The following is a 124,013-nucleotide window of genomic DNA, read 5'->3' as shown; positions in this document are numbered from 1 at the left end:
ACTAATTTTATAAAATTCTTTTGCTATGTACTTGGATTATGTTAAAACCCAAATTATGTTTGAAGATTTTAGACAAAAAAAAAGGTGGCAGTTGTTATAACTAATGTTAGTTTATGTTAATTAGTTTTATTTTCATTATCTTACATGTGCATTATTCATAAATTAGGTTATAATTGTATGATCAAATGAAAATATTTGAGTATATTTTACAATAATAATAATAATAAGTTAAATTTACAGGTAATTTTTAGCCTTGAGGATAATGAGATGATTGCTTACATTTTTTCGTTATGTTTTACGTTATTTATCTATTATTTATAGTCAAAAGCTATTAAATTTTATTCTGGTATATTTAATATTTAAGGTCATGGTAATAATTATTTCAAATGGTCCTTGTTAAAGAATTCTAGATAAGAGAAAATGAGCATGTTAATTTTTTTTAATGACAATTTCTGTTTTTAATTTTTATAACTGTTCAATTGTCTTTTTAAAAGGTGCGGTCAAATCTTCAATTTGTTGTTTTGCTTTGCTCCTCGGTTATTGTCTTTGTCTTGTTGCTTGGGATTTTGATTTACAACTGTTGTATGTATTTTATTTACGTTGTATGTTTGTTGCTGTTCAGTTTTCTTTGCCTATAGTGTTGTTGTTTCCTATTGTTTTCTTTAACTTCATGTCCTAGTGTTATTATTTTGGTTTATAAATATTATAAACTTTAGGCCTTGTATGTTCTTTCTCTTCTTTGATTTTGAAAGATTGTGTCTTATTTGATTGTGTTCCTAGTCATTCTCTTAAATCTTTGTGAACATTGTCATGGACTATAGTGGCCATCTCTTGTGAACTTTGCACTTATTTGATTCAACTGGAACTTGTTTCGACCTAATACTTCATTTTTTCTTTTATTGTTTCTATCAAAGTTCTTTGATTCAGATTTTCTTATTAGGATGTAATTGACTCTTTTTATGGCGCACTTCATTGTTTTTGTACATCATTGCTTAATTATGATCCTACACATCCTTTCGAATCCTTGCGAACCTAATCTGTGATGTTACTCTTCTCTTCCTAAGTTTTGTATCATTTTGGGTAAAACCCGAGTTTGTTTCAATGTCACGTGCAATTTCTAGATATAGCAAGCGATACACTAGTTCTTTAGGACACAGCTTATGCTGAAGTTCAGAAAATTGTAATTCTAAAGCTTGACATAAGACTGGTTGCTACCATGGACACAGACAACAGAACCAAGGAGATTACGAAGTAAGATTGAATTTTGAGGAGATTGATGATCGAAGGCTTTGTATATCTGAGTTGTCTAGGGAATGGGAGTCAGTGAATGTCAACTGCATCATTTTAACACACCTATGTTATAACTTTTGCACCTGATTATACTTCTTTCTCATGCTTGGGAAAAGGCAAAAACCATGTAACATTTTTTATACTGTATCAATTTTCGAGGGCGAAAATTTTTCCGAGGGGGGTAGAATGTAATATCCCAAGGTTTTGTTTTGAAACATTTTAGATTTACCCTTATCAAAATACCTATTCTACCCTCATTCCTTTTATCAAACCATAACCCTAATCTCAAAATAAAACTCACCCTCCCTCCTACACACATACACACACAATTCAGAGAAAGAGGGAGAATGAGCGGAAGCACAGAAAAGAGAAAGGGGAGAGTGAGGGAACGGAGAAGAGAAAAGAGGAAGGGGAGACTGTCCACTGTCACTGCCATCGCCTTGGAGCACGCCGGCGTCGCGCCTCACCGCCGTGGAGCCGTTGTCCCACGCGTCGCCGCCGGCGCTGACGAAGAGGGGAGAAAGTGAGACGTTGAGGCAGAGAGCTGCTGCTGCGGGAAACGCGATGGAGGAGAGGACGCCGCCAGCTCTTTCACGCCTGGTTGCTGCCTAGCACGCCGTCGGAGACCGCTGTTCCCTCACCACTGTTGCATCGCCGTTGATGAAGCTGTTGCCACCGCCGTGAGCCGCGAACAGAGGAGGGAGAAGGAGGCAAGTTCGTGAGGGAGAAGAAGCAGCGCTGCCACCTTGCTGCCATACCTCCTTGCTGCCGTCGAGCTGTCCGCTGCCAGTGTTGCCGTTCTGGTTTGCTCTTTTCCCTTGAATCCGTTTCACTTCCATACCCTGCCATTCTGATTTTATTGAACCTCTGCTTTACCTTGGATTTTCCAGCACTATTTCTTGTTGTCTTCCATTCAATTTGAATCCAATATTTTCTCTGGGTGCTATGATTATTGACGTTGCAATAAGAAATGGATGCTGCTATTGTTGCAGTCGCAACTTTCCGCTGCCCGGTCCAAATCCTGTGACTTTTCATTTCCTTCTACATCAGTCCTCCTCACCCGTTAATTTCGCACTTCGAGTTTGGTCTCTTCGGTCCCTTAGGACCACGTTGTGAGTAGACTTTACATTTATAATTGTTTGATTGTGTATCTATAATTATTTTGACATATATCTATTATGATCTCTGAATTATACTCACTATATTTGCCTTGAACGATTTTAAATTGGTTAGAATAATTGATTTATTAAAATTAAATAATTCATTTTTATGAAGGTTATACTTTCGGAACTATACATGAGACCATATATATATTTTTTTGATGAAGTTTTGCATTATTTTAAATTGTTTGATCTTACTTGAATATCTGTTTTTGAGACTATATATATTTTTGATGAAGTTTTGCTTTATTCTAAAATATTTGATTTTACTTGAATACTGTTTTTGAAGCATCGAAGTATTTGTTGGTATTCACTTGGTTTAAGGATTGTGAAATATGTTTGAAATGTCTTATAATTGAAAAAGTATGATTGAAAAAGATTCTGATGAGAAAGTATAACATGATTTGATTTGATTCGATACCTTATATATTTGAAAGATCAAAGATTTGTTGTATTTGAAATTATATGTTTTGAATTGGTTTGGGAGGCTCGTATTAGAAAACCGTAGTTAACGGCGGTTATGACGTTAACTTAGATGCATCTAACTCAGACTCCAGCTAGCAGGGGTGTTGCTAGCCTAACGTGTAGGCCACACGTTAGATCTGTTATTCCGTACGGACACACTAAAGGAAAGGGCTACCCATAGAGGTGGAGCCGCCCAAGTGTGGACTTTTGATTTGATTTCTGTATGAGAACTCCCTTATTGATTCACTTATTATTATTATTATTATCAACTACTGTTTTCTAATTAAAATTACTTTGATAATAATGTTTATATGGTCTTATGTGGATTATAGATGTATTGTCTAGTCACTGAGTTGCAAAACTCATCCCTTTTTCTAAAAATATTTTAGGAACAAATGCTTGACTATGTGAGACATCCTAATCAAGAGTCACGATCTGCAATGAGTATCTATTTTTGTCAAATTTCTAGATGTATATGCTTCATATGTCACAGGCAGGATCCAACCATTCTTAATTATTTTAATTTTTTTTTTTGTTAAATATATATAACTATTTATTTTAGAACTTGTAAAATATTTGTAATTTTCTTATTCAACTTATATTTGAGTTTGTTAGGCATGCTAGGGGGTTATTTTCCTAAGCGCCAGTTATGGCTCATTTTGGGTCGTGACAAGATGCATCTAGGTTAACGTCATAACCGCCGTTAACTACGATTTTCTAATACGAGGCTCCCAAACCAATTCAAAACATATAATTTCACATACAACAAATCTTTGATCTTTCAAATATATAAGGTATCGAATAAAATCAAATCAGATAATACTTTCTCATCCAAATCATATTCAATCCTATTTCTCAATCTTAAAGCATTTCAAACATATTTCATAATTCCAAAATAAGTGAGTACCAACAAAATTTCAATGCTTCAAAAATACATATTCGAGTAGAATCAAATGCTTTAAAATAATATAAAACTTCTTCAAACATACATATAGTCTCATAAAAATATATAGTCTCATGTGCATATTAGAATGAGCTTAACAATGATAAATATTTAGTTCTAATAACTCAATTAGTAAAACCAATTTAAAATCCTTTGATAATAATCATTGTAAGTATAACTAAATTCAAAGCACCGTATATAAAAAAACATTTATAGACGTAAAGCCAAACAATTATAAATGTAAAGCCTACTCACAACTTGGTCCCAAGGGACCGAAGAAACTGAAACCGGAGTGCCAAATTAAAAGGGTGAAGATGGTTGGAATAGAATGGAACAAAAGAGCACAGAATTTGGACCGGGGCAGCGGCAGCCCCGACAAGCAGGCAGAACAGCAAACCGAGACGTAACGGAGCGGAAGCAGCAAACTAGTGGCACACAGCAACAACGGCTAAAGGCAGAGCAACGACAGCATCATCAATGGCAGTGGTAAAACAGTGGCAGAAACAAAACAGTATAAACAACCACTAACCAGGCTAGAATGGTGGTAAAACATAACTGACAAAGGTGCGAAGCGATTCCTGTGGCATTTTCAAAAGGGCAAGGACAGTGGCGGAAGACTCCAGTGAAGGAAGAATATAGGACATTGCTGGAGCAAGCTGGCAGAGGCTTCAGCGGTGGTTTTTCTGGCGACAACAACGCCATGCAGCTCGACGGCAGCCTCCTTCCACAATAACAGCAGCGGCGGTGGCAACACCCACCACCAACACCCCCTTGCCAGCAACAAGCTCCATCCCGTTTTCCTTCCCCTTTCTCGAAGTCTTTCTCTTTGGGCTCCTCGGCAGCAGCGACAACTTGGTGGCAGCAAAGGCAACACCTCCTCCCTCTTCTTCGTCGTGGTCTCCTTCTCTGTCTTAAGCAGTCGCTCTCTTTCTCTCGCACGTGCATCACTCTCCTTTCTCGCGCCTCTCTGTGAGTTCCATTTGCGACTGCGACGGCAGACCTCCCTCTGCCGATGCTGTCTTCCTCTCTCCTCCTCTTCTCTCCTCTGATCCCCTCATTCTCCTTTCTCTCTTTTGATCTCTGTGTGCGTGGGTGTTTGTAGGAGAGTGAGGGTGGGTTTAATTTGGGGATTAGGGTTAGGGTTTGGTAAAAAGAATAAGGGTATTATAGGGATTTTACATTCTACCCTCCTTACAAAAATTTTCGCCCTCGAAAATTGGTATAATCTACAAGACTTTACATGGTTTTAGCACTTTACCAAACATGAGAAAGAGTGTATAACGAAGTGCAAAAGTTACAAGATAGGTTTCTGTTAAGAGGATGCGGTTGACATTCACCGACCCTCGTTCTCTTGACAACTCAGATTTACATAGCACTCTCCACTTCGTTCGTCAATCTCCTCAAAATACAATCTTACTTCATAATGTCCTTGGTTTTGTAGTATATATCCATGGAAGCAACCAGTCCTAAGTCATGTTTTAGAATTACAACTTTCCGAACTTCAGGTTCGATAAGCTATGTCCTAATGAACTAACGTATTGTTTGCTATCTGAGAATCGCACGTGACACCAAAACAAGCACAAGTTTACTCAAAAGGATTCAAAGCTTAGGAAGAGAAGAACAAATATCACAGATGAGGTTCACAAGAATTCAGTCCACAATCCACAAATTCAAATACAGTTCTATAAAAGGAATAAGATAATAATTCACGGCAAAAACATATCGAATCTTCTAGATAATGGATGAAATCTTGAAATCGAAAACCATAGAAAACAACATGAAAATGAAGAAGATTAAAGCAAATATTCACAAAAGTGAGAAAGATTAGAACTAGCTACAAGGCAGGAATCGCGAACTGGAACTGAAACTGAAACCTGCAAAAACACGTTTGAGAAAATCTACTAAAGGATAAGTCAAAATTGGGTAAAAAAAGGACAAGAGTAGTAAGAAGTGGCAGATGACAGATGATCACAGTAATCAGAAGACAACAATGACATAGAGGACAAAGAGGATATTCCTATAGGCCTTTGATAGTGCCACAATTTGTACAAATAGGCGCGCTTCTATTTATACAACTGTGATCCTACCATAGGACACTTGCTCCATATTACACAGATTAAACCTAAACTCTGATACCACTTTGTCATAGCCCAAAACGAGCCATGATCGGCGCTCAGGAAAATAATCCCTAGCAAGCCTAACCGACTCAAAGATAAATTCAATAAGGAAATTACAAATATTTTAAAATAACTTTACAGTTTTTAAAATGAATAATTACATATTTTTAACAAACGGTAAAATAAATAAATATGAATGGATCCTGCCTGTGACATATGGAGCATATACATCTAGGACTCGACAAAAATAGATACTCATTGCAGATCGTGACTCTTGATTAGAAAGTCTCACATAGTCAAGTATTTGTTCCTGAAAAATATTTTTGGAAAAAGGGGTGAGTTTTGCAACTGAGTAACTAGACAATACATCTATAATTCACATGAGACCATATAAACATTATTATCAAAGTAATTTAAATTAGAAAATAGCAGTTGATAATAATAAGTGAATCAATAAGGGAGTTCTCATACAGAAATCAAATCAAAAGTCCACACTTGGGCGGCTCCACCTCTAAGGTTAGCCCTTTCCTCTAGTGTGTCTGTACGGAATAACAGATCCAACGTGTGGCCTACACGTTAGGCTAGCAACGCCCCTGCTAGCTGAGGTCTGAGCCAGATGCATCTAGGTTAACATCATAACCGCCGTTAACTACGGTTTTCTAATACAAGCCTCCCAAACCAATTCAAAACATATAATTTCACATACAACAAATCTTTGATCTTTCAAATATATAAAGTATCGAATAAAATCAAATCAGATAATACTTTCTCATCCAAATCGTATTCAATCCTATTTCTCAATCTTAAAGCATTTCAAATATATTTCATAATTCCAAAATAAGTGAGTACCAACAAAATTTCAATGCTTCAAAAATACATATTCGAGTAGAATCAAATGCTTTAAAATAATATAAAACTTCTTCAAACATACATATAGTCTCATAAAAATATATAGTCTGATGTGCATATTAGAATGAGCTTAACAATGATAAATATTTAGTTCTAATAACTCAATTAGTAAAACCAATTTAAAATCCTTTTATAATAATCTTTGTAAGTATAACTAAATTCAAAGCACCGCATATAAAAAAATATTTATAAACGTAAAGCCAAACAATTATAAATGTAAAGTCTACTCACAACTTGGTCCCAAGGGACCGAAAAAACTGAAACTGGAGTGCCAAATTAAAAGGGTGAAGATGGTTGGAATAGAATGGAACAAAAGAGCACAGAATTTGGACCGGGGCAGCGGTAGCTCTGACAAGCAGGCAGAACAGCAAACTGAGAAGTAACAGAGCGGAAGCAGCAAACTAGTGGCACACAGCAACAACGGCCAAAGGCAGAACAACGACAGCATCATCAATGGCAGTGGTAAAACAGTGGCAAAAACAAAACAGTATAAACAACCACTAACCAGGCTAGAACGGCGGAACAGAATTGACAAAGGTGCGAAGCGATTCCTGCGGCATTTTCAAAAGGGCAAGGACAGTGGCGGAAGACTCCAGTGAAGGAAGAATAGAGGACATTGCTGGAGCAAGCTGGCAGAGGCTCTAGCGGTGGTTTTTCTGGCGACAACAATGCCACACAGCTCGACGGCAGCCTCCTTCCACAATAACAGCAGCAGCGGTGGCAACACCCACCACTAGGAGTGGAAATAGGCCAGGCCAGGCCAGGCTTTGCTCTTAACAGGCCTGGCCTGTCATACAGTTGATTGGCCTGAGCCTGGCCTGCAGCCTGTTATAGGCTCTTTATAAAGTACTAGGCCTGACCTGTTATTTAGCCTGGCCTGGCCTGAAGCCTGTTAAAAGGCCTGATAATTTTTTTTTACAAAAATAAAAATATTATTTAAAAAAAATATTTTTTAATAAAAATAGTTATATGTAATATGTCATATATTTAATATTTATAAAAAATTTTAAACTTTTAACATATTTAAAATATATAAAAATATTTATAATAAAATATAATAAATTTAAAATATCTCATAATTTTATTAATAATAAATAATTATTTATATAATATATATTGAATTATATTTTAACAGGTCCAGGCAGGCCTGACAGGCCTATAAGACTAATTAGTGAGCCTGGGCCTGGCCTATTAATATATTAAGGCTTTTAAAAGAACCTGGGTCTGTACCTATTTTATAACAGGTCAGGCCAAACACAGGCCAGGCTGCAGGCCCCTGGCAGGCCGCAGGCCCCTGGCAGGTCGCCTGGCCTTTTTCCACCCCTACCCACCACCAACACCCCCTTGCCGGCGACAAGCTCCGTCGCGTTTTCCTTCCTCTTTCTCGAAGTCTTTCTCTTTGGGTTCCTCGGCAGCAGCGACAACTTGGTGGCAGCAAAGGCAGCACCTCCTCCCTCTTCTTCGTCGTGGTCTCCTTCTCTGTCTTAAGCAGTCGCTCTCTTTCTCTCGCACGTGCATCACTCTCCTTCCTCGCGCCTCTCTGTGAGTTCCGTTTGCAACGGCGACGGCAGACCTCCCTCTGCCGACGCTGTCTTCCTCTCTCCTCCTCTTCTCTCCTCTCCTCTGATCCCCTCATTCTCCTTTCTCTCTTTTGATCTCTGTGTGCGTGGGTGTTTGTAGGAGAGCGAAGGTGGGTTTAATTTGAGGATTAGGGTTAGGGTTTGGTAAAAAGAATAAGGATATTATAGGGATTTTACATAAAAGTTGTGTAAGAAAGCAAGAAAACTTCGTATAAAAAGTGTCTTCATCGATGCCATTAGAAGCCAAGAAAATATCGGTTAGTTAATTAGACAGTTGGCAGCGAGTTACTTAGAAGTCAGTAATCATCAGTAGTAGGAAATCTGTTATGAAGTAAGTAGCATGTATATAACCACCCTCCATTTCAGTAATGAATTAGAAAATCATACTCACTTCTCATGATTCACCTTCTCTAATCTAAGTAACTAGTGCACTAACAATGTAAATGAGAAGTAGCGATAGCAGAATCAATAAGTTCAACTATGAATGTTGAGCTATCAGAATTCAGAAGCATAACTAATATATACAAATGGATTGCTCATGCTTTTACAATAAAAGACATATTACAAGATGTGTATTAAGAAGTCAAAAGTGACATAAAGAACAACTAATACTAGCCCCAAACATATATAAACCCTTCATTTTCTGTGTTTGTGCCAGAGATTTACATTTCTTTCTGGGTTCACATGGCTGTTGGATAGATGCAATGAGGTCTCTCAAAAGCTTCAAATCTAGGGAACCATTTAGCTGATGAGATCTAAGCTTGGCAATGATAGGCAACCACGAGCATCTTAGTCCTCTTGTTCATATAGAAGGTGAAGAATGTGAGGTCATGTCCATGTTCAGTTCAAGAGTTGCTTTTCTTTTCCTTGTTTTCAATTTTGATTTGTTGAAATGTTGAATGTCTTGCTTGCACACCCAACATGCTCCAGATCTCCGTACACGGATATTATCATAATGATTACTGGGAAATAGCAATTGGAAGCGATTGTATTGGCATAACAGCTTACGAAAATAGTAGCTGTTCACGCACACAATGCACAAATTATTATCTAACTATAGCGCGCGTTAAATAATTCTTTACCGTTGCAGATCACCCAAGGCTGTACGTCATCATTTACCGAAGGATTTTCAATTAGGAAAGAGAGTGCAAGTGCAATTGTTTCAGTGCAAAACCTTAAATGTACAAGGAATATCGCAGAAAATGGGAACTTTCACGCCATCTAAAATGGGAAGCTTTAGCTTGCACATATTTGAGAAAGCTAAACCTCTTATATCCAAATCTGTCCACTTCATGTAACGTAAAACGATGCCATGAGTTGCTTCAAATTCCTACATAGAATATTTATTCATTATGGATTCTTATCTTAATTCTATACATCATAGTATCATACAATTGTAAAAAAATGGCACATATCTTGTTTTGTGTAAGGACACGATCAACATCTTCATAAGACCACAATCTACTACGCTTGCTCAAATCATTGGGAGATTCTTGCTTTACAATATGTTTGCCCATATCTTCAAGAAGGTCATGCATCCTGAGTATATCGCCACACTCATCGTCATTTGTTCTAGTGAGCAAAGATTTATCTATTAAAGTAGCAATGCCAATTTCAGCATGATAACCACACCTGTTTAATATATTTGACACATTCTCTAAATATTCTCATTTGAAAAAGCAAGCAATATCTAAAAAATATATTCTTTTCCAAATGATCTAAACCATCATAACTTATTTTTAATGTATTAAAAATTTTGTTATGTGGACAGCTCTTTATTTTTGCAATAGCACGGCGCCAAACATGAATGGTTCGACCACAAAGGTGAGAACCCAATACTACAAGTGCCAATGGAAGACCATCACAACACTTAACCACTTCTTTGGACAAATCCATATACCCTTCTTCAGGTTTTGGCCCTTTAAAAGCATTCAAATAAAAGAGTTCAAGTGCTTCATTTTGCTCCAACCCTTCAACCTTACAAATTCTATTCACGGCTCCATGCACTTCTAGTACATGTGTATCTCTGTGATTATTATTCTGCTTCCAGGACCAAACCAGTCTTGTTCACCAGCCAAATTTTCCAATTGGCCTTCATCGTCTACATCATCGAGAACTAGAAGGACTTTCTTACGGCATAAAGAGTCACAAATAATCCCTTTTCCCTCAAACTCGTCATTGAAAGTACCTGAATTTATGTTCATGCTAGCAATGTAAATAAAATACCTACAACTTAATTGGCCCTAGAATCACTCACTCATATAAAAGACACTATCATGTTTTCATCTCTCAAACTCACTAACACTCATAAAACAAAGGAGAGAATTTCAAAACATACTCATTTTATTATGGAACACACAAAATACATAAGGCATATGAGCCTTTATATAGGCAAAGTTTTATACTTAAAGTTCAGGATTCTACTAGTTTCTTAATACACATACTTATCCAACTTTGCTTCTTACTTTGACTATTCAAATAAGTAACTTCTTGTAATTTCTAGCACATCTTGAAAATTCTTTATTAAGCTTAGTCATCAATCTTGAAGCTTCCAATGCACTTCATGATTCTTCTAGTATGGAGGTGATGAGTGCAACTTCCATTCAATTCCAATTCAATTTGATTTTGAACTTCTTCAATGTTCTAGTATATTGTAGTTGTGCTATTCTTTTGAATGTTCTTCAAAACTCTTCAAGCTTCCAACATCTTCTAGTAAATAGATGATTATTGTTTTCAACTCAAACTTTTCTTCTTCAATTCTTTAACCATGTTTTATGAAGATTCTAGTCCATGCAAGTTGATTTAAAATTTTAATCAACATTGCTTCCCTTAAATCAAACTTGCAGAATTAAGCATCTTCTTCAATTTGTAAAATAACTCGATCTTCAATGGCTTTGTAAATATATCAGCAACTTGTTCTTCAGTTGGACAATACTCGATCACTGGTTTTTGTTTGTATCCTTTTGCAACTAATCTTGCTTTGAAACGATCAACTTCGCCATTGGGTTTGTACTTAGTCTTGTAAACCCACTTTACTCCAATCGGCTTCTTATCTGCTGGTAAATCTGTCAGCTCCCATGTGTCATTCTTCTCAATGTCATGAATCTCCTCATCCATTGCTTTCTTCCAATTGTTGTCTTTAGAGGCTTCTTCAAAGTTCAATGGCTCACAATCTGAAAATAGAGCAAAATTTATGATTTCTTCATCGGACGGGTCGTTGTCATTGCCAACTTCATAATCTGCTAATCTAGCAGGTAGTCTCCGTTCTCTTTGCGATCTTCTAGATGATTCTGGTTGTTCAATTGTGTCAATTTGTCTTTCTTCTACTTCGTCACATGTATTTGGAATTATAGTCAGCTGCTTTTCTGTCTTTGTGTTCCAGTTCCACATGTCTTTCTCGTCGAACGTCACGTCTCTGCTGATGATCACTTTCTTTGATTCTGGATTATACAGCTTGTATGCTTTTGAGTCTGTGCTATAGCCAATAAATATACACTTCTCGCCTTTGTCATCTAACTTCTTCCTTAATTGATCTGGTACATGGGCATAAGCGATACACCCAAAGACTCTGAAATGATGAATGGAAGGCCGCTTTCCACTCCAAGATTCCTCTAGAGTTTTATCATGAACACTTTTTGTTGGACACCTGTTTAAAATATGAACTGCTGTTGCAACTGCTTCTGCCCAAAATTCTTTAGGCATTTGTTTTGACTTGAGCATGCATTTGACCATATCCATGATGGTTCTGTTCTTTCTTTCAGCAACTCCATTTTGTTAAGGAGTGTATCTAATTGTTAGTTGGTGTTGAATTCCGTGTTGCTTAAAGTAATCTGAACATGCAAGATATTCTGTTTCTCTGTCTGTTCTGAGAATTTTGATTTTACAGCCACTTTGTTTTTTGACAAATGCCTTGAATGTCTTAAAGACATCACATGCTTCTGATTTTTGCCTCAGAAAGTATACCCATGTATATCTACTAAAATCATCAATAAAAGTGATAAAGTACCTACTACCACCGTTACTTGGAACTTCTACAGAACAGAGATCTGAATGCACAATTTCAAGTAATCTTCTAACTCTCCAAGACTTTTCTGTAGGGAATGGATCTCTGTGCTTCTTTCCCAGTTGACAAATCTCACAAACACAATTGGGAATATGAATCCGTAGTAGACCAGAAACAAGTCATTTTCTTGACAGGTAGTTTAGGCCAGAAAAATAAAAGTGCCCAAACCGCATATGCCACAACCAGTTATCATCAAGTATCACAGAACTCATGCAAGAGGGATTAACATGTTGAATTTTTAATGGAAACATTCTGTTTGAAGTCATCTTTGCTTTATCTATGAATCTTCCGTTGTTGTCAAACACAGTGCAATATCCATGATAAGTTATCATCTTATATCCCTTCTCAGATAATTGCCTCATCTATTCTTAATATATAAAAGTAGGTACATAGATTTACTCACATTGCTTCTAAGTTATTTCTTTTCTTCTACTAACGCCATGTCAGCACTAACGCTTATTTGGCAAAATTTTAGAATTTACCACTCAAATCTTGCCAAATCAACTTTTATTTTCACATAAAAAAAACATAAAAAACAACTAAAAAACACAATAAAAACCAACAAATTAATTTTTTCCAAATCAATCCTTATTTCTAAAACAACAAAAACACAAATTAACATTTACCCCAACAAAAAGCTCTCAAAACCAAAGAGCTTATTACCTTTCTCAAACCCTCACCCTCTTAGCACCTCTCCGTAGCAAGATCCTATTTCCTCCATCCTCTTCCGGTCCCATCCTATTTTCTCCATCCTCTTCCGGTCCCATGAGCCATTGTTTTTTCCTCAAAATAAATTGTACATCGCCATGTCCATCTCCGGCGGAGCCGCATTGCATAAATTGTAGAAACCAAGGCAAACTCCATTCCTCCTCTTGCGGTTTCTCTGCTAGAGCTCGATTTCGGGTCTCAGACCAACGTCACCTTTCGGCGCCGCCAACATAGGAAATTTGTCTCAGGTATCTTCGTAAAGATTTTCAACTTTGTCGTTTACTCTTCCCATTGTTCAATTTTATTTGTTGTAAATAATAACATTTTAATTGTGAACTCATTGCAAGTAGCACAAGTTTATGTATTCCTCTTTTGTAAACAGTTCTCCAGAGCTCAATTCTGGGTCTCAGACCAACGTCACAATTTGGCGCCACCAACGTAGGAAATTTGTCTCATGTATCTTCCTAAAGATTTTCAACTTTGCCGTTTACTCTTCTCATTGTTCAATATCATTTTCAATAGCCCTATTTATTTGTTATAAATAATAACATTTTAATTGTGAACTCATTGCAAGTAGCACAAGTTTATGTATTCCTTTTTTGTAAACGGTTCTGTGCAACACTCACAACCAAAATTAATGTGCATTTAAAATTATTGCTCCCTATATATTATCGATTGCAATATTTCATCATCAAATTATAAATTGTTATTGTACATGTGGAGTACTTCTTCCACAATTTACATTTACGTGTTCCTCTTTTTCAAATTGTTATTCCACATGTGTAGTATTCCTTCCACAATTTACTTAGAATGGATTATCATTCTTTGACCATGTCTTATTCTCTTTGTTGTAGAAGGATTTGCAGTGGTAATGACAGACCGGAAGAGTTAATACCCAAAATTGCTAGATGAAAATCAACCAATCACTATTTAGTAAAATGTTTTAAAAAAATTAAAACAAAAAAATCTTATCTATTATTATTCAATTGAAACATCAAGTACTAATTAAATGCAATAAACATACATTAAAAGTGTCATAATAATTATAAAAAAATTCAAATTCTACAACTTATACATATTAAGACTCTTATTACTCTTCATTTCTTAATCTCTTATACTAATTATAAAAAATTCCTTAAATCTAAAACATTTTTATATGTTTTTCATTCTCATTCATTTATTTTTTTTTCATTATTTACAAACAAAAAAACCGCAAGAAAAGACAAAGTGTAGCCATTAATGCAAATCGAAAAATGAAAAAAAAAAAAAGAAAATGCAGTTTTGTATAACTCTAATATAAATAACCTATGTCTTTTTTAAAAATAAATAAATTCAAAATCTATTTATAATATGTTCTCTAAAATATTTTTAATATCACATTTATTAAAATATACTATATAGTATAAATAATCTACCTCTCCGCGCATTGCGCGGGTCTCACTCTAGTACTCAGTAAATTGTAATCAAGTTAAGGAGCATAGAAAACATCAGAAATATAACTCAGAGAACCATCCTTCAATCTAATTGGTATGTGCCCTTTTCCTTCAATAGGGATCTTCGTACTATTACCAAACTTCAATAATAGTTTAACTGAATCATCTAGAGAAGAAAATAACTCCTTTCTACCAGACATATGATTACTGCAAGCATTATCCAAGTACCATATATTTTCATCTTCAGCACATGAATTACTTGTAAAAAATAAAGTTTGAGTACTTGGATTATCATCAATATTTTGATGCTGATTTTTTGCAACGTGTGCTTGATTGTTATTCACCATTTTGAATCTGCAATCTGCTGCTTTGTGTCCATACTTTCCACAATAAAAGCAGTTGAAATTAGTTCTTTCTTGATAAAAATTTCCTCGACCTCTTCCTCGGTTGACAGGCCTAAAATTCGTTCCACCTCTTCCTTGATTAGGTGGTGTAAAGTTATTGTAACTTCTTTGGTTGTAATTGCCACAGCCTCTACCTCTGAAACTTCCTCTGCCTCTACTTTGAAAATTAAAACCATGACCTCGTCCTACTTGTGTATGACTTGATTCTGCAACATTGTTTAAATTCACTCGACTTTTTAGGGCTTCCTCAGATGATTTTTTTGACTTCTCCAATATTCTGCTGATGTGGCTTTCTATGATTCCTTGCAACTCTGTAATCTTCATGGTGTCCATATCGTGGGACTCTAGTATCGTAGTCACCACATGGTCATACTTCATCGGCATGGTGCGAAGAATTTTCTCTACCACTTTGCTATCGGGCATATCTTCTCCATAAACTCTCATCTTATTGACAAGGTCTGTAACACGAGTAAAATATTGCTCAACAGTTTCTGAGCTAAACATCTCATACCTTTCATATTCTCTTCTCAAAGACTGTAGCTTTGCTTTCTGAGCTTTATCTACGCCTTTATATGACAGTTTCAATGTGTTCCATGCTTCTTTTGCACTTTTGGCATTTGTTAGTTTGCCAAACACCGTATAATCTACTCCTTGATGAATTTGAGATAGCGCCAATTGATCTCTCCTCTGTTGGGCAGCATCTGCTCCTTCTTGCAAACCTGGTTCAATGAAATTCCACAGGTTCTGGGCCTTCAAATGGGTAGACATCAAAGTCTCCCAATAACTATAATCAAGTTTTTCATCTAACTTGGGACCGGACCACACAATATTGAAAGTGTTTGCCATACCGACTCTATGAATAAATAACTATGTGAGAACTCTCTCACACCTCACAAACTCTCAAACAACAGGCGCTGGATTAACCAGATACCAAATGTAAATAAAATACCCACAACTTAATTGGCCCTATAATCACTCACTCATATAAAAGACACTATCATGTTTTCATCTCTCAAACTCACTAACACTCATAAAACAAAGGAGAGAATTTCAAAACATACTCATTTTATTATGGAACACAGAAAAAATACATAAGACATATGTGCCTTTATATAGGCAAAGTTTTATACTTAAAGTTCATGATTCTACTAGTTTCTTAATACACATACTTATCCAACTTTGCTTCTTACTTTGACTATTCAAATAAGTAACTTCTTGTAATTTCTAGCACATCTTGAAAATTCTTTATTAAGCTTAGTCATCAATCTTGAAGCTTCCAATGCACTTCATGATTCTTCTAGTATGGAGGTGATGAGTGCAACTTCCATTCAATTCCAATTCAATTTGATTTTGAACTTCTTCAATGTTCTAGTATATTGTAGTTGTGCTATTCTTTTGAATGTTCTTCAAAACTCTTCAAGCTTCCAACATCTTCTAGTAAATAGATGATTATTGTTTTCAACTCAAACTTTTTTTCTTCAATTCTTTAACCATGTTTCATGAAGATTCTAGTCCATGCAAGTTGATTTAAAATTTTAATCAACATTGCTTCCCTTAAATCAAACTTGCATAATTAAGCATCTTCTTCAATTTGTAAAATAACTCGATCTTCAATGGCTTTGTAAATATATCAGCAACTTGTTCTTCAGTTGGACAATACTCGATCACTGGTTTTTGTTTGTATCCTTTTGCAACTAATCTTGCTTTGAAACGATCAACTTCGCCATTGGGTTTGTACTTAGTCTTGTAAACCCACTTTACTCCAATCGGCTTCTTATCTGCTGGTAAATCTGTCAGCTCCCATGTGTCATTCTTCTCAATGTCATGAATCTCCTCATCCATTGCTTTCTTCCAATTGTTGTCTTTAGAGGCTTCTTCAAAGTTCAATGGCTCACAATCTGAAAATAGAGCAAAATTTATGATTTCTTCATCGGACGGATCGTTGTCATTGCCAACTTCATAATCTGCTAATCTAGCAGGTAGTCTCCGTTCTCTTTGCGATCTTCTAGATGATTCTGGTTGTTCAATTGTGTCAATTTGTCTTTCTTCTACTTCGTCACATGTATTTGGAATTATAGTCAGCTGCTTTTCTGTCTTTGTGTTCCAGTTCCACATGTCTTTCTCGTCGAACGTCACGTCTCTGCTGATGATCACTTTCTTTGATTCTGGATTATACAGCTTGTATGCTTTTGAGTCTGTGCTATAGCCAATAAATATACACTTATCGCCTTTGTCATCTAACTTCTTCCTTAATTGATCTGGTACATGGGCATAAGCGATACACCTAAAGACTCTGAAATGATGAATGGAAGGCCGCTTTCGACTCCAAGATTCCTCTAGAGTTTTATCATGAACACTTTTTGTTCGACACCTGTTTAAAATATGAACTGCTGTTGCAACTGCTTTTGCCCAAAATTCTTTAGGCATTTGTTTTGACTTGAGCATGCATCTGACCATATCCATGATGGTTCTGTTCTTTCTTTCAGCAACTCCATTTTGTTAAGGAGTGTATCTAATTGTTAGTTGGTGTTGAATTCCGTGTTGCTTAAAGTAATCTGAACATGCAAGATATTCTGTTCCTCTGTCTGTTCTGAGAATTTTGATTTTACAGCCACTTTGTTTTTCGACAAACGCCTTGAATGTCTTAAAGACATCACATGCTTCTAATTTTTGCTTCAGAAAGTATACCCATGTATATCTACTAAAATCATCAATAAAAGTGATAAAGTACCTACTACCACCGTTACTTGGAACTTCTACAGAACAGAGATCTGAATGCACAATTTCAAATAATCTTCTAACTCTCCAAGACTTTCCTGTAGGGAATGGATCTCTGTGCTTCTTTTCCAGTTGACAAATCTCACAAACACAATTGGGAATATGAATCCGTGGTAGACCAGAAACAAGTCATTTTCTTGACAGGTAGTTTAGGCCAGAAAAATAAAAGTGCCCAAACCGCATATGCCACAACCAGTTATCATCAAGTATCACAGAACTCATGCAAGAGGGATTAACATGTTGAATTTTTAATGGAAACATTCTGTTTGAAGTCATCTTTGCTTTATCTATGAATCTTCCGTTGTTGTCAAACACAGTGCAATATCCATGATAAGTTATCATCTTATATCCCTTCTCAGATAATTGCCTCATCTATTCTTAATATATAAAAGTAGGTACATAGATTTACTCACATTGCTTCTAAGTTATTTCTTTTCTTCTACTAATGCCATGTCAGCACTAACGCTTATTTGGAAAAATTTTAGAATTTACCACTCAAATCTTGCCAAATCAACTTTTATTTTCACATAAAAAAAAACATAAAAAACAACTAAAAAACACAATAAAAACCAACAAATTATTTTTTTCCAAATCAATCCTTATTTCTAAAACAACAAAAACACAAATTAACATTTACCCTAACAAAAAGCTCTCAAAACCAAAGAGCTTATTACCTTTCTCAAACACTCACCCTCTTAGCACCTCTCCGTAGCAAGATCCTATTTCCTCCATCCTCTTCCGGTCCCATCCTATTTTCTCCATCCTCTTCCGGTCCCATGAGCCATTGTTTTTTCCTCAAAATAAATTGTACATCGCCATGTCCATCTCCGGCGGAGCCGCATTGCATAAATTGTAGAAACCAGGGCAAACTCCATTCCTCCTCTTGCGGTTTCCCTGCTAGAGCTTGATTTCGGGTCTCAGACCAACGTCACCTTTCGGCGCCGCCAACATAGGAAATTTGTCTCAGGTATCTTCGTAAAGATTTTCAACTTTGTCGTTTACTCTTCTCATTGTTCAATATCATCTTCAATAGCCCTATTTATTTGTTGTAAATAATAACATTTTAATTGTGAACTCATTGCAAGTAGCACAAGTTTATGTATTCCTCTTTTGTAAACAGTTCTCCAGAGCTCAATTCTAGGTCTCAGACCAACGTCACAATTTGGCGCCACCAACGTAGGAAATTTGTCTCATGTATCTTCCTAAAGATTTTCAACTTTGCCGTTTACTCTTCTCATTGTTCAATATCATTTTCAATAGCCCTATTTATTTGTTATAAATAATAACATTTTAATTGTGAACTCATTGCAAGTAGCACAAGTTTATGTATTCCTTTTTTGTAAACGGTTCTGTGCAACACTCACAACCAAAATTAATGTGCATTTAAAATTATTGCTCCCTATATATTATCGATTGCAATATTTCATCATCAAATTATAAATTATTATTTTACATGTGGAGTACTTCTTCCACAATTTACATTTACGTGTTCCTCTTTTTCAAATTGTTATTCCACATGTGTAGTATTCCTTCCACAATTTACTTAGAATGGATTATCATTCTTTGACCATGTCTTATTCTCTTTGTTGTAGAAGGATTTGCAGTGGTAATGACAGACCGGAAGAGTTAATACCCAAAATTGCTAGATGAAAATCAACCAATCACTATTTAGTAAAATGTTTTAAAAAAATTAAAACAAAAAAAAATCTTATCTATTATTATCCAATTGAAACATCAAGTACTAATTAAATGCAATAAACATACATTAAAAGTGTCATAATAATTATAAAAAATTCAAATTCTACAACTAATACATATTAAGACTCTTATTACTCTTCATTTCTTAATCTCTTATACTAATTATAAAAAATTCCTTAAATCTAAAACATTTTTATATGTTTTTCATTCTCGTTCATTTATTTTTTTTCATTATTTACAAACAAAAAAACCGCAAGAAAAGACAAAGTGTAGCCATTAATGCAAATCGAAAAATGAAAAAAAAAAAAAGAAAATGCAGTTTTGTATAACTCTAATATAAATAACCTATGTCTTTTTTAAAAATAAATAAATTCAAAATCTATTTATAATATGTTCTCTAAAATATTTTTAATATCACATTTATTAAAATATACTATATAGTATAAATAATCTACCTCTCCGCGCATTGCGCGGGTCTCACTCTAGTACTCAGTAAATTGTAATCAAGTTAAGGAGCATAGAAAACATCAGAAATATAACTCAGAGAACCATCCTTCAATCTAATTGGTATGTACCCTTTTCCTTCAATAGGGATCTTCGTTCTATTACCAGACTTCAATAATAGTTTAACTGAATCATCTAGAGAAGAAAATAACTCCTTTCTACCAGACATATGATTACGGCAAGCATTATCCAAGTACCATATATTTTCATCTTCAGCACATGAATTACTTGTAAAAAATAAAGTTTGAGTACTCGGATTATCATCAATATTTTGATGCTGATTTTCTGCAACGTGTGCTTGATTGTTATTCACCATTTTGAATCTGCAATCTGCTGCTTTGTGTCCATACTTTCCACAATAAAAGCAGTTGAAATTGGTTCTTTCTTGATAAAAATTTCCTCGACCTCTTCCTCGGTTGACAGGCCTAAAATTCGTTCCACCTCTTCCTTGATTAGGTGGTGTAAAGTTATTGTAACTTCTTTGGTTGTAATTGCCACAGCCTCTACCTCTGAAACTTCCTCTGCCTCTACTTTGAAAATTAAAACCATGACCTCGTCCTACTTGTGTATGACTTGATTCTGCAACATTGTTTAAATTCACTCGACTTTTCAGGGCTTCCTCAGTTGATTTTTCTGACTTCTCCAATATTCTGCTGATGTGGCTTTCTATGATTCCTTGCAACTCTGCAATCTTCATGGTGTCCATATCGTGGGACTCTAGTATCGTAGTCACCACATGGTCATACTTCATCGGCATGGTGCGAAGAATTTTCTCCACCACTTTGCTATCGGGCATATCTTCTCCATAAACTCTCATCTTATTGACAAGGTCTGTAACACGAGTAAAATATTGCTCAACAGTTTCTGAGCTAGACATCTCATACCTTTCATATTCTCTTCTCAAAGACTGTAGCTTTGCTTTCTGAGCTTTATCTACGCCTTTATATGACAGTTTCGATATGTTCCATGCTTCTTTTGCACTTTTGGCATTTGTTATTTTGCCAAACACCGTATAATCTACTCCTTGATGAATTTGAGATAGCGCCAATTGATCTCTCCTCTGTTGGGCAGCATCTGCTCCTTCTTGCAAACCTGGTTCAATGAAATTCCACAGGTTCTGGGCCTTCAAATGGGTAGACATCAAAGTCTCCCAATAACTATAATCAAGTTTTTCATCTAACTTGGTACCGGACCACACAATATTGAAAGTGTTTGCCATACCGACTATATGAATAAACAACTATGTGAGAACTCTTTCACACCTCACAAACTCTCAAACAACAGGCGCTGGATTAACCAGATACCAAATGTAAATAAAATACCTACAACTTAATTGGCCCTATAATCACTCACTCATATAAAAGACACTATCATGTTTTCATCTCTCAAACTCACTAACACTCATAAAACAAAGGAGAGAATTTCAAAACATACTCATTTTATTATGGAACACACAAAATACATAAGGCATATGTGCCTTTATATAGGCAAAGTTTTATACTTAAAGTTCATGATTCTACTAGTTTCTTAATACACATACTTATCCAACTTTGCTTCTTACTTTGACTATTCAAATAAGTAACTTCTTGTAATTTCTAGCACATCTTGAAAATTCTTTATTAAGCTTAGTCATCAATCTTGAAGCTTCCAATGCACTTCATGATTCTTCTAGTATGGAGGTGATGAGTGCAACTTCCATTCAATTCCAATTCAATTTGATTTTGAACTTCTTCAATGTTCTAGTATATTGTAGTTGTGCTATTCTTTTGAATGTTCTTCAAAACTCTTCAAGCTTCCAACATCTTCTAGTAAATAGATGATTATTGTTTTCAACTCAAACTTTTCTTCTTCAATTCTTTAACCATGTTTCATGAAGATTTTAGTCCATGCAAGTTGATTTAAAATTTTAATCAACAAGCAAGAAGTTGCTTCTGTATTTGAACAATACCTCTTTTTCTCACGTGTCTCTCTTACATTGACAAGAAAACAACTAGCTTTAAATTCACTTTGAATGCTTTCATAGACTCTTCTAGCAATAGTTGTCTTACCTATGCCACCCATTCCACATATGCCAATGAAACGAACATCATCCACCCCAATACCGATGTGTCTTACAACTTCTTCCAACCTTGAATCAATCCCTACCAGATTCTCCATTGAAGATGGTAATTTCATAATCAATCTTTCATGTATATGTTGAGTAATGCTTTCCACGAGTATGGCCTCGTTCCTATACAAGAAAGCAATTTCTGTGTAAAGTTTGGCAATAAATAGAACCAAAATAAAGTAACAATAACCTTAAGAAATTCCATTAGAACTTAGAAGGGGAATACAAAATCCTAAGGAGGATAATGTAAGTGTTCCAAAATTTCTATTCTTTGTCTTTCTGAATTTTTTTTGTATTTTCTAATGCACATTTATTTAACTATCTATCTATTCAATTTATAATACACAAATTTGATACCAAAGTTGTGGAAAGTTAAATTCTTGAATCTTGATAACTAATGTGATCTCCAAATTTGCCATAATGTTAATATCAAGTTATTAAACTATTCAAATATTCTTTCCAGCCCAATCTCATTCTTCCACGTCACAATTACATTACATAGCCTCATAGATGTAAGCGGGTAACATCACACCTTAAATGTAAATGAATTCGTTACGTGATTGGTTAATGATTAATTGTAAGCTACAGAAGTTGATTATAACTTCTTAAGTTGATAAAAGTATAAAACAAGCTACTGCTTTAATTTGAATATGACTGTATGTGTAATGTTTGAGATTTCAATAAATAATATTGTTTACATCTGAAAGTTATTTTACTGAAAAGTGAGAACTGATCCAAATTATAAAACAAACACACCCCATAAGATTTAGATTTTGCTCGCGCCATAGAACAAAAAGGACATTCGATATTTATATTTATGGCACATAAATTAGGACAGCAAAATAAATGAGTTTAATGGTGAGTTAGCTTACTCGAATCGTTCAGAGTCGCAATTAGAATAACTGACAACTTGTGTTAAGGCATTTCTCCATCTTCTAACCCTGTCACTTTCTTGTCCAAATCTGAGTTCATGTTTCTTGAAAGCATCTTCAAAGGCTCCAATTTGATGCCTGACGTTGCAAGGCTTGACATGATAGAACACTGCCACAATCTGTAGCCCCAGGTTGTTGCTGCACTCAACTAAATATTATGCTCAGTAAAATACTCTCATTGTTTTGTTGCTTTTATTTTTTTGTAATTTTGAATGACTTTATAAGCCTAATGAAATTTGCATAAAAATTATAGTAAAGGAAGTTTACAGAGAAAGTGGCTTCATCATTGCTAGGATCAAAACTCGCTAGTCATATGCAACCAGAAATTATAGAAACCTATATCTGTATCAAACAATACCATATATAATTATACATGTCTTGAAGCAAATTATGGATGGCAAACATATTATTCTCATCTATTGTTATCAATGGTCTTTCCATCAATACAACCTTCAAAATAATAACCCTGGTTTTTTTAATGAATTTGTTACATAGTGTCTTCTTTTTCTTTTAAAACAACAAGCAATATCTAAAAAGACATTCTTTTCCATGAAATCTAAACTGTCATGACTTATTCTCTTCAACATTATTGGGCCATGAATGCTCTTTACTATTTCAATACGATGTCAATACTTGAAGTGCCAATGGAAGACCACCAATATATTTGACCACTTCTATGGATAAACTCAAATACCCTTGGACGGGTTTTTATTGTTTCAAAGCTTTTAAACAAAAGAGATCAAATTTAAAACCAATAAAGTCATTAAGTAATCGACCACTTAGTTTTTGTTTTCTTGAATGTTTCTTCTTTATTAAGTAATCGACCACTTACTCTGATGCATAGGTAGGAGGAACCAGGGAATGATGCACAAATTCTGTAACTATACTAGTAAGGAAGTAAATTGATATACTTGTGACATATTTTTCAGGAATTAGACTAATGTGAGATATTTTTCAGGGGACTAAATTGATATACTTGTAAGGAAGTAAAGAAGGTACAAAATATAGAGTGGTCATCTCCATCAGTAGGGTCAACAACTTCCAAAGTTTGTGACGTATAAGAGAATTGGAAAGCCTACGAAGCCAAATCCTTGCCCATGCTACCAATGTACACTATGGTGCAAGACCTGACCTAAGAATTGGGCAATTTGCTATTATTTTGTAAAATATAACACTAATTACCTTTATAAATATATCACTAACCTCAAGTGAAGGGCATTTTATTTTAAACTATAGCCTAGAGACACCAAAAGGGAATGGAATTGCCCTCTTTTCTTTTTCTATACTTTTTTTTCTGTGTTTTTTATTTTCTTTTATTTTTTCTTTTTTGAAGGATTACTATTGCAACTGAAGGGGTCAAATGTGGGAATTCTTGTTTCTGGACCCAAAGAAATGAGGCAGAAGGTAGAAGCTGTTTGCTCATCTAATTTGGTTGAAAATCTGAATTTTGAGTCCTTTAGCTTTAACGGGTGATTTTACTTGTATTGTTAAAAGATGTAAGATGCTTAACTATTAGCAAGAGTTGATCTTAGCTGCTTATTTTGAGTTAGAATTTTTGTTATTTTTTGATAGTGTAAATTGGTTATGTAACAAGTTAGACCCTAGTCCCTAGCTACCACCAATAACAGTGCTTGCTTCTAAATACTTGTAGTCTCTTGCTTCTAAAAAAATAAAATCTGTCATGAGGAACACACACACAAAATAAATAAAAAGGTTTTTAGTTCCATATCTTTTTCTAGAACATTAACATACAAACAGTTTAATATTTTATAAATTCAAATCGTTTCATGCATGGTTACATCAAACTCAAATTTATATAACACAATGCAGATTGACAACAACTGAAGTTGTGCATTGCTAAGGCTTCCACAGCTTTTAAGAACTGATGTTTCATGTTTCCAGACCCGGAAAAATGAGATCACTTTAGTTCTTGGCCAAAATCAAATTTGTATACTCCAGCTTCTTCAAAAACTAATCAAAATTGGAAAAAAAATGTGAAAATGTTATTAGCTTTCAAAATTGATTCTTCTCAAAAAATTAAATAGTGCTCTTGGGAAATGGCCATACCTTTCTTCCCTGCCAAAGTTGTTCAGTTCACTCACATTATCTTCAAATTTGTTTGTCTCACATATATCCATTATCTCAATGCTTTTGTTCAAGTCAAACAGACTTTGTCTTTCATTCTTTTGCCTTTCAATCTCACTTTTGTTCAAATCTTCAATATCCTCAATGCATGTCCAGCCAGTGCTCAATACTTTGGCATGATAACAAGGAAGATATTCGAACTCTTCAGAATCAAATTCCCCATACTCAACCTCCGGCCGAAGCAATAGTTTAAACCCCATATCTCGGTGAAATTCTCCCCTGAAGTAATCATTGGTCAAGCAGAGAATGTAAAGGTGATAACCATCACACATTCTATATGTTCTCCAAGGAATGATGCACCTATTACCATTGCTAACAGACAAATTCAACTTCACTGATTTATCAAATCCCCAAAACTTTGTATAAAACAGGAAACATACTGCAATACCCTTTAAATTTTTATTCAGACGGCAATCACTTGGATATGGGACTACTGCTTGTGCTGCATCATTACCATTCAGAGAATAATTGACAAACAAAGATGGAATTTTGGCACTTGGGATCAGCATTTCCAAGACCACACCTTGATTTTCTTGATCCTGGCTACTAGAAGATTTAAAGGCAGTGCAAATGGTTGACAAAACATTGGATTCAAGTATGTTCAGTGATCTACACCCATATGCTTCTAATTCTCTAATACTAGATGGAAGTTTTGGAAGAAACTGAAGACAACCACATCTATTTAGCTTAAGGGACCTAAGCTTGGAAAGTTCATGAATGCTTATTGGGATATTAGCAAACCAGTGACCACTTAGATCCAAATGCATCAATGATGGGAAGTAGCAAAATAGATCATGAGAGAAAGATATTTCACTCTGGTAACATCCACTCAAATTTAGATTACTCAACAAAGGGAGGCTTGAAATTGAAGATGGTAATCCATGAAGGTTAAAACAAGAGCCAAGATCCAAGTTCTTGAGGGACTTTAACCTATGAATGGTATCAGGAACAGAATCAAGTTTTCCACAACCCTTTATGTTCAAATCTTCAAGGCCAACTAAATTTCCAAGTGATGAGGGTAACTTTCCTATAGGAGTTCCGCTTAGAGAAAGCTTTGACAATTTTCTCATGCATTCTCCAAACTCCGGGGGATTTTCGAAACTCTCACAATGCTCAATGATTAGCTCCTTCAAGGAACTCATCTCCAATTTACCTGGAAGAGTTTTAAGCATTTCACAGTAGCTTAGATTTAAGTGAACAAGGTTCTTGTGGTGTACGAGGGATATGTGAACCTCAGTTAGGCTATCACAACCTTGGAGATCAAATGTTTCAAGAATGGGAACCCCAGAAATATCAGGTGTCTGCTTTAGGTTCCGGGAGCTACTCAAATCCAGGTACTTCAGCTTTTCGAAAAACTGATTAAAAAGAAAGAAAACACACAAATTTCAACATATAATAGTCTTTCATAAGTCAATATGGTAAAATCAAATTTAAAAGATCTGTTGATGAAATGATCTAACCTTTTTGCCATGCCAAACTTGTTCAAGGTTGCTACGTTGCATTTTGATTTCAACAGCTTGATATTGTTGATTTAACAAGGGGAGAGTTTCCAAAGGACAAAAATCCCAATGCAGAACTCTTACTGAACTAGGGAAGTGGTTGAGGCCAAGGGGAAGTTCCATGTATGGTAAACTGAGATATCTTAACTGTGTTGTCTTTGAGAAGGCTTCAATGCTCCATTGTGCTGAGAATGGCTTACTCCGAAACCAATAAAATTTATCATGTCCAAAGCTTAGAACCATACTTTGAATTGCTTCTGTTCCCTGAACAAAATAAACATGACAGAGAATAAATTTTACAATCAACTGAGATACCTATAATGTGACCTTAAGAAATAGAAGGAAACTTGGACATTGATAAAACTTGAGGAAAATAGGAAATAAAACAAATAAATGTTTATTTTCATATCAGATCAATCAGTTGTAAAGGAAGTTTCACCTACCAGATCATTTGTCAACACTTGATGAATGTCATCTTTAGACCACAGCCTGCTACGCTTGCCTGGGTTACATGGAGATTCTTTATACACAATATGCCTCCCCATTTCTTGAAGCAAATCATGCATTTCTAACTTATTATTCTGATCTAAAGTTACCAAAGCTTTATCAATCAATGTAACAATTCCGCTTCCAATATCACTTCCAACTCCAACGCAAAAATCACACATTCTTAATATATGTATTGCCTCATCTTTTTCCATTCCTTTGAAGAAACAAGCAATATCAAGAAAAATATTCTTCTCGGTTGGCATCAAATGATTGTAGCTTATTTTCAATGCATTGAGAACTTCAAAATGTGGAAAATTCATTATTTCTCTAATGGTACTATGCCAAAACTCAGCATTTCTTCTATACAGATAGGAACCTAAAACCTCAACTGCCAAAGGAAGACCCTTAGTATATTTCACAACTTCTTTACCCAGAGAAGAATATCCTTCTTTAGGTTCAAGTTGTTTAAAGGCTTTCAAACAAAACAGATTATAAGCTTCTTCTTGATCTAACCCTTTAACTTCATAAGTTCCATGGACTCCATGTATATCTAGCAAGTGCATATCTCTGGCTGTGATTATTATTCTACTTCCCGGTCCAAACCAATCTTGATTCTCTGCTAAATTCTCTAATTGCTTTAGCTCACTTACATCATCAAGAACAAGAAGAACTTTCTTATTGCACAAAGCACTTTTTATCATTGATTTTCCATCTTCTATGTCATGAAAATAGCTATTTATGTTTAGACATGCAAGAAGGTCTCTTTGCAACTGAACAAAACCATTTTTTGCAGACAACTCTCTAACATTTCGCATGAAGCAACAAACTTTGAATTCACCTCGGATGGCTTCGTATACTGCTCTCGCTATAGTTGTCTTTCCTATGCCACCCATTCCCCATATCCCTAAAAAGCGAACATCATTCAACCCAATACCTATGAGATTAATCACTTCCTCCAACCTTGAAGCAATCCCAACACGATTCTTAGTGCAAGATGGCAATTTCGGAATTAGCTTTCTATGTATGTGTTCAGAAATGCTTTCCACAAATCTTGCCTCAAGTCTAGAAAGATCATAAAGTGAAGAAAAGTCATACATCTTGCTTGTCACTCAAGAAACACTAGCAAAATAGTGTAACCGGTGTTTTAGTTTCCAAAATTAAGCAAAGATATAATTTTCTAACAAAAATACGTAGTATAAATATTATAACTTGATGAAGAATCATTCCGAAAATAGAAATAGCACTTCAGCAATTAGATGGTTATCATTTACACCAAAACCCTTAATTACCATAGTGTGCATTCAGATTAACATAGTAGAAAATAAATGAAGAATTACTTACTGATGTTTGGAATCCCAACCAGAATAACTAGCAATTTGTGCGAAAGCATCTCTCCACCTTCTAACCCTCTCACTGCCTTCACCAAATCTGTGTTCATGTTTTCTGAAAGCTTCATCAAAGGTTCCTTTTTGGTGTCGCACATCAGAGGGCTCAACACCATAGAAGACAGGCACAATCTGTAGCCCCAGGTTGTGTTTGCACTCAACAATCTTTTGAAGCTCATCCAAGCACCAAGCAGAGGAAGCATAGTTTGGCGAGAGAACAACGACCGCGAACATGGACTCTTGAATTGCTCTGAGAAGTTCAAGAGAGATAACTTGACCTCTCTCAAGGTCTTTGTCATCCCTGAAAGTTGTGATTCCCTTCCTTTCAAGCGAGGCACATAAATGATCAGTGAAGCCTGTGCGAGTGTCTTCACCCCGGAAACTCAAGAACACGTGATAGGTCCATGATCTTGGTGAAGGAGGAGTGGAGAAAGAAGAGGCTTCAGCAGCTAAAGATGCCATTGCCATGTATATGGGAAAGTGTAATAACAGATTGTGTTTTGTGGTGTGTATATTTTTTTTAGCAGTGTTGTGTTTAGTAAATATTGTTAACATAGATTAAATAGCAAATAAATATCATGGTTTAGTGCGTGTGAATAGAGAGGAAAGTGAGCAGAAGCTGCTTGGGTAGCTTCCATCACAGGATAGGAGAAAGCCAGGAAGGAGTGCAAACCATTTTCTTTAAAGATATGGCCTACACACTACAGGGAAAAGAGAGGGTGCAGAATAGCTGAATGAACGTTTACTTTGGTAATTTGTGTGGAAATTAAAATAAAGGTGAATCGTTAATAAATAATTAAAAAGGTGAATTGGGTTGTTGCATCTAGATAAGACCATATTGGTCTCCCATTTGCTATGTCTTCTTTTAACTATAACGGAATAACTCATAACAAGAATCTTCCTCATATGTATCCAGAAACTCTAAATTATAATAATATATTTTATCATAATGGATAACATTTTATATCAAGAATTTCATCATTCGCATTAATTTTTACTTTTATTTGTTAGTGTATTTAATATTTCAAAAAAAAATATCAAGAAAAATGCTTTGCTCTGTTGGCATTAAATAGTCATAACTTATTTCAATGCCTTGAAAATTTTGATATGCAGAACACTTTTTTATTTCATTAATAGTACCATGCTAGAAATCTTCATTTCTTCCACATAAGTCAGAACCCAAACCAATCCTTCTTAGCATTCCAACACAGTTCTCTGTGCATGATGGTAACTTTGGAATCAACTTTTTATGTATGTGTTCAGCAATGCTTTCCAGGAGTTTTGCTTCATGGCTGCAAAGGAATTAAGAAGAGAAGTCATAGTTACAGTCTAGTTACTAATCTTGATTGCATTATATACAGAGATCTGAGACTCTGACATATAATATGCAAGTAAACTAAGTATGATTTTTAATCCCTAGATAATGATTCATAGTTTATACGACCTCCTCATTTTGTATTTATATTATAACTTTGAATTGAAAAAAAAAAAAAAACTTATTAGATTTATAGACACTGTTTTATCAAATTTGATCAGAGATCTGTTCTTTTTTATAAAATAAAATATGTAATAAAAATACTAAGTTCTCCTACAGTTACATAATTAGCATCTAAGCCATGTCATTCTCTACCAATATATAATTTTGCACTATTTGATTCGTGCTTAAAGGTAGGTCAATGTCACATATAAAAGAGACAAGAAGTTGCAGCTGTTTGCTCATCTAATTTGACTAAATCTACATTTTGAGTTCTTTTAGATTTTGACTGGCGATATTACTTGTATTGTTAGAAGATGTAAAATTTTTTGCTATTAGCAGGAATTGATCTTAGCTAGTTTATTGTGAGGTAGAAATTTTGTTACTTTTAACAGTGTAAATTGTCTATATAACAAAAGTTAGACCCTAGTTCCGATCTACCACCAATGACAATGCTTTCTAGCTAGTCTTCTTTGTTTCTTACAACATAAAATCAGTTATAAGGAACAAAACTAAAAGAGATAAAAAGGTTTAGTTCCAAACCTTTTTCTAGAATGTTAACATACAAACAAGTTAATTTATTATTTTATAAATCCAAATTGTCTCATACATGATACATGGTTACATCAAACTAAAATTAAGACCACACGAGATGCATATTGACATGGGCTAAATTTGTGCATTGCTAAGGTTTTCACAACCTTTAAGAACTGACATTTCAAGATTCCAGACGCAAAAAATGAGATCACTTTAGGTTCATGAGGGAACTCTTATTGTTGTACTTTCAAGATTTATTCTTCTAACAAAAACTAATCAACACTGTAAAAAATGTGAAAATGTTATTAGCTTTCAAGATTTATTCTTCTAACAAAATTAAATTTAGCTTTTGGAAAACGGCCATACCTTTCTTCACCACCAAAGTTGATCACTTCATCAATCACATCATCTTCAAAAATATTTGTCTCACATAAATCCATTATCTCAGCTCTTTTGTTCATGTCAAACACTTAACTATCAAAGTCCTTACACCAGATTATAAATTGTCTTCAGCACTAGAGTTAATTATCTGCATTAATCCTTCATAAAACTTCATCAAACATATTTTAAATTTATATATCATTTTCCTGAACATGTCACGAGATTTTTTTTTTATAAAAGAAGTTACAGCAGTGGAGGAGAAATACAATGATTCCTCCAATGCCATGAAACTTTATAGAGCATTAATTACATTTATTAGCTTGAAGCAACAAAATTTCCTAATATCCATGCCTTTTCAATCTATGTATCTTACCTTCAGAAAAATATGTTGTTCAAATCTATACTTTGAGATACCTATCCGAGTTTGCAATTTACCAGTAACTTAATATTGAAGTGTGCAGCATGGTACATTCAATCTATGATTACGACATCAACATTAACATATCTTTTAGTAATTTCACAAAATGGAAATTTTATTTTTTTATCCTTCATACTATGATTATAAAAGGGAAAAAATCTTACACCAATATTAAGATCACAATTCATTTTCATCAACAAGATTAGAAGTTTTCAAATTAAAGGAGGATACAAAATCAAAACTAGAAAGGTTCCTACACTGCAAATCCTTTGATACAATTCAAGATGAACTTGGTTGAAAAATGGAAGATATAAAGGTATTTAGGCACAGAGGTGTTTGTCACGACCCAATCTGACCGTGACTGGCGCTTAGGAAAATCTTCCCAAGCAAGCCTCAGAAATCGATATTGCAGGAAACAGAACAAATAGAATTTCCAATTATACAAAAAAAAACAACACATTCTCAACCTCATATTTAAAATATACTCAGCATATTTATATAAAATTCGACTTAAATATTTACAGCAAAGCATAGTCTATTAGCTTCATCTATTAGAATATTTACAAGCAACATACTCAAGTCACTAAAGTAGAACCCTGCCTGTGTCACATGGAGCAGTTTAACAAGTTTAAAGAGCTTTAAAGCTATTTACACAAAACACTAAGCCCTTAAACAATAAAGGGCTCACCAACGCAAACAAAACTAGAGCGGAACTGATGAAGTTGGATTAGGATCAATGCCCATATCTGAAAAAAATGAAAGAATAACAGAGTGAGTTTTGCAACTCAGTGAGTAAGCAGAGCATCTATAGCCCCACAAGAGACAGTTGTATAATTAGTAAGCTCTTAATTACAATAATTCTACTTTAATAATAGAGACAAAATCATACTCAAACACAATGATAATTAATTATAAATATCAAGCATTCAAACTTCTTTATTTATAACAATATACGCGGAAGGTTATCTAATCCAGAAAAATCAAAATAACAGACAGAAATCACACTTAGGTTGTTTTCCTTCGTGTGAGTTCTGAAACAGACATGTTCCACTAATTTTGTGGACATGAAACAGACAGGAACCATTTCATTCCATATGGTCCTGAAAAATGCAATTATATAATTGACAAGGTGCACCAAGTCTAGCGCTTACTGCCGCTAGCTACAGTTTCTGTCATAGAACCTTCTAAAATATTTTGACATACAAATTATGATCAAGCTAAAGGTTGTCAACAAATCAATAAATATATCATCAATTCAATAGTAATAATTCATGTAATAACTTATTCAAATTCAATACTAAATTTACTTTCAAAGTGTATATGCAAGATAATATTTACATTATAGTTTAATTTCTCAAATAACCACTTCATTCATTTTAACGTAAAATATCAAGTCTCAAGTGGGATTCTCTTTGTAAAATATTTAACATAACCATCATATTAACAAATAAGTTAGTAAATAATTAAATAATAAATTATAAAAATTGTCTTCAATAGTTATAAAGATGATGCAAATGCTAAAATTTAACTATAGATACAAAGTTTACTCACAGACTAAAATCCAAGAGAGGAATTTCTACTCCACAGGTTCCAACAAGCAAGGAGAGCGATTCCTTTAGTATCTAATACCACAAACATAACAATAATAACTCTAATAAGTTAATCTTAACATCAATTGATATAATAGAACCTATATACCAAATAATCCCAAATTTTATCTTACCCTAACCCTAAATTTTCGGATTTATTAATGCCCATAATTATAAACATAACAAAAATTAAAGATATAGGCAATTATCAAGCTAAAAAATAACCTTAATGGCTTAATAATTAGTAATACTTGAATTAAAGGTTATTTCTCCCTTCTTCAAGCTTAGGCTGCTTCAATGGAGTTTTGGAATAATACCAACAAAAGAGAACACACTTGATAGGGTGTAATAGAGTTGGAGTAGAAGAAGAGTAGTTAAATTAATTGAAATACAGGTGTATGAAATTATTGTTGAAGAAGTGATTTAGTGATATGAAGGAGGAAGGAATTATTGGTAAAGTGACATGAGAGAGGGACGAAGCATTGGCGGTGAAGATTCTGAATTCTGAAGTGATGCCACAAAAATACGTGTGTGTATTGCTTTCATGTGTGTCGTTGGAGAAAAAGGGAAAGAGTGAAAAGTGATGGGCTTGGCCCACCTTTTTTTTTTTTTTGTAGGCCCTACAGTGTTGCTTTTGTCCAATGTGTATTCTTTTCTTTGAAAGCTGGACCTTTTTTAGAAAGAAAAGATGTCTGCAAATTGAAAACATGCAGTTGTTTAAGAAAGGAATCAGCATATTAAAGGCTTATCAAGTAAGAACTTTCAAAGTTCTAATCAGGTACATCAAAGACATAGCCCGCAGAACCCGACAGCATATAGGTAATTCTTTATCAATAATCGCAGATCGAAACAACTGCAAACATAAAAGAATGGCAACTAAACATTGGTACTCACCATGGGCTGCAGATTTTCTCCTTCACTCTCGAATGAATCTGAATCTGTCACGTCATGCTTGCCAAGTCTCACTCATTGCTGCAGCAACATAAAATTCAAAACATTGTCAATCTCAAGCCATATACCTAAAAACCCTCCAACCCAATAAAAAAGTCGCTATAACCTCATTGTAACAATTACACATGAAACCAAGATTAAATTTGTTCTCAAGATATTCAAAGAGAAAAGAAAAGAAAAAAGTAGAAAAGCCATCACATCACAGACTCAAATACAACCTCCAAATGCTCAATTCATATTCCTCCCCAACCTATCCCTCTTTTTTCTCATATCCGCAACTTGAAAAAGAATTAAAACTAAAATACAAACTTCAAATAAACTCAAGATTTACATTTCTTTCTGGGTTTAAATGGCAGTTGAATGGATGCAGTGAGCTGTGTCAAAAGCTTCAAATATGAGGAGCCTTTTAGCTGAAGAGATCTAAGCTTGGCAATCATGCTCTTCCTCTTCTTCATACATTGGAGGGTCAACCACAAGCATCTTATTCCTAGAAGATGAAGGATGTGAAATGATGTCCATGTTCAGTTCAAGAGTTGCTTTTCTTTTCCCTGTTTGGGATTTTCTTTTCTTGAATTCTTGAATGTCTTGCTTAGTCACCCAACGTGCTCCAGATCTCTTTGCTCGGGTGTTACAATAACCACTGGGAGGAAATTGCAGTTGGAAGCGATTGTCTTGGCATAACAGGTTACTAAAACTGTAACCATTCAGGCAGAGAATGAGCAAAGTCTTATAATATGATGACATTGACACCTTCAATAATCTCGTGTTGATAAATTCTTTACCGTTGCAGATCACCGATGGCTGTTCTTTAGAGTATTTGTCACCATATAATAGGAAACAGAGAGCAAGCGCGACAGTTTCAGTTGAAGGGGAATTATGCGGGAATGAGAGTGATAATCCGTTATCTTCTTCCTGATCCTCAAACCATGCTGGCATTTCCACCCCATTGAACAACATTTGAAAGAGGTCTTCACGATCTTGGCTAGCTGATTCTGCAAAGACACAACACGCTTTTGATATGACATCATGAATATTTGATGCATCTAGTGAATCACAACCCCGTGCCTGTAATTCTCGTAGACTTGATGGAAGCTCTGGTAAAACCTCCAATTGTATGCAATCAGATAGATTCAGACGTGTAAGTCTGGGAAGTTGATGGATAGTTATTGGAACTCTTAAATACCTGCTCATAGATAAATTCAAATCCGTCAACGAGGCTAAGTGGGCAATATCATAGGAAAGGTTCGACTCTTCTCTAGATGAGCTGTCAGAATCATCATAATCAGCTCTGACTGTGAGGGACTCTAACCCATCAGTGTTCTGTGGAAGACAACTAAGCTCGACGGAACTACTTAATACCAAGCTTTTTAGGCCAACGAAACATCCAAGTGATAAGAGAAGACCAGTAATCTTGCCGCACCAAGTTAAGTACAACTCAGACACGCCAGCCAAATTTCCAAGCGTTGGGGGTAGCTCTTCTATACCTGTACCTTTCAGATCAAGAATCGATAACTGTTTCATGCATTCCCCAAATTCTGGCAGTCTTCTCAAACTACTGCACCAGCTTAGATATAGTTTCTCGAGTGAACTCATCTCCAATTTATCTCCAAGTGTTTTAAGACTCCTACATCCACTTAAATTCAATTCAACAAGCCTCTTGTGGTGTGCGAGAGACGGGTGAATATAATTTAGGGCCGTACATTCCTTAAGATCAAGTTCTTTAAGATTGGGAGCCCCAGAAAGTTCTGGCAGTCTTCTCAAACTACTGCACCCACATAGATATAGTTTCTCGAGTGAACTCATCTCCAATTTATCTCCAAGTGTTTCAAGTCTATTACATCTGCTTAAATCCAATTCAACAAGCCTCTTGTGGTGTGCAAGAGACGGGTGAATATAATCCAGCTCCTCGCATCCCGAAAGATTAAGTGTTTTAAGATTGGGAGCCCCAGAAAGATCTGGCATTTGCTTCAGCTGCTTGCACCATGACAGATCCAAGTGCTCTAACTTTTCTAGAACCTGAAAAAAACATTAAAAAAAAATTATCACATGGTTAACATTTATGCTGGAAACGTTTATGTAATAAAATTTGATAGAACTGTTGATGAAAAGATCTACCTTCTTTCCATCCCATAACTCTACAATTTGGCTTTCAGACAGATTAATTTCAACAAGCTCATAGCGTTGATGATCTGTAAGGGGCAGAGTTTTCAGTGGACAATCTCTCCAGCGAAATACCTTTAATGTACAAGGAATATCGCAGAGAATGGGAGCTTTCACGCCATCTAAAATGAGAAGTTTTAACTGGCACATTTTTGAGAAAGATAAATCTCTCTGATTCACTTCATTCTCGCTATACTCCTTATGTAGAACGATGCCATGAGTTGCTTTAGTTTTCTGCCAATACACGTAAATAAATAAATAAACAATTAAAAAAAACCAATGAAAAAATTATACTGATTGAGATAACCACAAAAACAAAAAATGGTTTTCAGTTACCTAGATATATATCAAAGACATTGTCAAATCCTTATTTAAATTCTATGCATCCTATAGTTGAGAAAAAACGACACTTACCTTATTTTGAGTAAGTACAAATTCAACATCCTCCAAACACCACAATCTGCTACGGTTACAAGCATCATTCGGAGATTCCTGAATTACAATTTGTTTGCCCATTTCTTCAAGCAGATCATGCATCCCCAGAAGAGTACTCTCCAGGAATGTCTCCGGCTCTAATGTGACCAGTGATCTATTAATCAAAATATCAATACCGATTTCAGCATCATGACCACATCTTTTTAATTTCTCTGTTACATAATCTTTCGGCCATCCTTTAAAGAAACAAGCAATATCTAAAAAAATATCCTTTTCCATAGAATCTAAACCATCATAACTTATTTTCAATACATTAATAATTTCAGAATGTGAAGACTTCTTTATTCTTTGAATAGCACTATACCAAACCGCAATAGGTCTACCATTAAGATAGGAACCCAATCTTTAAGTGCCAATGGGAGACCACCGCTGTATTTGACCACTTCTTTGGACAAATCCAAAAATTCTTCTGAAGGTTTTGGCAGATTAAAAGCTTCTAAAGAAAAGAGGTTAAGGGCTTCACTTTCTACTAACCCTTCAACGTTATAAGTTTCATGCAACTTATTTTTCCTTAGAAGATGAAAATCTCTAGTTGTGATTATTATTCTGCTTCCAGGACCCAACCAATCTTTTTCCCCAGCCAAATCTTCTAATTGTTTTTCATGATTTACATCATCAAGAACAAGAAGTACCTTTTTGAGACGTAAAGAGTTTTGAATTATTGTCCTCCCATCATACTTGTTATGAACAGAATTTGAACTTATTTTCATTTGATCGAGAAGTTACTTTTGTATGTGAGTAATATCTTTTTTCCCGCAGTGTTCCCTTACGTCCGCAAGAAAGCAAGTAACTTCAAATCTGCTTCGAATGATTTCAAAGACAGCTCTAGCAATAGTGGTCTTACCCATGCCGCCCATTCCCCATATGCCTATAAAGCGAACATCATTCAATTCAAGGCCTATGAGAGTAATCACTTGTTCCACTCTTGAATTAATCCCCACAAGATTCTTCATTGAAGATGGCAACTTAGGAATCAATTTTTCAAATATATGCTGAGCAATATTTTCCACAAGTACTGCTTCGTCCCTGTTTAGGGGAAGAGAATTTCTTTGTAAGTCTAGCAATACATAAGAAAAATAAAGCAACAACTTTTATAATAAAAAAGAAATTTTGTAATAAGATAAAGGAAGACATTACAAAACAAAACAACTGAAGTTTACAAAAACGATTTTCTTTTACAAAATTTATTTGCAATAAGCTATATGTATTTTCCAGGTAATTTATTCATTTGATATAGTTTTTATAAAATTTATTTTAATTTGATACCTGATTCATTGAATTATTGTTAGTTAGGTGGCATACTAACAAACCATATTATACGAAAGTATTTCTGGTCATATAAATCATCATACCTGTTTATGCCTATTAAGAAACAAAAAAAAAGGATAATGCAATATATATTTTTGAGAAATACTCCAAATTAGTTATCAAAATTTTTTTAGTCAGGTATTTTAGATTTTAAAAAATTTTAATTACTAAATTAGTCTAAATTTTTATTTCGATAGACAAATCAATTCTATTATTTTTTTTTTTTGTATGGAAGAACTCATCTTAGAATTTTAATTTTTTTTTGGAATCATTATGTTTATTATTAAATAACGATATGCATTGATTTGTCTAATTTTTTGCAAAATTTTAAGACGAAGATTAATATGTCTAATAAAATATAAAATCAGAGACTGATTTAATGGTTAAAATTTATTGAGAATTAAATTTTTATGACTAAATTTTTTTTAGGACTAATTTGGGTTATTATGCTGTATTTTTAGTATTCATTATCAATTTATCTATCTATTCTTAATATATAAAAGTAGATATATAAACATGCACCACATTACTTTTGAGACATTTCTTTTCTCCTACTAACACCATATCAGCAATATTGCTTACTTGGCACAATTTTAGAATCAACCACTCAATTCTTGCCAAATCAACTATTATTTCTAAATTAGCCAAAAAAATAAAATATACAAATAAAAAACTAAAAAATAGAATCCAATAAATTTGTAACCTACAAATACATTGAATTCATATTCCTATATTTATTATATCTTTACCGTTATAAACAATACAATAAATTTATAACCGCAGCAATTAATTTATTAATTTTTATAAATAACTCACCAAAGTTAATAAACATCCATATTACAAATGTCATAATAATATTATTAATCATAATAAATTTTACGTTATAAGTATTTAAATTTCATACCATTTAAACTACATATATAAGTCTCTTATCAATATTCCTTCACATAACATCAAATTTAGCACAAAAAAATTATTTTCAAACTGCACATCTCAAACTTACTCAATAGAGCATCATTTTTTCAAAGCAGAACGATTAGAAATTGAATAACTATCCAAGATCTAATGGTCATGCAATGAGAATCTGATGATCAGGTATGACAAAAAAAAATCACAACATGCATCATATATTCATACTTACTCAAATACCATATACATAATGATAACATAAATTGAATATTGGAATAGGAAAAGATCTTTACAATTTTAGCAACTATAAATGAAATTGATAATAAATTAAGATGGAACTATATTAAATGTAAAAAAAGAAAGCATATAAAAAAAAAAGAAACAACTACATTTGTGGCATATGTAATCAAAGTATCAAACACCACAATATCCAACAATAAGGTAACTCTATATACTTTTCATAATCTCATCTATCAAATTATTAGTTGCTAACTCAATACTTATTTTAGATTTAGAATTCAATGAAAGGTTTCAGATCAAAGTGTTACAACAACTTTTGTACTAATTGATGGCGACGCAAAAAACTTACTGGGCACAACTGCTTCAAATCTAATGACATTTCAGAAAAATAATGACATTGAAGCACTACCCCATCAAGAGAGTAAGGAGAAAAAAAACCATACAAATTCAAGACACATTTTCAAAAGAAGAACATACATATAAAGATGGAACCAAATAACATAATAGAAAGTGCATCAAACTCAACAATTCATAAAGAAAATGTCTTCACAAGAACCTACGACAAAAAGAAGAAAGCAGCAACTCTAACAACCAACAAAAAAAAAGGAGGATGAGCGCCACATAAGATGACTAAGTCCATCAACTAAAACAAATGCAAAAATCAAACCAACAAATACAAATTATTTAAAATAAAACACCTTTTAAATTTAACTTCAATTTATACATATTTAATTTATTTTTACAAAACATAACAATTTTTAATATTTATTATACACTATTATTAATTTACCATCCCGTACATCGCGCGCATCTCTTTCTAGTATCATTCTATTTTGATTCATTTCATGCCTCCATGGTGTTATCATATTATTTTATTATTAGCTAATTAATTTTATTTCGAGAGCTTTATTTCAAATGTAATTCAAGAAGAAAATTGTGGTAGATTAAAATAACCAAAATTATTATTCCATGATTAAATTTGAATTAAAATTTATAATAATTAGTTCATAGTGATAGTGTGATTGTATCTACGTCGAAGAAGAAAAAAAATTATTCTATATATTGCTAGAAAATATTTATTTTTTCTAGAAAAGATCCACTAAAGATTGATTTGTCTAACTGAATGAAAAAATAAAAAGCTAATTTGATAATAAATTTTTTCTAAGGACTATAATATTCAACTAAAAAAATTTTAGAAATTGATTTAATTAATGTATTACTCTAAAGTCTAAACTATGAATGTAGGGTAGATATGGTTTAAATCTATTTTGGAAAAAAAAAATCATAGAAACCAGAATATAATTTGTCATAATTTAATTTTATTTTTCAATTAAAAATTGATATGTATGTACAAAGAATTTAAACATTGTGCTAATTTTTAGTATACTATTACCATCGTTGTTTAAACATTGCACTCTATTTGGTTTAGAAAGATATTTAAAATGTAGTATTATAAAATAATAAATCACTTAGATAAAAATGCCTAAAACGTTTTTTTTTTAAAGATGTTTTCTAGTAACTAAAATTTAACACATATAATTAATAAAACTGTGTTATTTTTGACAAAATTATGCTAGACAAATTAATTTGACCAAAAAAATAGTATATCAAATTTTGAACTGGTCTAAATTAATATTATTTTTTACAGGTGTTCATTGATCGGATTTGATTCGCATATCCGTGGTGTTTATCCGATGCGAAAATTGCGGATATAGATCCAATATGCAAGGCTATCGGATCGGATTGCAGATTTTATGTAGGTATTCGCATATCCGCGTATCCGTGAAAATAAAGAAATAAATAAGTAAATATTATTTTTATATTTTATTTCAACTAATAATTATCATATATGTTGTATTATTTTAATTTATTATTTAAGAAATGTATGTTTAATATTACTTTAAAAGTAAACATATTTAAAAGAATAGAAAAATAAATTTTATTGATATTTTTTTAATAAAAATAAGCTTTTAAAAATATTTTTGTGTTTTGTGGATATATCTCATATCCGATTCGATCCGCAAATCGGATCGGATCTAAGCTTAAAAACCGCGGATATTGAATCCGATCCGATCCGCGTTCACCCTTATTATTTTTTTATAAAAGATGACTACAATACCCTTATTATTGAAAATAACTAAAATACTCCTATTATATATATTAATTTTGAGAATCCTAAATTTTAACCTTTTACTTCTCTACCGTCATAATGTTAGTATTTAGAGTTTTTAAAATTAAAAAATATATATAAATATATATGAGTATTTTAATCACTTTCTATAATAAGAATATTATAGTAATTTTTTATAAAAAATAATATTAATTTAGATAGGTTCAAAATTTAATTCACCATTTTTCAGTTAAATAAATTTGTCTAGCCTAATTTTAACAAAAATAACATGGTTTAATCGATTATATATGTTAAATTTTAATTATTAAAAAATAATTAAAAAAAACGTTTTAGATGTTTATGCGAGTGACTCCCTATTATATAATATTAAGAGTAATATCTCTTATCGATCTTAAAATTTTTTTAGTGAAACATTTTAATTATGCCATTAACTGGAGCAATTTTAACAAGCAGATCTATGTTATTTGTTAAAAATGGTATCTATAATGATTGCAGTTTTGTTTACATGGATATGGATCTAAAAGTTTGAACATGTATAGCAGATAAATTGTAGTAATAACAAGAGTAATGTGTTAATGACTAGTTAGCTTACTGATTTTTGGAGGTCCAACCAGAATGAGCAGCAACTTCTGTTAGCGCATCTCTCCATCTTTTGACCTTCTCACTGTCATGTCTCTCTTCGTGTTTCTTGAAAGCTTCTTCAAAGGTTCCTCTTTGGTATCTCACATCACAAGGCTTCACACCGTAGAACACTGCCTCGATCTGTAGCCCCAGCTGGTTCTTACACTCCATGATTTTTTGGAGCTCGTCCAAACACCAACTGGAGTAAGCGTAGTCCGGTGAAAAAACAATTACTGCAAACATGGACTCTTCAATTGCTTTGAGGAGTTCTTTTGAAATAACATGGCCTTTGCGAAGGTTTTGGTCATCTTTGTAGGTTGTGATTCCCTTTCTGTTGAGGGCCGCATAGAGATGGCCAGTGAAGCCTGTGCGAGTGTCTTCTCCTCTAAAACTCAAGAACACGTGATAGGTGCATGATCGTGGTGGTGGTAGGTGGATTGAAGTGGAAGAAGAGGCGGATGCCATATGTTTGAAGTTTGAAGAAGTGTATGTATGTGCTGCACAAGAGTTGTGGTTAACACTAAACTGTTAATTAATAACATCAATGAAGAAGTTCTTTGTGAAGAGAGAAAGGAAAGTAAGCGGAAGCTGCTTGGGAGTGATGAAGGAGAAACAAAGTTGAGAGGGCAATGAATACTGAAGACGCGTGAATCTGTGATAGTCGTACACCTTTTATGTAAATGAATTTTATTTATTTATTTCCTCAGGGGTCTTCATCTATTTCTCAAAGATTTTTACTAGTGATCTATTTTATTACTACTTCCTCTGTTTCACTTATTTTTATACTCGCTAATGAATTTAGGAAAATTTTCAGATGTTCCACTTACTTTATTGGAACTTCAATGTTTCATGTACGATTAAATTGCAAGTTAATTTTTTGTTTGTAGTTATTTATAAAACACATGCTAGGGAACCAACTCTATATAAGCCAAGAATCAGCCAACTGATAAACCAGAGGCACCGGTAACTTTAACCGGATGTTGCTACTGATAAGCACATGGATTTTTCTTTTTCTTGTAAATTGGATGGTTTTTTATATGATTTCTATGTTTCATGTGTTACACATTGATAAAACATAATTAATTATATGGAACTAACTAATTAATGATCAAAGCATCTGTTCCGTGATTCTCTCCTATCACTAACGTATCTTCCTTCATGTTTTGAATGTGGTCAACAATAATTTAAAAAACAAATTAAAACTAATTATAATTAATTATGTTGTTCTATTCTTGGCTGATTATTAGTTGGTTCCATATACTTTTCCTTTATAAAAAGACGAAAATAACCCTTCAATTATAAAGAAAAAACAAAAAAAACAAAAAAGTAACACAGGTAGCTTGAAGAAACCTGCTCTGCTGCACAGTAAAACTATGTGCAGAAATTTTATTTCTTTATTTATTATAAGTTATATTGTTTGTCTCATAAAAAAAGAGGATTTTGTTTAGAAAATACTAAAAAATAAAATTATTTACAGTAATTTGAGGTAAACGTATAAAAATAACAAATTTATTAAAAGAAATAACACTTTTTTATATTTTAAAATTATATATATCATGTTATTTTATAATGATTAAATAATTATGTATCTATTTTATATATTATTTCTTAATTTAAGAAGTTATGATTTATATAATTGGCACATTGATTTTAATTGAAAAAAATTAAAATCATAAACTTTAATCTTATCTTATACATGATATATGATAAATTATTGAATTTAATATTTGTAAATATAATAACATTATGTTGCTACAATTTACTTTTTCATTGCTCAAATAAAATTATTCAATTTCAGTAATTTATTTTTTATTTTTAAAGGTATAAATTGTAATTATTAATTATGATAAATGATATGTCTAGTAAAAAAATAATTAAAACTTATTTTACTTCTATTTTTTTGAAATTAAAGTATTATTGAATTTTTAAAAAATCAAATAATTTAATTTTTTAGTAAAAATTTTTCTTTTAAATGCATCTAAATATGTTTAAAATTTAATAAAAATACTTTATTATTTTAAAAAGTGTTTTTTCACAAAAAAAAAAATCTAATCCAAATAAATATTTTTTTGAGTAATACTACACATCTAAATCTTTTTATGAATCAAGTCTAACTAAATTAAACAATAAAACTTGGAATAATATTAGTTATAACTGATTTTTATTATGTTAAACTAACTTGGTTATACTTGATTAACAAAAATATTTAGATGCATAGCATTATTTTTTTTTTTAGGTTATTCAATGTATTTAATGTTAATATTATTTCTCTTTAATAAGTAGTATAGATGAACTAAAAAGACAATTTTACTTGTCTTACATATAATGACTTTTTTAGGTCTTTTTTGTATAATAGTATCTAAATACAGCATAAACATATCACTTTAAAAATATTTTTATAATATATGATTGAAATTTGTCTTTTACTATATTATTTTAAATAAGAAAAATAAAGAGAAATAAAAGGAAAAAAACTGATGATAAATGTTAAATATATCTATATAATTAAAAATATTTTTTTCTTTTATTTTTTTCTTATTCTTTTTAAATTTTCTATTTCTTTACATTTGTTTATCTACTTATTTATAATATATTAAAAGTGAAACTAAATATTATTATCTTTAAAAATTAACACATAATATAAGTAAAAAATATTGCACATACATTTTAATAGTGAAGTTGACATATTTTTTTTTATTCAATATTTTCTTCGTCCATCTTTAATTTACTAATATTAAGATTTTTTTGTTTCGTTTACTTTTCTTAATTATCGTATGGTATGGAAAAAAAATATTAATAATAATACTTATTAAAATTTAAATTAAAAAATGATTATTCTAAATAGATTCTAAAAACTTAACAAAAAAGTTCATATATGTGCTCGTTTTTTTTTTTGGTGACTATATATGTGCTCGTTTATTTCTTTAATAAGAATTATCATTATTTTTTAAAAATGTTAAACTAAATTTTATCATAAAAAAAATAGAAAAAAAACTTAAATAGAAGAATATTAATTTAGCACAATTATGATTCTAAAATTTTTTATTTAATCAATTATAAATAATATAAGTAGTTATCCTTAACTTGAAAGTGTAAGCAATTAGTTAATATAATTTAACAAAAATAGATTTAATATTAATTTTAATTTTTTTTATTAAATGGTTTCTTATATACAAAGAAATTAATTCATTATAGTTTTACAAAATTCACGAATCTTTAATTCTAGTTTTTTTTTTTATTTGACTGCAGATATCTTTCGCCTAAAGATAGATGTTAATTACTGACTTAATATTTTAATTTTTTAATAAATATTTTTCACCAATATTATTAATGATACACAAAATTTATTATTATTTTTTCTATCAACCTCTTATTAATTACTTATCTATTGTTAATTTCTAAATTATTTCTTGACAAGTCCTACCTATAAAATTATCTATACCATTATCTTATATCATAGTTTAATTAACAAGAATGATGAGATTAGTTTTTTTTCTAAGGCTTATTATTAATTAATTAATTAAAAAATATTTTAATAATTTTTTTAATTAATGAATATCAGATAAAATTAATTTATTATGAAATTCTAATTAGCACAATAAATTTAATACTTATACTTTGAAATAAGTATTGTTGATATATATATATATATATATAATTATTAATTTATCCTCATTTATATATATATTCATTTCTTGAATTTAGTAACTTTAATTTTTGCCTTCAATTCGAATTCTTACTTTTTCTTTCAAACTCATTCTCAGCCTCGATCCTCTCTCTTTCTAACTCACTTTCTCTGCCTTTCAAGTCTATCACTACATCGCTCAGTATCGTTCCAAAAAATTATGTTATGTTATTATGTTAGAATATATTTTTATATTTTCTCCTTTTGAAATGTTATTTTTCATAACGAATATGTTATAAATTATGTTGAATTATATTGAACTGATTATTTTATGATTATTATATTATGTCTTTTGTGTTAAATTTTTTCAAAAGTTTACCGAGGAGATTTGCATTTCCTAAGGGTAATTAAATAAGAACTTGCAATGACGGAGAAGGAACTAGGGCATTTTTTTTAAATAGGAGTGAGGGATGGGAAGGGGACTTCTCACGCTCCTCTGAGTACTCATTACCATATCTAACTAGCAACGGAGATTCAATCTGAGTCGATTTAAGAGGGGATGCGTGGATTTGATCCGCATTGAGCCTTTAAGGTAATGAATCTAAGTCGGATTTGGGACCCTAATAATAGATTTTAGTTGATCTTGCTTGCATTGAGGTCTTACTAGACCCAAATATATCTTTGATTAATATTTTGAGTCATTGTTATAACAAATATTATACTACTTAATATTATAACACTTATTTAATATATATATATATATATATATATATTTGATTATTTGTTCAAAACAGAGGTAACTACCAATTTAATATCCAAAAGATTTAGGCATAGACAAAATAATCGTTGAATGATTTAAAAATTGTGATAAAAATTACTAATAAATATTATATTATTAAAAGTGATAAAAAAAAATTTGTATTTGACAAATGACATATTCATTTAATCTAAATTATTTTTCCAACATTTAAATAAATATTTAGAAAATACACAAAAATATTTAGAGTAAAATTTAATTTTTAGATTTTTTTTTATTTTTCAAAAAAATTTAATCGTTCACAATTAAAATTTTTTTAAAAAATTCAGTTGACATTAAATTATAAATTTTTGAGAATAAAAATATCTTATTTTTTAATATTACTTGCAAAAAAATTACATCAAAATATGACATCTAAAGTCTTTTTTTAGAATATATATATTTAATGTATATTTAGTTTTTCGGGAGTTATTTGTTAACATCTTTTAGAGTTATTTTTTATTGGTGATGAAAAAATAACTATTAAATATTAATATTAAATTAAAAATGAATAGTAAAAATATTAATATTATAATGAGTATTAAATAAAAAATGGTTAAATCTATAATAATAATAATAAAATAAGAAATCAAAATAGTATTGTTTATTTATTGGTGTCTTCTTTTTAAGTTAACTTTAGTTATTTTTGGGACAATATCAATTAAAAAAACTTTTTTAAATACGAATATTATAAAGAATCAATTTTGTAATGATATTAAAGATGAATTTTTAAATCGTTATTTAACGACATATATAAAAAGAGAGACATTTGATTGTATTAACAATAAAAATATTATTTAATTTTTTTAAAATATAAAAACTAAAAAAAATGAAATTTTAATTTATATATTATTATTTAAATTATTATTTTAGTATTTTAATTTGTTGATTAGATAATTTAAAGACTAATTATATTTTATAATAACAAAGTATAATTATAAAAATTATTATTATATTATGTATATTTTTCTCCACTCACAAAATTTTCTGGATCCGTCACTGATATAATATATATATATTATCGATTATTAAGTTTATAATTAATTTTTAATTCAATTTTTGATAATTAAAATTTAAATAATTGAAATTATTAAATGCTAAATATTTTACATCTAACCAATTTATTTTTTTATTGAAATTAAAAAAATGAGTCATTAATCAATTCTAAATTTAAATTTAAATTTGAGTAAAAAAATAAAAAATATTTTAAATTTTATCTCACTAACCAGAATTAATTTCAAGACAAGAAATTATTTTACACATCATATATATATTGTGGGATAGTACGGTCATTTGCTATTTTTAATGATAAATATTGTCAAATAAAATGGTGTAAGAAATTAGAAGAAAATGTATTTATAAATTTAGAAAATATTAATTTATTATTCAAATAGAATAAATTATATATTGAATAGCCAATGAGTAATAGCTCAAATGGCATAGTCTCCCCATACTCAATTAAGAGGTTGCGGGTTCGAGTCTCCTATCTTTGGTAAAAAAAATTATATATTGAATAACAAAAGTTATTATTAGTTTCTTTTCACACTAACTAATACTCAACGATGGTGTTTCGGTACACCATGTTATCAAGAAATATTAATCGATATAATAACTTTTGTAATGACATAAGTTTATGAATTTGAAAATTTAAAAATTATTTTATAACATGTGAAGTTTTATCAAGTAACAATGTTGATCATATTGTTTTGACTTTAAAAATGAATACGATACCAACAAATAAAATTGTCCTAAGTAAATTTCAATCGACAAAAGTCCATAAGTATTGCTATTAATGAAAAATTAATCTATTTTAAAGACAAATACAATTTTTTTCTACGGATTTTCTATCTCGGCAAGTCGAGGATTAATCCACTACATATTGATGCTCTATTTATTAAGGGTGAGATTCGAACTCCAAATACTTGCTTAAGCAGACAAATGAGATAACCATTCAACCAATCCAAATTAATTAAAATAAATATTAATTATTTTTAATATTTTTAAATTATAAAATATTTATAATAATTATTATATATATTTTTCATTTAAATTTTAATAAAATTTTTTAATGTAATTTTATGTATTACCCATGCAGGACACAGGAATATACACTAGTAATAATAATAATATAATTTTTTATTTTCACATAAAAATTTTGAATTCGAGTATCACTCATAACTTTAACAACAACAACAACAACAACAATAATAATAATAATAATAATAATAATAATAATAGGATGTATCATGTAGGCTAATTTTTTTTGTCATGAAAGTAAAAGTAGTGATATACGGTACCTTAACATTATAATTTTTTGTATTTTTTAAAACTGTAGAAAGTACATAAATCAGATGGTCCGATTTTTGTACTTCAAATTTTTTAATTTTTTTTAAAACAAATCGGACGGTTCAATTTGTATACTTTTAGAAATCGGACAATCTAATTTCCGTACCTCTAATAAATCAGACGATCCAATTTCTACTTCTCTAATTAAACGATACCATATTTGCTAATAATATCCTACAATCTATATTTAAAAAAAACACTAATACCATTCCAATATTAAAAATAAAAAGTTCGTATCATGTATCTGTAGTAGGGGTGGCACCAAATAATGAATTTTTAGCGGGACTGACGAGCTGGCTTGTTGCCCCTAATCTCGGGCAAAGTTGTGTGAATAGAGAGAGGAAAGTCAGCGAAACTGTGGAAGGGGAAGCTACTGGGTAAGTGAGTAGGCTCCACAGGAGACTTAAAAGTCATCTCGTTATCATTGCAAATAAAGCGTGTGGAAATTAATAAATGGAGCCTACATGTCCAATATGTACTTGATTTATGAGGAAATTAAAACAACAATAAATTATTAAAATAATATTTGAAAATTTATATGGCTGACCAAATAAATTTTAAAAATATTATTAACAAATAAATTTTTAAAATATTTAAAAAAATAAAAAAATTAGATATTAAATATATATTTTAAAAAATAATTTTAAAAATTAAATTTTGACAAAAAATTTTGTAATTATAATTAGAAAAATAAAATCTTTTCATTCTTAAAATTTAGTAATTTTTTTGTCAAATGAATCTTTTAAAAGAATCTTTTATTGTGAATAACTATATTCTTTTAAAAAAAAATTTAAAGATAAAATTTTATTCTAAATTTTTCTGTATTTTTTAAATATTTATTCAAATATTATCATAAAAATTTAAATCTAATAGATAAATCATTTGTCAAATATAAAATTTTTTGTTATTTATAAAAAATATAATATTTATTAATTTTTTATCGTACTTTTAAATAATTTAAGATTGTTTTGTTGATAACATTGTTTAAAAATCTTTAAATCTTTTGAATACTGAATTTATAGTTAACCCTTGAAACAAAAGGTGAGTTGGCTCTTTGCATGAAAATATTGATGTTTCTCATATACGAAATTAAATGTTTTGTTGATAAATGTATGTGTCTATTGGAGTTATAAATTATGTATTGCCAATGACTATATTGTCTTATGATATTTAAATAGGTCAATTCTATGGTACTTAAAATTTGATGTTTAATTTATTTTTAATGATAAATTTTAAATGTTTAATAATTATTTATTTTTATATTTTTAAAATTAAATATTTATTTTTAATGTTTTTAATAAGTTAGACAAATTTCTTTAGACATTATAGCATTTACCCTTTAAATAACACAAGTTAAAAAAGAAAATGATTTTTCGAAGAAATTAGTACCAAAATGCTGGAAATTACTAGGAAACTTTAAAGTCTTTGCTCTCAAGTACTAAATAGTAATGGTCAGTAAAATACTCTATTTTGTTTGGTTGCTTTTATGTTTTTTAATAATTTTTAATGATTTTATAAGCCTAATGAAATGTGCATAAAAATTATAGTAAAGGAAGAACTGGCACATAGCTTGTTTTGTCTTTTGTGTAAGTATATGATCAATGTCTTCTGGTAACCACTACCTACTTCTTTTGTTAGGATCATTTGGAGATTCTTGAACCATAATCTTTCTACTCATGTCTTGAAGCAAATTATACATGGCAACATACTATTCTCATCTATTGTTATCAAAGATCTTTCCATCATTACACGCTTCAAATAATAACCCTGTTTTTTTTTAATGAATTTGTTACATAGTATCCTCTTTTTTCTTTTAAAAAAAAAAGCAACATCTAAGAAGATATTCTTTTTTATGAAATCTAAATTGTCATAAGTTATTTTCAATTTATCAAAAATTCTGGCATGTGGGATGCTCTTTACTTTTTCAATAGCACTATGCCGAATTTCAATAGGTCTTCTTTACATATACAAACTCAATACTTCAAGTGCCAATGGAAGACCACCAATATATTTGACCTCTTCATTGGATAAACTCAAATACCCTTCGACAGGATTTTTTTGTTTAAAAGCTTTTAAACAAAAGAGATTAAATTTAAAACCAATAGTCATTAAGTAATCGACCAGTTAGTTTTTCCTTTCTTGAATGTTTCTTCTTTATTAGAATCTTTTATTTTTAATATAGTTTTCCTTCCAAATTCAGCAAAGGCAAATGATGGTGCATTGGTGCCACTTACACTCATGCATAGGGAGGAACAAGAGATGCACAAATTCTGTAACTGTACTGCTATAATTATAAAAAATCTTTGAGGAATTAAACTAATGTGACATATTTTTCAGGGGACTAAATTGGATATATTATAACTTGTAAGGAACCAAACAGATGACAAACATTTTTGAGAAATCAAGTCGATAGTTTGGTTTATAATCTGCTTCTTGTAAAAAAAAAAAAATGCAATTGATCATCTCAATGGTTGAAGGTCCTTTTGGACATGTATCAATCAGTTGTCAAAGGTATGCATTTTTTTAATGTAAAGGCCAAGTTTATAATAACAAATTACATCTTCCATTCAAGAAAGTGTTTTTTAAATATTTTAGCATATACATTAAGAAATTATTAAAATTTTCACAACTAGAGGGGAATAAACTAATTAATATCACCTTAAAGCTCTAAAAACATCAGAAATTAATGGAAAAGTTTATTTATTTATTTATTTATTTGGTTGCTAAAAAGATACTTACTTTCTAAATAACATCAGTTTTAGCTTATAATATCATGTTCTTTCATAATCTTCATTATCCTAATTGGGATGATTAACCATTACTACATTTTCCCAATTGATCATAACACCAATTAGATATTTTCATGCCCTTTGAAGTCTTGTATCAACATGTTAGTGTTATGTGTGTCCATAAGAATGGTTGCAAGTGTAGGTGTTCTTTGTAACAAGAAACAAAATGCCAAAGAAGCAAAGAAGGTACAAAATATAGAGGGGTCATCTCCATCAGTAACAAATTTCAAAGTTTGCAGTCAAGAATATTTTGGAGCTAGCTCATCCAAGCACCAAGCAGAGGAAGCATGTGCAATAACTTGACCTCTCTCAAGGTTCATGTCATCTCTAAAACCCGTGATTCCCTTTTTTTGCAGCGAAGTGTAGATATGATCAGTGAATCCTTTGCGGGTGTCTTGTTCCCCAAAACTCAAGAACACATGATATGTCCATGATCGTGGTGGTAGGAATGGACTAGAAGAGGCTTTGCCTATAGCTGAAGCCATGTGTTTAAGTTAAGCTGTGTATCTAAGCAAAAGCAGCTTGAGTTGTGCCGTGAATAACTGAAATGTGCAGCTTGTAGCATTGTGGTTTGTTGGGTGCTTGTAGACTAAGGAACAAGAGATAAGATCATGGCATGCGTGTGTGAAACTGTGAATTTAGGAAGTTTGTGGAATCTGATTGGTTAATGAATGTACCATGGCCTACACTACTGGAAACAAATATCGGAGGAACCTTCAACCTCGGTACAAAGACCTTGCTTTATTGACCTGTTTCTGTCCACCAAGAGATTTTGTGGTATGGAAAAGTATAGATAACCAATAACATTCTTTGAACAATATGAATTAATAGGGTTAAAAGAGTAAATTAACCTTAAATTTAATTAGTAGCATTAAATTAGAGTGTAGTGTATTTTAATGTGATTGGTGGTTGTTTATGTTGTTCAAGAGGAATGTTAGGGGACCAGCAACTTTTGTGATTTGTAACTATCAAATAGCCATCAATGATGGTTTTATTGGTGTGAGATTTCATCCAATGACTCACTTTTCTTTGCTGATTACATACTGGTCAGAATTTAACAAAGTTGCTGGCCCCTAGACTTCTCCGTTGTTCAAAATGATCATTGTTTACCTAGCATTCCCCTTGTGATATATATATACACGTTAGAAAGAATAAAATACTGTAAACATGGTTATATTTTACTAACCTTTTTTTTATTTATTTTTTGATGAATATTAGATGACAAGTAAAATTTATTTTTTTAATCAATATTTAGCCATTAATATTTAAAAATATAGATTAAAAATATGTTGTTGAATTACTAGACTAAAAAAATTAGATTGATAACTAAAAATAATAACAAAAAATAACAAATTCTGCCGATAAATTTAAAGAAGTTTATTTTTGCAAAGAAATGATGGCAATAATTATCAAATCAAGTCGACCCCTTTATTTATGATTTTATTTATTTACTTCGTATCACAATAGAGACAAAACAGAGAAGAGAAGAAAAATCTCTTTAGATCACTAAAAGAAACGGTCTTCCAATTCAAAAAGGACCGAGCTAAGTCGCATCTTAACTCCAGCACTAGCACTCATAAACAGGAAATAGTCCAGCAAAAAGTAGTGAACTAAAAATGAATTGAGCGGTGAAATGCTAAAAGTAAAAAGGGGTGCATAAGAAATAAACTTCACCATGAATGCTGACGTACCAGGAGCATAACCAATATACTATATATAAATGGGTCTGTTCATATTTTATACAAAATCAGCGGGAAAAAAAAGGGAAAATGTTACACAATTTGGATTGAAAAGTGAAGAGAATAATGTACTCCTAAAAAATATTTGCACATGTCTGGCCGCAAAATTTATGGTATATTCATGAGATTAGCACTAGCAAAATGACTTGTGATGAAAATCGTTATGGTTAACCAGAACATAAACAACGTTTGCTTGTCACCACAATCAAATATAAAGAAATTAAAGTGATGCATGGTCTATGTTGTTGAGCTTAGTTTGATTTTGGATTAATATATGGTGATAAGCATTGGTTGGATTAAAAGTTCAATATTGTTTAATGTGTGTTCTATTGTGGTAGGTCCATAACTCATCTTACAGCCAAACAATAAAGCTGGTTTATTCCTTTGATGCTTCAAGCAAATGAACAAGCCCAAAGCATATTAACATAACACCATTAAGCAAAATAGAAGGCCATGTATTTTGATATGAACGTAACCCACGATAAGATGGAAGATCAAAGAAAGGGACTCCTCTACCTCAATTTGATTTCCTGATGCAACAGTTAAGGGAATCACTCTACCTCACCTGTTCACACCCAAGTTTCTCAAAGAAACTCAAAAAAAATTTCATTCATCAAAATTAAAAAAAATGGCTACCAGGGTTTAGAGGGTTTTTATACCTCTTAAATTTAAATCCCTAACTCATAAGTTCACTAGAATAAAATATGGGCCAAATCATAATTGGGCCTAAAACAAACAAATAACAAAAATAAAATAAACATAGAATAAATTCTAAGAAAGTGATGTCTCTTTTAATTCATCTTGACTAATGAGAGTCTTCAATGCATCTTGTAAAATAGTAAGACGTGTGGTTAATCATTGTCTTGCCCAATTCTTGATGCATCTCCTGAACACATGATTTAGCCATGTTTGCAAAACCTTCTTTTATTCTCTTAGTTGTTGCTCTTGTAATTGGACCAATTGGCATATGACAGTTCTCAGTTTGTTCCATAGGGCTCATATCATTCCCTCCCTCCTGAAAAAGATTCGTCCTCGAATCTGCATCACAAGCAAAAGGAGATAGGTCAGAGACGGTAAAAGTAGCGGATACATTATACTCACCTGGAAGGTCAATCTTGTAAGCATTGTCATTGACCCTTTCGAGCACTTGAAATGGACCATCACCCCTAGGGTCTAACTTGGATTTTCTTTGAGTAGGAAATCTCTCTTTTCTCAAATGAACCCATACCCAGTCACCAGGTTCAAAGATAAGTTGTCTTCGACCTTTATTCACCCGTTGGGCTATCAACTTATTTTTCTGTTCAAGCGATTCACGTGCTTTCAAGTGCATTGCTTTAACCTTTTCAGCTTTACCTTCTGCATCCAAGCTAACAATATCACTCAAAGGCAAAGGTAATAAGTCCAAAACAGTTAAAGGATTAAAACCATAAACAAGTTCAAAAGGAGAAAACCCAGTAGAAGAATGAGTAGTTCTATTATAAGCAAACTCAATAAAAGGTAAACAATCTTCCCAAGTTTTCAAATTCTTACCAACAACAGCACGTAATAAGGTCCCTAATGTTCTATTTACTACTTCAGTTTGACCATCAGTTTGAGGATGACAAGTAGTAGAGTATAATAATTTTGTGCCTAATTTACCCCATAAAACTTTCCAAAAATGACTCAAAAATTTGACGTCACGATCAGAAACAATAGTTTGGGGAACACCATGCAAACGCACAACCTCTCGAAAGAATAGATCAGCAATATTTGTCGCATCATCAGTTTTATAGCATGCAATAAAATGAGTCATTTTACTAAATCTGTCTACCACAACAAAAATGCTATCTCGACCTTTTCTTGTTCGAGGCAAACCAAGAACAAAATCCATAGAGATATCAACCCACGGATGCATAGGAACAGGTAAAGGGGCATACAAACCATGTGGTAAAGACTTAGATTTAGCCTGTTTACATGCAACACATTTAGCACAAAATTTTTCAACATCTCTACGCATGCGGGGCCAGTAAAAATGTTCAGATAATACATCCAATGTCTTATGCACACCAAAATGACCCATCAAACCCCCATTATGTGATTCAAGAACAAGTAAGTCCCTCATAGAACAAGCAGGCACACAAATTCTATTACCACGAAACAGAAAACCTTCATGTCTATAAAATTTGTTAAATGCACTATGTTCACAAGAGGCATAAATAGCAGAAAAGTCAGAATCAGTGACATACAACTCCTTTAAAAACTCAAAGCCCAATAACTTAGAGGTAAGTGTAGTAATCAAAGCATACCTCCGAGATAAAGCATCAGCAACGACATTATCTTTACCTTGTTTAAAGGCAATAACATAGGAAAATGTTTCAATAAATTCCACCCATTTAGCATGTCTTTTATCAAGCTTACCTTGTCCTTTTAAGTGCTTCAAAGATTCATGATCCGTGTGAATCACAAACTCCTTAGGTAAGAGGTAGTGTTGCCAAACCTCTAAAGCCCGAACCAAAGCATATAATTCTTTGTCATATGTTGAATATTTACGCTGAGCTAAATTCAACTTTTCACTGAAGAAGGCAATGGCTCGTTTTTCCTGCATTAAAACAGCACCTATACCAATCCCAGAAGCATCACATTCAATTTCAAAGGTTTTATCAAAGTTAGGTAAAACAAGAATAGGAGCAGAACACAAACAGTCTTTTAGGGTATGAAATGCAATGTCTTGTTCCCTTTCCCATTTAAATCCAACATCCTTTTTTATGACCTCTGTGAGAGGCGCAGTAATGGTAGAAAAATTTTTCACAAATCTTCTATAAAACCCAGCTAACCCATGAAAACTTCGTACCTCAGAAGCATTCTTAGGCGTTGGCCATTCACGAATAGCCTTTACCTTTTCCTCATCAACTTCAATTCCACTTGCACTCACAACAAAACCAAGAAATATAACTCGATTAATACAAAAAGTGCACTTTTTAAGATTAGCATATAATTTCTCTTGTCGAAGCACTTCCAAAACAGCTGAAACATGTGACAAGTGGTCATCCAAACAAGTGCTATAAATGAGAATATCATCAAAATAAACAACAACAAAGTTACCCAAAAAGTCTCGCAAAACATGGTTCATCAGACGCATAAAAGTACTAGGGGCATTAGTTAACCCAAAAGGCATTACTAACCACTCATATAACCCATGTTTTGTTTTAAATGCAGTTTTTCATTCATCCCCTGGGTTCATTCTAATTTGATGATACCCACTTTTTAAATCAATTTTAGTGAATATGCATGCACCATATAACTCATCAAGCATGTCATCTAACCTAGGGATAGGATAACGATACTTTACCGTAATTTTATTGACTGCGCGACAATCCACACACATTCGCCAAGTACCATCCTTCTTTGGAACCAACAAAACTGGTACAGCACATGGACTCATACTCTCCCGGATGTGACCTTTGGCTAATAACTCCTCTACTTGCCTTTGAAGTTCCTTTGTCTCTTCAGGATTACTCCTATAGGCTGGTCTATTAGGAATGCTAGCACCAGGAATAAAATCAATTTGGTGCTCAATCCCACGTAATGGAGGCAAACCACGTGGTACGTCAGTAGGGAAGACATCGGCAAATGCCTGCAACAAAGAGACAAAGCTATTTGGCAAATTTGGGTTAAGGTCAATGTCAGAGAATAAAGTATTCCTAAACCGAACCATAAACAAAGCTTTCTTGCCTATTAAAGCACTCTTTAAATCTCTCTCTTTTGCAAAGAAACACAATTTGCTCTCAACTTTCTTAATTTTTTTTGTATTTGTACTACTCTCATGACATGGACTCTTTTCTTTCTTTTCACTCACCTTTGGGCCTTTTGCTATATTCTTTTCACTCATAGCCTCTTTTCTCTCAGATTTTTCTGTTATCTCACATCCCATGTTCCCCTTGGTATCCTGTTGAAGTTTCAACTGGTCAAGGTAAACCTCCTTAGGTGATAAAGGAGCAAGAGTGATCTTGCGACCATTAAAATCAAAGGAGAATCGATTTGTATAACCATCATGAAATGCTCGACGGTCGAACTGCCAAGGTCGCCCCAATAATAAATGACAAGCTTGCATTGGCACCACATCACACAATGCCTTATCAACATACTTGCCAACAGAGAATGCAATTGTCACCTGTTTGTCAACCTTGATCTCTCCACTGTCATTCAACCACTGCAACGTATATGGTTTAGGATGTCGAACACATGTCAAACCCAATTTCTCCACCATAAGTGTACTAGCCACATTAGTCCAACTCCCGCCATCAATAATTAAACTACACACTTTTCCACCCACCAAGCATCTAGTGTGAAAAAGATTGTGGCGTTGCTCTAGACTTTCTTCTTTCACCTGTAAATTCAAAGCATGTCTAACAACAAGAGATTCACCATGGACTGCATACTCAACATCACCATCAGAACAATCCTCCAAAGATGGCATGCTATTATGATCAGAGTCATCACCACGATCAGAATCAGACACAATATCATCTCCTCTAATAACCATCAATCTCCTATTTGGGCAATCACTAGCATAATGACCCATACCATGACACTTGAAGCATTTAATATCTCGATGTCTAGAAGTAGCAGAAGAAGAGTTAGAATTACCTTTCTTCTTCGTATCATCAAGCAATGCATTGGATTCAACACCCTTAGTCTTTGTTGTGTCAGCACTACGAGACTCCCACTTTGGATTAGCATGCGAGAATCCTCTTGGTGCTCTTCTTTGTTGTTGCCTCTCCACCTTCATTGCCATACTGACCAAATCATCTATCTCCACATAATGATGTAACTCCACCACATCAGCAATTGCTCTATTCAAACCACCCACAAATCGTGCCATAGTAACCTCAGTGTCCTCTTCTATGTTGGCAGTAATCATAAGCATTTCCATTTCCTTATGGTAGTCTTCAACGGACTTGGAGCCTTGAGTCAGTCGATGTAACTTCTGATGCACTTCCCTGTAGTAGTACGAAGGCACAAATCGTTTCTTCATGAGACGCTTCATAAGATCCCAAGACTCTATAGGGTGATCATCATTCCGCCGTCGTGTCTTCACTAGTTCATCCCACCAAAGCAAGGCATAGTCAGAGAATGCAACTGCTGCCAAACGAACCTTCTTTTCCTCAGAGTAATTATGGCAAGCAAAAATTCTTTCCACCTTACGTTCCCACTCCAAATAAACTTCAGGATCATTTCTCTGAATGGTGGTATTTGCATCTTGATGGCGTTGATATTGCTATCTTGACTTTTATGTCGAGGTGTTATAACCCCATCAGAGTCATCATCAGAAGGTACATGATTCTGACGCCGATTCCGGAAAGGTCCTTGTTTAGCAATCTTGGATAGTGTCTGTGTCACCTCTTGCTTCCATGCTTCCAATTCAGTCAAGCGATTAGTTAAGTGTTGAATGGCCCTTTGCATCAACTCCATGTCAACTACAGTATCTTCAGAATGAGCTGCCATAACAATGAACCTGTAACAAAAATATTATAAAAGAACCTCACAAGCACTCGCTCACGTGTTTCACTCAAAGATGGACACTCGTGTTTATTCTCAAAATTGGCTTTTACCCTCTATGGAACTTACCACTCTTGCCTTTTACCACTCTTGAATCTCTTTGACTGTTGCACTTTAGAAAGCAAATAAAAATAAAAGATAGAGAAAATCCGACGCAATGATAAGAGGAAAAGATGGATAGAATAATAAAAGGGACAAAGACACAAAAGACAAAAGATCAGAATAATAATAATTAAAAAAAAAATAAAAATAATAAGAATAAGAATAATAATAATAACGTACGTAATGATTTTTTTTTTTTTTGAGATTGTTGCTTTGTTTTTTTTTTTTGTTTTGTTTTTTTTTGCTTGAGTGCTACTGTGTAAACTTCAAAGTATGTACTCTTAAGTATGTACTCTTTTTTTTTTTTTTTGGGTACTCAAGGGAATGACAAAAAGAATAACGATGAACACAGACGGAAGGATAAAGTGACTATGCGTGGCTGGAAATTTTTTTTTTTTTTTGGTACTCAAGGGAAGGACAAAAAGAATAACGATGAACACAGACGGAAGGATAAAGTGACTATGCGTGGCTGGAATTTTTTTTTTTTTTAAGTTTATGTAGAACACAGAAAGGATGAACGTAGACTAATGAAAATTAATCTAATACCTGAAATCTGATACCAAATGATACGGAACGTAACCCAGGATAAGATGGAAGATCAAAGAAAGGGACTCCTCTACCTCAATTTGATTTCCTGATGCAACAGTTAAGGGAATCACTCTACCTCACCTGTTCACACCCAAGTTTCTCAAAGAAACTCAAAAAAAATTTCATTCATCAAAATTAAAAAAAATGGCTACCAGGGTTTAGAGGGTTTTTATACCTCTTAAATTTAAATCCCTAACTCATAAGTTCACTAGAATAAAATATGGGCCAAATCATAATTGGGCCTAAAACAAACAAATAACAAAAATAAAATAAACATAGAATAAATTCTAAGAAAGTGATGTCTCTTTTAATTCATCTTGACTAATGAGAGTCTTCAATGCATCTTGTAAAATAGTAAGACGTGTGGCTTTTGATAATCGTTAATCATTGTCTTGCCCAATTCTTGATGCATCTCCTGAACACATGATTTAGCCATGTTTGCAAAACCTTCTTTTATTCTCTTAGTTGTTGCTCTTGTAATTGGACCAATTGGCATATGACAGTTCTCAGTTTCTTCCATAGGACACGAAAAGGAAATAACAACACGATAAGGACAGCTGGAACAATCTCATCACTCCAAGGACAACAGTAAAGAAAATTTCAGTAATTGAAGAGCAAAACACAAAGTTGCAAAAGAACAGAAGTAGTGGTGTTGCTCTTCGGACAGCACAGCAGGGGTAATAAAGCAAAAGAAAAAGGTATTGTATGCCAAGAAAGAAAGCAAAGCCAAAGACAGTAGAGGAAGTGGACGGATTCCTCAACCAGTAAAGAAAGTGGAGCAGAATGGAGTAAGGACTGCATGCCTGCTGAGATAGCTCCAACGGGTAGCTGGGACAAGGAAATGGAAGAGACAAATTGGAGAGCAAGCTAAAGATATAAAACCAACATTATTCCAACATTTGAAGAGAAGGAAAAGAGAACAAATTCAGAGCATCAGCTATTCTCACTTGAGCTGAATTCTTTTTCTTCTACTAGTGCTTAATTTCTGATATTCTTTGTTATGGTTATCTTGTGTCATCTTTTGTATTGAGAAAAGGTTGAATATGCGAGTGAAAAAGCCAAAAGAGAAAAGATAAGAGTGATGCATGTAAAAGCCACTGAAGTTCTGTGTAACTGAATTGTTGAACTAGGATTAGTTTCCCTTACCAAATTGGGTTAACACTTGGTGAGTTTTGAATCTGTGTAGATTCCCCTTCCAAGTTACAACAGCACTTTAGGTTGCTAAGCTTTGGTAAAAAAAAAACTTAGGGGTAGATACTAGATGAATTAGGGAATAATTCAATAGTATTGGTGAATATAATCAGTGGATTATAGTGAAAATTCCACCATGGTTTGTGGTGGAGACTGGACGTAGGATTCATTGCACTTAGAATCCGAACTAGAATACATGCTGGTCTCTTTCTCTTCTTCCCTTCTCTTTTTCTGTTCTGCACATGAGACAAAACGAAAAAATTTTTGTTTCCGCAAAAACAGAACTTAAAAAGCTAATTTTGTGCAAACTTGATTCAACCCCTTTCTCAAATTCAATAAGTACCATCACATATGTTTGAAATAGAACCCATCAGAGCTTTCATGCAGACATATAACTTTGTCAGCAAGAAAACATGTATATCAAGCAAAAATGACATGTACATTTACTCTCATTTATCTTCAACCATTGCAAAAGTTTTCATGCAGACATATAACTTTGTCAGCAAGAAAACATGTATATCAAGCAAAAATGACATGTACATTTACTCTCATTTATCTTCAACCATTGCAAAAGTTTTCTCTTCCAATAATAAATCTTGAATGAGTCTGCAGTGGACATATAATAGGAAGTAATGACATGTTTTGTACATGAGAATGCACATTGTGAGGAGAAAACTAGAAAGAGAATCTGTGATATCTAAAAAGAAGAAAGCACAGGTCAAGAAAATGAACCCTTTCCATAAAATGGCAAAAGATAAATTAACCACAAAAAATCTATGATACTCTATCTCCAGTAGATACATTTCGCCACCTCTTTAAATGGAAGATTAGATAATTGAAGGAGAAAATAATAAATTAAAAAAGAAAGCCTCTCAACAGGCTTGGAGAGCTCTTCTCTAACATCAGGTAACTAGCACGAGTATCTCTGGTCATGAAGTCTGCATCTCCAACCAAAAACTCTAACCAATTCCTATTTATGGCTCCCTGTTCATAAAAAATAATCTTACATCAATTTTATGTCATAAACATTAAATAAGAATTAAAAAGTTTTTCTTTTCTCTAATAAAAGAGATAAACTTCATTTTCTATTGTGGTCGTATTTATTTTAATTAATTAAAATAAAATAAATTAATATAATTATTAAATAATTAAAATTTATAAATTTAAAAAACTTCAGTTAAAAATTAATAGTAGTAAAAAAAATTATAACTTCATAATTAATAATTGATTTTTATTATATTAGATCAATTTAATTGAATTTGGTTTAAAAAAAATTTGAATGTAAATAGCATTATTCTTTGAATTTAATTAATTAATAATATTGTTTTAATATTTTCTTTAAAAAAAAGAGGTAATGACCAATTCGGTACTCGAAAGATTCAAACGCTGACATTTTAGTACCCAAATATTGTTATTGACAAAAAGGTACCTGAATGATTTAAAATTTTGCCAAGCGTGTCCAAGAGCTTGCCGGAACATAGCTCCGGTGAGTACGATGCTTACGTGGTGGCCGGTTTTTGTTGACTAGGTTAGTGTTATATTAGATAGAATTTCTAATTTTAATTATGGTTATCCTACTTGGAAAATAAACTAAACCTAATTTGAACATTAGTTTTGCCCCAAATTAATTTTGCCCTAAAACCCAATTTTGCTCTCCTCGCTCTCTCGTAGAGCACGATCCCAATCTGGAAGATGCAAGCAGCTAGGGCTCGTGAAAAAGGTGGAACCGTGAGAAAGCACTCATCCATAGCCTTCGACGTTGATGGTGGTTCTGGAGTTGGTAGTAAAATCTACGATGGGTGTTGCTTTTGTCCCCTTCCGGTGGTTCCGTTGAAGTCGAAGACAAGTAGCAACCCTGATAGATGGTTTCTACGTTGCCCTCTGTGGAAGGTAAGGTTAAAATGTTGATGTTACGTGAGGAAATGATGCATTCTTCCTGGGTTTATTTTCTCCACTTTTCAGATTTACTTTTCGATCTTCTCTGATTCATGAAATTTTTGTGCCATGCTAGAACACAGAAAGACGTTGTGGGTATTTTCAATGGTTGGATGAAATTGAAGAGCAATGTGTGGAAGGAGAAGTTTCTTCGGAGAATAGCAACATGGTGGGCATAACAGACCCAAAAAAGAAAAGCAGAATCAACCAGGATGGCAGTGATGGCCGGGAAAGGGATAGGATGATGATGGTGCTTCCTGTGGTTAATGACATGAAGGAGCAACTGAAGAGGGTTGAGTTCTTGTTGCTTGTTATCTGTGTATTGCTTGGGTTAAATCTGGTTTTGAGTCTGCTGTGTATGGCTAAGTAGGAAGACAATGGTCAAATTTAAGATTTTAGGAATGAAATTTTGTTTGTTTGTAATGTTTTCCTAATTGTAATTGAGATGAATTAATGGATGCACTCTTATTAATCTTCTGTGACTGAGTTATTGCTTTTGAATTGTGAGTAAGCCATATATAAGATAGGTTAGCCATTGATGAAAAAATGGCATAAACAGAACATGTATAAAAACACCTGTCTCATAGCATGAAAACATAATATCCAGAGTAACATACCTAAGACCCAAAATAACAAAAGTTTTGCCCCAAAAAATCTATCATGGCATAATGACAGTAAAGTTGATAACAAGTAATACTAAACCAGGTCCAACATGGAACTAAAAACTAAACATGCCATAATGGCATTTAGTTGCATAGTATCTACATCAGGTCCAACATGGAACTAGAAACAAAATGAAAATCCAAGAAAGAAAGCTATCACTTCTTGATGCTTGCTGAAGGCTTTTTCTTCTTCAAGGATGGGGTGGGCATGAAGCCTGTGAACCTGCTCTGTGTGGCTGGGCTTGCTGCTGCCATGGTTTCCCTAGTCACAGTTGGTGGCCTAGAGGATGCTGAACTTTGGGCTTGCAGAGTGGGCCTACCCAAAGGACCTTGTGACATTGACCCAGGCCCAGTACTTGGTCCTGCAGTATTGGTTGGTGTGGCTGGGATCTGACAATTAGACCCAACATCATGGCTGGCAACCCTAGTTTGAGGTGCTGTTGAGGTTGGGGGTCTTCCTCTTCGAATGGTCCTGCCCCTGCCTCTTGTTGGTGGTATTGGTGGTGTTGGCTCTACTGACCTTGCTGCCACTGGAGGTGCTGGTCCTGAACTGGTTGCTGGTGTAGTGGCTGCATTAGGGGGTGCAGTAGTTGTTGTGGTAGACAAATCAGCCTCAGTGTTCTGTATGAGTTGGGTGATTAGTTTAGGGTGGGGCTTTCTCAGTTCTAGGTGCAACATTTTGGAAAGAACAAGGTTTGAATTAGAATACAGAAGTTTACCTCATCAGGTTGACTCTGTGGGTGGTTTTGAGTGAGGTTTTCCTCATCTGCAACATGTGCAGCATGTGCAGCCTCCATGGTCTCCTCCCAGTTAGCTTCTTGCTCTCTAGCTTCATCCTCATCAATTCCTTCTTCTTGATCTGCTGCTCCATTTGATCTCTCAGGGCAAGTCCTACTATTATGTCCAACCTTGCATCCAGGCAATAAATAAATTAAATCAGTATTCAAACAGTTTATGTATGATTGAATGATATTATGTAAGTAGATAGTAGATAATAGACTTGTTTCACTTACTCTCTTGCAGGTTTGACATGTTATCTGGCCATATCTTCTCTTGGCATGGTATTGGCTCCCGGAGTCTTGCTCGCTGCTGTCCTTCTTCCTTTTCTTGGAAGGTCTGCCAATAGGCCTCTTGTATGGAGGAGGCAGACAAGGCAACCCTTCATGGTGCTCCCAATACTCTTGGCTTGGTATACTGTTGATGTGAAACTTGTAAGTCCTATTGTATGCTTCGATGGTGAGCTTGTGATGGACATAGTCTTCAGGCTTCTCATTCTTCCTCTGGATTGCTGCAATACCATGACAGCATGGTAGTCCAGTCAGCTGCCATTTTCTGCAGGAACATGTCCTCTCTCTTGTGTTCACCCTTACTCTATGTTGCCACTTTCTGACTTCAAATTCGTTATGTTCATCATCACCACACCACTGTGCCTCTCAGTAGTTAGCTTATTTTTTTTCCTTCTCTAATATACTCACTTGTATAGGGGCTATAAGTCCAGTGTAACCCATCAATGCATCCTTGTGAGTAGCCATCGTCTTCATGATATAGAATCTGAGCTCCTCAAGCATTGTCAGTATGCTTTCCCCCCGCAGACCCACAATGGTTGAATTAAACGATTCACAGTTGTTGCTAGTCAAGCTATCAACCTTTGGCCATTCAGAAAACTTGCTTCTTGACCACTGTTCTTGCTCAAATTTATCCAAATACTCCCATGCCTGTTTATTGATCCTTTTCACACTAGCCATAGCATCCTTGAATTCTTGATCAGTAGTTGCTTTTGCACATTGCCAGAATGCTCCCTTAAGCTCCTTATCCTTCCATCGTTTGTTCAGGTTTCTCCACATATGCATACAACAAAATCTGTGCTTCACACCAGGCATCACATCCTGTAAAGCTGGTATCAATCCCCGCATTCATGGGTAAATTTAGCAGTTAACATTAAAACACTTAATGTTACTCAAGTAGGAATATAAGAACAATAATGATTGCAAACACTGCATATTACCTTTTGCTGGTCGGACATGAACACCCAGCCATTCTCATTATAGTCCCCTATGTCAGTATGTAACTCCTCGAGAAAGAATCTCCAATTTTCCCGGGTTTCTGCATCGACAACACCATATGCAATTGGAAATAGCTGGTTATTCGCGTCCTGTCCTACTGCTGTTAGTAACTGCCCTCCGAAATAGCCTTTCAGAAAAGTCCCATCTAACACTATGAAGGGTCTGCACCCTGCTTTAAATCCCTGCTTGCAAGCAGCCAAACATACATACAAGTTCCTAAATCTAGGCAACCCTTCCTGCTGTAGAGTTGTCCCCATGTTGGCTCTTGACCCAGGATTAGCCTTGATGACCTCATTCAGATAGTCTCTAAGTCTCAGGTATTGATCCTTTTCCGTTCCTTCAATAACATCTTTGGCCTTATCCATAGCCCTGTACATCATCCTCTCGTTAACTGAGATGTCATACTCCACCTTAAACCACTCCTGTGCCTCCCTTTGTAACATGTTAGGATGGATTCTGAGTTTAGGCACAAGCTCTTCAGCAACCCAGGCACAACTCACTGACTTACTCTTGTTGCTTCTCGGACAAGTATGCTCATCCACAAATGTTTTAATCTGAAACGAGGCTGGATAGTTGGTCCTAGAACAGTAACACAACCAAGGGCAGTTGGGGTCATAACAAATCACCCTGCACCTCTTCCTCTCATTCATAAGATAGAAAACCTGCCTCCCAATCTGTATGTTGTACTTTTGAACCGCTGCTTTAAAGTGTTCCATGGTCTCAAACTCCATGTTCAGCTCCAGAGTAATTTTTCCAAAGGGTGTGTTCGGGTTATGTTGAGGAAAAACAGGTTCATCTTCATCATCAGATCCAGGAGGGCTATACAGTTCATCAGATTCATATTGGTACATCTCAGGTCCCATCTCTCCATCTGCTCTGTTTGGGTTAGGCACCTCTACCCTTGGTGCTTCATCATCCTTTCCAGGTACAATCCTCTGCCCAGATGGTTGAGGCCTAAGATGATTTCTCCTTGAATTTGTCCTATCCTTTCTTTGTGTTTCTGTATCTGTTAATACATCAGCTGATACTTGTCAGCCATCATGCAATATTTATCAAAAAATGCTGTAACAAAAAAAAACTTAATATGTTTACCTGCTGCATTTTCTGTAGCTGTTTCCTCTGCCCTCAACTCATCCACCACTGGTTCTTCAAGGTTAACACCTTCATTGGCTACATGTGCATCATAATCATTGGATTAAAAAAACCAACACTTATCCAAAAATACTATAACAAAAAAGAAGTAATATTTTTACCTCCTGCATTCTGAGTAGCTGCTTCTTCTGCCCTCAACTCATCCACCAATGGTTCTTCATTGTTAGCACCTTCAATGGCAACATGTTCATCATCATCTCTTCTCTCATGTGTTTATTCATTTACTGTTTCAGCTTCTAGAGGATCACCCTGGTGCTGTACAGATTCAGCAGCTCTCCTTTCTTGTGATAAACCACTGGGTGGTGGTCTTGGATGCCTCTTTCTCACCCTCTTAACAACATTTTCTAGAGCTGCAGGTTGCTCAGTCTCTTTATCCCCATTCCCATGATTCACATCTTCATTCATAACACCACCCTCTCCGGCCTCCGACTCGTTAACATCAACACCCTTCTCAGTCACAACTTCATTCAAAGTCTCCTTCACAACAACTGTTAAAGCCTTACTCAACTGATTAACCTCGCCAGTTTCCTCACTCACGACTTCAGTTTCCCTCTCATCACCAGGTGGATTGACCTCAACCACACTCTCACTGCTACTAGAAGACACCACATTGTCATCAATGATTTCAGGGTTGGCATCAATAGGGTGATCAAAGTAGAGATGGACAGTGTTGTCGTTTTTAATTGCACTCTCACACATCCTCATCACTTCAGCATCTGTCCTCAGTACTCTAAGACCCTGACCTAATTCGAAACCAGGTTCTAGCCAATATGCCTCATTATATCCAGGATAACCCAGGTCTAAAAACAATCCCTCAACAAAAAACAAATTACATGTCTCCACATTCACCCTGTGTATCTCAGTGACTAAACCCCTTCGTATATCACATTCCCATCTCTAACCTTTTTCAAGCAACCCATGTGATGATACACAAATGTAACTAAACGATCCATCTAAGAAATAATAGAGAGAAGATACAATGAATAAACAGCATGTCACCAGCAAACGCAAAAAACCAGAACTTAAACAAAGAACATGAAGCAGAACGTACCTCTTCGTAGGGTTGCTCCTTGCGAATAGTGGTGATCCCACGATGCCACTTCAGAATCGTTAAGCTTGATTCGACAATGGCTCTCGCCTTGTATCCTTCTTCTTCGCGCTAAGCTTCGAGAGCAACGTCTCTCCCTCTCTACGTGACCTTTGATTTTCGCTAGTGACACACTAACCACAGTAACTCAGTAACTAGTAACTTGGTATATGCAAATTGGGTTTTAGGGCAAAATTAATTTAGGGCAAAACTAATGTTCAAATTAGGTTTAGTTTATTTTCCAAGTAGGATAACCATAATTAAAATTAGAAATTCCATCTAATATAACACTAACCTAGTCAGCAAAAACCGGCCACCACGTAAGCATCGTACTCACCGGAGCTATGTTCCGGCAAGCTCTTGGACACGCTTGGCAAAATTTTAAATCATTCAGGTACCTTTTTGTCAATAACAATAGTTGGGTACTAAAATGTCAGCGTTTGAATCTTTCGGGTACCGAATTGATCATTACCTCTAAAAAAAATTTAGACATATGACAAAATTTAATTGTTCCCTTAAAAAGTCTTGTTTAGAGAGACTTGAGGTGAATAATAAATTTTGATAATCTACTAACATTTTTTGATTTAAAAAAAGGATCCAAGTATCCAACAAATTTCTCCTCCAATGCTAAAAGCAAGTTTCTCTTACTTGCATGTCAGAACTCAGAACAGGAACTCCAATGCTCTCAAGTCTCAATGTCTTCCCCATACACCCAACGGGCCCCAAAGTGCTGTACTTGGATATCACGATCACCGGAAATGACATTTGGAAGCAATTGTCTTGGTAGTCTTGGAATAACAGACTACTAAAACAGTCACGGCGGCAGAGAATAAAATATAGCTGAGAATGTTCAGCCTCCTTCACCGTAATTAAACTGTTGTTCCCGAGGAACTCTCTACCGTTGAAGGTGTTGAGCCTAGTTTGATTTTGGGTTACACTATGATGACAAACATTCAATTGGGTTGAAAGCCCAATAGTGTTTAATGTGTGCTTTATTGTGGCAGACCCAAGTATACTAGTTTATGCTACATCAGCCCATCACAGCAAATAGAAAAACAACTCACATTGTTCCTTAATGCAGTAAACAAGTCCAACAATTCCTCATAGCACCGTTCAGCAAACATTAAATAATTATGTATATATTTGCTAAAAGCAATATGAGGACAGCTGTATTCATGCAAGGACAAGTGTGGCTCTGCAAAAGCAAGCAAGGACACAAAGGGCATACACAATAACCCAAGGACATCAGCAAAGCACTGCTATGAATCGTGGTTATGCAAAAACACAAACTTGCATATAGCAGCAGCAAGGAAATGGAGCAGAATGGAAAAGAGAAACATGCCAAGGAAGAAAGAAACACCAAGGACAGCAGAGGTAGTGGTGAAGCTCCTCGGACAGCAGGGGAGGTGGAGCAAAATGAAGAAAGGACTGCATGCCATCAAGGACCACTCCAACGGGCAGCAAGGAAAAGCAAAAGAGGATGAAGCTACAATGAAGCCTAGCTGAAGATATATAACATGCCTCACTTCAACATTTCAAGACAAGGAAGAGAGCACACACATTTCAGAGCACCATCTCTAACATAGAGCAGGAATCTCTTTCTTCTACTCAAGCTTAATTCTGATTTTTGTTATGGCTGTCTTGCGTTATTTTTTGTTTTGAAAAGGCAATTATGTGAGGATCAAAAGCCAAGAGAGAAAAGGCAAGAGTGATGCAAAATAGCCACTGCTTGTTTTTCTGATGTAATTTGGGTTTATGAACTAGGATTAGTTCTCCTTGCCAAGTTGGGTTAGCACTTGGTGAGAATTGAATCTGTGGAGATTCCCCTTCCAAGTTGGGATAGCACTTTGGGGTTGCTAAGCTTTGGAGAAGAAAGCTTAGGGGTAGATACTAGTTGGATTAGGAATTAATTCAATAGTATTGGTGTATATAATCTGAGAATTATAGTGGAAATTCCACCATGGTTTGAGGTGGAGACTGGACGTAGGATTCATGGCTCTGAGAATCCGAACCAGGATACATGCTGGCCTCTTTCTCCTCTTCTCTGCTCCTTTAATGTTCTGCGTATGAGACTATTTCAAATAATCTCCTGCAACTCGAGTAACAGCAAAAACAGAGTTTGAAACTTAAAGTTTTAAGCTAACTTGATTCAACCCCCCCTTCTCAAGTTCAACTAGAACCATCAATTGGTATCCAGAGCAAGGTCTCAAGAAGGCAAGCTTCACAGCTTGGAGTAAAGATCCATGGCTAACAACATGAATCCCAATATCGTGGCTTTCACTCTCACTGAAGGGCAGTCCAATAATAGACCTCCCTACTTTAATGGCAGCAACTACTCTTACTGGAAAGAGAGAATGAGAATCTTCGTGCAGTCAATCGACTACAACATCTGGAAGATCATCCTCAATGGTCCAGATGTTCCTACCAAACAGAATGCAGATGGAGAAATTGTGGCAAAGGAGGACAACGAATGGACAGATGAAGAAAAGAAGAAGGTTAAACTTAATGCCAAAGCAATCAACCTGATGCACTGTTCAATCAGTTTTGAAGAATTCAGAAAAGTGTCAAGGTGTAAAACGGCGAAAGAAATCTGGGATAAGCTCAGACTCACTCATGAAGGCACCAAGCAAGTGAGGGAAACCAGAATCGACATGTTAATGAAGGAGTATGAAATGTTCAGTATGAAGGAAGATGAGAGCATTGATCAAATGTTCGAAAGGTTCTCAATAATCATCAACAATCTGGACGCCATGGGAAGAAGCTACTCTGAAGAAACCTTAGTAAGAAAGATTCTGAGGAGTCTTACTAAGAAATGGGAAGTGAAAAGCACAGCTATCTCTGAAAGGAATGATTTGATCAAAATCACCTATGATGAGTTGAGAGGCAAGCTGCTGGCTTATGAAACCACTCACATGTCTCAAGACAAGGATGACAAAAAGAAAAGTATAGCACTAAAATCAAGAATGACAGCCCAAGGAGAAGAATCTGATGACAGTTTCTCAGATGAAGAAATGGTGCTCTTTGCAAGAAAAATGAGAAGACTACTAAGATACAAAAACAAAGGCAAAGGAAGCTCTTCATCCAAAGATGTCAAGAAAGATCAAGTCAAGTTCACATGCCATCACTGCAAGGAACCGGGTCACTTCAAGTCAGATTGCCCTCAACTTAAGAAAGGCGAAAAATTCAAGAAAGACAAAAAGAAGGTGATGATGGCAACATGGGAGGACTTGGAGAACGACACCAGCTCAGAAAGCTCAGATCAAGAAGCTCAACTATGCCTGATGGCAGATCATGATGATGAAGATGAGGTAGATCTCTCTGACTTATCTATTGATGAACTGCACTACATTATCAAAGACATTTCTGTGAACTCTAAGAAACTCTTAGATAAGTATGCTAAATGTAAGAAAGAAAATGAGGCTTTGAGGACAGAAAATGATCTTCTTTTGAAAAAGGTTAAGGCAAATGAAAATAATAATGAAAAGTTTTTTAAAGAAGAAAACATTGCCTTGCGAACTGAATTAGAAAAATTCAAACTCAAGCATGAAGTTACTGCCTCCACTGATTTAATTTCTGAAAACAAAAAGCTGAATGAACAAATAAAAAGTTTGAATGAAGACTTAGCAAAGTTTGTTCAAGGTTCCCAAAATCTGAACAAACTGCTTGCTTGTCAAAGGTTTGGGTCTGAAAAATCTGGACTTGGTTTCATAGAGGAAAATAAATCAGTTTTCAAACCAAACTTTCAAAAATCTGAATCTTCCTCTTCCAAGTTTTTCAAACCAAAAGGATTCAGCAAACCCCAGAAATCCGTGGGCAAAAATCAATGCTACAAGTGCAATAGAAATGGTCATGATCCTCCTCAATGTTTCATCTTTCTTAGGTCTTTTGGTAATGATAGTAAGTTATATAAAGTTGTTCATGATTTTAATGCTCTTGGGCAACCAAGAAGATTTCACATCAAAGGATCCAAATGGATTTGAATACCTAAGGTTAGTTGAAGAACATGCAGGTTTGCCTTGCATCCAAGAAGAAAATGGACATGTGGTATCTTGATAGTGGATGTTCAAGGCATATGACCGAAAGGGATACTTTCTTCATTAAACTCAACAAGTATAATGGAGGATTTGTCACTTTTGGAGATAATAGTAAAGGTAAAATAATTGCCATTGGTAAGGTTGGCAAAGATTTTTCAACTTGCATTGATAGTGTCTTCTTAGTTGATGGGTTAAAGCATAATCTATTGAGCATAAGTCAATTGTGTGACCTTGGGTATGCTGTAACCTTTAGGAAATCTGATTGTAAAGTCATAAACGAGAAAACAGGGGCTGTTTTATTTGTTGCCAAAAGAAGTGACAATGTTTATGGTATCACTCTAGATGATCTAAAAGTTCAAAATATAACTTGTTTCTCTTCAATGGAATCTGAAAAATGGATGTGGCATAAGAGGTTAGGACATGCTAGCATGTTCCAAATCTCTAAGCTTGTAAAAAGAGGCTTAGTTAGGGGTCTTCCTAATATAAAATTTGATAAGGACATCATTTGTGATGCTTGTCAAATGGGTAAACAAATTAAAACCTCTTTCAAACCCAAGGAAGATGTCTCTACTAAGAAACCATTGGAGTTATTACATCTTGATTTGTTTGGACCAACTAGGACTCAAAGTCTTGGAGGAAAGAGTTATGGCATGGTAATTGTGGATGACTATACTAGATTTGGCTGGGTGTTCTTTCTTGCTCATAAACATGAGGCTTTTTCAATTTTTGAGAAATTCAGCAAAAAGGTTCAAAATAAAAAAGGTTTAAAAATTGTTTCAATTAGAAGTGACCATGGTAAAGAATTTGAAAATCAATTTTTTGAATCTTTTTGTGATGAACAAGGCATATCACATAACTTCTCTTGTCCAAGAACACCTCAACAAAATGGTGTTGTGGAAAGAAGAAATAGAAGTTTACAAGAAATGGCTAGAGCTATGTTATGTGAATATGAAATCCCCAAGTTCTTATGGGCTGAAGCTGTGAATACAGCTTGCTATGTTCTAAATAGAACCATCATTAGGAAGTTTTTGAAGAAAACCCCATATGAACTTTGGAAAGGGCATCCTCCCAATCTTAGTTATTTTCATGTGTTTGGCTGCAAGTGTTTCATTCTGAATATCAAAGAAAATTTGGGAAAATTTGATCCTAAAACTCATGAAGGGATTTTTCTTGGTTATTCCACAAATAGCAAGGCCTATAGAGTTTATAACAAGAACTCCAAAACTGTTGAGGAAACCATGCATGTCACTTTCTGTGAGACTAACATTGTTCCTAGTGTTTGCATAGATGATAGTCCAGGTTTTGAAGCTGAACTACCCAAGAATGATGAGCCAGTTCAACAAAATTCAAGTTCTCATGAAGCTGCACCTGCTAGCAACGAAAATTCCAATTCTGCAGGAGAAAATTTGGAATTATCTCCTGTTGCTGCAGAAAATACTGATGCAGAGGCTATTGTTGATCAAGAGGAACCTGAATCCTCAAACCAGTCAAAAAGACCAAGAGAATGGAGGTTCCTGAAAAACTATCCTGAAGAGTTCATAATAGGAAATCCATCTACTGGCAGGACTACCCGTTCATCTTTGAAAAGAGCCAAATCCAACAACATTGCTTTCTTATCAAAGATTGAACCACAAAACATCCAAGAAGCTCTCGCTGATCCTTCATGGGTGCTAGCTATGAAGGAAGAATTGCTGCAATTTGAGAAGAACCAGGTCTGGTCATTAGTGCCTTATCCAAATGGAAAGAAAGTCACTGGAACTAAATGGATTTTCAGAAACAAACTGGGTGAAGATGGATTCATAGTCCGAAACAAAGCTAGATTGGTTGCTCAAGGATATGATCAAGAGGAAGGGATTGATTTCGATGAATCCTTTGCACCTGTAGCTCGAATGGAAGCCATCAGATTGCTCCTTGCATATGCAGCTTATTGTGGCTTCAAGTTGTTCCAAATGGACGTAAAGTGTGCTTTCCTCAATGGCATAATAGATAGAGAGGTTTATGTTGCTCAACCACCTGGGTTTAAAAACAAAACTTTTCCTAACCATGTTTTCAAACTAGCTAAAGCCTTATATGGTTTAAGACAAGCTCCTAGAGCTTGGTATGAGAGGCTTAGCTCATTTTTATTGAAAATAACTTTCAAAGAGGAGCCACTGACACCACTTTATTTATTAGAAATTATCATGATCATTTTATTCTTGTGCAAGTTTATGTTGATGATATCATATTTGGTTCGGCTAATGAGGATTTGTGTGCAGATTTTGTTAAGCTTATGACCAATGAGTTTGATATGAGCATGATGGGAGAACTCAATTTCTTCCTAGGCTTGCAAATCAAGCAAACTGCAGGGGGCATATTCATCCATCAAGAAAAATATGCAAAGGAACTTGTCAAGAAGTTTGGGCTGGACTGTGCTAAGCCTATGGGAACCCCCATGCATCCTAACATCAAGCTTGATAAAGATGAACATGGTAGAGATGTTGATGAGACACGCTATAGAGGGATGATTGGATCTTTGATGTATCTGACCTCCTCAAGGCCTGATATCATCCAAAGTGTTGGAGTTTGCTCAAGGTTTCAATCAAAGCCTAAGGAGTCCCACCTTTCAGCTGTCAAGAGGATCATTCGATATGTACTTGGTACCACTAATTATGGTTTATGGTTTCCTAAGACTGATTCATTTCAATTAGTGGGTTTCTGTGATGCAGATTTTGCTGGTGATAGGATTGATAGAAGAAGCACAAGTAGCATGTGCTGTTTTCTTGGGAAATCCCTCATTGTTTGGTCTAGCAAAAAGCAAGCTACGGTAGCACTTTCAACAGCCGAAGCTGAGTATATTGCAGCCTCCTCTTGTTGTTCTCAATTATTATGGCTGAAAACTCAACTAGCTGACTATAAATTGAATGTCTCAAATATTCCATTGTTTTGTGACAACATGAGTGCTATCAATATTTCTAAAAACCCGGTTTTGCACTCAAGAACTAAGAACATTGAAGTTCGTTTTCATTCTATAAGAGAACATGTGCAAAATAGAAATTTAGATATTCAGTTTGTTAATTCTGAGGGTCAGCTAGCTGATATATTCACCAAACCATTGATAGAGGAGAGGTTCTGCAAGTTAAGAACTGAACTAGGCATTCTAACTTCATCTCTGTTTTCTTAATGTTTCTGATAATGAGATCTTTTGTGTTTTGTCTCATAAATCGCGGTGAGATTTTTTTGGCAGATGATGAGTAACCTTCATTGGATCACTATGAAGTCTACTGGATTCAAACCTGATCATAATGAATGATGAACTTCAAGTGCTGGAGCAGTTTACGACATATGGGCTTTCCTTACTAAATCCCTTTGAGCCCATTTCAATGTTGCTTTTTCATTTATTTTGAAAATAAGTTTTTTCTCCTTTTGGGCCTCTTTTAAAATTTGTTTTCAATTCCAATTTTTTTGCTTTTATCTGCAACGTACAAAAGTTACAGCTGTTGCTTTCTATACGTTTTCAAAGTTGGGATTTTTATCTTTTCAAGGTGCAACCTTTACACTTCTCTAAGTTTATAATAACTTCCCACTGCATGCATCCATTCACACCACACTCTCCACTCTCCACTCTTTCATCTTCTCCGAACCAGTGCTTCTATAAATATGGCTCGAAAGAAGAGAGTTGCTCACAGAGGCTCCCACAGTGGCACCCACCGTTCTGATCACTCACACTCTTCTCCCTCTCATTCCCCCACTCATTCCTCACCATCTCCACCACCAAACCCTTCTCCTGACATGGCCCGCACTAAGACCACTGCTCGCCGCCCTGGTATTGCTCCTCACCCTACACCTCCTCCTCCTCCACCAAACATCTCTCAGCCTAGTTCTTCCAAACCCAGCTCTTCCAGAGGAAAAAGGCCTCTTCACGAAGACGAAGAGGCTCGCCCCACTCAGAATCGCCATACTCGCGGTACAGTCATTGCCTTTGACCTCTGTCCTGTTGCTGAACCTAGACTCTCAAATCCTATTGCTTACAAGTCATTTTATGCTGATTTTCCTGATGAGTCCTTTGATCGTCGTCGTTTTCAATCTCTCATGAACTATCTGTTTTTCTGCAAAGATGTTTACAAGTGTAAACTCTGTCCCTCGAAGCTTGTCAATCTTGACAAACTCCGTAGGAAAGGCCTGAACTTTACCCCATTGTTTGCATATCAAGGGTGGACATCCATACTGTCCATCAAAGAGAGAATTTACCCTGATTTGGTAAAACAGTTCTATAGCAACATGTCCTACAAAAAAGGGAGAATCGCCTCTTTTGTTAAAGGCAAAGTGATCATTCTTGACAAATATCACCTAGGCAAAGCCCTAGATTACCAGGACCGAGGCCCTGATGTCTACACCTCTGGTAAGTGGGACGAAACACTCAATGTTTCATACCTTGATGCCCTAAGCACTGTCTGCATCAATATCCCTCTCTTAGAAGGTAACACTCCAACTCATAAGTCTCTTGGTCCAATCCGTGCCCAGCTGCATAGGATTGTAAACCATGTCATCTTGCCTCAGAGCGGCTCTTTTCAACGCGTCTCATTCTGTGACACACTGGTCTTGTATGCATTGCTTTCAAAAATTCCTATCTCTTTTGCTTATTTACTTGTAAGGCATATGTATGCTTGTGTCAGTACCAAAAATGCGTTACCATATGGCATGCTTCTTACAAAATTTTTTCAATATTACAATGTTGATTTTGGGGCTGAAATTGCCGAAGATTGTAACTCATATATTAAAGGGGGTGGTGCAGTAAAGAAAACAGCTCCCAAGCGTCGCCAAACTGATGACAGCACTGATGTTCCCTCTGTTGATGAGGATCCTCTGATTCCCCCTTCCACATCCACTACAATCAAGGTCATGACCCGCATTCTGAAGAATGTGCTTGAAGAATTTATCAATCTGACTGACCTTCTTCTCCATCATGGTGCTGAGCGCAAAAGGAATCAAGTTTTGGAGGAGAATGCTCTTAAGAAGACCAAAGGAAGGATTCGCATTCTGAGGGACTTTGTGGAGGATGTTGAGGTTGGCCTCACTACATCTGACAATGAGGGGGAGGATGATGGAACCTCTGATGAATCCAACTCTGATGCCTAGCTCTTGTTATCTCATATGCGAATATGACTTGTTTTCGTTTTGCTCTTGTTTATTTTACTTTCTTTTGGATGACTGTAACAGACTTAAACCACTCTGCTACTTGGACTATATGCACTAGCCACCAACAAATTTTGTGCAGGTTTTTTTTCCTTTCCTCCCTTGATGACAAAAGGGGGAGAAAAGAAAAGGAATGTTAGTTTTGGCTTAGGGATTAATAGTAATAGTTAAGAACAATGTTTTGTGGTGCTATGACTTATCCTGTGTTGTGCTTAGTGTTAATTGCTCTGTGCTTTCATTACTGTGATATATTGTTTGGAAATATTGGTCTTGGCTGTTTTTAAGTTTTGTTCAGAAAAAGATGTAAGCCATGATCAAGGAGGAGTAATGCTAGCATTCAGGGGGAGCAACTCACAATCCGAATGTCATCAAAGGGAAGTGTTCTTAACTCATTTAAATTTGTTTTTAATTTCCCTATTTTATCATGTTTGTCATCAAGGGGGAGATTGTTGAGCCTAGTTTGATTTTGGGTTACACTATGATGACAAACATTCAATTGGGTTGAAAGCCCAATAGTGTTTAATGTGTGCTTTATTGTGGCAGGCCCAAGTATACTAGTTTATGCTACATCAGCCCATCACAGCAAATAGAAAAACAGCTCACATTGTTCCTTAATGCAGTAAACAAGTCCAACAATTCCTCATAGCACCGTTCAGCAAACATTAAATAATTATGTATATATTTGCTAAAAGCAATATGAGGACAGCTGTATTCATGCAAGGACAAGTGTGGCTCTGCAAAAGCAAGCAAGGACACAAAGGGCATACACAATAACCCAAGGACATCAGCAAAGCACTACTATGAATCGTGGTTATGCAAAAACACAAACTTGCATATAGCAGCAGCAAGGAAATGGAGCAGAATGGAAAAGAGGAACATGCCAAGGAAGAAAGAAACACCAAGGACAGCAGAGGTAGTGGTGAAGCTCCTTGGACAGCAGGGGAGGTGGAGCAAAATGAAGAAAGGACTGCATGCCATCAAGGACCACTCCAACGGGCAGCAAGGAAAAGCAAAAGAGGATGAAGCTACAATGAAGCCTAGCTGAAGATATATAACATGCCTCACTTCAACATTTCAAGACAAGGAAGAGAGCACACACATTTCAGAGCACCATCTCTAACATAGAGCAGGAATCTCTTTCTTCTACTCAAGCTTAATTCTGATTTTTGTTATGGCTGTCTTGCGTTATTTTTTGTTTTGAAAAAGGCAATTATGTGAGGATCAAAAGCCAAGAGAGAAAAGGCAAGAGTGATGCAAAATAGCCACTGCTTGTTTTTCTGATGTAATTTGGGTTTATGAACTAGGATTAGTTCCCCTTGCCAAGTTGGGTTAGCACTTGGTGAGAATTGAATCTGTGGAGATTCCCCTTCCAAGTTGGGATAGCACTTTGGGGTTGCTAAGCTTTGGAGAAGAAAGCTTAGGGGTAGATACTAGTTGGATTAGGAATTAATTCAATAGTATTGGTGTATATAATCTGAGAATTATAGTGGAAATTCCACCATGGTTTGTGGTGGAGACTGGACGTAGGATTCATGGCTCTGAGAATCCGAACCAGGATACATGCTGGCCTCTTTCTCCTCTTCTCTGCTCCTTTAATGTTCTGCGTATGAGACTATTTCAAATAATCTCCTGCAACTCGAATAACAGCAAAAACAGAGTTTGAAACTTAAAGTTTTAAGCTAACTTGATTCAACCCCCTTCTCAAGTTCAACTAGAACCATCAGAAGGTCAGCGAAGGATGTGCGGGAAATGACGAAGTCCAATTGCCGCGAAACCGGAAACAGAGACCAAGTGCGATGGCATTTCCTTCGTAACGTGGGGATGGGACTAATACGCTGTTATCTTCTCCCCGACGATCAAACCATGGCGGTATTTCCTCCCCTGACGTCAGAATTTGCATTTGCAGGACGTCATCACCATCTCCCCTCTCTGATGCTGCTTCTGCTGCAAAGACACAACACGCCTTTAATATAGATAAGCAACTGGATGGATGCAGTGATCCACAATCCCGTGCGTGTAACTCTCTCAGACTTGGTGGAAGCTCTGGCAGAACCTCCAGATTATGGCAGTTATCTAGCTTCAGACGTCTTAGCTTGGGATGATTATATATACTAATTGGAACCCTAGCAAATTTGTTATAAGATAGATCCAAATCCGTCAATGACTCTAACTCGCCAATATCGAAAGTGGTCAAGTCTCTAGATTTGGGAAAGCATTGGAATAATTGCAGGGTGGTCAAACGGGTTTGACTCTTGAGAGAAAGCAAAAGTTCAATGAGATTTGGACAATCATCAGAAACAGAATCATTCAAGCAGGCAGGGGATTGGCATCCCCATAACCTCAACGTGGTTAGGCCACCTAAAGTTCCAAGTGATGATAAGGAGCCACAAGCGCTGCATGACTTGCATCCAGGATTTGTGCGCAGAGGCATACATGTAGCTTTGAAAGTACAATGTTTCCTGCATATAGTTAAGTGCAACTCAGAGAGACTCTTTAACCATCCAGTGCTCGTGGTCGTGGGTAGCCCTTCTATGGGTGTATCACACAAAGAAAGACATGCTAACTTTGTCATGCATTCTCCAAATTCTGGGAGTTTCTTCAAATTCACGCATTGGCTAAGATCAAGTTCGCGGAGGGAACTCATCTCCAATTTACCAACTGCAAGAGTTCTAAGCTTTGGGCATTCTCTTAAATTCAATTCAACAAGGCTCTTGTGGACTGCCAGGGATGAATGAATATCATTCAGCTCACAACAACTTGAAAGATGAAGTTTTTCCAGATTGGGAGCCCCAGAAAGATCTGGCGTTTGCTTCAGCTGCTTGCACTCTGACAGATCTAAGTGTTTTAGCAATCACAAAAATTGCTGGCCCCTAGCATTGCTCCAAAAAAAACGATAGCTAGCGTTAATATATTTTTGTCGCAAATGTTAATCCAATAAAATTTGATAAAGCACTTTTGAAAAGGTTCACCTTTTTGCCATGCCACACGTGTTTAATTTTGCTGGACAAATCAATTTCAACAAGTTCATAGTGTTCATCTTCCTTAAGGGGCAAACTTTCCATTGGACATTCTGTCCAGCGAAGAACTTCTAAGGAAGTAGGAATATTGGTGATTATGTGAGCTGTGACACCATCTAAAATGAGCAACTTCAGCTTGCACATATTTGATGAGAAAACTAAACTTCTCCCGCGCACATCAAGTCCGTCCCCACAAAACTTTATGAAGATACTCTCTGTTTCTTTAACTCCCTACGAAGAAAGACAACCAGAGGAAATGCAATCTTGTTATTAATTATCAGAAAATTATGAAAATAGTTAATTAAAATTTGTTCATTTAAGTTTATCAAAAATTTATGTGCACACAAAAAACTAGTAATTCAATAAACCATTATGTATATGTATATGAATGTATGTGTGTTTTTAGCTCATTTTCTATGTTTTACATTTTAATATGTACTTTACGGATGATTGATTTAATGGTAATTTTTAGTATATACTTAATATAGTTATAATTTAATATAATTATTTTTATTTTTATTCTTTTTAATTAGTCATTTTTATTTATTATATTTTTTTGGTCTTTTTAAGCTATATTTCAATACTTTAATGCAAGACTAACACTATCAAATGTAATATAAATGCGTACATAATATTTTCATAACTAAAAAAATATTTAATTTTTTAATTTTATTTTTCATAATACATTTTTGACATTATTATTATTATTATTATTATTATTATTATTATTATTATTATTATTATTATTATAAACTATAAATTGTTAAAATATTAAATAAAGTGATATATATATATATATATATATATATATATATATATATATATATAAATGACAAAGATAAGATATAATCAATGAACACAATTAGACAAAAACAAATAAAAATTATAAAAGCATACATTTTAGTGTTTTAAGAAATTTATGTTCTAATACATAATGAGCCAATTGTTTAGCAAAATAAGAAATAGAATTTTGATTATAAAAATAATTGTGCAAAATATTAAGAAAAATGAAAGAGAAAAAGAAAAAGAGTAAGAGGTATATAAAATTAAATGAGAGAAGATAAAAAAATGTGTAAAGTGTTTTTAATTTATATAGTAAATAATTAAATATGAGTAAACTTGAGTCTAAGAAGAGAATGAATTTGGTGGCCATAATTTGAGAATAAGTGAACTAGAGCATGAAGCATCATAATTCACACGTCTCAACATTTTTTGGAAAAATTGGCACGTACCTTGTTCTGTTTGAGTACACGATTGATATGATTGGCAGACCACAACCTGCTAAGCTGGCTACCATCATTTGGAGACTGGTTTACAATGTCTCTACCCATTTCTTGTAGCAAGTCATGCATCTCCAACTTATCAGATACTATAGTAACCAAAGATCTTTCAATCAAAACTTTAATATCAGCCTCTGGATTATAGCCACGACAAGTTACTAATAAATCAGTAACTCTCTTTTTACGCTCTCCCTTAAAGAAGCAGGCAATGTCTAAAAAAATTTCTTTTGTACAGAATCTAAGCCATCATAGCTTATTTTTAGATTATTTTTATACCTTTTTCCAATATCTAGATCTAGACCATTTTTTAGTTTTTCCAACTCACTACGCCAATAACCGATGTCTCTGCTTCCATTAAAATGTTTACCCAATACCTTAAGTGCTAATGGTAGACAACCGGAATGCTCAACAATTTCTTGGGATATTTCCAAATAACCTTCATTAGGTTGGTCCTGATTAAAGGAATTTAAACAAAAGAAACGAAGGGCTTCTTCTTGGACTAAAGTTTGAACCTCATAAGTTGCATGCACTGCATGCCTTTTAAGTAGGTGCATATCTCTAGTTGTAATTATTACTCTACTTCCAAGACCAAACCAACCTCGCTTTCCAGCCAAATTATCCAATTGGCTTATATCACTTGCGTCGTCAAGAACAAGGAGAACTTTCTTTTTGCATAAAGCGTTTTTTATTACTTCTCTCCCCTGATTCTCATTATCTAACTTACACTTAATGTGACATTGAGCAAGAAGGTCCATTTGTACTTGGACTACTAATCCCTTTTTCTTGCAGTTCTCTCTAATAATTTCAAGAAAACAACAAACTTTGAATTCGTTATCTTCCATAGATTTATAGACTGCATGGGCGATAGTTGTCTTACCAATGCCACCCATGCCCCATATGCCTATAAAACGGACATCATTCACCCTAATATCTGCAAGTTTAATCACTTCCTCCACCTTTGAAGCAATCCCAACAAGTTTTTCATCAGAGGGTGGCAATTTTGGGAAGAGCTTTGTATGTATGTGTTGGGCAATGCTTTCGACGATCGTCGCCTCATCTTGCCTATATAGGAAAGAATGCTTTTTAAAAAATAGTGCTTTGTATGTATGTGCTCTAAGTCCCGTTGTTAGGGAAAAGATGAGATAGAAAAGATGAGAAACAGAGAAAGTGATAAATATTTTAGCTTATTATGCCGGGTAAAGTTGTTTCTTCAATTATTTTTGTTTAATAGTAGTAAAGAAATGCTATTTATTCAATAATTGCTCAGTCTTTAATTAATTTTTAAATCTAAAAAATTACTTATATTAATTTTTATATATTCATTTTTCAATTTTTTATAAAACTAACCTCAAATTCAAATGAAATTTGATCTTCCTTTCTAAAATCTTTCTCATTCACCGAACCTCTATCTCAAAATTAATTATATGAATTGGGTTGCTAATTAATGTCTGATATCATCAATATATTATTATTATTATTTAACCACACCCTATTAAAAACAAATGTTAGAATAAAAAAATATAGAGTTTAAAGATTAAGCTTTAGAATTTAGAGATTATAGATTATGATTTAGTGTTTAGACTTTGGAATTTAGAATTTAGAATTTTGGATTTAGAATTTAGAATTTTAAGTTTAGCATTTTGGATTTAGAGATTAAAATTTAAATTTCGTTTTAAATTTAAATGTATTTTTAGTTGATTTTGTATGATAAATATAGAAGATAAAAAAAATGAGACATTAAATTTTAAAATGTGTTTTTTATTTAATGATCATTAGCTGAATAAAAGCTAAGTTTCATTAATTAGTTTACTTATATTGATATTAATATGCCAATATTTCTTAAACATTTCTCATTAAATAAAATTTTTTGTTAATTAGACAATTTTATTTTATTCTTTTATTTTTATTTTGTATAAATGGTTGAGATTTAAAAAATTAACCTAATAATTAATAACATTTTTCTAAATTTTCAGATTAATTACTTATATTACAAAAAAAATACAAAAAGAATAATATACTATTTTATTTTCTAATAGCAGGTCATTTCTTAAAGGCCTACATTACCTATTTTACCTAAATTAGCATTCAGTTTACATAATAAAAATATTTTTATTTTATGAGATTTTTTATGTTATTTTAAAATATTTGACCCAATTATATTAGATTTTTATTTATCCAAAACTATATTTAAAATTTAAAAATTCCATAAAAGGCAAAAGAAAAGAAATTTCTCACAAAAAAATATTTTATCATTATAAAATAAAATTATTCAAAAGAGTTATATTTAACTTTATTTTTCCTGATACATAACAGTAATTCAATCATTCTAAAATATGTAGTGCTAGGGAGCCAATGACCTAAGTGTACCATGTGTACAATGAGCTAAATCTTTGGTCCATGAATAAAATGAACATTAACCATCCGGATACCAAGGATAATAAACATCTTATGTCATAAAGTCACTTATCCCAAAAATTTAACCTAATTTTGGGGTTCACCAAGGATCAAACTCTTAACCTTTCAAATCTAGAACTCTAATACCATATCTGAAACCACTCATCCTAAAAGCGTAACCTGACAAGACAATGTAACACTAATGGTCATATCTCTAATACTTCCTAAACCTCTATTGTACACATTGTACGCTTAGGCCATTAGCTTCCTATACTTTCTGTTCTAAAATATTTGGCTAATTATTAAACAAAACTTTATTTTTCACTAAATTTTCTTTCTAAATTATTCTCATATGATATATGATGTGTGTTTTATCCACATAATTTGCAACAGAAAACGAAATTAGTGATGAGTTTGGCTTAACTGATTGTTGGAGTCCCATCCAGCGTAACTGGCAACTTGTATTAAGGCTTCTCTCCATCGCTTGACCTTTTCACTGTCTCCTCCAAATTTCCCTTCATGATTCCTGAATGCATCCTCAAAGGTTTCTATTTGGTGCCTCACATCAGAAGGGTCCACACCATAGAACATTGGTATCAAATTCATCAACACTTCAGGCCCAAGGCACACAAAATTCCAACAATAGGCAAGACCAAATAGAATGATCAATTTTTGTCTTTTTCTCTCTATTCTATTTGTAAATTCTGTCTTTTGTCTTTTTCTTTCTTTATACCTTCTTAATGTTTCTAGAATTTAGATGACCTTTTCTTTTCTGTTAGAAATAGGAATCTTCTATCATGATACGGAAAGATTTGGTTTGTTATGAGAGTTGTCCATGTATATATATTGTCTCCCTAAAATCATTCAATTCAAGAAAATATATACATTTTCTTCAGCCTTCTTTATCTTTTTCATTGCTCTGCATTTCTATTATGGTATCAGAGCTTCTTTAAAGAAGCTCTGCTGATACCCAATGGCCAAGACCACTAACCCAAACACACCACACTCTTCTTCTTCTTCTTCTTCTAGCTCTACAAATACAAATGCAGAAGCTATTTCTTCTTCCTCCACAGACACATCCAACCCTTTTTACATACATCCTAGTGAGAGTCCCACTTCTGTTCTGGTAACACCACTGCTCACTGCCAACAATTACCACTCATGGAGTCGTGCTTTCTCCATGGCCGTCATCATGAAGAATAAGCATGGATTCCTCACAGGAACCATCCCCATGCCCTCTCCTGAGGATCCCACCTTTCCTGCCTGGGAAAGATGTAACAGTCTCGTTCTATCATGGTTGTTCCATTCTCTTTCCCCTTCCATCACTCAAAGCGTCATATACTTCTCAACCGCCTCCACTGTATGGGAAGACCTACGAGAACGTTTTTCACAGATTGATTTGTTGCGAATCGCAGAACTACAAGAAGAAGTATACGGACTCAAGCAAGAAAATCAATCAGTGACAGATTTCTTTACCTCTCTGAAAACCCTCTGGGAAGAGCTGGAGAATGCTAGACCCCTACCTCCGTGTAGCTGTCCAGCTAAGAAGCATCGAAATCAAGATTTTGTAATTCGTTTTTTGAAAGGGCTGGATGAAAGATACGCTGTTGTTCGCTCACAAGTTTTGATGCTCGACCCTCTGCCTCCAATTACTCGAGTCTTCGCAATGGTGATCCAGCAGGAGCGAAATCTTCAAATCGCTTCTGGAATCCTAGATGATCAACGCCTACTCGCTGCTGCTGTCAATACTCGCCGTCCTGCACCAGGGCGAGGCCGCGGCGGTTACTCCCAAGGGCGTGGTGTTGGCTCTAACAAGCAGTGTACCTTTTGCGGCCGGGTGGGGCACACTGTCGATGTGTGCTATGGAAAGCATGGGTATCCACCCAGTCACCCGCGATACCCCGGTCATCCACGCCTCCCAGACCGAGCAGCTTCCTCCAGCAGTAGCGCCGCCATGACCGTGACATCTTCCTCTCATTCACATGCCCAGTTGCAAGGAAATAGGGCAGTAACGGGTAGCACTCCAGAACCTCTTTTGGGCCTTACTCCACAGCAACATAACACTCTGATGGCTTACTTGAAGCAGGCCGAGGCCCATGTGCCAGAGACTAAAGATGATAAGGGTTCCTCCTCCTCCCAATCTGGGCTTCTTCCCAGTCCACGTACACATATCCTTTGTTCTGCAAAAACCTTTTCTATTTTAAACAAAGATTTTTCAAAAACTTTTAGTGATACTTGGATCATAGATTCTGGTGCTAGTGATCATATTTGCTCTAATTTATCTTTTTTTGTCTCATACACAAAAATAAAACCTATTCTTGTTCACATGCCCAACGGTTCAAATGCTACTGCACATTACAGAGGAATAGTTAAATTTTCATCTTCTTTGACTATTATTCATGCATTATATTTACCTCAATTTCATTTTAATCTTATCTCAGTGTCTAAGCTCACTTCTACATTACCTTGTGAACTTATTTTCTCTCAATTTTATTGTCTCATACAGGAATCGAGCAAATCGAGGATGATTGGTTTGGGTGAATTAAGAGATGGGTTGTATGTGTTAGACAAGAAGTCTACTACAAATTCATCAAACGACATCCATCCCACACATATTGCTTCAATCCACACCTCCAACCTATGGCATTTTAGATTAGGACATCTTTCTGGACACCGTCTTAGCATTTACATAAACAATATCCTTTTATTTCCTTGAATCATGAAAATGAAGCATGTGATGTATGCCATTTCTCAAAGCAAAAGAAACCTTCTTTTTCCATTATTTATAATCGTGCTCATGCTCCTTTTGATCTATTGCATCTTGACATATGGGGACCTTTTAGACAAAATTCAATCCACAACCACAAATATTTTCTAACTATTGTGGATGATTTTAGTCGATTCACTTGGATTATTTTACTAAAATCCAAGAATGAGGTTTCTCAACATGTCATCAATTTTGTTGCTCATGTTGAAACACAATTTGACTCTAAAGTTAAAACAATTCGTTCAGACAATGGCCCGGAATTTTTAATCCCAAATTTTTACTTGTCAAAGGGGATTCTTCATCAACGAAGTTGTGTTGAGACTCCCCAACAAAATGGGCGTGTCGAACGTAAACATCAACATATATTAAATGTAGCAAGAGCCTTAATGTTTCAATCTAATTTGCCCCTTAATTTTTGGTCTTATGCTATAAACCATGCAGTTTATTTAATAAATAGAGTTCCCTCTTCTATTCTTGATTTTAAAACTCCTTTTGAAACTTTGCTTAACAAAGCATTTAACTACAATGATCTCAAAGTTTTTGGTTGTCTTTGTTTTGTTTCACCCCTTCTCAACCATCGTTCCAAATTTGATCAAAGGGCTCACAAAGCCATTTTTCTTGGTTATCAAATAGGTACAAAGGGATTCATTGTTTATCTTTTGGATCAAAAGAAATTTATGGTGTCCAGAAATGTTGTGTTTTATGAGCAAACTTTTCCCTTTTCTATAAATCACAAACAAAGACAAATACTCAGCCCAACACCACCAGCTGAAAACACCCCATTCCTAAACACTACACAAAATGAGATAGGCCCACATAAAATTCCAACAATACCCTCCTTACCTATTGGGCCACAACCCTTGACCCATGATCCAATCACTCCCCCCTTATCTCTCTCAGACTCCACAACGTGCCCTAACTACCCTCCTTATGTTCAATCCCCAGCAGCCATTACTGACCCCTCCACTGTGCCCTCAACCCTTCTCCAAGACCACCATACACAACCTACCAATTCCACACCTACTCCTTTACCGTCCTCCCCTACCACTCCAAACTCATCAACATCGACCGATACCCCATCTTCTACCTCACCCAAGACCACCGCCCCTCCCATGCCACCACTGCGACAAAGTTCCCGTGCCACCAGGCCACCCATACACCTTCAAGACTACGTATGCAACGCCTCTCTTCATTCATCCACGTCAACACCCTCAAGAACTCGATATCCAATTTCTTCTGTCCTCTCTCTCTCAAATTTCTCAGCCAGTTACAAAAGCTTATTATCATCTTTATACTCTGACCATGAACCTCGGTCTTTTCAAGAAGCAAATCAATCCCCTCAGTGGCGTGCCGCCATGAAAGAGGAACTTGTTGCTTTGGATTTGAACCAAACATGGTCTCTGGTGGATTGCCCTCCACGAGTGAAACCCATAGGCTGCAAATGGGTTTTCAAAATTAAAAGGCATCCAGATGGGTCCATTGAGCGTTACAAAGCACGGTTAGTAGCAAAAGGATTTACGCAGACAGAGGGCATAGATTTTCTGGAGACCTTTTCCCCAGTGGTGAAACCTACCACTATTAGACTGGTCTTAGCCATTGCTTCCATCCGAAAGTGGCCAATCCATCAGCTCGACGTCAATAACGCTTTTCTTCATGGCGATCTTACTAAAGTTGTGTATATGGATCCACCTCCCGGCCTCACTCTCAGTAATCCAAGGATCTGCTGTCGTCTTCACAAATCCTTATATGGACTGAAACAATCGAGCCGAATGTGGTATGACAAGCTTTCTGTACTCTTGATGTCTTGTGGGTATCAGCAGACTGTCTTTGATTATAGCCTTTTTGTTAAATTTTTGGGCAATAAAATTTCTATTCTATTGGTCTATGTTGATGACATTGTCATCACTGGCAGTTCAGTTTCTGAATTAGCAGCTATCAAGCGTACTTTGGATGCACATTTCAAAATTAAGGATCTTGGTACCTTGAAGTACTTTCTTGGTATTGAGGTAGCCCATTCCTCAAAAGGAATTTCCCTCTCACAACATAAATATTGCATTGACGTGTTATCTGACTCTGGATTGCTAGGTGCAAAACCTGTTAGTTCTCCTATGGACATCACAACTAAATTGTTTCAAGATGACATCCCTCTTCTTCCTGATCCTTTGGTGTATCGCCGATTAGTTGGACGCCTCATATATCTCACTACTACAAGACCAGATATCACCTATGCAACCCAGCAATTAAGTCAATTCATGACTTCTCCAACTCAGATGCATTACACAGCTGCAATTCGAGTGCTCAAATATTTGAAGAACAATCCCGGTCGAGGCTTATTCTATCCTAGAGACTCTGACTTCCAAATTTTTGGATTCAGTGATTCTGACTGGGCCGGCTGTCCCGACACTAGACGCTCCTTAACTGGATATTGCTTCTTCTTAGGAAAATCTTTGGTTTCTTGGAAAACAAAGAAGCAGACAACAGTGGCTCGATCCTCCACCGAAGCTGAGTATCGCGCCCTTGCAAACACCACCTGTGAGCTTCTATGGATTCTGAACTTATTGCAATTTCTTCACATATCTTGCGATCGTCCACCTGTATTATTCTGTGATAACCAGAGTGCCCTCTACATTGCGGCAAATCCTGTTTTCCATGAGCGAACGAAGCACCTTGAAGTTGATTGCCACCTTGTCCGGCAAAAAGCCCAAGCCGGCATCATGAAACTGCTTCCAGTCCCATCCTCAGATCAGCTAGCCGATATGTTTACAAAAGCTCTCCCAAAGCATCCTTTTCATGCCAATCTTTTCAAGCTGGGGATTTTAGACATCTACCATCCTCCAGCTTGCGGGAGCATATCAAATTCATCAACACTTCAGGCCCAAGGCACACAAAATTCCAACAATAGGCAAGACCAAATAGAATGATCAATTTTTGTCTTTTTCTCTCTATTCTATTTGTAAATTCTGTCTTTTGTCTTTTTCTTTCTTTATACCTTCTTAATGTTTCTAGAATTTAGATGACCTTTTCTTTTCTGTTAGAAATAAGAATCTTCTATCATGATACGGAAAGATTTGGTTTGTTATGAGAGTTGTCCATGTATATATATTGTCTCCCTAAAATCATTCAATTCAAGAAAATATACACATTTTCTTCAGCCTTCTTTATCTTTTTCATTGCTCTGCATTTCTATTAATTGGCACAATCTGTAGCCCCAGATTGTTCTTGCACTCAACAATCTTTTGGAGTTCATCCAAGCACCAAGCAGAGGAAGCATAGTTTGGTGACAGAACGACGACCGCAAACATTGACTCTTCAATTGCTGTGAGAAGTTCATCTGAAATGGCCTCGCCTTGGGGAAGGTTTTTGTCATCTTTATAGATTGTGATTCCCTTTCTGTCCAGTGCGGCATATAAATGGCTAGTGATGAATCCTGTCTTCTCCTCTGAAACTCGAGAACACGTGATTTGTGCATGATCTTGGTGGAGGAGGAGTAGAAGAAGAAGAGGCTTCACTTACAACAGCGGATGACATACGTACCGTCATCAATGCAAGCTTCAAAACTGTATAACTGGATATTTAATTTGTATGTGCGGCAAAGTTGTGGTTGAGGAGGTAGAGGGAAGCGAATGAAAGATGCTCAGAAGAGAGTACGAAAACACAAAAGCTTTAGAAGGGATATGAGTAATGAAGATCCATCATATGTAGTGCGTGTATATATATATATATATGCACGTGTATGCCTTCACTACAGGAAATTAATGGACTGAGAAATCATTGTTTTCACCTTTTAAGGTTGAGTATTGGACAACGACCTTGTCAACAGACCCGGTCATATGAATGACCTTGTCTGATCTCTTTCTTGATGCTATTTCGGGAGACAACCATAACAATAGCCAATTATTAGTTGGGCTCCAAACAAATCCAAAAAAATCATCTAAAATCAATTAAAAAAACATATAAAATCTAAAAAAAAAAACATTTAAAACTAAAAAAATATATTTAAAATATAATAAAAAAGTCTATAATATTCAAAATCTAAAAAAAAATAGAGTAATTCTCCACATACAAGTGATTTTCCATACAAGCCATACAAGTTATTTATATTCATGCTGTTTCACGTTTTTTTTTGCCTCTTTTTCTTCTTCTTCTTTCTCCGTGCTTCCTCTTCCTCTTCCTCTTCCTCTTCCTCTTCTTCTTCTTCTTTCTCTGTGTCTCTTTTTCTTCTCTTCCTCCCTCTTTTTTTATTGAAATTTCTTCTCCTCTTTTCGTTTTCTCTTTCTCCTTCATCAAAATCACCAGAAAAAACGAAGAAACATTATTCAAGGTACGTTTCTTGCCTTCTCTTTCTCCTTCTTCTTTTCGCTGCACGTTCTGTTAGGTACCAGACAAATGACACAGCAAAATATAGAGATGAAAAATTATAAATTTGTATAAAATATGGGAACAATTGAATAACTTTCTTTGAGAATTACAACTTCTCTCTATCACAAGGAGACTACAATAACACTCTCTCTTGACAAAAGGAGAACACACTTCTCTCTATCACATATAAGAGAAAACTACTCAAAGAAATATTATGTTATTCTATCTGGATGACTTAATTGAAATGAATTAAAGAAAAACTCAATTTATAGGTGAGTCTCTTCAATATGAACCATCCGTCAATTAAAGGTATATAATTCTTCTCTTTTTCAACCACTAAAATTCTAAGGTTATAAACTAAGATTGTTTATTACCTCTCATTTTATTTAGGTATTATTTATTTATATATTTTCTAAAATTAGCTTTACTAATTTTTACACGTTCTTCTTCCTCTTCCTGTTCTTCTTCTTCTTCATTTACGTGCTTTTCTCTTTGTTTTCTTTCTTCGTTATTCTCGATTCCCATTGTTTTTTGACGTCAAGCTTTGAAATCGTTTTTGAAGAAGAAGAAGCAGCAGAAGATGAAGAGGAAAAAGAGAAAGAGTTCTGAATTATGCATAAAGTGTACTTCAACGAATTTTGGGTGTATTTCTTAAATCCTTTGGGTATATTTTTGTAATCCTTTGGGTGTATTTCTGTAATCCTTTGGGTGTATTGATTTCAAGAAGAAATATACTGTCTCTCCCTATATTGGGTGTATTTCTTAAATCCTTTGGGTGTATTTCTTGAATCCTTTGGGTGTATTTCTGTAATCCTTTGGGTGTATTTCTGTAATCGTTTGGTTTATTTCTGTAACTGTTTGGGTGTATTTCTGTAATCCTTTGGATGTATTTCTGTAATCGTTTGGGTGTATTTTTGTAATCGTTCAGGTGTATTTCTGAAGTCCCATCATTTTCAAAACTTGATTTCAGAAACCATGAAAATCGAAAAAAACAGAAGGAGATCGAAGGCAAAGAGATAACGCTTTTCCATACAAATCATATAAAGGAAACGAAGATGAAACACGCGAAGATGGTTCAGTAACGCGCGTGTTAGGTCCAACTTGTAAGACTTGTAAATAAAAATAACTTGTATGTATAACACTCCTCAAAAAAATATTTTTTTAATAAGTTTTAATTATTAACTTTATGTAAAATTTATTGTACGTCTGTACCTAGTTTCTATGTACTTTTTGTTTTACCCAACTAGCGTGATTGCTAATCATTCAACCACATTTATTTCACGGTAACGTAATTTATTTTCATCTAAGTATAATGGAGCCATCTGCCATGCCAGAGAAAAAGTCTTCATGTATCTCTCATATATATTTACTAAGCTAACATATATAGTATAAATGGTCATTCAATGAAGACGGTTGCATGGATATTTAACTTTTAGGGTCAAAAAACAAGTTGCGCTAATAATAAACTCTACTATAAATGTAATAGCCAAACATAAAATAAATAAATAAATAAATAAAAATAAAAAGAATAGTTAGTCAAGTGGGATACATCATACATGCCCCAACTATATCTCATTTTCCTAAAGGTAATGCTACACAATGAAAACTGAAAATTTGATGAATAATGAAGATTACATTTTAAATTTAATAAAAGAAAAATCTATCAAAAAAAAAATTGTTATGTGCAATGCATATATATATATATATATATATATATATATATATATATTTTTTATAAATTTAGTAAAAAAATTTACTCTTTACTTAATTTTATTTTTCACACAAAACAAAAATCTCTTTTCCTAATACCCATGTCTATTTCTCATTCCTTTATCTTTCATTTATTCCTTTTCCACTCTTTTTCTAAAACCACAAACTCCCTTTCTCTATTTCTCTTCTCTTCTAATTTTTCCTTCTTTGATACTTTATAACATACTCCCACGCACAATCCATCACATACTTTTAATTTAATTATTATTCTTAGAATTTATTTTTATTTTAATATATCATTTATATAAAAAAAAATTTATTTTTCTCACAATCCATTAATGGAGCTCATGTTGAATAAGTGCAAAAAAATCTTTTAATTTTTAGTTGTCAAAAGCAAAAAATAAAAAATAACAGCTAACCGAACATTATAATCAAAGTTCTAAATTATATCACATCAGACGCAGCCTAGAGAATTAGACAATTAAGTTGGCATTGGTACTCTCCATGGCCCTGTAAGATTATCTCCTTCTCTCTGTAACAAATTTGAATGTGTCTTCTTATGCTTGTCAAAATCTCACTCTATGCCTCGGCAACAAAATATTGAAAACATATTGTCGGGCTCAAGCTTATAAAACAATTAAATTGGTCTCTTAATTTTTATGTAATGATTAATCTGGGAATAGATTCTCTCAATTTTTTTTAACAATTGAGAGAGTAAGGTGTGATCTTCCACCATTAATTTTATAAGTAAGACCAAGAATAAATATGAAAAAGAGAATAATAAAAAGTTAGACATTACATTTTATACTCTCAATTTTTTTTAACAATTGAGAGAATCCATTCCCGATTAATCTCCCAGTTTGTTTTGAACTATATGAATCAACTTAGTTCCTTTTTAGGTGACCAATTAATGAAGTTAAAAAAACTGAGGTACATTAATTGTCACGTAACATCGTGTCATAGGCAACCACCTTATATTGCCATGTAGGAGAGTTTCTGTAATGTGAGAATTTGGAGGCTGTGTTTATGTTCATGTGCGGTGGGTTTACGACTTTTTGGTTTGAATGTTTTTGGAAAGACTTTTAACCTGGGTTTCATGGTGTAATTTGTTGCAATGAGGTTATAGGGAATTGCTTTTTATGGGTGAGAGAGGTGTTATGAAGATGCAGCTAGAGCTTGACGATGTTTGTTAACTTCTGTTGCATTAGCATGAAGTGAGATTTGGCAAGCATAACAAATCAGATTTATGTTCATTACAGAGGGAAGGGGAAAATCTGCAGGCCAAGTGGAGCAGTAATGTTAATTTAATTGCATTCTTCTAAGTTTCCAAGTGTTTTGATATGGGATTACTGATAAAGAATAACCTGCATGTAAGCAAGACATTCAAGATTTGAGCAAAATGGAAAAGCAACTAATGAGCAAACTAACTCAGAGAAAAATGTTAACACTTCAGCAAAAACAAAACTAGTGAAGCGCTTGGACATATTTTAAATCTCAAAAATAGTACACTAATTTATTTATAATATATATTTTGTATTTCTTTTATATTAGTCTTATTTTGGTGTATACCTCTCGTTTAATTGATTTGTGTAGATCGATTCTTAATTTTTGTAAATCCAGGATATTGTAATTTATAAAATACTTCGAAAGTTATAATTTTTTCTTTTCTATATTACTAATTGAATCATCCTATTAAAGTAGTTTTCTTATTAGTTTCTGCGAAAGATCATTTTCTTAAGTTGTGTTGTTTAAATATCACAAAAGACAACATATTAATATATTATAATCATTGGCAACAGATTAATTAGTTATTTCAGTACACATCAACATCACATTTGATTTCATATATGATACATCGATACTTTCCAGGCAAGAACCAATTCCCCATTTTGTTTAATTATTTACAACAATGAACCACATATTCGACATGTAGGCTTCATTTACTTTATTAATTTCTAGGCGCTTTATTTGCAAAGTCGAGCGCACTTTCTATACAAAATTTCCTTCCTCCTTCTCACAACATGAACAGTAGAATTCGCAAAGAAAAATAATGTTTAATTTTACAACTCTTTTGTATATCTCTTCCACACTTCCTTTTATGAAAGGTGGTGCATCATGCATGTTTACTTAATAGTTTTTAGTACTCAGCATCGCGTGGAGCCTAAGCACAACCGAGTAGCTTCCACTTTCCTTTCTCGATTCACACAAATTCCTATTGAGCGGTCTGCTAATAATAAAACTAAGGGTAATAAAACCATTACTCAACCACCACTCTGCTGTTGCCTTGTTTGAGATACAGTTTTTCAAGCTTGAAACGTATGGCGTCCTTTGTAGGCGATGAAGCCTCTTCTAGCTCATTAATGCCACGACCATGCACCTATAAGGTGTTCTTAAGTTTTAGGGGAAAAGACACTCGCAAGGGATTCACTAGCCATCTCTATGCCGCACTTGTCAACAGGGGAATCACAACTTACATTGATGACAAGAATCTTCGCAAAGGCGATCTTATTTCAGATGAACTCCTCATAGCAATTGAAGAGTCTATGTTTGGTGTGATAGTTCTCTCACCGAACTACGCTTCCTCCAGATGGTGCTTGGATGAGCTCCAGAAGATTGTTGAGTGCAACAACAACCTGGGGCTACAGATTGTGGCAGTGTTCTATCATGTCAAGCCTTGTGACGTCAGGCATCAAATAGGAGCCTTTGAAGAAGCTTTCAAGAAACATGAACTCAGATTTGGACAAGAAAGTGACAGAGTTAGAAGATGGAGAAACGCGTTAAAACAAGTTGCCAGTTATTCAAATTGGAACTCTGAACAATTCAAGTAAGTTATCTCACTATTAAACTCATTTGTTTTGCTGTCCTATATTACGTGCCATAAATATGAATATAGACTGTCATCTTTCTTTAATGATGTGAGCGAAATCTAAATCTTGGAGCTGTATAATTTGGATCTGTTCTAAATCAAATATCTTTCAGATTATAGTAGTTTTAAAACTTACACGTATAGTCATATTCCAATCGCCGGTTTTATACTTCTATCAATTAATGAGGTTATATTCGACTTCTATAGCCCTTATCAAAAAAAAAAAAAAAATCAACTTCTATAGCTAACAATTAACCATTAACCAATGTCGTAATGAATTCGTTTACATTTAAGGTGTGATGCTATCTGTTTACATCTAAGAGACGATGTAACATAATTGTTTAGAGGAGGAAGAATGATATTGAGTTGGAAGGAATATTAGAATGACAGGTATCATCTTAGTTATCAAGAATTTACCTCTCTACAACTTTGATATCAGATTTTTTGTATTCTAATAGATAGATAGATAGTTAAATAGATGTGCAGTGGAAACTATTAAACAAATTGAGAAAGAATAGAAATTTTGGAACACTTATATTATTCTCCTTAGGATTTTGTTTTCCTATTCTTGGAAGTTCTTTTTCTATAAGAAAGGTTATTGTTACTTCATTTTGTTTTTCATTATTGCCAAACTTGACACAAAAAATGCTTTCTTGTATAGGAACGAGGCCATACTCGTTGAAAGTATTGCTCAACATATACATGAAAGATTGATTATGAAATTACCATCTTCTATGAAGAATCTAGTAGGGATTGATTCAAGGTTGGAACAAGTTGTTAGACACATTGGTCTTGGGGGGAATGATGTTCGCTTCATTGGCATATGTGGAATGGGTGGCATAGGTAAGACAACTATTTCTAGAAGAGTCTATGAAACCATTAGAAGTGAATTTAAAGCTAGTTGCTTTCTTGCCAATGTAAGAGAGACATGTGAGAAAAGAGGTATTGTTCAAATCCAGAAACAACTTCTTGATCGTACGAACATAAATTCTGATACTAGTTTCCACGATGAGTTTGAGGGAAAAGCTATAATTTGTGACTCTTTGTGCCACAAGAAGGTCCTTCTAGTTCTCGATGATGTAGACGATGGAGGCTTATTGGAGAATTTGGCTGGTGAAAAAGATTGGTTTGGTCCTGGAAGCAGAATAATAATCACAACTAGAGATAAACATGTACTAGAAGTGCACGGAGCAGTCAATAGAATTTGTAAGGTTGAAGGGTTAGAGCAAAATGAAGCACTTGAACTCTTTTGTTTGAAAGCTTTTAAAAGGCCAAAACCTGAAAAAGGGTATATGGATTTGTCCAAAGAAGTGGTTGAGTATTGTGATGGTCTTCCGTTGGCACTCGTAGTATTGGGTTCCCATCTTTGTGGACAAACCATTGATGTTTGGCGCAGTGCTATTGAGAAAATAAAGAGCTTTCCTCATGACAAAATTTTTAATACATTGAAAATAAGTTATGATGGTTTAGATCATTCGGAAAAGAATATCTTTTTAGATATCGCTTGCTTTTTCAAAGGACGTGAGAAAGATTATGTAACAAATATATTGAGAAGGTGTGGTTATCATGCTGAAGCTAGCATTTCTGCTTTAATAAATAAATCTTTGCTCAGTATAATAAATGATGATAAGTATGCCGATATGTTGGGGATGCATGATCTGCTTGAAGATATGGGCAAACATATTGTAATTCAAGAGTCTCGTGATGATCCTAGCAGGCGAAGTAGATTGTGGTCTTACACGGATGTTGATCTTGTACTTGCACAAAACAAGGTACTTGCCTTTTTCTTTTTAACAATTGTATGATGTATAGAGTTAAGATAAGAATTTGAAACTGAATAAATATTCTATGTAGGAAAATGAAGCAACTCATAGCATCGTTCTATATAATATGTACTCGGAGATTGAAAGAAATTGGGGAGATTTGGATATAAGAGATTTATCTTTCTCAAATATATTCAAGCTAAAGCTTCTCATTTTAGATGGTGTGAAAGTTCCCATTCTCTGCGATATTCCTTGTACATTAAAGGTTTTGCACTGGAAAGGTTGTCCAATGGAAACTCTGCCCTTTACAGATCGAAGATATGAACTTGTTGAAATTGATTTGTCTTATAGCAAAATTGTACAGTTATGGGATGGAAAGAAGGTAGACCTTTTCATGAAAAACTCTTATGAAATTTTATTACATAAACATGTCCAGCAACAAATAGTAACCATGTGGTATTTCTTTTATGTCTGTTTTTTTAGGTTCTAAGACTGTTACAGCACTTGAATCTATCCTTCTGTGACAAGCTGAAGCAAACGCCAGATCTTTCTGGGGCGCCCAATCTTAAAACACTTAATCTTCATAGATGTGAGGAGCTGAATTATATTCATCCATCTCTCGCACACCACAAAAGCCTTGTTGAATTGAATTTAATGAACTGTAAGAGTCTTGAAACACTTGCTGATAAATTGGAGATGAGTTCACTCGAAAAACTATATCTGTTCTCCTGCAGTAGTTTGAGAAGACTGCCAGAATTTGGGAAATGCATGAAACAGTTATCGATTCTTAATCTGACACTTACAGGTATAGAAGAGTTACCGACGACGCCTGGAAGGTTGGGTGGCGTATCTGAGTTGGACTTGAGTGGATGCAGAAAGCTTACTAGTCTTCCCTTATCACTTGCATGTTTCGTTGGCCTAAAGAAGTTAGAGTTAAGTAGATTTGTGGAGCTTAGTTGTGTTCCATACAGCACTCATGGGTTAGAGTCCCTCACAGCTTATGATAAGTCTGACAACCCAAATATAGTTGGACTTTTGTGTTCTCTCTCTCGCCTCACCTCTTTGAGTACCCTGAAATTACGCCGATGTTTTCCCACTTCTAGAAAAGAGTCGACCATTTGCTACAATCTTGGCCACTTAACGTCGTTGACGGATTTGGATTTATCGCGCAACTATTTTTTAAGAGTTCCAATAAGTATCCATGAACTTCCCAGGCTTACACGTCTGAATCTAAATGATTGTCGTTTTCTGAAGGTTTTACCAGAGCTTCCATCAAGTTTACGAGAATTACAGGCACAGCGTTGTCATTCACTGGATGCATCCAACGTGAATGATGCGATATCAAAGGCGTGTTGTGGCTTTGCAGAATCAGCTAGCCAAGATCGTGAAGATGTCTTGCAAATGTTGATCCCTGGGAAGGAAATTCCAGCTTGGTTTGAGCATCAGGAACAAGATGATGGAGTATCAGTGTCATTCCCGCATAATTGCCCTTCAACTGAAATCATGACGCTTGCTCTCTGTTTCCTATTAGATGGCTTCACGTTCTTACAAGGACAGCCATCGGTGGTCTGCAACGGTAAAGAATTCATCAACACGAGTTTATTGAAGATGTCGCCGGGGACATCTTCTAAGCAATTGTTCATTGTCTGCCTGAACGGTTTCTGTTTTAGTGACCAGTTATGCCAAGACAATCGCTTCCAAATGCTAGTTCCCAGTTGTGGTTACTTTAATAATATCCGAGTGCTTAGCTCTGGAGCATGTTGGGTGATTAAGCAAGACATTGAAAGTTTCAAGAAAAGAAAATCCCAAACAGGGAAAAGGAAAGCAACTCTTGAACTGGATATTGACATGATCTCACATTCTTCACCTTCCAGGAAGAAGATGTTGGTGGTTGCCCCTCCACTGTATGAAGAAGAGGAATAGCGTGCCGCCACAGCTGAGGGCGCTATTTGCCGTTTGGCATCTCGCAAAAGCTCTGACCCACCTCAACTCTTATCTCTCTTCCCATTGCATCCCGCTTCCCACAGCACTTAGTTCTCACAGCTCATCAGCTTAGATCTCTTCAGCTAAATGGTTCCCCAGATTTGAAGCTTTAGATAGGCCTCATTGCATCCATCCAACTGCCATAGGAACCCCAGAAAGAAATATAAATCTTGGGCACAAATGGAACAAGTGAACGGCGTATATATATTTGGGGGCTGATACTAGTCGTTCTTTAGAGGTCTTGTGCTTACGAAATTTGGGCATTTGTTTCTTATGGAGAATTATATCTACTGAAGCTCTCCTTTATGTCACCTTCAAGGTTGCTTCGGTTAGTCCTCAAAAATCAGGTAATTTATTCTATTTTTTATGTATCTATCTCGCTTGGCTTCAGTTAAGTTGAAATTAAGATTAATTCAGTTTATAAAAATATGGGTATTTGAAATTTAAAAATACTATTCATACACTAAAATCAGTTATTAAATTAACTACTAATATATTTGTGTATAAAATACATGTGGTTTAATTTATTTTTAGAGAAAATTTCATTCTCCTCTCTAAATTACACTTCCTTTCCCTCTCTGTAAAATATACACTCTCCTCCTTTATAATTTGTAAAAAACCTCCTCTTTAATCTATTTTAATTTTGTTTGTGTTAACTAACGTCAACTTGAAACCAAAAAAAAAAAAAACTAACGTTAACTTTATCCATTTTTTAAAAAAAAAAAAAAATTATTTTTTACAAAAATACTCTTTAACAAAAATTTTATTTTTTTGTGATTAAATTTTGTTTACTAAAACATCTTTTAATAAATTATTTATCTGCTGATTAAATTGTATTCATGTGGACCAGGGTGAAGTACTATCAAGCATTGGAAAGCAATGTGTCACACTTTCATTCATTCATCTTCCACATTTGCAACAGATGAAAGTTGCTACTTTCTATTCCAACAAATCTTGATGTTCAGCAATGCTGGATGAGATTGTATCCGCCCTGCCCTGCCAGCCAAAAAGCCAACAATAAACTCCGGTCCCGCCAAATAGGTGGTCTAAAAATTCCAGTCTGCCCCACTTTGTTAGCAGTTAGTTAATAAGACTGTTAGCCGTTAGTGAAAGCTGGCAGGTTAATTAGAAGTCAGTAATAATCAGTAGTAGGACACGTGTAAATTATGTTATGAAGTAAGCACCATATCTATAACCATCTTCCATTTCGGTAATGAATGAGAAAATCCTTCTCATTTCCCCATGATTCACCATCGCTAAGTAATTTAGTGCACATGAAAAAACAACATAAATGAGAATGCCTTTCCAATTCAAGATGGATTGAGCTAATTCTAACATCATGGCAGCATACAGGGGAAAAGTAGCAAATATGAAAGCAGCAAAAAAATCCATGGTACTCTTCACCCGATGGAGGAAAGTACCGATTTCAGAATCAATAAATTCCACTATGAATAATTGATTATTGAACTATCAGAACTCAGAAGCATAACTAATATATACAAATGGATCTGCTCATGCTTTTACAATAAAAGACATATTACAAGATGTGTATTAGAAAGTTAAAAGAATAATGAAATCCTCAAACGTACACAAGCCTTCCTACAAATATTTCTAAACTCTATCTATATACCTTACTCTTATTCAATGGACAACCACCAATATGATTCGCAATGTTCTCAGGTCTCTACAATCAAGTGATGAAACCCATTCAGCAAATTGCTTCAAACAATCATTAGTATAAACAATATTATCAATAACGGTTCTTTGGAAATTAAAAGCCTTTCCTGGCTTTGTTGTAAAGGAAAACATTATCATATGTGTTATTAATTAATCCAATAACAAGAAATGACTAGGATTTTATTTTAAGCCACTACCACCAGTACACCGTGTGTTGCTTTGTGATGAGAGGTCCCTGGATATTCTGAAACATACCGCAAAGAACGACTATCACTCTATTTAGCAGGCTTTTACACCATTGCTGTTAAGATCATGTCAACGAATCCAAGCATATCTCAGAACTTCTTAACAGAGTAGGCAGGACAAGTATCCATTCTATAAGCTTAACAAAGCACATGTGAGTAAGGAGAAAGTTAAGTATCCAACCGGCTCTGTGATTTGAAGCTGATAACACAAAATAATGTCATTAGTGAGCTAAAAAACTAGGCAAAGAAAGCATTAGAATATATGTAGTTATGTACCCAAGCTTCAGTCCAGGATATAAATTGGCTTCAGCACTTATGTTAATTATCTGCATTAGCCCTTCATAAAACTTCATCATACATATTTAAATTTTTATATCATTTTCCTGATCATGTCACGAGATTTTTATTAGAAAAGAAGTTACAGCAAAGGAGGAAAAATACAATGATTCCTCCAATGCCAAGAAACTTTATAGAGCGTAATTGATCACATTTATTAGATTGAAGCAACAAAATTTTCTAGTACATCCATGCCTTTTCAGTCAATGTATCTTGCCTTCAGAAAATTATATTGTTCAAATCTCTACTTTATAAGATACCTATATCCCATAATTCTATCTGAATTTGCAATTTACTAGCAACTTAATATTGAAGTCTGCAGCATGGTACAATCAATTTATGATTACTACATCAACATTAACATATCTTTTAGTAATTTCACAAAATGAAAATTTTATTTTTATATCTTCATACCATGACTATAAAAGGAAATATCTTACACCAATATTAAGACCACAATTCATTTTTGACAACCATAACATTAGAAGTTTTCAAATTAAAGAAGGATACAAAATCAAAACTAGAAAGGCACTTGCACTGCTAATGTTTTGATACAATTCAAGATGAACTTGATTGAAAAATGGAAGATATAGAGGTATCTAGGCACAGAGAGTTGCTTTTGTCCAATGTGTATTGTTTTCTTTGAAAGCTGGACCTTGACATAGTTGTAAAGGAAAGATATTTGCAAATTGAAAAAATGTATCTGTTTTAAGACAAGAATCAGCATATTAAAGGCTTAACAAGCAAGAACTTTAAAGAATGTGTGATTAAAAATTAGCTGTTAATCAAACATTAGTAATCAAAGTTCTAACGAGGTACATCAAAGACATACCCCATAGCCTGGACAACATATAGGTTATTCTTTATCAGTAATCGCAGATCAAAACAACCGGAAACTTACAAGAATTGCAACTAAGTTGACATTCGTACTCGCTATGGCCTGCAGATTTTCTCCTTCCTTCTGTAATGAATCTGAATCTGTCTCGTTATTCTTGCTAAATCTCACTCTGCTGCAGCATCAAAAGATTAAAAAATTGTCAATCTCAAGCGATCTTCCTAAAAACCCTCCAACATAGTAAAAAAGTCACTATAACCTCATTGCGACAATTTCCACATAAAACCAAGGTTAAATTTTTTTTCCTCAAGATATGGAAAGAAAAAAAATAGAAAAGCCATCTCACATGAACTCAAATACAACATCCAAATGCTCAATTCATATTCGAAACATGCAATTTAACACACACGCACATTTCCAGTAATCACACAATACAAACTCTCCTCTATCAGAACCTGACACAGTACCTTCTCCAAAAATTGAAAGGAAAAGAATTACAAACTAAAATACGAAGTTCAAATACTCATATTTATATAAACTCAACTGATCTTCGGCTTGAATAATTTCAACTTAACCCAAGCCAGATATATCCATAAAAATAGAACTAATTACCTGATTTTTGAGCACTAACTGAAACAACATGAAAGGTGACATAAAGAACAACTAATATCAGCCCCAAATATATCTACGCCCTTCCCTTGCTCCATTTGTGCCCGAGATTTACATTTCTTTCTGGTATCACATTGCAGTGGATAGATGCAATGAGCTCTGTCAAAAGCTTCGGATCTGGCAAACCATTTAGCTAAAGAGATCTAAGGTTGGCAATCATACATGTAATATATTGAGAAACCTGTGTCATGAGCTATGCGAACTAAGTGCTGTGGGAAGCAAAGCGAAGAGATGCAAGTAATGTGGTAGCACGCTCTACCTCTTCTTCATACACTGGAGAGTCAACCACGGGCATCTTATTTCTAGAAGCTGAAGAATGTGATATCATGTCCATGTTCAGTTTAAGAGTTGCTTTTCTTTTCCCTGTTTCATATTTTCTTTTCTTCAAAAGTTGAACGTCTTGCTTGCACACCCAACGTGCTCCAGATCTTTTTACTCGGATTTCACAACAATCACTGGGAAACTGCAGTTGGAAGCGATTATCTTGGCATAACAGGTTACTAAAACTGTAACCATTCAGGCAGAGAATGAGCAAAGTCTTATAATATGATGACATTGACACCTTCAATAATCTCGTGTTGATGAATTCTTTACCGTTGCAGATGACCGATGGCTGTTCTTCAGAGTATTTGTCACCATCTAATAGGAAACAGAGAGCAAGTGCGATGATTTCAGTTGAAGGGGATGAGAGTGATACTCCGTTATCTTCTTCCTGATCCTCAAACCATGCTGGCATTTCCTGATATAACTCAGGCATCAACATTTGCAAGAAGTCTTCACGATCTTGGCTAGCTGATTCTGCAAAGACACAACACGCTTTTGATATAGCATCATATACCTTGGATGCAACCAGTGAACAACAACGGTCTGCTTGTAATACTCTTAGACTTGATGGAATCTCTGGCAAAACCTCCAGAAAACGGCAATGATATAGCTGCAGACGTGTAAGTCTGGGAAGTTCAAGAATACTTATTGGAAGTTGGCGAAAATCATTGTCCGATAAATCCAAATCCGTCAACGACGCTAAATGGCCGAGATTGTAAGAAAGGGTGCCAAAGCATACGTGTAATTTCAGGGTACTCAAAGAGGTGAAGCAAGAGAGAGAACACAAAAGTCCAACAATATTTGGGCTGTCAGAATAATCCTCAACTGTGAGGGACTCTAACCCATGAGTGCTGTATGGAACACAACTAAGCTCCATGAATCTACTCAACACCAACTCCTTTAGGCCAACGAAACATCCAAGTGACAAGGGAAGACTAGTAAGCTTGTCACATCCACTTAAGTCCAACTTAGACACACCAGCAAATTTTCCAGGTGTCGTGGGTAGTTCTTCTATACCTGTATCTGTCAGAATAAGAACCGATAATTGTTTCATGCCTTCCCCAAATTCTGGCAGTCTTCTCAATCTACTGCAGCCATATAAATTCAATTCAACAAGGCTTTTGTGGTGTGCCAGAAACGGGTGAATATAATTCAGCGCCTTACATTCACTAAGATCAAGTGTTTTAAGATTGAGAGCCCCACAAAGCTCTGGCGTTTGCTTCAGCTTGTGGCAGTTGGACAGATTCAAGTGCTCTAACTTTTTTAGAACCTGAAAAAACATAAAGAAATATCACATGGTTACTATTTTTGCAGGAAATGTAATAAAATTTGATAGAGCTCCTCATGAAAAGGTACCTTCTTTCCATCCCATAACTGTACAATTTTGCTATAAGAAAGATCAATGTCAACAAGTTCATAGCTTTGATCTGTAAAGGGCAGAGTTTTCATTGGACAACGTCTCCAGTGCAAAACCTTTAATGTACAAGGAATATTGCAGAGAATGGGACCTTTCACGTTATCTAAAATGAGAATCTTTAGCTTGCACATATTTGAGAATGATAAATCTCTTATATCCAAAACTCTCTGCTTCCCTTTAAACCCCCACTCCATCTTATTATATAGAACAAGGCTATGAGTTGCTTCAATTTCCTATACACACACAAATAAATAAATAAATAAACAATAGAATATTAAATACATTGTCAAATTGTTATTTTAATTCTATGCATCCTATAGTTGAGGAAAACAATACTTACTTTCTTTTGAGTAAGTACAAAATCAACATCCTCATAACACCATACATACAATATTTACTCATTATCGAATTCTTATCTTAATTCTATACATCATACAATCATTAGAAAAAAAAAAGGAAGCATACCTTGTTTTGTGCAAGTACAAGATCAACATCCTTGTAAGACCACAATCTGCTTTGCTTGCTAGGATCGTCGCGACATTCTTGAATTACAATATATTTGCCCATATCTTCGAGCAGATCATGCATCTCCAATGTCTCCTTGTAGTACTCACCAATAGTGAGCAAAGATTTATTTATTAAAGTAGCAATGCTAGCTTCTACATGATAACCACACCTTTTCCATATATTTGTTGCATAATCTTTCTCACGTCCTTTGAAAAAGCAAGCAATATCTAAAAAGATATTCTTTTCCGAATGATCTAAACCATCATAACTTATTTTCAATGTATTAAAAATTTTGTCATGAGGAAAACTCTTTATTTTCTCAATAGCACTACGCCAAACATCAATGGTTTGTCCACAAAGATGGGAACCCAATACTACAAGTGCCAATGGAAGACCATCACAATACTTAACCACTTCTTGGGACAAATCCATATACCCTTCTTCAGGTTTTGGCCTTTTAAAAGCTCTCAAACAAAAGAGTTCAAGTGCTTCGTCTTGTTCTAACCCTTCTACCTTACAAATTCTATACGTTGCTCCATGCACTTCTAGTACATGTGTATCTCTAGTTGTGATTATTATTCTGCTTCCAGGACCAAACCAGTCTTGTTCACCAGCCAAATTCTCCAACAAGCCTCCATCGTCTACATCATCAAGAACAAGAAGAACCTTCTTATGGCATAAAGAGTCACAAATTATCCCCTTTCCCTCAAACTCATCATCGAATCTAGTATCCGAATTTATGTTCATACAATCCAGAAGTTGCTTCTGTATTTGAACAATACCTCTTCTCTCAGATCTCTCTCTTACATCCGCAAGAAAGCAACTAACTTTAAATTCGCTTCGAATGGTTTCATAGACTCTTCTAGCAATAGTTGTCTTACCTATGCCACCCATTCCACATATGCCAATGAAGCGAACATCATTCCCCCCAAGACCAATGTGTCTGATAACTTCTTCCAACCTTGAATCAATCCCTACGAGATTCTTCATAGAAGATGGTAACTTCATAATCAATCTTTCATGTATATGTTGAGTAATGCTTTCCACGAGTATGGCCTCGTTCCTATACAAGAAAGCAATTTTTGTGTCAAGTTTGGCAATAATGAAAAACAAAATAGAGTAACAATAACCTTTCTTATATAAAAAGAACTTCTATTAGAACTTAGAAGAGGAAAACAAAATCCTAAGGAGAATAATATGAGTGTTCCAAAAGTTCTATTCTTTCTCAATTTTTTTTGTATTATGACTATTTTCTAATGCACATATATTTAACTATCTATCTATCCGATTTACAATACACAAATTTTGATACCAAGGTTGTGGAAAGTTAAATTCTTGAAAAAAGTTAAATACTTGATAACTGAGATGATCTCAAAATTTGCCATAATGTCGATAGCAAATTAGTAAACTATTCTAATATTCTTTCCAACAAAATCTCATTCTTCCTCCTCTTTAAACAATTACGTTACATAGTTTCTTAGATGTAAACGGGTAACATCACACCTTATATGTAAATGAATTCTTTACGTTACTGACCCACTGATTAATAGTTAATTGTTAGCTATAGAAGTTGATACCTCATAAGTTGATAAAACTATAAAACCAGCGATTGCTTTAATTTGGAATATGACTATATGTGTAAGGTTTGAGACTTTCCCTTATAAATAATAGTTGGTTACTTCATTGATGAGACATGATATTGTGAACAGTTAAATAGTTTGATATGTTTAACTAAACACCATCGGTGAAACATCAAAATGTCATCATTGATCACCTAAATAATATTGTTTAGATCTGAAAGAAATTTCATTGAGAACTGATCCAAATTATACAGCAAACACATGAGAAAAAAAGACTGTCTATATTCATATATATGGCAAATAATTTAGGACAGCAAAACAAATGAGTTTAATGGTGAGTTAGCTTACTCGAATCGTTCAGAGTCCCAATTAGAATAACTGACAACTTGTGTTAAGGCATTTCTCCATCTTCTAACTCTGTCACCTTCTTTTCCGAATCTGAGTTCATGTTTCTTGAAAGCTTCCTCAAAGGCTCCAATTTGATGCCTGACGTCACAAGGCTTGACATGATAGAACACTGCCACAATCTGTAGCCCCAGGTAGTTGTTGCACTCAACAATCTTGTGGAGCTCATCCAAGCACCATGTGGATGAAGCGTAGTTTGGTGAGAGAACTATGACTGCAAACATAGATTCTTCAATTGCTTTCAGGAGTTCATCGGAAATAAGATCGCCTTTGTGAAGGTTCTTGTCATCAATGTAGGTTGTGATTCCCCTATTGACAAGTGCAGTATACAGATGGCTAGTAAATCCTTTGCGAGTGTCTTCTCCCCTGAAACTCAAGAACACCTTATAGGTGCATGGTCGCGCCATTAATGAGCTAGAAGAGGCTTCAAGCTTGAAAAGCTGTATCTCAAACAAGTCAACAGCAGAATTGTGGTTGAATACTGATTTGATTACCCTTAGTATTATTATTAGCAGACCGCTCGAAAGGGATTTGTGTGAATCGAGAAAGGAAAGTCAGTGGAAGCTACTGGATGGTAGGTAGGTTTCACGCTGAGTACTAAACAAGTGGACCTGAGAGTGTCAAGCTTTGCAGAGTTAAGAAACGGTGTTAACTTGTTTTTTTATTCTCTCTTACAGAGTCATTATTTTTTCCAATTTCTCAATCTCTTTCCTAGTGGATAGTGTCTAGTGTGACCAGCCACTCTTTGCCTCTCTCACAGCTAAAACTTTCATGGCTTCTCCTTCCTTTCTTTGCTGACAACACTTCAATCTGTGCTTCTCCGTTGCTTTCATTCACGAGTCATGACCCTTCCTTCACTCCTCCATTGGAAGTAGATCTGAAGACCCACTAACCGAAGTGTGCCATGTTCCTCCATCACTGAGTTGGTGTTGCGGTTGCCATAACTTTGCGTCCCTTGCTGTCGTCGACAATCACATTGTGCCCCTCCTCCCACACCTCCTCCATACGCCACTTTCCCTTTATTTCTGAGGTAAGATTTGGGATTTTTTTTTAATTTCTTAGTTTTTATTTTTTGTTTTTGTTCTTGGTGTTTCTTCTGGTGAGTTTTCTTATTGCGTTGCTATTGTTATGTTCAACATTTTTTTTTTTGAGGGATTTTATTCAATATTCGTTCAGTGTGTTACAATACTCCTCTAATATTTGAAGTTTTGAATCTTCTTTTACATTATCAATATTGTAATATGCATTGACACAGTATTTTAAAAAATATTCTATTGATAGAGCTTTTATTGTATATTGATAGCATCAACGTTACATTTCCTTCATCATTTTTATTGTGGCATCATCGTCTCAGAGCCACTTCATCACCGTCTCAGGCTACAATCGTACCGTGTCGTAGTTATCTTCTCTTCATCGTGATTACTCTTTTGGTTGTCTATCTTAGATCAATTCATGTATTATTCTTTTATTGTGGATATGTTCTTGTTTCTATTCTTTAAATTTTTGTTTCAAATAGAATATTTTTAAGATATTTTAGAATTTTTATCTCTTATTTTAATTGTTATGTTCTTCTATTCTCCAAATGTTTCTAAATTGTCTTCAAATTTTGCCTCTATTTTAATTGTTCTAGTCTTCTATTTTTGCTCTTATTTTAGTGTTTTAAATTAAAATTTAAAATTTTATTTTTTAACTCATTTAAGTAATCTAATCTTAAAAGAACATCTTAATATTTAAATTTAATACTAAATAATATATTTGATTCTATTAATCAAATTTAAATTCACATTTCTGTGTTGTTTTTTTTAGTTACCAAAAAAAATTTAAATTCAAATTTTTATTTTTTAATTAATAAAACAATTTTAACTATTTAAAGAGTATTTCTATCATTTAAAATTATATGGAAAGTACATTTTAGTCTTTTAAAATCAAATTTAAATTTTAACATTATAAATTTATTAAAGAGTAAAGTATTCTTTTTGTCCCCAACGTTTAGGATAAGTCTCAAAATTGTCCCTAACGTTTAAATCGTCCTATTTAAGTTCCTAACGTTTTAAAATTGGCTCAATATTGTCCTGCCGTTAAGGATCTGTTAACACTTAACAGAATTAACGACAAGACAAAATTGAGACTATTTTAAGACGTTAGAGACGTAAATAAGACAAAAATGTCCGGGACAAAAATAATATATAGAAGTAAATTTTAATTTTATCCTTCAATAATATCAATTTTTTACGGTACATAGTTATTTAATTATTTTTTAATCACATCTAAGTAAATTACACTTAATTACATTACTTTCATTCTAAATAAATTTATTTTTTATAATTTTACTTTTAAAGATTTTTACTCTTAAACATTAAAGAATTTCGATACATTAGAGACAAAAGGTACAATTTATATTTTATTGTATATGTATTATTTTTTTCTTTTTTTTCAAGTTTATGTACTAGTCATTTTACAAAAATTTCATGATGAGTAAAAATCTTTAAGAGTAAAATTATAAAAAAAAATAAATTTATTTAGAATAAAAGTAATGTGATTAATTTAAATTTACTTAGATGTGGTTAAAAAATAATTGAATAACGATGTACCGTAAAAAATGATATTATTGAAAGATAAAATTAAAATTTATTTTTATGTGATGAGTTTGGAAAACTCTAAGACTAATATTTGTGATGAACAAACATTATTACTTTGATAAATAGCAAAAATATTAATTCACATATGCTAATATTGATTTTTGCTATGCAGATTTACTTGGGCCGGAAAAACAAAAGAAATTGTAGCAAGCCCATGTTAAAAGCAACATTCAGCATCAATACAAAATTTCTTACCTCACATGGCTGAATTGGTTGCTAAAATAATTGGGCCAGAACTCAAACATTATCATAAGCCCAATTAGTTTGAATCAAAATTTTATTGGGTCAGATTAAGCTACCAAGCCCAATTTCAATTTTGATGAATGTTTCCTTGCATGATCCGAATCCAAAATGCATCAGGAAAGCAAATGTTATCATTTGCCTCATGCTTTCCAACGGATTCCATACTTCACTTTGGGATGGATTTCAAATTTTAATATGCAAGCATTGGAAACATAAGTGAGAGAATATGTGTGACATGATTGATGTGATCAATGCAACACGCCACTCAAGCAAAGGGAAGTAAAAGCAAATCACATTAATTTGTTTTATTTCAACTAGTTGCTTTTACTTTAGCTCTACATTCTCTCTCATCTCTTTCTTCTCTTTGGACATTAACCAGGAAATAATAGAAGCCATGGAAGCTACATCTACTCACCGAAAAGAAGATAGAGCATGCATCAAGACCATCGAACTAATGATGGCAAGAAAACATAACAAAAGAAAAGTATGCTATGGCTAAGATCTACATCACTCTTGGTAAGATTCTGTGATGAGATCTTGGCTTCTTCATACCAAAAATGGTTGATGAAGATTCGGCCAGCAAGGAAGATCTTTGGAGGATGGCTTGTCTTTGATTCTGCTCAACCACCAAAGGAAGTAGCTAGAGTGGCGAAGTGATGGTAGAGGCAGAGATTGAAGCAGATGAAGTCATCATCATCATGAAGCATCAAGGGCCAGAAATCCATCTTGGAGAGCAAGCCAAGGATGGAGAGCTCAGATTGATGAAGAGTGATGACCAAGGAAGGACTAGAGGTAATTGCATGTTGGGTTTAGCATGGTTATCTCTTCTCTCTCTGTGTGGCCGAACCGGTTATGTGTGAAGGAAAAGAAGTTGACTTGGGTTTTTGGCTTCAAGTGTGGAGGCTTCTCTCTTCTATAAAAAGGGAGAACAGCCACTGTTTGGAGCAAGGAGAAAGTTTGAGAGTGCAAGGCACAGAATTCTCAGAGCTACCTGAGCTAACAGTTTTCTCTTCTCCTTCAATGTATTATATTTAGTATTTTTCTGTTTAATTTTGTCATGTCTTGAGTCTCATGGAAAAAGGCAAACAGTGAGGTTTGTATGAAAAATCCATAGAGCGGAAAAAGGCAGAGAGTGCAAAATTAAAAGAAAAAGCCATAGATGTCTTAGAGTTCCTTTGTTCATCTATGTTGTGTTTCATGATTCTGTGGGAATCCCCTTGTAAGTTGGGTTAGCACTTTACAGTTTGTAATCAGATTGATTATAGTGAAATTTCATCATGTTTGTGATGGAGACTGGATGTAGGATGCACTGCACTTAGCAGCTGAACCAGGATATATCTGGGTGTAATTTTCTTCCCTTCTCTACTCCATTTCTGTTTCTACTGCACAGGAGCAAAAACCAAAAATATCTCGTGCCAAGTGACGAGACAAAAAGAAAAGTCTCGTGGCTATGGACGAGACAAAAGAAAAAGTCTTGTGTGAACTGATAAGCTAAAAAAAAAACAGAAAAGTCTCCTCTAAGTCCAGCAAGTGTTAGCAAGCAAAAAGGGGCTAAGATTCAACCCCCCCTTCTCTTAGCCACTGAAACCATCAATTGGTATCAGAGCTTGGTCTCAAAGAGATCAAGCTTTGCAGCTTGGAGAAAAGATCCTTATGGCAGAAAACAGTGGCGCAAATGTGGTGTTCTATAATCTGACTGAAGGTCAATCGAGAAACAGACCTCCTCTTTTCAATGGAAAAAATTATACTTATTGGAAGGAGAGGATGAAGATATTTGTACAAGCAGTGGATTACAGACTATGGAAAATCATCTTGGAAGGACCTCAATATCCAACTGTTACAAGTGCCGAAGGAGTTGTTTCTCTTAAACCTGAAGCAAGTTGGACGGATGAAGATAGAAAAAAGGTGGAGCTCAACGCCAAGGCCATCAATCTGCTCAACTGTGCTATCAGTTTTAAGGAGTACCGATGGGTATCAAGATGCACAACGGCAAAGGAAATCTGGGACAAATTGCAAATCACCCATGAAGGAACCACCATTGTAAAGAAGACTCGGACAGACATGTTAAATAGAGAGTATGAAATGTTTGCAGTGAAGGAAGGAGAGTCCATTGATGAACTGTTCGAACGGTTCAACGCCATCATTGTTGGCTTAGATGCTCTGGGAATTACACATTCTGAATCTGTGCTAGTGAGAAGAGTGTTGAGATGTCTCACAAAAGAGTGGGAAACAAAAGCTTTAATTATTTCTGAGAGCAGTAGCTTAGATTCCATGACAGTTGATGATTTGAGAGGAAATCTTCTTGCTTTTGAAAACACCTATTTGAAAAAAGATTCAAAAAAGAAAGGAATTGCTTTTTCTTCTATGACTAACCCTCTGGATGAAGAGTCCAGTGATAACTCCTTTGAACATGAATTTGTGTTGTTTGCCAAAAAAGTCAGGAAAATGATGAAGCTTAAAGGCAAAGGCAGCAGCTCAAGGAGAGTAAAGAAAGACCTTAGCAAAGTTACTTGTTACAACTGCAAGGAAATGGGGCATTTCAAATCTGATTGTCCCAAGTTAAAAAGGGAGGAAAAGCCGAAAAGAGGAAAGAAGAAGGGACTGATGGCCTCATGGGAAGATTTGGAAAATGACTCGGATGATGATGATGAGGAATCCGAAACCAAGTCACAACCTTGTCTCATGGCAGATCACATAGATCAGGTAGTCTTTCATAATCCTAACACTGAAGATCTTCATCTTATGATAGACCACCTTTCTGAAAAAATAAGATGTTTTCTACTGAAAAATCAAGAACTTGAACAACAAATCACCATTCTTAAGGCTGAAAACGGTTTTTTAAAAGAAAAAGTAAGAGAGGCCGAAACTGCTTGTGATCTTGTTGAAGAGAATAAACAGTTAAGAGCCCAAATCAAGAGCTGTGAAAGTAATCATTCCGTTCTTGCATATGTGGATTGTTTTAAGCAAAATGAAGAGTTGCTTAAAGAGGTTAAAAGACTTAAGGAAGACTTAGCCAAGTTCACCCAAAGTTCTGAAAATCTGAATCAAATCTTGGCTAGTCAAAAACCTCTTTATGATAAGGCTGGGTTGGGGTTTTATAAATCTGAAAAATCTCATTTTGAAAACATTGCTTCATCTTCAAATGATACAAGATATCAAGACCCCACCCACTTTAACAAAATAGCAACTCCAAGATTTTGTAGGCTATGCAATCGAAATGGGCACTTTCCTATTCAATGTTTTTTTTTTGTGAAAGAATGGTTGGTGATAAGGTTTATAAAATTGTTTTTTATTACAATGGCTTAGGACATAGAAGATGGTTTGACGTAAAAGGATCCAAAAAGATTTGGATACCTAAGGTCACTTAAACTTGTATTGTAGGTGTGCCTAGCATCCAAACGGAAAGAAAATATGTGGTATATGGACAGCGGATGCTCTAGGCATATGACCGGAAAGACAACCTTCTTCATAAAGCTTGATGAATATGATGGAGGACTTGTCACTTTTGGTGATGATGCAAAAGGAAAAATAGTGGCTGTTGGAAAAGTTGGTAAAAATTTTTCTTCTTGTATAAATGATGTTCCCCTTGTACATGGCTTGAAACATAATTTACTTAGTGTTAGTCAACTATGTGATTTGGGTTTTGAAGTTATTTTTAAGAAGTTTGTTTGTCTAGTTGTTTGTGAGAAAACTGGGAATGTTCTTCTTGAAGCTAAAAGATGCAACAATGTGTATGGATTAACTCTTGAGGATTTAAAGGAACAAAATGTAACATGCTTTACATCTCTTGAATCTGAAAAATGGCTTTGGCATAGAAAGTTGGGTCATGCTAGCATGTACCAAATTTCTAAGCTAGTCAAAAAGAATTTGGTTAGAGGAATTCCAAACATCAAGTTTGATAAGGATCTTACTTGTGATGCTTGCCAATTGGGCAAACAAGTAAAATCCTCTTTTAAATCAAAAGATGGAATCTCAACCAAAAGGCCATTAGAGATGTTACATATTGATCTTTTTGGTCCTACTAGAACTCAAAGTTTAGGAGGTAAAAACTATGGTCTTGTGGTGTTAGATGATTACCCTAGATTTGGTTGGGTACTTTTCCTTGCTCATAAGAATGATGCCTTTCATGCTTTTTCCACCCTTTGCAAGAAAATTCAAAATGAAAAGGATTTGAAAATTGCCCATTTGAGAAGTGATCATGGAAGAGAATTTGAAAATCAAGACTTTGAAAAATTCTGTGATGACTTAGGGATTTCTCATAATTTTTCATGCCCTAGAACCCCCCAACAAAATGGGGTGGTTGAAAGAAGGAATAGAAGCCTTCAAGAAATGACTAGGGCTATGTTATGTGAGAGTGAAATTCCTAAATTCTTATGGGCTGAGGCTGTGAACACAGCATGTTATATTTTGAATAGAACATTCATTAGAAAAGGGTTAAAGAAAACACCTTATGAGATATGGAAAGGAACCCCTCCAAATCTTAAGTATTTTTATGTTTTTGGATGCAAATGCTTTGTGCTCAACAATAAGGAAAACCTTGGAAATTTTGATCCAAAATCCTATGAAGGAATGTTTGTTGGATATTCCACCACAAGCAAGGCCTATAGAGTTTATCTCAAAGAACATAGAACCATAGAGGAATCCATACATGTTACTTTTTGTGATTCTAACTTAATTCCCAGTATTGTGAAGGATAATGATTCAGATTGTGAAGAGGTTGGAACCAATCAAGAAAATCCCAAATCTGTGCAAAATGAAGAATCTGTCAGCCCGGTTTTGTCTCATCAGTTTGGAGGAGACATTTCCATTTTATCTCCTGAGCAGGCACGAGCAACTGAAATAGTGAGACCACTAGAAGTTCATCAAAGCTCTACACCTGTCCGAAAGCCTAGAGAATGGAAGTCTATGAGGGGTTATCCTCATGACTTCATCATTGGTGATCCCTCTCATGGTGTAACAACAAGATCCTCCACCAAAAGGCAAACCGAACCTAGCAACCTTGCTCTCTTGTCACAAATGGAGTCCAATAATGTCAAACAAGCTCTTGAAGATCCATCATGGGTCAAGGCCATGCAAGAGGAGCTTGCTCAATTTGACAAGAATAAGGTTTGGACATTAGTACCTTATCCGGATGGTAAGAAGGTAACGGGTACTAAGTGGGTATTTAAAAATAAGCTTGGTGAGGATGGACAAGTTGTTCGTAACAAGGCTAGATTAGTGGCCCAAGGTTACGATCAAGAAGAGGGTATAGATTTTGATGAGTCTTTTGCTCCGGTAGCTAGAAGGGAAGCAATTAGATTGCTTCTTGCCTATGCCGCCTATAAAGGTTTCAAAATGTTTCAAATGGATGTTAAATGTGCTTTTCTTAATGGCTTTATTGATAGAGAAGTGTATGTGGCACAACCCCCCGGTTTTGAACATATAGAATTTCCAAATCATGTTTTCAAACTAACCAAGGCTCTTTATGGTCTTAGACAAGCTCCAAGAGCTTGGTATGAAAGGCTTAGTGCCTTCTTATTGGAAAATCAATTTCAAAGGGGTACCACTGATACTACTTTATTTATTAAAGCATCTCATGATGATATACTCCTTGTTCAAGTTTATGTTGATGACATTGTATTTGGATCGGCCAACATTTCTTTGTGTGAAGAGTTTGGAAAACTCATGACTAGTGAGTTTGAGATGAGTTTAATGGGAGAGCTTACTTTCTTTCTTGGCCTCCAAATTAAACAAACTCCTAGTGGCACCTTCATTTACCAAGGAAAGTATGCAAAAGAGCTTATCAAAAAGTTTGGCCTAGAAAATTCCAAATCAATGGGAACTCCAATGCATCCTAATACAAAACTTGAAAAGGATGATGAAGGTCAAGATGTGGATGAAACAAGGTATAGAGGAATGATAGGTTCTCTTATGTACCTTACTTCCTCTAGACCGGATATAGTCCATAGTGTGGGTGTATGTTCAAGGTTTCAATCTCATCCAAAAAAATCCCATCTTACGGCTGTTAAACGCATCATTAGATACATTAAGGGAACTTGTGATTATGGATTATGGTATCCTAAATCTGATGACTTTTGTGCAGTAGGGTTTTGTGATGCAGATTATGCGAGAGATAGAGTGGATAGAAGGAGTACCTCCGGCATGTGTTGCTTCCTTGGAAGCTCACTCAACATGTGGTCAAGCAAAAAGCAAGCCACAGTGGCTCTATCCACAGCTGAAGCTGAATATATTTCTGCATCTGCTTGCTGTTCTCAATTAATTTGGTTAAAAACACAATTAGAAGATTACAAATTAAAAATCAATAGTATACCCTTATTTTGTGATAATATGAGTGCTATAAACATTTCAAAAAATCATGTTCTGCACTCAAGAACCAAGCACATTGAGATAAAATATCATTTCATTAGAGAACATCTGCAAAAGGGAACTATTGATATTCAATTTGTAAAATCTGAAGACCAAATTGCTGATATTTTTACAAAACCCCTCTGTGAAGACAGATTCTGTACCTTGAGAAAAAGTTTGGGAATGTTTGATTTAAGCTTCATTAAAAATTTGTGAATTTTTTACTCTGTTCAGTTTTGTCTCGTAGGTTTGGACGAGATAAAAATGCAGGCGTGATGGAGGAGCTATGATCAAGGGGGAGGCAACGCAGATTTAAATTTTATGGGCCCCACCTAATAATTCCTGACCCCACTTTGCCGTTATGGTAGTTATCTCTCTATGCAAATAAGAATCTTCTTCCTGTGTCATCATATCTTTTTGAAAGTGGTTATTGTCAAATCAAATCCCTCTCTCCATCTAATCCCTTGATTTAAGGCAACAACTTTTCAGATTTTTTATTTCAAAAATAAAAAGGGAAATCATTTTTGGATAATAACTACACCATAATGGTCATTAACCGTCCACTAATGGTCATTACTTCCACCAAATTCTCTCTCCAGTCCTCATTTAATGTGTCTCTCATCTTCCTTCCCCCCACTCAATTCGGTTACTTCACCTTTCATATTCCACTCTTCCATCACCATGAAAAAGAAAACCGCGCCAAGAAAGAGCGAAAGAATCCTTCTCTCCCAAAAACCATCAACCCCTCAAACCCACACTCATATTCACATACATTCTACTTCTTCATCTTCTCCCTCACCCCCAACCAAGCACACCGAAGCTATGAGGAAGAAAGTAATAGCACAGAAGAGTTTCGGAAGAAGAAGAAGTGGGAAAAATAAGGAGCCCCGCATTGAGGAAGAGGAAGAATCTCATACCTCGCCCACTCATTCACCACCACCTTCATCACCAAAGAGAACTACCCCAGAAAAAGCTCACAGAAGACCAAGGAGTTTGCACTAAATGACACCACCAAACCTCCAAATTTGGAATCCTTGGAATTCAGAAACAAGTATGGCAAGACTCACTCCCACTTTGATCCGAACAGATTCAACTCTTGTACCTCTTTTGAGTTTCACAATGAGGTTATGGAAAAACGTCATTTGTGTGCAACTTACCTTGTCAGTCTCGACACTCTCACTAACAAAGGCATCAACATCTCCTCTCTGTTTGAACTTCTCAACTGGAAGCCACTTCTTCTCATTCAGAAACCAGTCTATCCTGGCCTAGTCCAAGAGTTCTACGCCAATATGCGACTCATTGACGGCACTCTTCATTCCTATGTCAAAAGGGTTCAAATAGCCCTTGATTCTGAGACCATTGGAGCGGCCCTGGGCTTCAAGGATGAAGGACCGCGAGCCTACATGGTAGACAAATGGGATACACAAGTCGGCGTTTCATACAAAACAGTTCTTCAGCACATTTGCGAAAATCTTTCTGGCTTGCATGGAACGATTCCAACCCACAAAGCTCTAGGACCAGTCAACTCTCTGCTTCACCGAATCATCACCCATATTCTGACTCTCCAAAGCGGCTCACACAACCGAGTAACATTTTCTGAATGTCTCATATTATTTGCTTTGGTTACCTCTACTCCGGTATCCTTTGGCTATATTATGATTAGGCATATGTGGGATTCTGTTAGAAGCACCAAAAAGGCTAACCTGCCTTATGGTATATTTTTAACTAGAATTTTTGAATACTTTAAAGTTGATCTGTTGAATGAGGCAGTAGAGAATAAAGTATCCTCAATCAGAGGAGGAGGAGCGACTAAGGGAACCAAAGGAGGCAAATATGTTGCATCGGATAGTGACAATGAGACCCGACCAGAGTCTTCCAAAACAGTCAAATCCATCAAAGAAATTTTGGGTGAATTCTCAAACATGGCAGACATGATGATTCAATCTCACAAAGAGGCTCGCAAGCAAGCCTCTTAGAGCGAGAAAGCTTGGAAAAATTGCAAAGAAAGGGTCGGCCTGATGTTAGCAACTCTTAAGGAGGATCTGGGCGATAATAGTGAAGAAGGCGCTGAGGACTCGGCTTTTCATCTATCAGATGATTGATGACTGTTGTTTTATGTTATTTGATATTGGCAATAGGGGTGAAAACAAGCCAGGCCAGGCCATGCTTTGCTCTTAACAGGCTTGGCCTGTCATGTAGTTGATTGGCCTGAGCCTGGCCTGTAGTGTCATGGCCCGAACCTGGCCATGACTGGCGCTCAAGGGACAAGTCCCTCAGCAAGCCAAACGACCAAAATTTCAGAAAAACGGACAGAATCTCCTCTGTTTCTAGGACCTTACCAACATGAATATTAATTCCCTGTATCAATAATAAACATCCATTTCCATAGACAACAACAACAACACATTCCAACTACATCCATAACCACATATATCCAAAATACGCATCATATATATATATATCAAGTTGATAACTAGAGTATATAGTTAAATCCATAAGTCTTACATAACTAACTTATAATTACTATATAAACAGTTCGAGATTCAAAATAGCATAATCCACACGAGGATCCTGCCTGTGACATATGGAGCATTGACATAATCTAAATTTTGAGCAAAGGTTCCATTACATAATACTTAACCCTTGGAAAGAAGAAGGGCTCACCAAAATGACTATGATCTACTGAGGGGCAAGTGGAATGGAACCTGGAATGACTCCTGTATCTGAAAAACATGAGAATATAATAGGGTGAGTTTTGCAACTCAGTGAGCAAACATTATATCTATAACCCACACGAGACAATACAAGTTTTACCATGAAAATTTATACTTCTTTTCAGAGATGAGGAATCCATATTAAGTAACTATGCAAATAAATAGATAAATAAGTAAGCAGAATGAACTGAAATGGGAGTTCTCATTCCAAAAGTCAAATCAAATCGAATATTACACATCTAGGGCGGCTCCACCTCTAAGGGTAGCCCTTTCCTCTAGTGTGCCCGTACGGTATAACAGATCCAACGTGTGGCCTACACGTTGGGCTAGCAACGCCCCTGCTAGCTGAGGTCTGAGTTAGATGCATCTAAGTTAACGTCATAACCGCCGTTAACTACGGTTTTCTAGTCAGAGTCTCCCAAACCAATCCAAACCAAATCATTTATAACAAATCTCTAATAATTATAACATATTACTAAAGTTTCACGAATCATTATTTATTTCAAAAATTCAAAAATCACAATAGTAAAATATTTTCAAACTCTAAAATTAATGATTCAACAAAATATTGATAATAATATATTAAAAAATAATTATAGATATAATATCCACTCACAACTTGATTCCAAAGAACCGGAAGCAACTCTGAGCGCGTCAACGAGCTACCAATTGATGTCCAATAATTCTACAACTCTAGAAATAGGACAATAATAATATTTGTGAGCTACTAATATTGTCAATTAACATAATCTTGCTCACCTTGACAAAAGCCCCAAATTTTCTAACCCTAATAACCCTAATTCGGATTTATACATACCCATAAATATAGAGATGACAAGAATTGGGAATATGGCTAATTATTGAGTCAAAGAGTTACCTTAAAGCCTCAATAATAATTGGAACTCAAGGATTGAATGGTTCCTTCACTCATTAAGTTGAAATCACATGATTTGGAGGTTTTGAGAAAATAAGATTTTGAATAAAAAGAGGTAGAGTAGAGAAGAAAAGAAAGCAAGATGATAAAGGTGAGTTTGATGATATAGGGTGGTTGATGCAAGGAGAAGAGATGAGGAATTGTAGTAGAGAAGGGAAGAGAAGAGAGGATTTTTAGTGTTGTTGTTAGGAAGAAATAAAAAGAAGAAATGAAAGAAAGAAGGGGAGTGTGAAGGAAGGGGGCACGGAGAAGAGAAAATATATGTTTAAGTGGGGGCATGTGCCCCCCACGTGCTCTCCCCCCTTTTCTTTTCTTTTTTTTTTTTCTTTCTTGTCGGTTACTACATGTAGCTTGCTATTGCCTTTTTTTAAAATACTAAGTCTGGCCTGTTATTCAACCTGGCCTGGCCTGAAGCCTGTTAAAAGGCCTGCTAATTTTTTTTTTTACAAAAATAAAAATATTATCTTAAAAAAATATTTTTTAATAAACATATTTATATATAAAATGTCATATTTAATATTTATAAGAATTTTTAAACTTTAAAATATATAAAATTATTTATAATTAAATATAGTAAATTTAAAATATCTCATTATTTTGTTAATAATAAAAAAATTATTTATATATATAATTATATATTAAAAGGCCCAAACAGACCTGACAGGCCAGGCCAGGCTAATTAGTGAGCCTGGGCCTGGCCTATTAACATAATAAGGCTTTTATAACAACCTGAGCCTGTGCCTATTTTATAACAGGCCAGGCCAGGCCAGGCCAAACACAGGCTAGGCTGCAGGCCCCTGGCAGGCCGCCTGGCCTTTTTCCACCCCTAATTGACATGATTAGGCTCAATCCTTCTTTTGTAGTAGCATGACTTGATACTCACTGCTTCTTGACACTTTGACTTATTTGGCATCTTATGAATATTTTGTTGTATTGTCAATGCTTTCTTGCTGCAGGTACATAATGCCCCTTGATGCCAAAAAGGGGAGAAAAATCCAAAATTGAAACTAAAAAAAAAAAAAACAGGGGATGAAATTCTCTTTGAGAATTCATGATCACCCTTGTTGATGATAGATAATGCATTGTGAAAATGCATTAGGATTATGTTTGATGATGTGTTGTTACTGCCATTACTTGATGATTATCTTGAAATATGTGAATTATCTTGATTGATGATTGAATTTATTTTTGGCAGTTCCTTTAGTTTGAAATGATGAAAATTGCTGTGTTTGGAAAGAATATATCATATTGATGAAAAATATTTTTCTACCCTAACCATGATTGCTCTGATTTAGTGAAAAATATTTGAACAGCAAAATCATTTTCCAGTGTTGTTTGAGCAGAAAATCAAACCTGTGATAGCAAATAAGTTTTGTATATCATTGAAATCTGCTCATGAATCAAGCATTCAACATTTCAAAATTAATATGTTGAATAACATTGTTTTTTTTTTTGAAGCTTGATTAAATTATTACAGGTTAGTGCTTCCCTTGGTAAGAATAGCATATATCAAGGGGGAGCCATGTGACATTTTGAAAGGGGAGAAATTCAATCTTCAAAGGGAGTACTCATACTCATTTTTTTAAATTTCTTTCCATTTCAATTTTAATAATGTTTGTCATCAAGGGGGAGATTGATGAGTTTGGAAAACTCTAAGACTAATATTTGTGATGAACAAACATTATTACTTTGATAAATAGCAAAAATATTAATTCACATATGCTAATATTGATTTTAGTTATGCAGATTTACTTGGGCCAGAAAAACAAAAGAAATTGTAGCAAGCCCATGTTAAAAGCAACATTCAGCATCAATACAAAATTTCTTACCTCACATGGCTGAATTGGTTGTTAAAATAATTGGGCCAGAACTCAAACATTATCATAAGCCCAATTAGTTTGAATCAAAATTTTATTGGGTCAGATTAAGCTACCAAGTCCAATTTCAATTTTGATGAATGTTTCCTTGCATGATCCGAATCCAAAATGCATCAGGAAAGCAAATGTTATCATTTGCCTCATGCTTTCCAACGGATTCCATACTTCACTTTGGGATGGATTTCAAATTTTAATATGCAAGCATTGGAAACATAAGTGAGAGAATATGTGTGACATGATTGATGTGATCAATGCAACACGCCACTCAAGCAAAGCGAAGTAAAAGCAAATCACATTAATTTGTTTTATTTCAACAAGTTGCTTTTACTTTAACTCTACATTCTCTCTCATCTCTTTCTTCTCTTCGGACATTAACAAGGAAATAATGGAAGCCATGGAAGCTACATCTACTCACCGAAAAGAAGATAGAGCATGCATCAAGACCATCGAACTAATGATGGCAAGAAAACATAACAAAAGAAAAGTATGATGTGGCTAAGATCTACATCACTCTTGGTAAGATTCTGTGATGAGATCTTGGCTTCTTCATACCAAAAATGGTTGATGAAGATTCGGCCAGCAAGGAAGATCTTTGGAGGATGGCTTGTCTTTGATTCTGCTCAACCACCACAGGAAGTAGCCAGAGTGGCGAAATGATGGTAGAGGCAGAGATTGAAGCAGATGAAGTCATCATCATCATGAAGCATCAAGGGCCAGAAATCCATCTTGGAGAGCAAGCCAAGGATGGAGAGCTCAGATTGATGAAGAGTGATGACCAAGGAAGGACTAGAGGTAATTGCATGTTGGGTTTAGCATGGTTATCTCTTCTCTCTTTGTGTGGCCGAACCGGTTATGTGTGAAGGAAAAGAAGTTGGCTTGGGTTTTTGGCTTCAAGTGTGGAGGCTTCTCTCTTCTATAAAAAGGGAGAACAGCCACTGTTTGGAGCAAGGAGAAAGTTTGAGAGTGCAAGGCACAAAATTCTCAGAGCTACCTGAGCTAACAGTTTTCTCTTCTCCTTCAATGTATTATATTTAGTATTTTTCTGTTTAATTTTGTCATGTCTTGAGTCTCATGGAAAAAGGCAAACAGTGAGGTTTGTATGAAAAATCCATAGAGCGGAAAAAGGCAGAGAGTGCAAAATTAAAAGAAAAAGCCATAGATGTCTTAGAGTTCCTTTGTTCATCTATGTTGTGTTTCATGATTCTGTGGGAATCCCCTTGTAAGTTGGGTTAGCACTTTACACTTTGTAATCAGATTGATTATAGTGAAATCCCATCATGTTTGTGATGGAGACTGGATGTAGGCTGCACTGCACTTAGCAGCCGAACCAGGATATATCTGGGTGTAATTTTTTTCCCTTCTCTACTCCATTTCTGTTTCTACTGCATAGGAGCAAAAACAAAAAATATCTCGTGTCAAGTGACGAGACAAAAAGAAAAGTCTCATGGCTAGGGACGAGACAAAAGAAAAAGTCTCGTGTGAAGTGATGAGCTAAAAAAAAAAAAACAGAAAAGTCTCCTCTAAGTCCAGCAAGTGTTAGCAAGCAAAAAGGGGGCTAAGATTCAACCCCCCTTCTCTTAGCCACTGAAACCATCATTATGTATCATTTTTGTCCCTAACATTTTCGTCTTATTTAAGTCCATAGCGTTTCAAAATCGTCTCAATTTTGTCCCACCGTCAATTCTGTCAATAAATCTCTAACGGCAGGACAATATTGAGCCAATTTTAAAATGTTAGGGACAATTTTGAGACTTATCCAAAACGTTGAGGACAAAAATGATACTTTACTTTTTATTAAATAATATCAATCTAAATTAGAATTTGATTTTTAAATAAAAGAAAAAAAAAAGAAAAAATTTTCTGCAACGGAAAAAATATAAATAAAAAAAAGGTGAATGACAATTAAAGTAAGATTAGGGTTAGATAAAAGTTATATAATTTGTTGTTAGATTGGTTGTTTGAGCTTGTAAGTCGGTGTTAATTTTTATAAGGACATTTTTGTCTTTATAAAATTATCTATAAGAATATTTGATAAATTAAAATTTAAAATCATATTTTCTAATTCATTTAAACAAATTTAATCCTAAAATAATTTTTATTGTTTAAATTCTAGTTTTATGCATGTAAACAATGTCAATACCAAAAAGATATTTTTGTCTTTTTATTAATATTTAAATAAATATTTTATTATTTTTAAATTAATTTTTAAAAAAGATAATTTTATCTTTTTAAGTTTAAATATAATTTTTTATTTTTATTCTTTTTAAAATTAAATTAAATTTCTGATTCAAATTAAATAACTTTAATTTTAAAAAAAAATTAATCTTTTAAAATTAATACTTGACTTTTCAGTTTTTTAAATCTTTTATAATAATGTTATAATGGGCTTAAAATGGCCCAAATTAAAATAATAATCTTAGTCTAAATAAATTTTAAATAAAAAAGACAAAAAGAAATATAAATGGTAACTTTTGTTTAGTTCTTT

At 34.4% G+C, this 124,013-nt stretch overlaps 13 protein-coding genes, 1 long non-coding RNA gene and 2 pseudogenes across 28 annotated transcripts; 5 read left to right on the top strand and 11 right to left on the bottom strand.

Moving 5' to 3' along the window:
• Positions 1 to 9,626: 9,626 nt before the first annotated feature.
• On the bottom strand, positions 9,627 to 23,368 carry LOC148569348 (disease resistance protein RUN1-like; annotated as a pseudogene).
• LOC148569350 (uncharacterized) lies at positions 15,009 to 15,918 on the bottom strand. The gene is made up of 2 exons (XM_088485215.1): positions 15,207 to 15,918; positions 15,009 to 15,124 (listed from the first exon to the last, which is right to left on the bottom strand). The coding sequence occupies exons 1-2, from the start codon at positions 15,916 to 15,918 to the stop codon at positions 15,009 to 15,011; spliced, it is 828 nt and encodes a 275-aa protein (XP_088341341.1).
• On the bottom strand, positions 20,217 to 21,490 carry LOC148569349 (uncharacterized). The gene is made up of 2 exons (XM_088485214.1): positions 20,560 to 21,490; positions 20,217 to 20,477 (listed from the first exon to the last, which is right to left on the bottom strand). Exons 1-2 carry the CDS (start codon positions 21,269 to 21,271, stop codon positions 20,362 to 20,364), a joined length of 828 nt encoding a protein of 275 aa, XP_088341340.1. The 5' UTR covers positions 21,272 to 21,490; the 3' UTR covers positions 20,217 to 20,361.
• A 1,425-nt stretch (positions 23,369 to 24,793) lies between the features above and the next one.
• On the bottom strand, positions 24,794 to 34,358 carry LOC107635063 (TMV resistance protein N). 5 transcript variants are annotated; one of them, XM_088485199.1, is made up of 9 exons: positions 34,291 to 34,358; positions 33,903 to 33,980; positions 33,234 to 33,700; positions 32,971 to 33,041; positions 28,566 to 32,165; positions 27,179 to 28,286; positions 26,697 to 26,999; positions 25,159 to 26,591; positions 24,794 to 25,062 (listed from the first exon to the last, which is right to left on the bottom strand). In XM_088485199.1, the coding sequence occupies exons 5-9, from the start codon at positions 29,162 to 29,164 to the stop codon at positions 25,056 to 25,058; spliced, it is 3,450 nt and encodes a 1,149-aa protein (XP_088341325.1). In that variant the 5' UTR covers positions 29,165 to 32,165; positions 32,971 to 33,041; positions 33,234 to 33,700; positions 33,903 to 33,980; positions 34,291 to 34,358; the 3' UTR covers positions 24,794 to 25,055. The 5 variants fall into 5 exon arrangements, with proteins under 5 accessions (XP_088341325.1, XP_088341326.1, XP_088341322.1 ...); XM_088485196.1 differs by lacking the exon at positions 24,794 to 25,062 and having other exon boundaries at positions 25,075 to 26,591; positions 28,566 to 29,901; positions 30,987 to 32,165; XM_088485198.1 differs by lacking the exon at positions 24,794 to 25,062 and having other exon boundaries at positions 25,075 to 26,591; positions 33,260 to 33,700.
• LOC148569345 (uncharacterized) lies at positions 34,089 to 42,484 on the bottom strand. 2 transcript variants are annotated; one of them, XM_088485202.1, is made up of 5 exons: positions 41,795 to 42,484; positions 36,534 to 37,640; positions 36,075 to 36,353; positions 34,742 to 35,975; positions 34,518 to 34,653 (listed from the first exon to the last, which is right to left on the bottom strand). In XM_088485202.1, the coding sequence occupies exons 2-5, from the start codon at positions 36,831 to 36,833 to the stop codon at positions 34,553 to 34,555; spliced, it is 1,914 nt and encodes a 637-aa protein (XP_088341328.1). In that variant the 5' UTR covers positions 36,834 to 37,640; positions 41,795 to 42,484; the 3' UTR covers positions 34,518 to 34,552. The 2 variants fall into 2 exon arrangements, with proteins under 2 accessions (XP_088341327.1, XP_088341328.1); XM_088485201.1 differs by having other exon boundaries at positions 34,089 to 35,975.
• Positions 36,896 to 37,324, bottom strand: LOC148569347 (disease resistance protein Roq1-like). Its single transcript, XM_088485002.1, has one exon. It carries the CDS (start codon positions 37,322 to 37,324, stop codon positions 36,896 to 36,898), a length of 429 nt encoding a protein of 142 aa, XP_088341128.1.
• On the bottom strand, positions 37,337 to 42,288 carry LOC148569346 (toll/interleukin-1 receptor-like protein). The gene is made up of 2 exons (XM_088485001.1): positions 41,795 to 42,288; positions 37,337 to 37,640 (listed from the first exon to the last, which is right to left on the bottom strand). Exons 1-2 carry the CDS (start codon positions 42,286 to 42,288, stop codon positions 37,337 to 37,339), a joined length of 798 nt encoding a protein of 265 aa, XP_088341127.1.
• Positions 42,485 to 53,923: 11,439 nt separating the features above from the next.
• Positions 53,924 to 60,980, bottom strand: LOC107633542 (uncharacterized). Its single transcript, XM_088485000.1, has 9 exons — positions 60,881 to 60,980; positions 59,305 to 59,392; positions 58,340 to 58,612; positions 57,158 to 58,277; positions 56,479 to 56,731; positions 55,404 to 56,049; positions 54,499 to 55,271; positions 54,220 to 54,345; positions 53,924 to 54,156 (listed from the first exon to the last, which is right to left on the bottom strand). The coding sequence occupies exons 1-9, from the start codon at positions 60,978 to 60,980 to the stop codon at positions 53,924 to 53,926; spliced, it is 3,612 nt and encodes a 1,203-aa protein (XP_088341126.1).
• Positions 60,981 to 62,229: 1,249 nt separating this feature from the next.
• Positions 62,230 to 62,842, top strand: LOC148569344 (uncharacterized). The gene is made up of 2 exons (XM_088485216.1): positions 62,230 to 62,427; positions 62,549 to 62,842. The coding sequence occupies exons 1-2, from the start codon at positions 62,230 to 62,232 to the stop codon at positions 62,840 to 62,842; spliced, it is 492 nt and encodes a 163-aa protein (XP_088341342.1).
• A 448-nt stretch (positions 62,843 to 63,290) lies between these two features.
• LOC148569343 (uncharacterized) lies at positions 63,291 to 65,014 on the bottom strand. Its single transcript, XM_088484999.1, is given in 3 exon segments — positions 63,291 to 63,755; positions 63,854 to 64,042; positions 64,148 to 65,014. Coding segments are annotated over 3 exon segments (1,521 nt in total).
• Positions 65,015 to 69,679: 4,665 nt separating this feature from the next.
• Positions 69,680 to 71,416, top strand: LOC107637135 (uncharacterized). The gene has a single exon (XM_016340579.1). The coding sequence runs from the start codon at positions 69,680 to 69,682 to the stop codon at positions 71,414 to 71,416; it is 1,737 nt and encodes a 578-aa protein (XP_016196065.1).
• A 6,946-nt stretch (positions 71,417 to 78,362) lies between these two features.
• Positions 78,363 to 89,628, bottom strand: LOC107637136 (disease resistance protein Roq1-like; annotated as a pseudogene).
• Positions 84,307 to 89,021, top strand: LOC148569342 (uncharacterized). Its single transcript, XM_088483575.1, has 2 exons — positions 84,307 to 85,495; positions 87,001 to 89,021. Exons 1-2 carry the CDS (start codon positions 84,307 to 84,309, stop codon positions 89,019 to 89,021), a joined length of 3,210 nt encoding a protein of 1,069 aa, XP_088339701.1.
• A 4,513-nt stretch (positions 89,629 to 94,141) lies between the features above and the next one.
• Positions 94,142 to 100,024, top strand: LOC107635064 (TMV resistance protein N-like). Of its 3 annotated transcripts, XM_088485203.1 has the most exons (6): positions 94,142 to 94,993; positions 95,697 to 96,807; positions 96,890 to 97,180; positions 97,282 to 97,459; positions 97,604 to 99,128; positions 99,632 to 100,024. In XM_088485203.1, exons 1-5 carry the CDS (start codon positions 94,488 to 94,490, stop codon positions 98,719 to 98,721), a joined length of 3,204 nt encoding a protein of 1,067 aa, XP_088341329.1. In that variant the 5' UTR covers positions 94,142 to 94,487; the 3' UTR covers positions 98,722 to 99,128; positions 99,632 to 100,024. The 3 variants fall into 3 exon arrangements, with proteins under 3 accessions (XP_088341329.1, XP_016193912.2, XP_088341331.1); XM_016338426.3 differs by having other exon boundaries at positions 97,282 to 99,128; XM_088485205.1 differs by lacking the exon at positions 96,890 to 97,180 and having other exon boundaries at positions 97,282 to 99,128.
• A 186-nt stretch (positions 100,025 to 100,210) lies between these two features.
• On the bottom strand, positions 100,211 to 107,273 carry LOC107635059 (TMV resistance protein N-like). Of its 8 annotated transcripts, XM_088485208.1 has the most exons (7): positions 106,720 to 107,250; positions 104,750 to 105,854; positions 104,224 to 104,517; positions 102,487 to 104,137; positions 101,941 to 102,049; positions 100,656 to 100,902; positions 100,211 to 100,465 (listed from the first exon to the last, which is right to left on the bottom strand). In XM_088485208.1, exons 1-4 carry the CDS (start codon positions 107,181 to 107,183, stop codon positions 102,746 to 102,748), a joined length of 3,255 nt encoding a protein of 1,084 aa, XP_088341334.1. In that variant the 5' UTR covers positions 107,184 to 107,250; the 3' UTR covers positions 100,211 to 100,465; positions 100,656 to 100,902; positions 101,941 to 102,049; positions 102,487 to 102,745. The 8 variants fall into 8 exon arrangements, with proteins under 8 accessions (XP_088341334.1, XP_016193908.1, XP_088341332.1 ...); XM_016338422.3 differs by having other exon boundaries at positions 100,211 to 100,902; positions 106,720 to 107,273; XM_088485206.1 differs by having other exon boundaries at positions 100,211 to 101,742; positions 106,720 to 107,269.
• Positions 107,274 to 107,665: 392 nt separating this feature from the next.
• LOC148569341 (uncharacterized) lies at positions 107,666 to 110,956 on the top strand. The gene is made up of 2 exons (XR_015881082.1): positions 107,666 to 107,806; positions 109,528 to 110,956. It is a non-coding gene; the product is annotated as an uncharacterized LOC148569341 (long non-coding RNA).
• Positions 110,957 to 124,013: the final 13,057 nt, after the last annotated feature.

Source organism: Arachis ipaensis, chromosome B4 (genome assembly GCF_059453495.1).
Source record: "Arachis ipaensis isolate K30076 ecotype BB chromosome B4, ASM5945349v1, whole genome shotgun sequence".
Lineage (NCBI taxonomy): Eukaryota > Viridiplantae > Streptophyta > Magnoliopsida > Fabales > Fabaceae > Arachis > Arachis ipaensis.
The sequence above is the reverse complement of the archived record's forward strand: the minus strand, read 5'-3'. Positions and strand labels throughout refer to the sequence as shown.

Excerpts from the sequence above, each read along its gene's own strand:
- LOC148569350 (XM_088485215.1), bottom strand. The coding sequence starts at position 15,918 with ATGGCAAACACTTTCAATATTGTGTGGTCCGGTCCCAAGTTAGATGAA. Across the intron at positions 15,125-15,206 it reads AGGCAGAGGAAGTTTCAGAG|GCCTGTCAACCGAGGAAGAG; the intron begins GTAGAGGCTGTG and ends AACGAATTTTAG.
- LOC148569349 (XM_088485214.1), bottom strand. The coding sequence starts at position 21,271 with ATGGCAAACACTTTCAATATTGTGTGGTCCGGTACCAAGTTAGATGAA. Across the intron at positions 20,478-20,559 it reads AGGCAGAGGAAGTTTCAGAG|GCCTGTCAACCGAGGAAGAG; the intron begins GTAGAGGCTGTG and ends AACGAATTTTAG.
- LOC107635063 (XM_088485196.1), bottom strand. The coding sequence starts at position 29,164 with ATGTTAACAATATTTACTAAACACAACACTGCTAAAAAAAATATACAC. Across the intron at positions 27,000-27,178 it reads AAGTGTTGACAAATGATCTG|GGAACAGAAGCAATTCAAAG; the intron begins GTAGGTGAAACT and ends TATTTTGTTCAG. Across the intron at positions 26,592-26,696 it reads AAGTTTGGCATGGCAAAAAG|TTTTTCGAAAAGCTGAAGTA; the intron begins GTTAGATCATTT and ends CTTTTTAATCAG.
- LOC148569345 (XM_088485201.1), bottom strand. The coding sequence starts at position 36,833 with ATGGAAAAGGATATTTTTTTAGATATTGCTTGTTTCTTTAAAGGATGG. Across the intron at positions 36,354-36,533 it reads TTGTACTTACTCAAAATAAG|AAAACTAAAGCAACTCATGG; the intron begins GTAAGTGTCGTT and ends GTGTATTGGCAG. Across the intron at positions 35,976-36,074 it reads AGTTATGGGATGGAAAGAAG|GTTCTAGAAAAGTTAGAGCA; the intron begins GTAGATCTTTTC and ends TGTTTTTTTCAG.
- LOC148569347 (XM_088485002.1), bottom strand. The coding sequence starts at position 37,324 with ATGAAAATAAGTTCAAATTCTGTTCATAACAAGTATGATGGGAGGACA.
- LOC148569346 (XM_088485001.1), bottom strand. The coding sequence starts at position 42,288 with ATGGCATCCGCCTCTTCTTCCACTTCAATCCACCTACCACCACCACGA. Across the intron at positions 37,641-41,794 it reads GGTTGGACCTCCAAAAATCA|GGACGAAGCAGTACTTGTGG; the intron begins GTAAGCTAACTA and ends TCCCCTAAACAG.
- LOC107633542 (XM_088485000.1), bottom strand. The coding sequence starts at position 60,980 with ATGTACATGTCATTTTTGCTTGATATACATGTTTTCTTGCTGACAAAG. Across the intron at positions 56,732-57,157 it reads CTTGGCAGTTCGACCGTCGA|GCATTTGCCGATGTCTTCCC; the intron begins GCATTTCATGAT and ends TCTTTGTTGCAG. Across the intron at positions 54,346-54,498 it reads CTTATTACCTTTGCCTTTGA|TATGGGTTCATTTGAGAAAA; the intron begins GTGATATTGTTA and ends CTGGTGACTGGG.
- LOC148569344 (XM_088485216.1), top strand. The coding sequence starts at position 62,230 with ATGCAAGCAGCTAGGGCTCGTGAAAAAGGTGGAACCGTGAGAAAGCAC. Across the intron at positions 62,428-62,548 it reads TACGTTGCCCTCTGTGGAAG|AACACAGAAAGACGTTGTGG; the intron begins GTAAGGTTAAAA and ends GTGCCATGCTAG.
- LOC107637135 (XM_016340579.1), top strand. The coding sequence starts at position 69,680 with ATGGCTAACAACATGAATCCCAATATCGTGGCTTTCACTCTCACTGAA.
- LOC148569342 (XM_088483575.1), top strand. The coding sequence starts at position 84,307 with ATGGCCAAGACCACTAACCCAAACACACCACACTCTTCTTCTTCTTCT. Across the intron at positions 85,496-87,000 it reads TGGGCTTCTTCCCAGTCCAC|ACTCCACAACGTGCCCTAAC; the intron begins GTACACATATCC and ends TATCTCTCTCAG.
- LOC107635064 (XM_016338426.3), top strand. The coding sequence starts at position 94,488 with ATGGCGTCCTTTGTAGGCGATGAAGCCTCTTCTAGCTCATTAATGCCA. Across the intron at positions 94,994-95,696 it reads TGGAACTCTGAACAATTCAA|GAACGAGGCCATACTCGTTG; the intron begins GTAAGTTATCTC and ends TTTCTTGTATAG. Across the intron at positions 97,181-97,281 it reads AGTTATGGGATGGAAAGAAG|GTTCTAAGACTGTTACAGCA; the intron begins GTAGACCTTTTC and ends CTGTTTTTTTAG.
- LOC107635059 (XM_016338422.3), bottom strand. The coding sequence starts at position 107,183 with ATGGCGCGACCATGCACCTATAAGGTGTTCTTGAGTTTCAGGGGAGAA. Across the intron at positions 104,518-104,749 it reads TTGTACTTGCACAAAACAAG|GAAATTGAAGCAACTCATAG; the intron begins GTATGCTTCCTT and ends GTGTGTGTATAG. Across the intron at positions 104,138-104,223 it reads AGTTATGGGATGGAAAGAAG|GTTCTAAAAAAGTTAGAGCA; the intron begins GTACCTTTTCAT and ends ATGTTTTTTCAG.